This window comes from Girardinichthys multiradiatus, chromosome 3 (genome assembly GCF_021462225.1).
Source record: "Girardinichthys multiradiatus isolate DD_20200921_A chromosome 3, DD_fGirMul_XY1, whole genome shotgun sequence".
NCBI lineage: Eukaryota > Metazoa > Chordata > Actinopteri > Cyprinodontiformes > Goodeidae > Girardinichthys > Girardinichthys multiradiatus.
Window position 1 is genome coordinate 3,378,388 of NC_061796.1, and position 134,079 is coordinate 3,512,466.

The 134,079-nt window shown below is 41.8% G+C and overlaps 9 protein-coding genes across 18 annotated transcripts in view; 2 read left to right on the forward strand and 7 right to left on the reverse strand.

The window, feature by feature from the left end:
• Positions 1 to 8,017, reverse strand: part of LOC124864157 (protein FAM8A1-like) — a 9,403-nt gene extending 1,386 nt beyond the window's left edge. The window contains exons 1-5 of the mRNA XM_047358827.1: positions 7,333 to 8,017; positions 1,352 to 1,472; positions 402 to 525; positions 160 to 299; positions 1 to 66 (exon numbers count right to left, since the gene is read on the reverse strand). The exon at positions 1 to 66 is cut by the window's left edge and continues 1,386 nt beyond it. Coding sequence (XP_047214783.1) covers positions 1 to 66; positions 160 to 299; positions 402 to 525; positions 1,352 to 1,472; positions 7,333 to 7,801 — 920 coding nt within the window. The 5' untranslated portion in view covers positions 7,802 to 8,017. The remainder of the gene's footprint in view (positions 67 to 159; positions 300 to 401; positions 526 to 1,351; positions 1,473 to 7,332) is intronic.
• Positions 8,018 to 12,884: 4,867 nt separating this feature from the next.
• On the reverse strand, positions 12,885 to 13,916 carry fabp4b (fatty acid binding protein 4b). The gene is made up of 4 exons (XM_047361448.1): positions 13,693 to 13,916; positions 13,416 to 13,591; positions 13,220 to 13,321; positions 12,885 to 13,005 (listed from the first exon to the last, which is right to left on the reverse strand). The coding sequence occupies exons 1-4, from the start codon at positions 13,763 to 13,765 to the stop codon at positions 12,952 to 12,954; spliced, it is 405 nt and encodes a 134-aa protein (XP_047217404.1). The 5' UTR covers positions 13,766 to 13,916; the 3' UTR covers positions 12,885 to 12,951.
• Positions 13,917 to 40,907: 26,991 nt separating this feature from the next.
• On the forward strand, positions 40,908 to 43,445 carry LOC124865826 (hairy/enhancer-of-split related with YRPW motif protein 1-like). The gene is made up of 5 exons (XM_047361283.1): positions 40,908 to 41,084; positions 41,250 to 41,322; positions 41,496 to 41,579; positions 41,696 to 41,777; positions 41,934 to 43,445. Exons 1-5 carry the CDS (start codon positions 40,999 to 41,001, stop codon positions 42,542 to 42,544), a joined length of 936 nt encoding a protein of 311 aa, XP_047217239.1. The 5' UTR covers positions 40,908 to 40,998; the 3' UTR covers positions 42,545 to 43,445.
• Positions 43,446 to 46,720: 3,275 nt separating this feature from the next.
• Positions 46,721 to 52,750, reverse strand: stmn2a (stathmin 2a). 2 transcript variants are annotated; one of them, XM_047361077.1, is made up of 5 exons: positions 52,582 to 52,750; positions 47,641 to 47,742; positions 47,330 to 47,502; positions 47,065 to 47,256; positions 46,721 to 46,957 (listed from the first exon to the last, which is right to left on the reverse strand). In XM_047361077.1, the coding sequence occupies exons 1-5, from the start codon at positions 52,598 to 52,600 to the stop codon at positions 46,895 to 46,897; spliced, it is 549 nt and encodes a 182-aa protein (XP_047217033.1). In that variant the 5' UTR covers positions 52,601 to 52,750; the 3' UTR covers positions 46,721 to 46,894. The 2 variants fall into 2 exon arrangements, with proteins under 2 accessions (XP_047217033.1, XP_047217034.1); XM_047361078.1 differs by having other exon boundaries at positions 47,647 to 47,742; positions 52,582 to 52,747.
• A 1,590-nt stretch (positions 52,751 to 54,340) lies between these two features.
• upp1 (uridine phosphorylase 1) lies at positions 54,341 to 67,142 on the reverse strand. 4 transcript variants are annotated; one of them, XM_047361072.1, is made up of 9 exons: positions 66,991 to 67,142; positions 66,718 to 66,762; positions 64,475 to 64,519; positions 57,123 to 57,234; positions 56,648 to 56,806; positions 56,413 to 56,527; positions 55,513 to 55,722; positions 55,264 to 55,410; positions 54,341 to 55,158 (listed from the first exon to the last, which is right to left on the reverse strand). In XM_047361072.1, the coding sequence occupies exons 1-9, from the start codon at positions 67,125 to 67,127 to the stop codon at positions 55,007 to 55,009; spliced, it is 1,122 nt and encodes a 373-aa protein (XP_047217028.1). In that variant the 5' UTR covers positions 67,128 to 67,142; the 3' UTR covers positions 54,341 to 55,006. The 4 variants fall into 4 exon arrangements, with proteins under 4 accessions (XP_047217028.1, XP_047217031.1, XP_047217030.1 ...); XM_047361075.1 differs by having other exon boundaries at positions 67,008 to 67,089; XM_047361074.1 differs by lacking the exon at positions 64,475 to 64,519.
• A 1,786-nt stretch (positions 67,143 to 68,928) lies between these two features.
• On the reverse strand, positions 68,929 to 79,586 carry gra (granulito). 5 transcript variants are annotated; one of them, XR_007037552.1, is made up of 8 exons: positions 79,431 to 79,586; positions 74,985 to 75,064; positions 74,845 to 74,894; positions 73,641 to 73,698; positions 73,396 to 73,502; positions 73,247 to 73,309; positions 72,541 to 72,627; positions 68,929 to 69,301 (listed from the first exon to the last, which is right to left on the reverse strand). XR_007037552.1 is itself a non-coding variant. In XM_047360358.1 (7 exons), exons 2-6 carry the CDS (start codon positions 75,061 to 75,063, stop codon positions 73,247 to 73,249), a joined length of 357 nt encoding a protein of 118 aa, XP_047216314.1. In that variant the 5' UTR covers position 75,064; positions 79,431 to 79,586; the 3' UTR covers positions 68,929 to 69,301. The 5 variants fall into 5 exon arrangements, 3 of the variants coding, with proteins under 3 accessions (XP_047216314.1, XP_047216315.1, XP_047216316.1); XR_007037553.1 differs by having other exon boundaries at positions 73,243 to 73,309; XM_047360358.1 differs by lacking the exon at positions 72,541 to 72,627.
• Positions 79,587 to 84,350: 4,764 nt separating this feature from the next.
• rbm12bb (RNA binding motif protein 12Bb) lies at positions 84,351 to 87,850 on the reverse strand. The gene has a single exon (XM_047362175.1). It carries the CDS (start codon positions 86,548 to 86,550, stop codon positions 84,643 to 84,645), a length of 1,908 nt encoding a protein of 635 aa, XP_047218131.1. The 5' UTR covers positions 86,551 to 87,850; the 3' UTR covers positions 84,351 to 84,642.
• Positions 87,851 to 94,835: 6,985 nt separating this feature from the next.
• On the forward strand, positions 94,836 to 121,642 carry setd2 (SET domain containing 2, histone lysine methyltransferase). Of its 2 annotated transcripts, none has more exons than XM_047361087.1 (22): positions 94,836 to 95,324; positions 97,350 to 97,471; positions 99,619 to 99,640; positions 99,732 to 103,648; positions 103,763 to 103,894; positions 104,857 to 104,985; positions 105,243 to 105,366; positions 105,456 to 105,533; positions 105,625 to 105,722; positions 105,835 to 105,967; positions 106,121 to 106,255; positions 106,348 to 106,476; positions 107,659 to 108,696; positions 108,794 to 108,842; positions 108,917 to 109,217; positions 111,055 to 111,781; positions 112,120 to 112,245; positions 115,049 to 115,185; positions 115,275 to 115,386; positions 118,970 to 119,044; positions 119,128 to 119,229; positions 119,979 to 121,642. In XM_047361087.1, exons 2-22 carry the CDS (start codon positions 97,443 to 97,445, stop codon positions 120,138 to 120,140), a joined length of 7,755 nt encoding a protein of 2,584 aa, XP_047217043.1. In that variant the 5' UTR covers positions 94,836 to 95,324; positions 97,350 to 97,442; the 3' UTR covers positions 120,141 to 121,642. The 2 variants fall into 2 exon arrangements, with proteins under 2 accessions (XP_047217043.1, XP_047217044.1); XM_047361088.1 differs by lacking the exon at positions 94,836 to 95,324 and adding an exon at positions 98,539 to 98,627.
• A 6,528-nt stretch (positions 121,643 to 128,170) lies between these two features.
• Positions 128,171 to 134,079, reverse strand: part of nradd (neurotrophin receptor associated death domain) — a 14,330-nt gene continuing 8,421 nt past the window's right edge. The window contains exons 4-6 of the mRNA XM_047362121.1: positions 133,009 to 133,231; positions 132,771 to 132,913; positions 128,171 to 130,433 (exon numbers count right to left, since the gene is read on the reverse strand). Of these exons, the coding sequence (XP_047218077.1) occupies positions 130,120 to 130,433; positions 132,771 to 132,913; positions 133,009 to 133,231 (680 nt within the window). The 3' untranslated portion in view covers positions 128,171 to 130,119. The remainder of the gene's footprint in view (positions 130,434 to 132,770; positions 132,914 to 133,008; positions 133,232 to 134,079) is intronic.

Genomic DNA, 134,079 nt, shown 5'->3' on the forward strand with positions numbered 1-134,079 from the left:
AGCGTGATAAAGGCTGGGAAAAAGAAGGCAATGGAGAAGTTCTTGTTCAGGGCTCGGACAGTTGACCTGTAGTGGAAGACAGGAGGACAAGGTCACGATTTGAGGCTGAGCTGGGACAGATTTAAGAAGAAGAAAATAACTGTAAAATAAGCTGCTTACGCAGACAGGGAAACGTTGGTTGCCGGCACCACAAGCACCCTGTTGGGCTGAACCAGAACAGACGAGTCGCACGTAACAACTCTGAGTCCGATGAGGAATTTGCCTGGAGTGGCGCCTCCGGCTCCCCAAATGCACACAATCTGAATGCAGAAAGGATTCATATTAGTCATTTGATGTCTGCAGTTTGCAGCTATACAGTTGGCATTAAAGAGACTTTGGAATATTTTATTAAAGCTCCTTACCTCATAAAAGCAAACTAATATCCGATACACGAGGGCAACAAGCATCATTTTCTGGAGCTCCTCCATCGATGTGTCTTCATCAATTTCCTCCACGATGAAGTGCATGGCGAACTTGGAAACATCTCTGAGGTAAAACAGATCTAGATGCAAACAACTGACGTTTTTCCACTTAGAGTGCCTTTTTTATTTGTCAGAGTACAGCAACAAACCTCAGTGTATTTTATGTGGTAGACCAACACAAGGTGGTGGCTAATTTTGAAGGATATGTAGTTTTCTTTTTTTAGTTGTGTTTTTACAAATAAAAATATGAAAACTGTGGCATGCATTTGAATTCAGCCCATTGTGTCAACAGCTTAGCTTGTTTTGACTCAAAGTGTTGCCCACTCATCTTTGCAAAATAGCCCAAACTCAGAGTCAGTCACATTCAATGGAGAACATCTGTGATCATCAATTTTAAGTCTCACCACAGATTCTTAATTGGATATAGGTCTTTACTTTTTCTGGGCCATTCTCACTGAAGAACATAATTTGTTACATTGCAACTGTGGTTGCATGTCTACAGTCGTTCTCCTGCTGGACAGCGAAATCTGCCTTGGATTCAGCTTTTTTGCTGCCTCCAACAGGTTCTCTTCTAGGGTTACCCTGTATTTAGCTCCAATCATCTCTGACCAGCTTCCCTGTCCATGCTGGATAAAAGTATCCCCATAGCATGATCCTACCACCACCGTGGTACTTGCAGTATTAGTTTTGAAACACAGCATTCCAAATTTAGATTGGCAAGTTTAATTTTGGTCCCATCCGACCACAGTCCCATTTTACACATGTTTACATTCTTCCGTCAAGTATCATATTACCCCATAATTATGTGCTACTTTGTGTTGGTCCATCACATAAAATCCTAAACAAAAAACAGTTATTATCTCATTACTACATGAACAAAATCAACTCACTTTATTCCACTTAGGTGCATGATACTGATGATTATGGTTGCTTTGATGAAAAACAATATGAAGAAATCCACAATCTCTGCCATAAGTCTTTGGAGAGGTGAAGGAATGCTGTACTCCCGACCTGGTGAGAAGAGGCATGAAGATTTGCATCAGTATTTCAAAGGAACATAACCTCTTCATTTCTAAACTATTCTTAGAAAACAAGGAACTAATTTGCAAACTGCAACAAAAGTTTAACTATTATTTTTCTCCATAAATGAGAAATACAGGTCCTTCTCAAAATATTAGCATATTGTGATAAAGTTCATTATTTTCCATAATGTCATGATGAAAATTTAACATTCATATATTTTAGATTCATTGCACACTAACTGAAATATTTCAGGTCATTTATTGTCTTAATATGGATGATTTTGGCATACAGCTCATGAAAACCCAAAATTCCTATCTCACAAAATTAGCATATTTCATCCAACCAATAAAAGAAAAGTGTTTTTAATGCAAAAAACGGTCAACCTTCAAATAATCATGTACAGTTATGCACTCAATACTTGGTCAGGAATCCTTTTGCAGAAATGACTGCTTCAATGCAGCGTGGCATGGAGGCAATCAGCCTGTGGCACTGCTGAGGTCTTATGGAGGCCCAGGATGCTTCGATAGTGGCCTTTAGCTCATCCAGAGTGTTGGGTCTTGAGTCTCTCAACGTTCTCTTCACAATATCCCACAGATTCTCTATGGGGTTCAGGTCAGGAGAGTTGGCAGGCCAATTGAGCACAGTGATACCATGGTCAGTAAACCATTTACCAGTGGTTTTGGCACTGTGAGCAGGTGCCAGGTCGTGCTGAAAAATGAAATCTTCATCTCCATAAAGCTTTTCAGCAATGGAAGCATGAAGTGCTCCAAAATCTCCTGATAGCTAGCTGCATTGACCCTGCCCTTGATAAAACACAGTGGACCAACACCAGCAGCTGACACGGCACCCCAGACCATCACTGACTGTGGGTACATGACACTGGACTTCTGGCATTTTGGCATTTCCTTCTCCCCAGTCTTCCTCCAGACTCCGGCACCTTGATTTCCGAATGACATGCAGAATTTGCTTTCATCTGAAAAAAGTACTTTGGACCACTGAGCAACAGTCCAGTGCTGCTTCTCTGTAGCCCAGGTCAGACGCTTCTGCCGCTGTTTCTGGTTCAAAAGTGGCTTGACCTGGGGAATGCGGCACCTGTAGCCCATTTCCTGCACACGCCTGTGCACGGTGGCTCTGGATGTTTCTACTCCAGACTCAGTCCACTGCTTCCGCAGGTCCCCCAAGGTCTGGAATCGGCCCTTCTCCACAATCTTCCTCAGGGTCCGGTCACCTCTTCTCGTTGTGCAGCGTTTTCTGCCACACTTTTTCCTTCCCACAGACTTCCCACTGAGGTGCCTTGATACAGCACTCTGGGAACAGCCTATTCGTTCAGAAATGTCTTTCTGTGTCTTACCCTCTTGCTTGAGGGTGTCAATAGTGGCCTTCTGGACAGCAGTCAGGTCGGCAGTCTTACCCATGATTGGGGTTTTGAGTGATGAACCAGGCTGGGAGTTTTAAAGGCCTCAGGAATCTTTTGCAGGTGTTTAGAGTTAACTCGTTGATTCAGATGATTAGGTTCATAGCTCGTTTAGAGACCCTTTTAATGATATGCTAATTTTGTGAGATATGAATTTTGGGTTTTCATGAGCTGTATGCCAAAATCATCCATATTAAGACAATAAAAGACCTGAAATATTTAAGTTAGTGTGCAATGAATCTAAAATATATGAATGTTAAATTTTCATCATGACATTATGGAAAATAATGAACTTTATCACAATATGCTAATATTTTGAGAAGGACCTGTAGATGGTGGCAAATTAGACTCAAAGGCTTAGGTGAACTTTGTAACAAAATCAGGAACTATGTTCATTATGCAACCTTAATACTGCAAAAACCTCAACAGCAAACGCACTGCCTAAATAAGTCCTTTGTCATACTTGAAAGTACTCATACTCGTACTCGTAGTCTTCCGCTTTATCCGGGACCGGGTCGCGGGGGCAGCAGACTCAGCAGAGACGCCCAGACGTCCCTCTCCCCAGACACTCCAGCTCCTCCGGGGGGAACCCAAGGCGTTCCCAGGCCAGCCGAGAGACATAGTCCCTCCAGCGTGTCCTGGGCCGTCCCCTGGGCCTCCTCCCGGTGGGACGTGCCTGGAACACCTCCCGAGGAAGGCGTCCAGGAGGCATCCGGTATAGATGCCCGAGCCACCTCAACTGGCTCCTCTCGATGTGGAGGAGCAGCGGCTCTACTCCAAGCCCCTCCCGGATGGCCGAGCTCCTCACCCTATCTCTAAGGGAGTGCCCGGCCACCCTACGGAGGAATCTCATTTCAGCCGCTTGTATCCGGGATCTCGTTCTTTCGGTCATGACCCAAAGTTCATGGCCATAGGTGAGGGTAGGAATGTAGACCGACCGGTAAATTGAGAGCTTTGCTTTTCGGCTCAGCTCTCTCTTCACCACAACGGACCGGCACAGTGCCCCCATTACTGTGGCAGCCGCACCGATCCGTCTGTCGATCTCCCGCTCCATTCTTCCCTCACTCGTGAACAAGACCCCGAGATACGTAAACTCCTCCACTTGAGGCAGGAACTCCCCTCCAACCTGAAGAGGACAAGCCACCCTTTTCCGGTTGAGTTCCATGGCCTCGGACTTGGAGGAGCTGATCCTCATCCCAGCCGCTTCGCACTCGGCTGCGAACCGCCACAGCGCATGCTGTAGGTCTCGGCTAGAGGGGGCCAGCAGGACCACGTCATCCGCAAAAAGAAGAGACGAAATCCACTGGTCCCCAAACCAGACCCGCTTCGGCCCTTGGCTGCGTCTAGAAATCCTGTCCATAAAAGTTATGAACAGGACCGGTGACAAAGGGCAGCCCTGCCGGAGTCCAACATGCACCGGGAACAGGTCCGACTTAGTGCCAGCAATGCGGACCAAACTCCTGCTCCGCTTGTACAGGGACCGGATGGCCCCTAATAAAGGGCCCCCGATTCCATACTCCTGGAGCACCCCCCACAGGGCATCACGAGGGACACAGTCGAATGCCTTCTCCAAGTCCACAAAACACATGTGAACCGGTTGGGCAAACTCCCATGAACCCTCGAGCACCCTGTAGAGGGTATAGAGCTGGTCCAGTGTTCCACGGCCGGGACGAAAACCACACTGCTCCTCCTGAAGCCGGGGTTCGACTATCGGTCGTACTCTCCTCTCTAATACCCTGGCGTAGGCTTTACCAGGGAGGCTGAGGAGTGTGATCTCCCTGTAGTTGGAACACACCCTCTGGTCCCCTTTCTTATGAAGGGGGACCACCACCCCAGTCTCCCAGTCCAGAGGCACTGTCCCCGACCGCCACGCAATGTTGAAGAGGCGTGTCAACCATGACGGCCCTACAACATCCAGAGACTTGAGGTACTCAGGGCGGATCTCATCCACTCCCGAAGCCTTGCCACCGCGGAGCTTTTTAACCACCTCGGTGACTTCAGCCTGGGTGATGAAAGAGTCCAACCCCGAGTCCCCAGCCTCTGTTTCCACCAGGGAATGCGTGATGGCAGGATTGAGGAGATCCTCGGAGTACTCCTTCCACCGCCCGATAATGTCCTCAGTCGAGGTCAGCAGTCTCCCGCCCCCACTGTAAACAGTGTTGGCAAAGCACTGCTTCCCCCTCCAGAGGCGCCGGATGGTTTGCCAGAATCGCTTCGAGGCCAACCGGTAGTCCTTCTCCATGGCCTCACCGAACTCCTCCCAGGCCCGAGTTTTTGCATCTGCCACAGCCCGGGCCGCAGCACGCTTGGCCTCACGGTACCCGTCAGCGTCCTCAGGAGTCCCACAAGCCAACCACAGCCGATAGGACTCCTTCTTCAGCTTGACAGCATCCCTTACTGCCGGTGTCCACCACCGGGTTCTGGGATTGCCGCCGCGACAGGCACCAAAGACCTTACAGCCGCAGCTACGGGCAGCAGCATCGACAATAGATGCGGAGAACATGGTCCACTCGGACTCTATGTCTCCAACATCCCCCGGGATCTGGTCGAAGCTCTCCCGGAGGTGGGAGTTGAATACATCCCTGGCCGAGGGCTCCACCAGGCATTCCCAGCAGACCTTCACTATGTGCTTGGGCCTGCCAAGTCTGTCCGGCTTTCTCCTCCTCCAGCGGATCCAACTCACCACCAGGTGGTGATCAGTGGACAGCTCAGCCCCTCTCTTCACCCGAGTGTCCAAAACATGCGGCCGAAGGTCTGATGATACGACAACAAAGTCGATCATCGACCTCCTTCCTAGGGTGTCCTGGTGCCAAGTGCACTGATGGACACCCTAATGTTTGAACATGGTGTTCGTTATGGACAATCCGTGACTAGCACAGAAGTCCAATAACAAAACACCACTCGGATTCAGATCAGGGAGGCTATTCTTCCCGATCACGCCTCTCCAGGTGTCACTGTCGTTCCCCACGTGGACGTTGAAGTCCCCCAGTAGAATAATGGAGTCCCCGGGAGGGGCACTATCCAGCACCCCCGACAGGGACGCCAAGAAGGCCGGATACTCTGCACTACCACACGGCCCGTAGGCTGAAATGATAGTCAGAGACCTCTCCCCAACCCGAAGGCGCAGGGATACGACCCTCTCATCCACTGGGGTAAACCCCAACACAAGACGGCTGAGCTGGGGGCAACAAGCAAACCCACACCAGCCCGCCGCCTCTCCCCGTGGGCCACTCCAGAGTAGAAGAGAGTCCAACCCCTCTCAAGGAGATGGGTTCCAGAGCCCACGCTGTGCGTGGAGGCGAGTCCGACTATTTCTAGTCGATATCTCTCGACCTCCCGCACAAGCTCATGCTCCTTCCCCCCCAGCGAGGTGACATTCCACGTCCCTAGAGCCAGCCTAAGCATCCGGGGATCGGGCCGCTGAGGTCTCCACCTTCGTGCGCCACCCAATCCTCTTTGCGCCGGTCCCTCACGGTTCCCCCTGCAGGTGGTGGGCCCGCACGGGGATGGCCTCGCGTCTCTCGTTCGGGCTTGGCCCGGCCGGGTCCCGCGAGGAGCAACCCGGCCACCAGGCGCTCTCCGACGAGTCCCGACCCCAGGCCTGGCTCCAGGGTGGGACCCGGCTCCGCCGTACTGGGCGACGTCACGTGCCTCGATATTTTGGTCCTCATGAAGGATTCTTGAACCACTCTTTGTCTGACCCATCACCTAGAGCCTGTTTGCCATGGGAGACCCTACCAGGGGCATTTAGGCCCCAGACAACATAGGTTCTAGGATCATTTGAGCACTCAAACCCCTCCACCATGTTAAGGTGGCGGTTCAAGGTGGGGCATACTTGAAAGTACACAATATAAACATGACATATTTAAAAAAAAAAAACATTTTACTTTACAAAATGAAAGTTTTCCAAACCGTCCCAACCTGAGACCAAACCCTTAGTGTAAGCCCAAACAAATCTTAACAGTTTGTTAAAAGTAATGATTAGTACAAAGCGTGAGCAACAAGAAAATATAGAGCCAATTAAACAATCTCCAAAAACGACGGATAGACGCATATATATTTATTGCTCTTCTAGGCATTATTTTTCTTTCCTTTAGCTTCATAAACTGTTATGCTGCACTTCAGCTGAGTGTTACTGTTGATCACCTTTCATAATAAGCTAAATCTAAGTATTACTAAGTTTTACTGTAGTGATTGGTGGGCTTAACTGGAAGTGGGTTGCCAAATTTAATTTTAATAGAGATTGTATCTCTTCTGTGGCATTTTGGCCAAGAGCTGTTTCAAAGATGTGCTTTAGAAGTAAACTTTGTTTTGAAACTATTATTTCAAACGGAAAGCACGAGTTCTTCATGGTCTCACTTGTACACTGCAATATCAACCGGTAAGTGTAAATAAAGGTGGTCTTTGTGGAGCCTAAAAGGTGATAGCCTTTACCGGGTCTCTGTGCATTTCCGTGATCCCGCTGCGGCTGTAGCTGCTGTTGCTGAGCGGCCGCTGGGGCCCCGACAGCCGCTTCTGCCGCTCGGCTGCTCGGGGAGTTCACCGTAGGTGGATACGGAGACAACGGAAGGCCAAAGGGAGCGTTTTGCCAGATCTGAGGGTTAAAAACAAGAGCAGTGGACGTCCCGCTGGGTGGCTGTAAACAGGGAGGGACGGCCGATGCTGAAGCTAACAGCCAGCTTTGCCAGTTCACATATCCAGTGTAGTATTGCCACATCCATGCCTGCAGCTTCTCACAGTATTCCGCCGTTGAACAGCTTCCAGCGGACTGGTTATTAACTTCTGCGATCTTCTGCCTGTCAGTTCTGTAGGTAGCGTCGTCAAGAAGTGTCTTAACTTGTTCAACAAAAGGTTTATTCTTCCCCTTGTCCACTTCCATGATTGTGTTTTCTTGGTCAGCCATGTTTAAAGGCGAAGCATCGCGTACGGTGTTGGATTATTACATCCGGAAGAAGTTAAAATAATAGTTATGATGATATCATTCTTGATTGAACCTAACTGCTTGATGAGCAATTAATGTTGCACACACTCTTGTCATCATCTACTTAAGAATACATTCTCCCAACATTAATTTCGACATAAAAGAATGTTGTGGCACTCCCCGTCAATGCTGTGGTACAGTCCATCTTTACTCGGTAATACAAGAATCTGCCACAAGATATCAGCATTTCTGCAGGATAGAAACTAACAAAAATGAGAATTGGGGTTTTTAATTTCACCTCTTTGCTACCGCTGATAATGATGTTTAAAATACGGAGCCCGCGAGGGGACATGAGGGGATTTTTACTTTTGCGTCCCCACGCAATATTTTTGCGTTCGCTCACAATACTTTTTGCGTTATCACGCAATACCTTTACGTTCCCTCGTAAAAGTTGTTAATCGCCTTGAGAAAGCTGTGCGTTTTGGAACAGCCATGTTCCAATGACATGACAAACTGCTCACAACACAAACTGCACTTATATGCCATTAGTATGCTTTATTTGTCATATGCAGATTAACACACTCAACAATGCAATGAAATGCTTGGGATAGCAAGAACCGTTCAACTCACTATAAAAACAGCACTAATGGCGTGCAATAAAAAAAAGGAGCACATCGTGCAGCAGCAATAAGCTAATAAAGTGTCACAAATGTGGTTTAGTGCAGTATTGTTCAGAGTTCAGTAGTCTGACAGCTTGTGGATAATAACTGTCTTTAAGTCTGATTGAATATCCTTTCATTTAAGGTCGATTTCAAAATAAAACTCAATAAATCTAAAAAAGGGTGTGGTGTTTGTTCCATTTTTGCAGTTTTCTGGTTTGGAAACTTTCCCTCAAAGTATTGCGAGATAACGCAAAAAGTATTGCGAGGGAACACAAAAGTATTGCGAGCGAATGCAAAAATATTGTAAGCAAACGCAAAAGTATTGCGTGGGACACAAAAGGGAAAAGGAAATAACGGTTTTCGATTTCTTTTTTTTGTTTGTTTTAAAAAATAACCACTGGGACAGTTGTATAAATTGTTGCAATCAATACTCTGTCTGACTCCATTTCTTCCTACAGGAATGCATTATTAATCTTCTATAACATTTTACAAGGTTGGGGAATACAGGCAGAGGGATCTTTGTACAATCTGTGTAGATCAGGGTTGTGTAACCTGTGGCTCTTAATAACTTTGACAATAAATGATATACAGGGGTTGGACAATGAAACTGAAACACCTGGTTTTAGACCACAATAATTTATTAGTATGGTGTAGGGCCTCCTTTTGCGGCCAATATAGCATCAATTCGTTTTGGGAATGATATATACAAGTCCTGCACAGTGGTCAGAGGGATTTTAAACCATTCTTCTTGCAGGATAGTGTCCAGGTCACTAGGTGATACTGGTGGAGGAAAACGTTTCCTGACTCGCTCCTTCAAAACACCCCAAAGTGGCTCAATAATATTTAGATCTGGTGACTGTGCAGGCCATGGGAGATGTTCAACTTCACTTTCATATTCATCAAACCAATCTTTCACCAGTCTTGCTGTGTGTATTGGTGCATTGTCATCCTGATACACGGCACCGCCTTCAGGATACAATGTTTGAACCATTGGATGTACATGGTCCTCAAGAATGGTTCGGTAGTCCTTGGCAGTGACACGCCCATCTAGCACAAGTATTGGGCCAAGGGAATGCCATGATATGGCAGCCCAAACCATCACTGATCCACCCCCATGCTTCACTCTGGGCATGCAACAGTCTGGGTGGTACACTTCTTTGGGGCTTCTCCACACCGTAACTCTCCTGGATGTGGGGAAAACAGTAAAGGTGGACTCATCAGAGAACAATACATGTTTCACATTGTCCACAACCCAAGATTTGCGCTCCTTGCACCATTGAAACCGACGTTTAGCATTAGCATGAGTGACCAAAGGTTTGGCTATAGCAGCCCGGCCGTGTATATTGACCCTGTGGAGCTCCTGACGGACAGTTCTGGTGGAAACAGGAGAGTTGAGGTGCACATTTAATTCTGCCGTGATTTGGGCAGCCGTGGTTTTATGTTTTTTGGATACAATCTGGGTTAGCACCCGAACATCCCTTTCAGACAGCTTCCTCTTGCGTCCACAGTTAATCCTGTTGGATGTGGTTCGTCCTTCTTGGTGGTATGCTGACATTACCCTGGATACCGTGGCTCTTGATACATCACAAAGACTTGCTGTCTTGGTCACAGATGTGCCAGCAAGACGTGCACCAACAATTTGTCCTCTTATGAACTCTGGTATGTCACCCATAATGTTGTGTGCATTTCAATATTTTGAACAAAACTGTGCTCTTACCCTGCTAATTGAACCTTCACACTCTGCTCTTACTGGTGGAATGTGCAATCAATGAAGACTGGATACCAGGCTGGTCCAGTTTAGCCATGAAACCTCCCACACTAAAATGACAGGTGTTTCAGTTTCATTGTCCAACCCCTGTAGTTATCAGTTTTGTAAGAAAAAAACAAGAGGAAATAGGAAAGACTGGTTTTAGAGCTTCATCTGTAAAGAACAAAATTGGGTAAAATACATTTTATAGCTCTTCACTCATCATTATCCAGACTCCAGAGTCCTTTTAAGCTCTATTCTCTTTAGCAAACCAGGGTATCCATAAGATTCAGATTTTTGGATTGAGATAACCAAAGAGAAAGGTTGATTTTGTATCTGATGAGTCATTTTGGTATTGATTGGCCCATTAGTCCATGATGTCATAGATTTTACCAGGTTTGCCAGAACATTTAGAGATCAAAAAGCTACCAAAGACAATCTTAACAGTGGGAAAGAGGTGCTTAATCATCTTTTGTTTTTGTCAGACCTACCTTCCTAGGCTGTACTAAAAGCTGGTTAATGTGGTGCATTTAGGGATTCAGAGGGTTTTTCTTTTTACCAATCTCTGTGTTTGTTTACAGTTCAGTCCATGTTTCATCCCATGGCTGGGGCGCAACACCAACTAACCACATTTTCGTTTGTGGTGGCAGGAGAAAAAACAGGTTGCATGGGATGGCAGCCCAAGGAAAATAGAAAGTTATGAATTATTATTTAGAAGGTCCTAGAAACTCTGTTCAACTTAAATAGTAAAACACAGATTCTAAAAAAGGCTTCAGATCATTTTTTTTTCTACCGGAATGTTTAGAGATACCAATAATTAGGTCACCAGTGATTTTGTTCAAAACAATTGTTGGATATGTTCCCATACTGCAGAAATGTTCAGAAATTAAAGATAGCATTAATAAAATGTGTGAAATACTGCAGTAAATATGATTTTTAAGGCTTTCTTCTATGCATAGCAACAACAACAAAAAAACCTTTATATAAAATACAGTGAACAACTGCTTTAAGCACCTGCATTATCAGTATATATAAAAACACTTGAGTCTGATTGAATGAAAACCATCTAAACTGACAGGGCAAGGGGAGCTTTTATCAAAAAGAGAGTCTCAATAATACACTCCACAAATGTGGCAGAACCCAAAAGGAAATCTGGTCAGTTTTGACCAAGAAGAATGGCAAAAAGAAAGAAAATATTATATCCTATATATATTATAAAGTATGCCACAAGCCATGTAGGTAACACTGAAAACATGTGGAAGAAGGTGCTCTAATCAGCTGAGACCAAATAACTTTTTTGACCTACATGGAAAATACAATGTTTGGCAGAAAACTAGCGCTGCCTATCAATCTAAACACAATCCTCACTTTGAACCATGTGGGTGGCAGACTCTTTCTTTTCTTTCAACAGGGACAAGGGAGCTGGTGACAGTTGTTGGGAAGCCAAACAACCCTAAACATACAATCTAAGCTACCATGTAATGGTCTGAATCAAAATACTTGTGTTCGAATGGCCCAGTCAAAGTGTAGACAAATCTATCATAGAATCTACCACAATTTTTACCTTTTTGTGCTTGTTAGTAAAGGTATATTGTAACCAAATTTTATAATTTATTTCCGTGTTTTGCTAGTTGCTTGAACTGGACTGAAAGAAACCCTTAAAAAATATTCATGTAACATCTAATGCACTTTGATATGCATTATGATCCAGACATTGTTATGGTTAACCCATCCTTAAATGGGTTAACATACATTTACTAGAACAGACATGACTTTGTTGGCTTCAGACTCTCTCCCTAACCGTAGGAGCAGATAAGGGGATTTAGAACAATACAATAATTCAGCTGATAGATTAAGAGGGTAAAGCCAATTCAAAAGGAAGCCTGCTTCCTAAATCCTGCACCCCCACACAAAGCTTAATCCGAGGTAACAGGATTTCTTAAAAAAGTTTGATGGGAAGACTGTAATTTTCCTCAAGTTAACAAAACTTCAAACAGAACTCTACTTTGACGAAAATGCTCATGTTTTTCATCATAATCAGTGCAATTATTGTTGCTCGACTACAGCCTCAATACAAGCATTCAAGTGCTGCCTTAGCGGGATCATGGGGCGACCCAGTTTCAAGAAACCACCATCTAAAACCCATTGTGTGCTCTTGCTCAACTCTCCCATCTGTGCATCCCAGATAAGAGGCCTACTGCAGACTGGGTGGAAGTTTCATGGCAATCACCTAAGCACGTATTTGACATCCCAGATCAGTCATAGGACTGCAATGCTTGTCATTCAGACTTTTGATACTACTGCATCCCATCAACATTTAATGCTTTTTAACCTAAACATTTCACCCAGTTGGAATACTTTCAATTTAAAACAGTTGACTAGCACAGTACCAAGGCCTATGAACCAATAACAGGAGGCATTAGCGTCTCAAGGCCATGATTAGGCTTGGAAATCATCCCAGTTTAATCAGTGCTATTAAGTAGCTTTGAAAACTTCACAATTTAATCAGAAAAAAAAAAAAAAAAACTTTTAGAGGGAGCTCAACTTAATCTCCACCCACAATTATGCTTCAGCTATATACAGACCCTTACATTTGTAGCCATAAAAAACATCCATCAAGGAAGAAGCCACCCAATAACCACAACTGAACAGAAGGTAGCATCACAAGTTTTATTTAGATCTTCGGATAACTCAATGCATTCATCTGTGTTGTCAAAAGGAGGTTATGCTGCTTTTTCATATGTCCTAACAGCAACAACATCTTCCATTATGCATTTCTGTTGAAACAGGAGATCAACCATTAGTCATTTTAAAAGTGTCAAATGCAAAACTTGAATTACTAAACATGGTAGACAGATCAGGTACTTTGCCACAATAAATCAGCTCCTTAAAATGTTACATTATAAAAGGGAAACAATGATTTAAAAAAAAAAAAAGCCATGTGGGTTTGAAGAGCTACAAGTCAAAGTTTGCATCAAGTATTTTACTCACAGCTTTAAGTTTTCCATCTTGAACCTCTCTCTCCAGAGTTGTAGTCTTTTCATCCCAGGACTGTTTCTGCACAAGTTTCCCATTCTCAATGGTGAAGATGGACTTATTGGGAATAAACAAATAAAACACGTGTAAATATGGAGGCTTAGTTTAGATAGTTAAAGTGATAATATAAGTTAATGATACAATGACCCACCCTCGCGCTGCGACCATCTGCTGTCGTCTCATCGAACTCCTCATTCAGCTTGAACTTAATCGCGGTCGTCTTTAAAGTGCTCTCAGCCTTTATTGAAATAACCCCATCATCACCCACGCTGATCACCAGGTTAGGCTTGGCCAGGTTGCCCATCTGCCGCGTGGCAAAGCTCATACCTATAGACATTAAAAACACACAGAATTGTAAGTCATACATGCAATTAAGTGACCACAACCAATCAATCCATAAAAAAATAAATAAAATAAAATACTCTTACCGACTGCTTTCATGTATTCATCAAAGTTCTCGCTGGAAACTAGAGTCCACTTTCCAACAAACTGCTCAACCATGATGTCAGATAAGGAGCTCAGCCACCTAAAATGACCAAAGACTTCAGAGAGAAAAGAAGACCGTAACAAACTTCGTTTATTACAAGCCACAATCAGTGCGGGAATAACTCCAAACAACCAATCATCAGCAGGGGTTCTCGTTGTCTTGGAAATGGCCGGATTAGGGGGCGTGGCCTTTTATACGTTTTTTTATTTTATTTATTTAATCATGTGATGATTGGCTTGGGTTACGGCTCTGGGTTTACTGACTTTTGATATAAAAAGATCACCTGATTTTTGCCTGATTGTATAAATAGAAATCTGCATGCATGCATTCTACTCTTTCACTTAGACATTTTTATTAATTAATTGCTTTATTTAATAAATGCTTTTTATTCGGAATGACATTAAGTTATTTTTATCTGTGTAAGAAAAATATTCACGTCTTTATATCTTTTTTATTAGTTCTCAAAATAAGTTCAAAATATGTTTTTAATGCAAACATACCCTCCAAAACTGCTATATTTAGCTGGATTTAAAACAATGTATGCATTCTTGTTCCTATTAATTTTAAATAAAAATGCTTACAAACATAAATGCATTAAAAAATGTCGCCGAACATTTACATCTTCAATTCTGTTGTAATATAAATGTCAACCAGCAGATAGCGTTATTTGTTAAGCAATTTAATGCAATAGCACTTCCTTATGAATTTGTTCCACCAAATTTCTGTGAATGCAACAATCTATAAATTTGTTTCTAATATATTTTCTAATTATTTAGTACAGTGCTATGCCGGACAAACTACTTTTTTCTGACTGTCACAGACCGGATGGAAAAGGCACCCTGACAGCATAATCGCACCACCACTGTGTAGTGCCGTTGGGGTGGTGTGTTCAAAGTGATGTGCAGTGTTAGGATTATTCTGCATGTAGATTGGAAAGTTTAATTTTGGTTCCATCTGCCCACAGTCCCAACTTAGACATGTTTACATTCTTCCACTCTTCCATCAAGTATCATTTCACCCCATAATTATTTGCTACTTTGTGTTGGTCTACCGCATAAAATCCCAAATGAACAAACTGTGAAACAGATCTGCAAGGTACTGTATACATTTAACTTTCATAATACAAAAAAAGCCTGTCATCTCATTACCAGATGAACAAAATTATTTCACCTTATTCCACTTAGGTGCATGATACTGATGATTATATATGATTTGATGAAAAATAAGAAAAACAATATGAAGAAATCCATCATCTCTGCCATAAGTCTTTGGAGAGGTGAAGGAATGCTGTACTCCTGAACAGGTGAGAAGTGGCATGGAAATTAAAGATTTGCATCAATATTTCAGAAGAATATAACCTTTTAATTTGTATACTATTCTTAGAAAACAAGGAAATAATTTGCAAACTGCAACAAAACTTGTATTAGTTCTCCTTTCCTATATAAATGAGAAATAGATGGTTGCAATGAATACTTGAATTTTCTACAAACATCTTGAGTTTTCAAGGACTCTTAAAGGCTTAGGTGAACTTTCTAACAAAATCTCTGACCAGGGATTATGTTCATTATGTAACCTTTATAAGGCAACAACCTCAACAGCAAAAGAAATGCCTAAATACATGCTTTGTCATACTTTGAAGTATACAATACAAAAATGGCAACAGATAATACTTGGAGACATGTTTTAATGGCTACTGTTTTTCTCCTTTAAAAAAAATCTAAGTCTACTGATGTGAACACTTACTGAGGTATTTGTTGGCTTATTTGTAAACTATAAAACAAGTTTTGTTCATCCAAAATCCACAAATGATCCAGCATGAAGATTAGTAAAACATGTCAGTGTTGCTGTAGTGACTGGTTGGCTTAACTGGAAGTGGGCTGCAAACATAAAAGTCTGCTTAGGCCCTCATTCAACCTTTGTGTCCAATACGAGGCACAACCTGCCTTTGCAGATTAGAGCAGCACAGACTAGTACACATATTTAAAACTGATTAAAACATCTTTTATTAATTGGGTTTTACTGATAGCTAAGCACAATATATTGGCTTTTTATTTAGCAATTTGAAATATCAATTAAATAGTCTTGAGAGTTAGTTGACCCGATTGTTTTTATTGTTGTTTTTGCAAATTGTTGGGTATTTTATCTCTTCTGTAGCATTTTGGTCAAGAATCGCTTTAAAAATACAGAAATAAACTTTGTTTTGAAACAATTTATTATTTCAAACGGAAAGCATTATCCCGCTGCGGCTGTAGCTGCTGCTGAGCGTATTATGCTTTAGTATTTTAAGGGTATCTGTATGTCCTAATCTTAATCTTGCTAATAATTTTCCCTCCTTTCTGCTCCTTTTTCTAGATCTCATTTCTCCTACTGCCTTTTTGATCCTATTTAAAAATCTTCCTTTTCTATCCTCATCCCTCCTTTTCTGCCAGGTTTAGTTTGATTTTACTCCTTGCTTCTAATTTATGTGATGCTGTCAAGTTTATATGATTTTGAGTTGCCTTTTTTCCCATTACCCACTGAAATATTATTTTTGAACCCATCCTTTGTATTCTGTATGATGTATGCAGTATTTCTACTAAAATGTTTGGCCTTTTATCTGGATGACTGAGTTTAAAACTAAATAATCTGTAACTTGAATTTGAGAAAATTATTGTTTTTAATGGTTTTATGTCTTTCACCTACTGTACTGCTTAAAAAAAAACTGCTAACATATATCCTGTACAGATCTGAACAGTTTAATAAAATAATAGCACAAATAAGATAGTAACCAAATTTTTTAACTAACAAAGAAGTCAAAAATTCAAATTTAAATCAAATTGCAAATTGCTTCAATCATTCTTTTGTAAATCTTGGGCCAGGTTTATCGAATGACATCCCAGAGCCACCCAGCGCTGCTCAGAAACTACAGAAGCATAGACAGGAATCCTAGCTCTATGTTTCTCAATGCTGTGACAGAAAAAGAAATAACAAATGAACAAATAATGAATATTATTAATAAATAATATTTGCAACAATAAATCATGACTTTCTAATAAGAAAGATATGAGGGGGAATGTGATTCAGGAGAAATGTGTTACATTAGGTCAAAAGCTATTTCAGAGAGAGAAAACAATATGTACAGTTGAGAAATGCTGGCTATAAATGTTTGGACATTGCTTGTGGTGTACCTCAAGGATAATTGTCTGGCCCTTGGTTTTTCATTGAATTTCCATTGAATTAGTTTTCACCTTAAAGATGCAAACTTCCCTGGTAAAGATGTATAAAAAGTCTTAAAATAAAATCAGTAAGTGTTTTTATTGTAGTAGTGTACTCTCACACAGAAAATGTCCAACCTTTAATTTTAGTGCCTTCACCAATTGGGGAAATAACATACAAAATAGCTTATTTCTTAACAACATCACTGGTGGCACAGATTTTACAGTTCTACATTCTAAAATTGGCTCTTTTTATTGTAAAAGTTCCTTATCCTTGGTCTAGATCATTCAGATTCCTGTGTCCTATCAAGCTCTATTCTCTTTAGCAAATCCCGCCACGGGTTTCATAAAGTTCAGGATTAAAATGACCAAAGTTTGGATTTAAATGACCAAAGAAGAATGTTAATTTTGTACCTGATGAGTCATTTCAGTCTGGATTCATTAGGTCATGAAGTCATCCATTCTACCACGTTTACTAGGACCTTTGGAACAGAATATGCCCACAGCATCACAGATCTTCTGCCATACTTAAAGGTGGGAATGAGATGCTTTTCCACATATTCATCTGTTGTTTGTTTAGGACCTACCTGGAATGATTGTTGCCCAAAAGCAACAATTATTCCATCTTGGTCTCATCTGACCAAAGTGGACAGTTCCAGTCCAGCCACCAGTGATTTTGTTGAAAACAATTGTTGGATTTTTAAACCCCTGCTAAATTAATATTCAGAAATTAAAGATAGATTTAAAAAAAAGCAGTGTAAAAATATTTGCTACCACAATAAAATAGATTTTTTTTAGGCTTTCTTTTATGCATTGCAAAAAAAAAAACACACCTTTATATAAAATACAGTGTAACAACCGCTTTAAGAAGCTACATACTCAGTACATATAAATCCACCTGAGTCTGATTTTATGAAGACAATCTAAACTGACAGGGCAAGGGGAGCATTAATCAGAGAAGAGGCTCAATGTACCTGTGGATGAGCTGTAAAAGGACCACAGTGCAGGTGGGAGAATTTGTCAACAGAATGTAACAAAATGTAACTTTTTTGACCTACATGCAAAGCACAATGTTTGGCAGAAAACTAACACTGCACATCATCTGGTGAAACATGGTAGTGGCAGTATCATACTGTGGCTGTGCTCTTCTTTCAGCAGAGACAGGAAACTGGTGACAGTTGATCGGAAAACTGATGGAGCTTAGAGTTGGGCATGGAGAATCGACTGGGACTGGTCATTTCTTTCATTAAAGTTAAGCCACACTTTCGATCGCTACTACATAGTGTCCATGGAAAATCTTCTGGGAGAATTGGAAGATTTTCCTTAGTTTCGATAACCGTCCGCCAACCGGAAAAAGAAGCCACTGACCACCAACGAAGAAGAATCTGCAGGAAGTCTGTGTGCAACCATGGACAGTATGTAGTAGCGATCGAAAATGTGGCTTAACTTTAATGAAAGAAATGACCAGTCGGCTCAATGCAAATCTTGCAGTAAGACTATATCATGCAATGGAGGGCACACGACCAACATAAATAAACACCTCCAGATTCATGGTGTAGAAGTAACATAGGGCCCTGTCTTTGACGCATTGCGCCGGCTTCCCTCCGCTTCCTCTTCCTCCAGTTCTGACACTCAGCCTTGCACTGCACTGCAGTAAGAATCAGGTAAACACAACAATTATACAAAGACTGAGGCATTTAACAAGTTATGCTCAACCTAAAAAAGTGGATCAACTCAAATACAAATACCCGGCTAACATTAGCCTATGTATTTTTTTCATAGACAAATGCCCTGAAATTGCTAACTTCAGCCAGGCAGTTGACCAGACTTCGCGATGTGCTACTCCATTCACCATAGCGTCCAAGGAAAAGATGTCTGTGCACAAATATTTAGGTTGGTTAAGCAATAACATCGATAGAGCTAAGCTGATTAACAGTCCACCCTGAGCTAAGGTTATAGTACCAGTTCAGACTATTTGATCCAGAAAGAATTATGGTTAGCTAGCTCATTTGAACCATGTAAACTTTTTTTGACCCTGCCTCTTAAAAGAATTGGAATCGCAAGGAGCCGGAATCGTTTAAATTCAAACTATGCTCAACCCTAATGGAGCTACATTAATGCAGGGCAATCTAGGAAGAAAACCTGTTAGAGGCTGCAAAACGGGCAGGGAAGAGGGGCATGGCGGTATTGCAGGGGGGGAAACACGCGACCCACATTCAGAGGCTTCAGTCGTCAACGCAATTGTCGTGGCTTCGACTCCCCGCCCCAGGGGATCTTTGTTGCATGTCTTCCCTCTCCTGTCAGCTTACTGTCAAAAGAAAAAGAAAAATAAAGACCATTGGTGCCACAAAATCAGACTGGGAAGGAGCTTCATAACCTCCCAACAGAGCAATAGCCAAGTAAAAGTATGGACCTAAATGTATTACAGAGTCTTTTGCAGACTCTGTGACAATCTGTAATTGTTTTTAGCATGTTTGTGTGCCTGTTAGTACATTGATATGCATTATGATCCACAAACTGATATCGCAAACCCATTCTAAAAGAGTTAACATACATTCTTTGGCTCCAGAAACCAAAGGAGCAGATAAGTGGATTTAGAACAATACAAGAATTCATCAGCTGGTAGAGTGATTGTGTTTAAGAGGGTAAAGCCAATTCAAAGAAAATCTGCTTCCTAAACCCTGCACCCTCACACAAAGCTTAATCCGAAGCAGGATTTCCAAAAAAAAGTATAATTAGATGGGAAGATTACGAATTTCCTTGTGTTAGTAAAAAACCACCAATAGAACTCCACTTTTGACCAAATATGCTCATTTTCCCATATTCATTGTTGGAAAAATTACCACCTTTAAATATGAAAATTGACACTTAAGCAGTGTATTAAAACTTGCAGCAAGTGAGAACTGAATACAAAGTATCAAGCTACTCTGGCAGTCAGAGCTCAAACAATCATTTTTATAGCAGGGTGTTGCTTCTATTTGTCGCACAAAGGCATTTGTTAGTTATGAGCTAAAATGGCTGTTGGCCCCTCACCGGAGCATTTCGTTTAACAAAGAGGGTGTTTTTCCTCTAACAGAAACTTTTTTTGCAACTAGAAAGTTTAACAAGCAGTTCTTTGCTGCATGCACACAGTGGGTATGATTATCTTATGGCAGCAGCGCCAGATTCATTTTAGCGGTGGGGAGGTGCATGGGGGTGTTGGGTCACCTTGGGATTTGGAACTCTTTAAATGTAAATGTTTCAAAATAATTGTTGTTCCTCTAGTTTTCTAGACTAATATAACTAAACCTAGTTCAATATTGCTACAACTGCTGTTGATAATACTTTTGGTGCAGAATGGCTGATGCCTGGAGTGGCCTCATCAGCATAGCTAGTGCGCTAGTCTGCAGCCGAGGCCCTTTAAAAGGGACCTATTATGCAAAATTCACTTTTTGATAGTTTTTATACTTCCATTTGGTCTTTAATGCTTCTACAAACAGTCCAAAAGCAACAACAACTAAAAAAATAAACATTCAGCCGTTAATTGGATACGAATCAATGTTTTATTTTTTCTAGAAGGTAAAGAAGTGAACTTGCGGCGTAACTCAGTCTCTTTATGCAAGAAATGGTGAGTAAAGAGGACTGAAGTAATGTAGTTAACAACAAACTACTTTAACTGAGAAAAAAAATGAGGAAATGGACACAAAGAATGTTGGCTCTTGTCAGTAACATATTTCCTACATAAATCATCGGACAGTTAACAAGACTGCGTTACTGGCATGACCCCGGCATGCGGGATTCAGGTGGACTGCAGATGCGGAGCAACAGCTAGAGAGACTGGTGAGGATTACCTGTCTCTCTGCCCCAGGATAAAAATTAATGATTCAGATCACTCATTTTTAAAACAACTGAAAGTTTGTCAGGCTTGTAACACAAGACATTAATATGCAAAAGTAACATTAGTTTATGGCATTTGTAGGCATTTAGTGCCCTGTTCCTGGGGTGCCAGCATGCCCGCAATTATTAGAACAGTTCTTAGGCCTACATTGACACACAAACCCATAGAATAATGATAATCAGGGGTGTTATAATTGCCGGTGTGAATCTGATTTGTCAGATTGTGCCTTTAAAGTCAACTGCAACTTTCTTATTAAAGCCAAACAAATAAAAATAAAGTTTTGTCTTTTGTTTTGTCATCATGTTGTTAAGCTGCTTTTGCAGTTTGCCAGAACATGTTCTGCTGGCTATTTTTTTCATTTCAAAACTAATAAATATTGTCTTTAATACAAAGAAAAAAAAACATTAATCAAAACACATCCCATGCATCCTGGGTGTCCAGAAAGACGTGACAGCCATTTCCGAGTCGCATTGCGTTCTGAATTTGAAACATTAGGCCCCTTTCCACCAAAAGCCCTAGGATTTAAAGCCTCAGGATTTGTTTTACCCAGGTAAAAGGAATCCCAGGGAATTGTGTACATTCAGTTTCCATTGCTCAGAAATGCCACCGACTATTTATTTAAAATCAGCCTAATAAAATATGTTGTGAAGTTGTAAAGAAAACTGCACTACACCTTCAGTCCAGCAGATGGCATGGCCAACTCCCAATTTCAGATGTATTGAAAAAAATTATGCATTTATGTTCATATGAATTCCTAATAAAAATGCGTATAAACAAAAATCTCTCAATTATTTGGTAATATAGATTACATCCAGCAGATGGCGTCATTTGTAAAACAATTCTAACATAACACTGTATGTGTCCAGTCCATTGTAACATACTACACATAGCACTTTCGTATAATTTTGTGCCCCCACGTTTCTGTCAATGCAACAATCTATAAAATTATTTCCCATAAATTTTTATTTAATTCAAGGCAGGATAAACTGCTATTTATTGCCCCTGGTTATTTTATTGAAACACTGCACCAAACAAGATGGTACAGAACCGTAGAACTGAGAATAATAGAGCTATTTAACATTAAATACTTCATTGATCTAACAATCTATTTTCACGATCGAACAATATAATATTGTGTTATTACAATATACATATTCATCACATTGTAACAAAAACCTTATCACATTCTTACTATATAAATATGATATTGTAATGTGATAATATATTGTAGAAACTTATATTGTTTGAACTTTGAAGCTTTCATTTCATAACACAATACCTTTTAATGTTGGAAACATAATATACAGGGGTTGGACAATGAAACTGAAACACCTGGTTTTAGACCACAATAATTTATTAATATGGTGTAGGGCCTCCTTTTGCAGCCAATATAGCATCAATTCGTCTTGGGAATGACATATACAAGTCCTGCACAGTGGTCAGAGGGATTTTAAGCCATTCTTCTTGCAGGATAGTGTCCAGGTCACTATGTGATACTGGTGGAGGAAAACGTTTCCTGACTCGCTCCTCCAAAACACCTCAAAGTGGCTCAATAATATTTAGATCTGGTGACTGTGCAGGCCATGGGAGATGTTCAACTTCACTTTCATGTTCATCAAACCAATCTTTCACCAGTCTTGCTGTGTGTATTGGTGCATTGTCATCCTGCCTTCAGGATACAATGTTTGAACCATTGGATGTACATGGTCCTCGAGAATGGTTCGGTAGTACTTGGCAGTGACGCGCCCATCTAGCACAAGTATTGGGCCAAGGGAATGCCATGATATGGCAGCCCAAACCATCATTGATCCACCCCCATGCTTCACTCTGGGCATGCAACAGTCTGGGTGGTACGCTTCTTTGGGGCTTCTCCACACCGTAACTCTCCCGGATGTGGGGAAAACAGTAAAGGTGGACTCATCAGAGAACAATACATGTTTCACATTGTCCACAGCCCAAGATTTGCGCTCCTTGCACCATTGAAACCGACGTTTGGCATTGGCATGAGTGACCAAAGGTTTGGCTATAGCAGCCCGGCCGTGTATATTGACCCTGTGGAGCTCCTGACGGACAATTCTGGTGGAAACAGGAGAGTTGAGGTGCACATTTAATTCTGCCGTGATTTGGGCAGCCGTGGTTTTATGTTTTTTGGATACAATCCGGGTTAGCACCCGAACATCCCTTTCAGACAGCTTCCTCTTGTGTCCACAGTTAATCCTGTTGGATGTGGTTCGTCCTTCTTGGTGGTATGCTGACATTACCCTGGATACCGTGACTCTTGATACATCACAAAGACTTGCTGTCTTGGTCACAGATGTGCCAGCAAGACGTGCACCAACAATTTGTCCTCTTTTGAACTCTGGTATGTCACCCATAATGTTGTGTGCATTTCAATATTTTAAGCAAAACTGTGCTCTTACCCTGCTAATTGACCCTTCACACTCTGCTCTTACTGGTGGAATGTGCAATCAATGAAGACTGGCTACCAGGCTGGTCCAGTTTAGCCATGAAACCTCCCACACTAAAATGACAGGTGTTTCAGTTTCATTGTCCAACCCCTGTATGTATATCTTATAACACGATGTTAATGATGTGCAGAAAAGTGGTTAAGAAAATGTCTGGTGTTTTTGTTATAACGTGATAAATATGCATATTGTTATAAAATGATATCATATTGTTCAATCTTTAAAAAATATATTGTAAAAGTTATGTTATGTGACATAGCTCCATTTTTGTTTTGCCTGTTTGCCAGCTCTGCGTTTCCATTGTACGGCCATATGGATGTCTTTTTTTTTGTACCAGTGAATTAAAGATTAAGGTCCTACACTTCTCAAAAAACATAAAAATGAATAAATATAAAATAAATAACTAAATAAAATAACTAAAACTAAATAAATAAATAACTGAATGAACACATTTACATGTTATATCAGATTTCAAGGGGAAAACTCATGCTGGATTTATATGCTGATTGGGTAAAGGAAATGATCCGCCTACACAGGACTGAATTCAAAGACACACCACAAATCATAATTAAAAAAATTATGTGGTAGGCTTGTATATTCAGTCCAAATGTGTTGCAGCAATTCAGAATGATACCTTTAGTTTGTGCGGCCCTCACATGAGTGCACAACATGCTCCTAAAGAGGAATTTGTTACTAAATTTTATCATCCCTAGGAGAAAATATAAAATTACTGACTAGTCAAACCTGAAATGGGTTCTTCTGTGATGCACAAGATTCTATTATTATTTTTAGTATTATTTATCATTTCTTCTGTTTTAAAAGAGAGACACCAATAACATCTTCAGTGTTTTTTTCCGACATAAGAGCTATCTCAAATTGCTTTTCAATCAAAAAACCCTTATTGGTTGCCTCTGTTTGCACTGCACCTCAATATTCCTCCCTGCAGGTACAAGATTTACCTGGAGGGGGCGTCCTTGAGCCCAACCCAGTCCCAGCAGAAAAATCTAAAGCAACAAAGCTACCTGTGGTTGTGTGCAGCTGGCTGTGGCTGGGCCCTGGGGGAGGGTTTCAGATGCAGAGGTGGAGACAGAGAAGCTATAGCTTTGTCCGTGGGAGGAGGAGGACTGAGATTCCCAGGCTCAGGTGATGTCCACACCCACTGACAGACAGGGATGTAGGTACAGGACGTTTTGTCTCAAAAGACCATTTATTATTTTATTTTGTTTACAGTTTTGGTAATAATAAAGGAAAAAATCAATAGAAAGTCAAATATCTATAATAACAGATTTTAATCTCAAATCAAATCACAGTGCATACAGCCATACAGCAGTAGGAGCCACTGATTCTGATCCCTCACCTGAAGCCAGTTTGCCATTGGAGCCTCGACTAACATAGCCCCCAGAATCGGAAGATTAGCCAAACACCTCCACCACATTAGGCTGTTCTATGGAGTGGTTATTTAAAATTGTTTTTAATTATTTTATTTATCTTACATTTTCAATGGAAACAGGCCATGGAAAACATAATATTTTAATCCAAGCTCCAGTCCGAAAAGCATCGATATACCATATGTTGTCCCATTGTGTTTTAATGGATTCCTCAATGTTTTCTTTTTTTTTTTTGCATGTTGAAAAACACTTTGACAACAGGAAACCAGAGACATAGAGAATATTAACAGTTAAGAATTTGATTTCATGACCCACATACATTACTTTCAGTGAGAGTAATGATGTAAAGGAGGTTTGGCTGCAATATGTCATTGAAGGTTGTTTACCAATCCAATAAGCTGATTACTCGTTGTTCTGTCAGCCGGTGTTTCCAGCCGCCCCCAGGGCCCATCTAATGAACATGAACTCTTGTTGGCATCAACAGAGGAGTCCCTTCCTTGTGGTTTTCATCAACACTTTCAGACCTCATTGATGGGTGAACAGTGGCCAGGAACAAAAGCTGTGCGTACTGTACAAACACAGCTCTGAGCGGCAGCACACTGACTCATTCTTCAGTGTGTGTGAGAACGGAGGGGGACCCCTTTCAGCCCCTTTGTGTCGGTGTCTGTCAACAGTGTAGTTGGAGGTAGAGCTCATTGTGGTGGCCAGTGTTGCGTATTGACACAGGGCCTCGTTCAGCTTGTTCCCAGGGTCCAACCTGAGCACTCATGAATAATGGAGAGAGGATCCTCCGGGCCAAGGAGAAGCTTCTAGCATCTGACTGGGCTTTTTGTAAACTACAACCTTCTGTGCCAGCAGGTAAAACTGGGGTCATGGCTGACTACGTTTGGTGCTGAACTCGATTTGACACTTTGTGAATCTGGTTGGGGAGCATGTGCATCAGAAGATAAAACAAAAACACAAGACAACAAAGTCCAAATACAAGTGCATCTTAATAGATTAGATTATCATCCAAAACTTAGGTTTTTCTGTAATATTTCTGTGTGTGTAGAGGGTCAGCCTAAAAAGGTCATTCCTAAACAAGCTTGCAGCTCAAAGAATGCTTTATCAAACCATATTCAACCATATTAATGGAAAGTTGAGTGGAAGGAAAACATGTGATGGAAAGATGTGCAAAGGTGGTATGAATAACCACTGCCTTGAGGGGACTGTGAAGCAAAGTTAATTCAAGAGATTTGCTGACACTCACAAGGCGTGTTCTGCAGCTGGAGTCAGTTCATCAAGAGCCACCACACACAGATGTATCCAGGACATAGGCAACAATTCTTTGTACTAAACTACTGCTTCAACACCAACATCAGAGGTATCTTAACTGGGCTAAAGAGAAAAAGGACTGGCGGCAGTCCAAGCTCCTCTTTTCAGATGTAAGTAGAATTTTGCATTTTACTTGGACATTAAGGAGGTCCTAGCTGCTTGAGGTCCAGTGTTTAGTTTCAACAGCAAGTGATGATTTGGGGAGCAATGTCCTCTGCTTGTGTTGGGCCACTTGATTTTATCATTCTCAAAATCAGCACACCCATTTATCAGGAAATTTAAGAGAATGTTTTATACTGGTGCATCTCCATAAATTAGAATACCATCCTCAAGAAACTCATGTTATATATATGCATTACACACAGAGTAATGAATATATATAACATATAACATATTTCCGTTAACTTTGATGACAGAAAAAAACACTTGGAAAAGGTCAATTTGTGTAATAATATGAATTTCACATTTTGAATTAAAATAACCTCAAATAAATACACTTTTTGATGATACTTTATCTCATTGAGGGGCATCCGTAAATTCATATTATATGTTATCATGCTTTCTTCAACCAGTATCTGAAAAATCTGATGAAGTGTAATTAAACCACCTTATAGTACATGTGCAGTCCTTCTTAAGTGAAGAAAAACTGAAAATGTTATACAGGTCCTTCTCAAAATATTAGCATATTGTGATAAAGTTCATTATTTTCCATAATGTCATGATGAAAATGTAACATTCATATATTTTAGATTCATTGCACACTAACTGAAATATTTCAGGTCTTTTATTGTCTTAATACGGATGATTTTGGCATACAGCTCATGAAAACCCAAAATTCCTATCTCACAAAATTAGCATATCATTAAAAGGGTCTCTAAACGAACTATGAACCTAATCATCTGAATCAACGAGTTAACTCTAAACACCTGCAAAAGATTCCTGAGGCCTTTAAAACTCCCAGCCTGGTTCATCACTCAAAACCCCAATCATGGGTAAGACTGCCGACCTGACTGCTGTCCAGAAGGCCACTATTGACACCCTCTAGCAAGAGGGTAAGACACAGAAAGAAATTTCTGAACGAATAGGCTGTTCCCAGAGTGCTGTATCAAGGCACCTCAGTGGGAAGTCTGTGGGAAGGAAAAAGTGTGGCAGAAAACGCTGCACAACGAGAAGAGGTGACCGGACCCTGAGGAAGATTGTGGAGAAGGGCCGATTCCAGACCTTGGGAGACCTGCGGAAGCAGTGGACTGAGTCTGGAGTAGAAACATCCAGAGCCACCGTGCACAGGCGTGTGCAGGAAATGGGCTACAGGTGCCGCATTCCCCAGGTCAAGCCACCTTTGAACCAGAAACAGCGGCAGAAGCGCCTGACCTGGGCTACAGAGAAGCAGCACTGGACTGTTGCTCAGTGGTCCAAAGTACTTTTTTCGGATGAAAGCAAATTCTGCATGTCATTCGGAAATCAAGGTGCCAGAGTCTGGAGGAAGACTGGGGAGAAGGAAATGCCAAAATGCCAGATGTCCAGTGTCAAGTACCCACAGTCAGTGATGGTCTGGGGTGCCGTGTCAGCTGCTGGTGTTGGTCCACTGTGTTTTATCAAGGGCAGGGTCAATGCAGCTAGCTATCAGGAGATTTTGGAGCACTTCATGCTTCCATCTGCTGAAAAGCTTTATGGAGATGAAGATTTCATTTTTCAGCACGACCTGGCACCTGCTCACAGTGCCAAAACCACTGGTAAATGGTTTACTGACCATGGTATCACTGTGCTCAATTGGCCTGCCAACTCTCCTGACCTGAACCCCATAGAGAATCTGTGGGATATTGTGAAGAGAACATTGAGAGACTCAAGATCCAACACTCTGGATGAGCTAAAGGCCGCTATCGAAGCATCCTGGGCCTCCATAAGACCTCAGCAGTGCCACAGGCTGATTGCCTCCATGCCACGCCGCATTGAAGCAGTCATTTCTGCAAAAGGATTCCTGACCAAGTATTGAGTGCATAACTGTACATGATTATTTGAAGGTTGACGTTTTTTGTATTAAAAACACTTTTCTTTTATTGGTCGGATGAAATATGCTAATTTTGTGAGATAGGAATTTTGGGTTTTCATGAGCTGTATGCCAAAATCATCCATATTAAGACAATAAAAGACCTGAAATATTTCAGTTAGTGTGCAATGAATCTAAAATATATGAATGTTAAATTTTCATCATGACATTATGGAAAATAATTAACTTTATCACAATATGCTAATATTTTGAGAAGGACCTGTAGATGACTTCAAGTTTAATGAGTGGCCATGGACAGGTGTGTGTTGCACGTCTTGCACCAGCAGGGGGCATCAGTTCGGGTCAGGTTCCCAGCAGCTCCAAACTATCATCAGAGAGGCTCACACGACCTGAACGATGTGCCCTCTCCTCTTTGCCTTTTTCTGCAGCTGCAGGGGGATGCATAGAGGCAGGCGCCAGGCCGTGCTGTGTGAAGAGAGAGTGTGTGTGTGTGTGTGTGTGTGTGTGTGTGTGTGTGTGTGTGTGTGTGTGTGTGTGTGTGTGTGTGTGTGTGTGTGTGTGTGTGTGTGTGTGTGTGTGTGTGTGTGTGTGTGCGTGTGTGTGTGTGTGTGTGTGTGTGCCTGCAGAGGTCAGGGAGGTGCCTCTTACTTGTGTGCTCTGAGCTTTTTCATGCTTCCTGCTTTGATCTTCCCTCTCATCCCTTTATCCCACACGCTCCCTGAGCCTCGGGCTGCTGTTTTCCAGCACACCGACGATGGGGCTGCAAGGGGAGAGCTGAGGGAAGGGGGTTAGGTGGGGAGGGGTCACTCTCACAGTGAAGCTGCTTGTTCTGTCAATGAAGCGAGAGGTGCAGGAAAAGAGCTGCTCATGGGGTTGAGGCAATGGGTGAGTGGGTGTGGGTCACCAGGAGCTAAACTGATGTACAGAGTACAGTTCTCTCCTCTTTTATTCGTTCTCAGATCTCCAAACAGTAGGATGGAATTCCTCTGGCACAGTGCTCAGAGGGTGGCCTCCTGACCCCTTACAATATGGGAAAGTGCACCCCTCAGCTGGTAGTTATATAAAGCCCACCAGAGTCATGAGAATCTCTTATAAATCACTCGGCTTGAGGTCACTCGTGTCTTTCTGCAGCTCACAAGGAGTGATTATTTTCCATGGGTACTAAATAGGCCTGGTTCAAAGTGACGCTACGTAATCGGTATGGCAAGAAGTTAGAGGATTATCATGGGAATATACATTGTGTTAGGATGCACGCTTTTATCCTCGTCCCATGGCCTGATAATTCTGGTGTAACCTTGTATGTACACACTCACACACACCTGCTGGTACCAGACTGGAAAGCACAGATGCATATGCGCAGAGCTAAGCCCCCCTAATTGAACACTAATTGGAAGGAGGGGAGTGCACTTATCTTTATTTAGACAAGTGGAAAGTGTTGGGCAGTCCACCATCTCTGCAGATGACTTCACTAAATATTTCATGACAAACTCAGAGGGTGCCTTTGTGTCTGTGTCATACAGCTATCCAACTAAATAAACAATCAAATTCACCCCTTTAAATGAAATAGACAGAAATGATAAAACTTTTATTCCATGTAAGCATTCATTTTATGTAACACTATAATGTTGCATGTACCAAAAATGTGTTAAGATGCTTGTTTTAGGCATAAATGTTAAGAAAAACACATTATATAAAACTTAAGTGACATATATTTCACCTGAAAAAACCCAATTACAATGCATGTAATGAGGAGAAGATCTGTAATTACTACATTTTGTATGACCTTCCCTCACAAAGAAGTAAAAAATAATAGATCCAACAGAGGGACTTGCTTGGATTCTGCTTCATGTTTGTGTAAGCACGAAGAAAAAGAGTAAAAGGGGCTGTGCTAACAGGGGCTTTCTGCAGATCACTGGCAGTTTGACTGCAGTGGAGAGTAATGGGGCTGGCAGGGCGGAATCAATTACTGGCCACAACAGATTTTCCCACAGGTCAGAGCTTGGGAAAGCACTACTTTACTGCAGAGCGGACAGCTGGCAAAGAGCATCCGCTGGGAAAGGAGCCGGCTCTCTGTTAAAAAGAGAAAGCTTTTCTTTTATGTATACATAATAATAAACTCATCACACAACAAAGTGACCCATTTCTTTCTTTATTCTTTCTAGGTGACTATTACAGTGCCTTGCAAACAACATTATGTCCCACTACAACCACAAATCTCAGTGTATGATATTGGTATTTTAGGTGTTAGATCAAGACAGTCGTGCTAATTGTTATGTGAGAAGGTAATGATTCCTGGTTTTTAAATATTTTACAAATAAATGTTTGGAATACATTTGTATTTCACCTCCTAGACTCTAGACCTCTTAAATAAAGTCATTTTGTTATTTAGTTAGTTATTATTCAACAGAATGTAAATCAACAGAACAGCTATTTCCACAAATTTGGCCTTTATGCATGTCGCAATAAGACAGACATTGTTGAAATAAGGCCATAAAAAAGTTTGCCACAAGGGGACACAGCAATCATGCAGAGGAAGGTGCTCCGATCAGATGAGACCAGAATTGAACCTTTCGGCAGTACACTGTGAGTAATGGAAAACTAACACTGCACATTACCCTGAACATGCGACCCCCATAAATCCATATGATAAAACACGGTGGTGGCAGCATCATGCTTTCTAAAGACTTTTCATCACCTGCCAGTTGGCTAATGACCTCAAACATACAGGCAGAGCTACAAAGGAATGGTTAAGATCATTCATACACTCTCCATCCAGTCTAAAGGAACTTGAGATATTTTTTTATTAGAGAAGAATTTCTAAAAAAATTGCAGTCTCCAGATATGCAAAGCTGTAGGAGAAATACCTCAACTTTCTGGAAGCTGTAACTGAAGCTAAATCTGTTACTACAAAGGATTGACTAAGGCGAGATGAATGCAAAGACATAGATGGAATTATGTAGTAAACTAAAAAGTGAGTTAACTCTAAACATCTTTTACATCTTAGATTCTTCAAAGCTACATGAGGTGGCCATCTGCAATAGTTTCCCAAAGAGAACTTCCCAGAGGTGCAAGGTTAATATTGCAGTAATCAAAGCAAAGGGTGGCATCTATGAAGAATGTAAAATATAAAATACATATAAAGTTATTTTGCAATTTTTTGTTTGCTACTGATTTCCTTATGTGTTCATTCACAGTTTTGATGCCTTCAGTGAGAATCTACGTATAATGTAAATAGTCATGAAAATATGGAAAACCATTAAATAAGAAAGTGTTTCTAAAACCTTTGAAACACTACCGGCATAGGAATATGTATATATATATACATATATATATATATATATATATATATACATATATATATATGCACACAAACTCATTCATCTCATATTGTATTGATATGCAAACAATGTTCTTCCTGTAGCAACACAATGTTTGGCCTTAAAAGTAAGCTGTCTTCATGGCGCTCCTTTCTCTGGAAGGACATCACGCACCGTCTCCTGCTGTGCTTTTTTGGGAATTAGTCTTGTGATCTATCTTCCCACCATTGTGAACTTGCAAAAAGATGAATGGTAAGCAGTGACTGGTTGTTTTGATGCCTGTGTACCCTTACGGGTTAAAAAAAAAAGAGTGACATATATTTCATTCAATAAATTTTTTTTTTCTTCAAAAACCAAGATTTTCTTTTAAATGTTTGTGATGCAATGTAATTGAAGCCGGTGACTTACGCAGAAAAGCTAGTGGCAGTATTCTGACCTGAGAGCTGCCCTTAAAAAACTAAACTGAATGAAAAAAGAAACAAACCCCCATGCTAAACAAAGAAACAAGGAAGTCAACATATCCTTTTTGGCTTTACCTATCCAAAAAGCACAAATAGAAAGGATACCAACAAAGGCAGGAAAGTAAAGAATGAGAAGGCGGGTGTATTGTGGTCAAACAGTGGGAATGGATCTCAGGCCTGGTCTGTTCTTTGCCCGATATAGCGCCTGGGTGCTGACTGGAGTAAGAGGGGACAAGCAGGAAGCTGTGGCCCATAGGATAACATTGTTGTAGGAGGTTGTCTCAGAGACATTTCCCCAAGTCAGACGGCTTATTTAGGACCAACTTGGGTGGCATTTTCCCTGCCTTACATAAGTTCATACCTCTTGCGTGCAGCAAAGTTCAGGCTTTTCCCTAAGCCAACCCCCCTGCACCCAAGCCCCGGTTGAATAAAGCATGAATAAGGAAATCATCTAACATACTCAAGTGCCTCCCTGATGGCCTCCCTCCCCACAGCACCCACAAAACGCAAAACCTCACTGCAACAATTGTTCAGTGGCAGGGATAAGATGTCGAGATGGTGTGCACACAGGATGCAAGCCCGGCTGTGAGCGTCGCTGCTGCCGTCTGCCACGACGGTTGACATAGTAAATCAATCCTGATGGGAGGGAGTATAGGACGGGGGGGTGGGATGGTGGGTGGAGGAGGTCGGGGGAGGAGACGAGGGAGACCTCCGTCAGACACACTCAGCCAGCTAGGAAGAGACTGTCGACGGGTGGGGGAACACTCGCCGGGAAGCGCTCACACGGAGATTGAGTTACCACGGAATTAGATCAGGGTTGTGGGAAACAGCACCTCCTGAACACGCCCACACATCCTCGTTCACACAAACACACGTAAACACGCACAAACACACACTGGCGCACACTTGGGCTGCACTCTCGCGCACAAAGAGTTACCCGGGGAAACCCGAGGGAAGATTGAAGAAGGCAGCTGGGCACACGCCAGTTTCAAACAAATGCTTGCTTATACCTTTTAGCTTCCTGGCATATGGTAGTTTCTCCAACACGCTGGTGCTAAATTACGTCCAGTGGTCACCGGCCAGGCTGGCAAGCTGCTGAGGTTGTTCAGCCTAAAGATAATCCAGAAGAAATGTGTCAGTCTTAAACAAATGATCCCAAACCGAACCGGTCCAAATAGAATAGGACCATTTATGATGCTTACCCCCACCTTCTTGACAGAAAGGTTTTGATGCTGAAAGGTCACGGTTTTTGGGAAGATGAATTGTAATTACGAACCTTAAGGAGCCAAAGGAATGTTGGCGCTAATGTAGAGGACCTTGACAGTGAGGTGTGTGGTTTGTGTCTGTATAATGCAAACCACCTGAAAAATCTGGTCACATTGGAGCCCAATTACCATAATAAGACCATAAACAATATTAACGTGATTCAAAACATATTTAAGATGTCATCTGTCAGTCAGGGAAAGGTCATGTATGGTTCACTGTGGTATGGTAAAACAAGAGATAAAAAGGAATAGTTTATTTCACTTGGGATCCATAACTCAACATGTTCCTTGCAGTTTGGGTGGAGGTTTTTACTTTAGAATAAGATGGTATACTTGGTGCCACATTACTGCCTGTACTGGGACTGCAAACATACCCTACTACTAGTTAGCTGAGTGTGACAGAACAGGGTTCATACACAGTTTACAAGTACAAGATTTGGGTTAATTTTGAAATATCTTCCAGTTCTGGGTTAGTATGGATAAAGAAAATAGAGTATGGAGAAAAATGTCAATTTCCACAATTTTTTGATGGCTCTAACAAAAATATGCCCACAAAATCCATCCATCCATCCATCCATCCATCCATCCATCATTATAGTCTGTTGTTTTTGCAGATTCTATAGAAACCCTGCCAAACATTGTTCTGTCTCTTTTTAGGCAACAGCTCCTCTGTATAATCTGGTAATAAAGACATTGTCCAATATCCAATAGAAAAAGGAATCTTTTTACAGTTAGTCAAATATCCTGTCTGCAGTTTTTGTTGTGGGGTAAGAGTGGAGAAATGGTAATCCCAGGAAACAATAACCTGCCTTATTGCACATATTTCCTGTAGCTATTTATAACATTGTTCAGATGAGAAAATAATGACAAAGAAGCTTAATGTTTCATGGTAAAGTAATGATTTGTAAAAAGACTAATTGTTTGTCAATTTAAATGTTGCGCCTGAGTTGTTTTCGATAAAACAAGAAATATGAAAATGTCAGAATCTGTGCTTTGTGTGTCTGTTGGTGCTTTTACTGTGCTCAGCCTCTAGATGGCGTGGAATCTGGAGGAGAGGTGACAGGTGTTTGCTATTCCCCTGATTATTCTGCAGAGGACTATTTAAGGAGGAGGCTGCCAGCAACTCACTGCCAGAGGGTTGCCCTTAGCAGTACTACTCAGCTACGTTGCCTTTGACCTTGCCTTGTACACCAAGTAACTTTGTCTTTGTATCCTGCAAGTTTCCCGAACCTGATTTTGCCTTGCATTGAATCCTGCCTGGATAAACCGTCTTCTGGAAGGAAGCAATCCAGTTCCATGAACAAAGTCTCAAGTCTCTCATAACTTTGTTGGATCACGCCGGCTGGCAGCCTCCTGATTCCTGCATACCTCGGACTTCCATCTGCGAACCCTGTCCACTCTCCTCCCTCCATCGCACCTCGTGGATTACAAACTCTCCTGGCTTACCATACCCACCAACTTCAGTCTCACCGGCAAACAACCACTTGGTTTCTCCACTCTCCCTCTGGCGGATCCCTCCACCATTCTTTGTAAGACAGATTTATTATTTTCATGTGTTCAGCCCCAGAGTTATCCCTGCTTACCTTGTTTATTTCTACAGTTTGCATCCTGGTTCCAGTTCCCTGCATTATTCACCCAGTTGTAAATAAACACTTTACCGAACAATACCGTCTCCTGAATTGCTTTCTGCATGTGGGTCACATCCTTTAAACTCAATATGACAGAACACTCTGGTCAACCTGACCCAGCAAAAGCATTCAGGAGAACTTTATCTGAACAACACCACCAGATTGCTACTCATTATTCTTCTCTCCATTCTCTTTTTGAACAACAGAAACAGACCAATCAGCAGATCGAACAACTACTTCCTTGTTTCAGCACACCTTGAGCAATTTCACCGCCCCGGCAATAGAGGGCGCTGTTGCCTCTCCAGTTTCTCAGCAACTTCCGCACTCACGTGAGGTCACTTCCCCAAATCCAGAAAAATTCTCCAGTGAGAAGGGAGATTGTAAGGGTTTCCTTCTCCAATGCACTTTAGTATTTAATTGCTCCCCACAGTCTTTTCCTCATGATGCAGTAAAGATTTCTTTTGTACTTGGGCTGCTAACAGGAAAAGCCTTGAGGTGGGCAGAGGCCCGTTTTTCGAACTGTTTAGATTTTGGCTGCACATTTTCTGAGTTTGAGGAGGAGTTACGTCAGGTTTTCTCCTGTGAGAAAGATTTAACCACCAATGCTCGTGGCTTATGGTCTATTAAACAGAGAAATCAGTCAGTTGCTGAATTTTCCATAGATTTTCGCGCCCTCGCTGCTACTTCTGGATGGAATGACTGCGCTCTTAGAGCCGCTTTCTTCCAGTCATTAAATTATCCTTTAAAGGATGAATTAGCTTTAGTCAACGAGCCTAAGACTTTGAATGGGTTAATCAAGTTAGCCGTTAGACTAGATAACCGAATGAGGGAGAGAAAAAGATCCAGATTAGAACAGAGTGCAGTTAGGGCCCATCTCTCTAGCCCTACTCCCGAAACTGGTCGGCCCACGCCTGCTTCACACAATTCAGGTATTAAACCCATGCAGATCGGGCGTACCCAGCTTTCCCCTGAGGAAAGATTAAGACGCCGCCAAGCTAATTAGTGTTTTTACTGTGGCTCACCAGAACACCATCTTGCTAACTGCCCTATTCGTCCTTCGGGGCCAAAAGGGCAGGTCCGCCAGTAAGTGAGGGGAGACTGACGGATCGTTTCCTTACTCCCAGACTTAGTTTACCTGCCACATTAATTTCACACCGTCCTTTTCAAAACCTCTCTGCTCTTATTGACTCGGGTAGCGACCAGAACCTCATTGATCCGAGGTTAGTTAAAGAAGCTCAGATTGAGACTGAGCCACTTCCCACGCCTCAAGCTGTTTCTTCATCAGATGGCAAAAAATTACATCAAATCACTCATAAAACCAAACCTTTGACTTTAATCCTGTCAGGTAATCATAGGGAGGAGATCTAATTTTTTGTGTTCTCTATCGCTTTGAACTCAATCATTTTAGGTTTTCCCTGGCTCAAGAAGCACAACCCCCATGTGAACTGGACTGAAAGCCGAGTTGAATCTTGGTCCACCAACTGTCTTTCTTCCTGTTTTCAGTCAGCCATTGCTTCACAACCTTCTGAGTTAGCTCCTACTGGAGATGAGATTTCTGACCTCACTAACGTTCCTCCAGAATACCATGATCTCAGTTTGGTTTTCAGTAAATCATTTCTGGACCTGAAAGGTTATGGAAGATTACATAAATGAGTCATTAATAGCCAGGCTAATTTGTCCTTCTTCATCTCCACTCGGAGCAGGGTTTTTCTTTGTGGGTAAGAAGGATGGTTCACTCCGCCCTTGTATTGATGATAGGGGAATAAACCAAATTACTGTTAAAAACAAGTACCCTCTTCCACTCCTTTCCTCAGCCTTTGAACCAGTCCATGGTTCCACTATATTCTCCAAGCTAGATTTCCGTAATGCATATGATTTAGTTAGGATCCGCCAGGGAGACGAGTGGAAGACCGCCGTCAAGACCCCATTAGGTAACTTTGAGTACCTAGTCATGCCTTTTGGACTAAGTAACGCACCAGCAGTATTCCAGTCACTCATCAATGACATACTAAGGGACTTTTTGAATGTTTTTGTTTACCTTGATGACATCTTGATTTATTCAAAGGACATTGAAGAACACAACCGTCACGTCCACCTGGTGCTACAAAGACCTTTGGAGAACAGACTGTCTGTTAAAGATGAAAAATGTGAATTTCACAAGAAATCTGTCACATTCTTAGGATACATCCTGGAGGGTGGACAGGTTCGCTCGGACCCGGAGAAGATCAAGGTGGTTCTGGAGTGGCCTGTCCCGGACTCCCACAAGCAGCTACAACGGTTCCTTGGATTTGCAAACTTCTATCGTCGATTCATCAAAAACGTTAGCCTAATAGCCGCACCACTCACAGCCCTGACCTCCACAAACATTGTGTTTCCATACATCAAAAGAAGTTTTCTCAGACACCCATATTGGTTCATCCTGATTCCTCCAGACAGTTCATTTTGGAGGTTGACGCCTCGGATACAGGAGTTGGAGCGGTTCTTTCTCAGCAGTCTACCATCGATGGAAAACTCCACCCATGTGCCTTTTTCCGTCGTCGTCTCACAAATATGGAACAGAATTACGATGTGGGGGACAGAGAGCTCTTAGCTATAAAGTTAGCTCTCGAAGAGTGGAGACATTGGCTGGAGGGTGCTAAGCATCCTATTTTAGTATGGACCGATCATAGGAATCTGGCCTACTTACGATCAGCCAAGAGACTGAACCCACGCCAATCACGGTCTTTCTCTCGCTTTGATCCAAGAACGGCAAGCCGGACGCTCTTTCCCGACTTTACTCGTCAGACTCCACTGAGAAGGAGGCAGAACCCATTGTGCTGTCCCATTGGACTTTTGCGGCCCTAGTTTGGGAGGTAGAGAACCTTGTAAATAATGCCCTATGAACCGGACCCAGGTACGGGTCCCCCCAACAAGAAGTATGTTCCCACTTCCGTGAGATTCAACCTCATCCGCTGGTTGCACACAGCTAAATTCTCAGGTCACCCAGTGGTCAGTAGAACCATCTCACTCATCTCTAGAAGATTTTGGTGGCCGTCCATCCACAAGGACATCACTGACTATGTTCAGGCTTGTCTGGTTTGTGCCAGACAAAAGTCGAGCAATCAGCCTCCCTATGGGTTACTCCAGCCGCTCAGTGCACCTAAACGCCCTTGGTCTCATATCGCTCTGGACTTTGTAACAGGTTTACCTATATCCAAAGGGAATACAGTCATCCTCACTATAGTAGACCGTTTTTCTAAGTCCTGTCATCTTGTGCCACTAAAAAGACTCCCTTCTGCTTTTCAGACTGCCCAATTGTTGGTTCAACACGTGTTTTGCCTACATGGCATTCCCCAGGATATCTTGTCAGATTGTGGTCCCCAATTTATCTCTCGTGTTTGGAAACAGTTTTGTTTGGCTCTTGGAGCCAAAGCCTCCTTGACTTCTGGCTACCATCCCCAATCTAATGGACAAACTGAACGTATGAACCAACAGATGGAGTCCATCCTCAGATGCATGACCGCAACCGAACCTCTCGACTGGAGTGTTTCCATGAACAAAAACTCAAGTCTCTCATGACTTCGTTGGATCACGCCGGCTGGCAGCCTCCTGATTCCTGCGTACCTCGGACCTCCATCTGCGAACCCTGTTCACCCTCCTTTCTCCATCGCACCTCGTGGATTACAAACTCTCCTGGTTTACCATATCCACCAACTTCAGTCTCACCGGCAAACAACCACTTGGTTTCTCCACTCCCCCTCTGGCGGATCCCTCCACCATTCTTTGTAAGACAGATTTATTATTTTCATGAGTAAAGCCCCAGAGTTATCCCTGCTTACCTTGTTTATTTCTACAGTTTGCATCCTGGTTCCAGTTCCCTGCATTATTCACCCAGTTGTAAATAAACACTTTACCGAACAATACCGTCTCCTGAATTGCTTTCTGCATGTGGGTCAAATCCTTTAAACTCAATATGACAGAAAAGACTCTGCTCGGATTTGTTTTTAGCTTGACTCTCCCTTAAAAATTTCTCTCTAACCCAACAAAAGGAGATCTATTATTATTCTATTGCTATTTAACAAAACCTTACTTCAGAAATGAATATATAAAAAGGAAGGAAACATTCTTGAGAGAAATCTGATTTTGTTCCACATAAACAGGTACTAGGAAGTGATAGCAAGTATTTTTCTTGTGCATCCAATCATAAACAAGGTAAAATGACAGTTCTGCACAAGTTTCTTTCTGTTGAAAAATCATTAACTGTTATCATGTCTGCAGTACATAACTCTCCAAGCTAGGTAACCCAAAAATGTGGATAAATATTTCCCTATGGCTAAAGCTAGCATCAGGTCCAATTCCAAGATGAAGCTCTACCATCTTAAGACAACTCCAGTATCAAAAACCCAACAACTGTTGATGCAAAACTATTGTATGAACCTTTGAATTGTTGTCACAGCTGCGTTGACATGGTAAAGTCTGCAGTTTCATTGCAGTGGAGAGGAGGTAGTCTACATGTTGGTGCACTGTCAATGATCTTCCATGTGAAGCATGTACAGCAGAACAGAATCTAGAAAGCATTTCTGATCAGAGTAACTCTATAATATGAAAATGAGGTAGCTTAAAACTAAGAAATATTAGAGTTGTTCTAGCAAACAACCTTTTATTGGGTTTCACGATATGTCTTACTGGATATGCTGTTTTAAGATGGTGGAATTTCCCTTTGAAACTGGCCCCATTGGATTAACTATTATTTAAGTCACAGGAAAATATTATTCTAGATTTATACTAAAAGAAAACCCTAAATGAATAATCTATTGCAGCTACAACAATAACTGCTTTTAAAAATAGAAAATAGGGATACTGAACTATCCCCTTGAGGTCTACAAACTGTGCAAATGGGAATGCTGATATGCTTGAAAAAGGTTAAGGTTATGACGTGTGAATATGCCAACAGTGGAAATGGTTGTCATTTTTCACTTCTTTTTGCTTTTTTTCTCTTTTTTTGAAAAAAAATGCGACGGTCGTCTTTTTGTTTTGCTATCTTCACATGAGAGATGTGCAACACTCATCCACACTCGCTTTGTGGTGTAACCTGACGTTGTAGACCTATCTATGACCTGTTGGGAACAGGAATTGTTGGTCCTGCAGCAGTTGTTCAGGGGAATCAAGCTCTCATCTGCACTTGTCTCGCTCCCAGTGCACCAAGTTAACAACTGACCTGATGGAACAGAAACAGCTGTGTCTCAACAAGGTAGTGGTCTGTGAGACAGCTGGGGAGGTGGGGGAGCATTTCCACTGATGGACTGAACAGACATGGCAGGATCAGAGCAGGAACCCTATATGAGCAACAGGTCGTTGATCACGTCTTCATAAACATTGGAAGGTTCTATTGAAGTGAAAAACTTAAGATTTAATCCTGAATGAAAGACATCGTCAAAGCAAATTCTTACATCAAAAAATACATATCGGCTAAATGTTACATTTTTTCAATGCTTGAGAATGGCATGTTGTAGTACAGTAATGATCATAATGTTTCTCGGAGAACATGCAACTTCCATGCAGAAACATTTATTTTAATTATAATTAAATGATGATTTTGTTTGTTTCACAAATATTCACCAAAAAACACAGGTAGAAACTTTCAGATTATCCAGATGTATCAATTTATGGGCTGAATACTTATACAAATTCAATCATGTTTGTTATTATTATTATCAATTTGTTTTTACAAAACCTTGAAAACTTTTAGGGTAGGTCTTTCCTAGAGTAATGTCTTCTCACTTGAGATATTACCTAAAAATATGGATTTAATAAATCTAAGAGTCTTTAGATTGAACCTTGACAACATCAACTGAACCAGTAGACCAGTAGACAAATATAAATGTACAGTGCTTCTCAAGCGTTTTATAAAAATAAGACCTTATTAAATACTAAATATTCCTACTACCACCTTCCTGTTAGTCGTTTTTGGGGCAGCTGCTCCACTTTGAATTTTTGTTTTATGTGTATTATCATAAAAACAAAACTCTTCAATTAAGACTGATCTGTCAACTAGTAAAAGAAAAAAAAAGAAAGATGTAAAAGAAAACATTTTACTTCCTGTAAACTTTTCCAATCATAGATAGCGCAATATATCTTAAATGAAAACGTCATTTAGGTGTCAGTTTAGTTTGAGACGGATCACAAGTTTCAGGCCACGCCCACACCAATCAGCAGGCCCGCCTCCTTCCGGTGTTGTGAAAGTAATCCCTGCAGAGCAGATCCGATGATCAAACTGTTGCTGGGACCTTCCGCAGCTGGAGCTCTCTGTAAATCTAAGCCTCCTTCATCTGTGCGAGTCTGGAAATCAGAATGAAGCGAAGCCTCAACTACAGCTCATCAGACAGCGAGCTGGACGACAACGTGGAAGTGGAGAAGGATAGTGGAGACGAAAATGGGTAGGATTTTTTACCAAACATGATATGACACACTTTAAGGAGGTGTGGTTTGTTTTCGTCTTTTATCTTTTTTTAGATTAAACATGCATTGTGCATGAGCTAACATAAGACATTTCATGTTGTGCGATGATTTCAATAAAAATCTGAGACATATTTACCTTTCAGTCAAGCTGACTCTCCAGGATCCATGTCACCCACCACCACCACGCAAGTTCAAGCAAGGAAAAGGCGCAGAGGGGTATGCAAACGTCTAGAATTGAATGTTTTTTTAAGCTCAAATGCTTTTCCTACTTCCTTCTATTTATACTTGTAATGTTATATGTTTTTTATTTATTTCATATATTCATATTTTTTATCGTTTTGTTTTTATTTCACATTTATATTTGTCTATGTTGAAATGTTTTAAAACAGATCATAGAGAAAAGAAGACGTGACCGAATCAATAATAGCCTGTCGGAGCTTAGAAGACTGGTGCCAAGTGCTTTTGAGAAGCAGGTGAATTAGTCTTTCCTTCAGTCCAGCCTCTTAGCCTGACCTCAAACTGATGTTTTTATGCAGATTATAGCCATGTTCAGTTGGAATTTGTAAGTCTTCATCTTCCTGCTTCTCAGGGATCAGCTAAATTGGAAAAAGCTGAAATTTTGCAAATGACAGTGGACCATCTGAAGATGCTCCATGCATCTGGAGGGAAAGGTACATAACCCTGTGAAATTATAATGTGCACCATAATTCTTCTTTAATGAGCTACAACAACATTTAATTTCCCTTTGTGATTAATAAAGTATTTTTGAATTTGAATTGAATTTAAGTTGCATGCTTATTTAAACATCGTGTTGTCTTATCTGACAGGCTACTTTGAGGCTCACGCTCTTGCTAAGGATTACCGCAGCTTGGGCTTCAGGGAGTGCCTGGCAGAGACGGCCCGTTACCTGAGCATTGTCGAGGGCCGGGATAGTGCAGACTCCCTGCGGGTGCGGTTGGTGTCCCACCTCAGCAACTGCGCCTCTCAGAGGGAGGTGCACACTGGACTGGAACATTTGGCCTGGGGCTCGGCCTATGGGACAGCCCCTTCAACTCTCCCCCACCATCTTCTTCTACAGCACCCTCACGGCAGAACACCAGCACCCAGAACAAATAGCAGCCCACTCTCTTCTTGCTCCTCATCGTCCTCTTCTTCATCCTCTTCATCCAGCGAGGTTTCCAGAACATCCAGGCTCGGCATGCTGTCCCAAACAGAGTCTCTCAGTGTGCCTCCTAATGGCTCCCTACCCCTCAGTCTACCTGTGCCAACATCTAAGCTCTCCGCACCTCTCATCTCATCTCTCTCTTCGCTTTCCACATTCCCTCTTTCTTTTGGGGCCTTTCCTCTCATCTCCCCAACGGCCGTCAGTACAATGAGTCCCTCCTCCACCATGTCAAAGCCTTACAGGCCTTGGGGCATGGAGATTGGGGCATTCTGACGCTGACCACTGGACTGAAGGCAACTGCTGAGCTGTGCCCACCACCACTGGAAATGAATCAAAAATGATTCTATTTCACTTAGAAATAAGTTTGAGAAGTTGCAGGTGGATTTAATGCCCTCTTAGAATTTCATTTACTTAAAAGGTGAATTTGTTATACTGTTAATTGAATTAAAAGCCTAATTTAGGTAGCCTGTACTGCCTCCAGGTTGAGGAATGCTATAAAAATATGAATGAGCCATGAATAGATTCACTGTAGAAGAAATTTAGAGACAAAATACAAAAATTGTGTAAACTGGTGACCACCATGGCTGGACTTAAAAGGGATATGGGCCTCTGAGCTAGATGAAGTTTTTTGCCCACTGAAGTTTTTTTTACATATGCAAGTTATGAGTAAATATCAGCAAAACTGTTTTGTCCAAAACTCTAGGTAAAAAAAACACCTAAAGTTTCTTCTAAATACAGCCATTGATTACAAGGCATTGTAACCCAGTCACTGAAATACACCAAAAGCAAAAAGGTCTGGAGCTTGTGCTTAAAGCTTGCTGTTGTTACATCTGAGGTTGGCTAAATTAAAAATCCTTCACTATTCATTCAATAGTTGTATATTGATTATAAACATGGAAATCTCCTTTTAAAAATTTACAAAAAATTGTGGGTGACCAAAACCTCAGGGCACCAAACTAGTTGGCCCTGGTTAGAATCTGGCCCAGTTTACTACAGATTTCTACATTTTAAAAGTAGAGTTGTTTAATTTGTACTGTTTTTTTAGCAATATTGCAGCTATGTACAAATAAAATTGTTTTATGGATTAAAGTTAGAAAATAAATGTCTTGAAATACATAAAAATGCTTTTATGTATCTGTTATAATTTTTTTACCAATAAAGTGGGTCCAAAACAGTTTTGGCATTTTTCTGTGTTATTTATCCTCAAATGTCACTGGTTTAACATGTATATAATTAGCTGATTATTATTTAACATTTGCATTGATTATAGGTTTCTTCCCAAATCAGTATTCATGCTACAGGTGCATTATGGCTGCAGCTCCATGGAAGTTCATTATACATTAATAAGATTTTGGTTATTGACTAAACGCAGGCCTTTGACATGTGCCAGGTTCAAGTAACAGAATCCAAAAGCATTGTTGCCCTTACGAATACCCAGGAAATCATTAAGAGCCGGAGGAAATCCTTTACAATGTTGCCCTGACCTCACCAGGCTGGGTTGGACTGAAACGGAGACAATAGTGTGAACAGGATGAGGACATTGGTGAAAAAGGAGTTATTAAGTATTGCCAACAGAGAAGCAGATGGCCTCATAAATTACAGCTTGACTCATATGGGATGTTTCAGGTTTTGTGTCTTTAAATTAGGATTTTTAGGGTTTCATTGTTTTAGTGAGGCAGATTTATCTTTCTATCGAGCAGTTCAGGCTTCCAAGTTAAGGAGTAAAAAGTGTTCATAATTTGTTGCCTGAAGGCTAAAGCTACACACTCATAACAATATATTAAGATTATTAATATATTAAAATGTATAAGTTAAAAACAAAGTCAGAGTGAAAGTCTTAATGTTTAATCATGTCCTTTTTTAGGCAAGTTTTCAATACAATAGTGTTATATATTGTCCAGCTTCGGAGGATGAGAATTTAGCTTCCACTGTGAGATATAAATCAGACACTGCCACCTGCTGGTAGAACATCATACTTACACTAATAGACGTTAAACGATTTTGTTCCATAATACAAAAAACTGGGCAAACCAGGTCTGGCCTGTATATAATTGTGACTGTAATAATAATAATAATAATAATAATAATAATAATAATAAAAGTATTAATAGCAATGACATAATATCATTACTATTCAACAATATCTAAATAATGTGACTGAAGGGCTCTCACTTCATTATATGCAATTTAAAAACAGCTAAATTAGATAGCATACACAATTTTGCTATTACGAATGAATAAAAAATTCAAATGAACATATGAAAAAATATTGTGATTTTAAATACTATAAATTTAGCATTACCTTGGGAAAATTTAGCACACTGTTATTTGATTCATTTTATTTTTTTGCACAAATTGATCATTTTTGTCTCATTGATCACTATTGAAGTACTAAAGAGAACATCTATTATTGCATAGTGTCCATAAACACAGAGTTTAGACCTTTCATATGAAAACACTGCAAACCTTTGAGATTTAGATGCAACAACCATTTATATGTCCTGAATTTTCAACGGAAAGTGCTGCTCTCAAAAGAAGTTGTCTGAACGCCAATAAGTTTAAAGATTATTGCATTAAACTCTGGATGTGAACTTCTCTTTTTATTCTAAAGAAGAACATGTTAATAATATTGAATGTGGTTCAGTCAGCTGATAGGTTCTTATCTGAAAAGTTAAGTAGTTGATGTTCTCTCTCTTGTTCAAAAGATGTAGATGAAACATTAACAGGATCATTTTTTGTTTGCTGTGTGCAACATGATGTAGCATGGATGTTTTCTAAGGTCCACATATGATTGGCTGATCAGTTCTCGGGAAAACTCTTTACCTGGAAGCTGTTGGCTCTGAAAGCTACTTAGCTGAGACTCAGACAGACAGACTCCGAGTGACATTTTGGCCATAATCACAGTTTTTGTGCCAAGATGTCCCCAGTAGCCGAGCTGAGAAATTAGACTGTGATTAGACAGGACCAGAGTAGAAAACCATTTTGTGTTCTCTTATGGCTGTTCTGGTGTTAGATGCTGGTAGAATCAAAGGGATTTTCCAAGCATGATGTAAACCTGTATTGGTCTGCATTCCTGTGTCTCTGCATTACTCTTATCCTTGAAAGAAAGTCATATGGTCAGCTTGAAATGTGTAACTTAAACTAAAAGAAATTAAATAAAAAATGTGTTGCAGACTGCAATTCTCAAGATGTGTAGATAACTGGTTCTTTTATTTGGCAGTTTACAATTCCCTTTGTGTTTTATTACAGAAACATTATAGATGGTGCATGCCATATTCACAGAACTCCCAAAACTTTATTCAGCAAAGCTTTTACAGAGAAAAATATGAAGAGGAAAAACACAAGCAGCAGACTACGCAGGCAGATATTAGTGGTATACTGAAGGTTAAAAAGAGACTACTTCAGTGTGCTGTATGTAAAGCTTTTTGCATCCATTATCTACCTAAACCTCTAATAGAAGATGCTAATGATGCCTATTCGCCCACACAGACATACCTTAGGTTCACACTATCAAATATCAAGATGGGAGCAACAGCACATTCCACTGTCCAAGACACTGTGCATGATACCAGTTTGGTCTTGTAACATTCATTGATTTTGTGAGACTCATCTTCCGAGACTCTGATCCTAGGAGAGTTATAATTATTTGGCAAACGACTGGTTGAAAAAAGTGAGGATCTGCAGATGTACAAACAGTTACTCCCTTTAGGCAAATACATTCCTAACAACAATACAATTCTTAGAGGAAGTGGTCTGAATGGGTGTTGAGCATGAGAGGCGGCATGGGGGAGATATGCAATATGCCCAAACCAGTTTTGCAGCGTACATACATCAACTATCACTCTTCACGAAACACACAGATATCATTGTCACCATCATCATGACATCATCAGAAAACACTGAAAGTCATCCATCTACTGCCAACTCAAGCCTTTCACATGAAAGAGTCGTGGAGTAAAACTTGAAGAACAAAAATAATCAAAGACAAACAGATAGAGAGCAAGACAGCTAGCCAGTATGCTAGCTAGATACAGATAGATAGATAGATAGATAGATAGATAGATAGATAGATAGATAGATAGATAGATAGATAGATAGATAGATAGATAGATAGATAGATAGATAGATAGATAGATAGATAGATAGATAGATAGATAGATAGATAGATAGATAGATAGATAGATAGATAGATAGATAGATAGATAGATAGATAGATAGATAGATAGATAGATAGATAGATAGATAGATAGATAGATAGATAGATAGATAGATAGATAGATAGATAGATAGATAGATAGATAGATAGATAGATAGATAGATAGATAGATAGATAGATAGATAGATAGATAGATAGATAGATAGATAGATAGATAGATAAAAGTCATATGGCCGCACTCTTGCTAAAATCAAACCTATTCAGTTGTAAAAGGAGTGTTATGTAGATGTCTGTATCACTGACAATACTGAGGGTTGTGGATAGTTGTGACAAGGTGTGCAGTACTGTGGTGGTGAGTTTCTTGAGCCTCTCAGCCTTCATGGAAGAGTGTCTGTTTTGGAGAGGTTGAGGGCGGGGCAGGGATGGATGGATGGTTTGACAGACGGACCGCAGGAGTTGTGTGAAGCTCATGCTAGCTGCTCTTCCCTCAGCAGCTCCTTGTTCCTGCGCACTGTGGCAGCATGCTTCTCCTGAGCACAGCAACACACAGAGTGACAATGATTAGTTTGGACATTGTAACACTCATTCTGCAACACCGATTCCCACTAATAAATGCCTGGGTTTCTGCAGCTCTGACCTTCTCCAGTAGGCGCTCCATCATGGCTGCCAGGTGGGCCTCGCGGTTCTCCTTAATCTGCTCCATCTTCATCTGAAGCTTCTCCTCGGCCATCTTGCTGAAGTTGCTGTTCTCCTCCATGGCCTTTAGCAACACGTCCCTCTCATGCTCCCGCTTTTCAGCCAAAACCTTCAGCACCTGAGACTCTTGGTACTAAATAAACACGTCCTGTTATTCATTTTGAGAAGCCTGTGTTATTTAAAACCCAAAGCCAGAAAGAAAATACCTTCCTTCGCTCTTCAGCTGCCTCTAGTTTCTTCTCGATATCCTCCAAGGAGAGATCCCTCTTTGGGGGAGAGGGGAGGTTGTGGGCTAAGTCTGACACCGGAGACTGGGGCTTGAGAATTACCTCAAAGGCTTGCCCCGAGGCCCGCTTGTCTATAGGTTTAACCTCCATGTCTGTAAAGCAGACAAATACAATGATAATGCAAAAAATCTATTAACAAACCAGTTCGTTAATTACTAATGCCTCTTCTTCTAGGCATCCTTTAGGGACCATTTGTTTGGTTGTAAAGAAAATCAATGTTTCAGGCTCACCCATACCTTCGAACTCACAAACAAGCTTGTTGCGAGTCTCTGGGTAGAAACAGGAACAGATGAGGGAGAGGACAGACAACTCCTTCATCTTCTCTTTGTATGCTGTTGGAAAAGAAAGAAAACTTAGTATCTAGGTATAGTGAGATTTTGGAAACAGTAAAACAGATGAAACAATACACAACTAGGGTGCTGGCTCATTCAAAAAGGTCCTAAAATAATACAACTAATTGACAAACGGAAGTTGCTCATTAAACCACGTAAAGAGCTTTTCCAAAGCTTTCACAGCCCTTTATTTTTTTTTATCGAATCTGAGCCCCAACATGTATTCTATTTGGATTTTATGTGACATACCAACAAAGGTGCATTTGTGTTCAGCCCCCCTTTAGCTAAACTGTTCTGCTGTACCTCTGGCTGTTTGTTTAGGGTCATCCTGCTGGAAAGGTGAACCTCTGACCCAGTCACAATTCTTTACATAAAGTGAAAGAAAAGACTTCGTACTCGTCGTACTCGTCATCTTCCGCTTATCCGGGACCGGGTCGCGGGGGCAGCAGACTCAGCAGAGACGCCCAGACGTCCCTCTCTCCAGACACCTCCTCCAGGGGGAGCCCAAGGCGTTCCCAGGCCAGCCGAGAGACATAGTCCCTCCAGCGTGTCCTGGGCCGTCCCCTGGGCCTCCTCCCGGTGGGACGTGCCTGGAACACCTCCCGAGGAAGGCGTCCAGGAGGCATCCGGTATAGATGCCCGAGCCACCTCAACTGGCTCCTCTCGATGTGGAGGAGCAGCGGCTCTACTCCGAGCCCCTCCCGGATGGCTGAGCTCCTCACCCTATCTCTAAGGGAATGCCCGGCCACCCTACGGAGGAAGCTCATTTCAGCCGCTTGTATCCGGGATCTCGTTCTTTCGGTCATGACCCAAAGTTCATGGCCATAGGTGAGGGTAGGAACGTAGACCGACCGGTAAATTGAGAGCTTTGCTTTTCTGCTCAGCTCTTTCTTCACCACAACGGACAGGCACAGTGCCCTCACTACTGTGGCAGCTGCACCGATCCGTCTGTCGATTTCCCGCTCCATTCTTCCCTCACACGTGAATAAGACCCCGAGATACGTAAACTCCTCCACTTGAGGCAGGAACTCCCCTCCAACTTGAAGAGGACAAGCCACCCTTTTCCGGTCGAGTACCATGGCCTCGGACTTGGAGGAGCTGATCCTCATCCCAGCCGCTTCCCACTCGGCTGCGAACCGCCACAGCGCATGCTGTAGGTCTTGGCAAGAGGGGGCCAGCAGGACCACGTCATCCGCAAAAAGAAGAGACGAAATCCACCGGTCCCCAAACCAGACCCCCTACGGCCCTTGGTGCGTCTAGAAATCCTGTCCATAAAAGTTATGAACAGGACCGGTGACAAAGGGCAGCCCTGCCGGAGTCCAACATGCACCGGGAACAGGTCCGACTTAGTGCCGGCAATGCGGACCATCCTCCTGCTCCGCTCGTACAGGGGCCGGATGGCCCCTAATAAAGGGCCCCCGATTCCATACTCCTGGAGCACCCCCCACAGGGCATCACGAGGGACACAGTCGAATGCCTTTTCCAGGTCCACAAAACACATGTGAACCGGTTGGGCAAACCACACTGCTCCTCCTGAAGCCGAGGTTCGACTATCGGTCGGACTCTCCTCTCCAATACCCTGGCGTAGGCCTTACCAGGGAGGCTGAGGAGTGTGATCCCCTGTAGTTGGAACACACCCTCCGGGACCACCACCCCAGTCTGCCAGTCCAGAGGCACTGTCCCCGACCGCCACGCAATGTTGAAGAGGCGTGTCAACCATGACAGCCCTACAACATCCAGAGACTTGAGGTACTCAGGGCGGATCTCATCCACTCCCGAAGCCTTGCCACCGCGGAGCTTTTTAACCACCTCGGTGACTTCAGCCTGGGTGATGGGTCCAACCCTGAGTCCCCAGCCTCTGTTTCCACCACAGAATGCGTGATGGCAGGATTGAGGAGATCCTCGAAGTACTCCTTCCACCGCCCGATAATGTCCTCAGTCGAGGTCAGCAGTCTCTCACCCCCACTATAAACAGTGTTGGCGAAGCACTGCTTCCCCCTCCTGAGGCGCCGGACGGTTTGCCAGAATCGCTTCGAGGCCAACCGGTAGTCCTTCTCCATGGCCTCACCGAACTCCTCCCAGGCCCGGGTTTTTGCCTCTGCCACAGCCCGGGCCACTGCACGCTTGGCCTCACGGTACCCGTCAGCCGCCTCAGGAGTCCCACAAGCCAACCACAGCCGATAGGACTCCTTCTTCAGCTTGACAGCATCCCTTATTGCGGTGTCCACCACCGGGTTCTGGGATTGCCGCCGCGACAGGCACCGCAGACCTTACGGCGGCAGCTACGGGCAGCAGCATCGACAATAGATGCGGAGAACATGGTCCACTCGGACTCTATGTCTCCAACATCCCCCGGGATCTGGTCGAAGCTCTCCCGGAGGTGGGAGTTGAATACATCCCTGGCCGAGGGCTCCGCCAGGCGTTCCCAGCAGACCCTCACTATGCGCTTGGGCCTGCCAAGTCTGTCCGGCTTTCTCCTCCTCCAGCGGATCCAACTCACCACCAGGTGGTGATCAGTGGACAGCTCAGCCCCTCTCTTCACCCGAGTGTCCAAAACATGCGGCCGAAGGTCTGATGATACGACAACAAAGTCGATAATCGACCTCCTGCCTAGGGTGTCCTGGTGCCAAGTGCACTGATGGACACCCTTATGTTTGAAGAAAAGACTTTTTTTTCCAAATTTTTTTTAAAAGCACATTCTTCTAGATATTTATTGTGCCCTACATGGTTTGTGGCAAACTGCAAAAGGGACTTTTTGTGGGTGTCTTTTGCTACTTTTGCCAAAAGCCCAGATTTCTGGAGTGGAGTGCAATAGTTGTCCTGTCAATGGATTCTCCCACCTGAGCTGAGGATCTCAGCAGCTCCTCCATGCTTTTCCGATTAATCTTTACCTGGCCTGTCTGATTTGATAGACAGACATATCTTGGCAGATTGGCATTTGTAACATAGCCTTTTTAATTTTTAGATGAGACACTGAACAGTGGTCTTGGAGATGTCCAGGGTTTGGGTTACTATTTTATAACCTAACCCTGCTTTAAACTTCCCCACAGTTTATTCCTGACCTGCCTGCTGTGTTAATTTGTCTTCATGATGCTGTTGTTTACTAATGTTCTTTATAAAACATCAAGAGCCTTCACAGAACTGATGGATTTATACTGAGATTAAATAACACAAAGGTGAAGATTATTTATTATTTGGGTGATTTTCTAGTTTTTTTATCTAGTGGTTTCAGATTAAAGAGCATTGAACACAAGGGCACACTATCAAATTTTTATTTGTATAAAAATAAAAACTATGTTGCATTTTCCTTTTACTTCACAAGTATGCACTACATTATGTTGCACTATCGCATAAAATTCCAAAAACCAACATAAATAATTGTGGTGTTGGTGTGACAAAATAGGTACAAGTTCAAGGGGTATGAATAATTTTGCAATAATTAATTGAATAATTTTACCATTTCTTTATTACAGAATCAATAATCCATTTCAAGTCTTAAATGTATTGATGTGGTGTGTTCGTTCATTAATAATTGATAAATAACTGATTTATCCATTCTGATGAAGGAGAGGATAACTCAAAGCTCCTCTTTTAAAAGACACACCAATAAAATTGCCATTTATGAAACAAAAGAAACAAAATCAGTTTTCTTGTTAACTCTTTGTGCCGAAGCCCCTTGCATATCGGTGGTATGCCAAGCTTATTGTGTTGTCCAGACTTCCAGAACCAGTTGATTAATGATCTTCCTTTCATTTGTCCTCCTTCTCCTTTACATGTTTGTGAAAGTGCCAACCCAGGGTCCTCAGAGAGGACAAGAGAGCTGCTGAGCCTTCTGTTCCAAAGGCCAGTGTGTGAAGCAGCTCTTTTGATGCAGGGCTGGCCTGCTTCCCACCTTACAATACACTTATCTGCTATGAGGAAGCTCTTCATAATACGGCATGTACACACAGAAAACATGTCAAAATGGGACGATTAGGCTACATTAGGGCATTGCTTTAAGAAATGTAAACACATCAATTCAAACAAAAATGCTGAATGACTGAGGCTCTACGACGGCAAACTAATGCAGTGGAAAATATATAAACGTTTGTGTTTTAATCCAAAAGCCCAACTATTATAATTGGCGGTGCATATATGTTAATTTCTTGCTAGATTAATTGCAATACATGCAATAGCTGAAGATCCATCCCGGACTTAGAGGCAATAAGAAAAGCTAAAGAATGAAAAGGCACAATCCTGATCGCGTCTTAGAAAAATAACTACATAAATACAACATTTGAAAATAAACAGATCTATTTATGCAAGCTCGGTCATAATAAAAGTCACGTAGAAAGCAGTGCGGGATAAAGATGTCGGTTTTGCCGTCGGCACAGCGATCGGCCGCTTAGCATCTTGGGTGGGGTCCGTCTGCATTATGCTGCATGTTGGGGGCCGCCGTGGCATGAAGCAGCGCAGGTGCAGCGCTGCGAATAAAGCTATCTTAACAACTACGAGCGGATTATTTCAAATATTTGTTACAGTATACGAAATAAAATAATACAATAATCAAATAAACGTTTTAGAAACATAATGACGAAGGATTCTGGCCTTGTAAGCCTATTCTTGCCTTTTCCAGATTTCAGGGGAGACAATAGACTCTCATTCGATAGAAGACAAGTTCAGAGCTTAAAATTTTTTTGTTCTTATCCAACAACATTTAACGCCAGCTGGTATAATACACCTTTCTGGTATGCACCTGTCATTAGTCTATCCAACCATCCATCCATTCATCCATCCACCCTCTCATCCAGCCCTCTATCCTCCCGTCTTTTCAGAAAGGACCAATCTCATCACGCTTACCGGTTACAGTTTTGGCCATGGCTGATGTATTTCTCCGCAGAGGATGCTGAAGCTCTGTTCCGATGAACCGTGATGCTGCTTAAGGCACTGAGTCAGCGAATAGACCGGGCTTGGACCGGGGAGCAGACAGCAAGAGGAGCGAGCACGGGAACGCGCATGCAGACCCTCCTTTTCCCTGTGACGCGCACGGCGGCATCCGCCACAAGCTGTAGCCTTCAGACTGACCAGCTGGAGTCAGTGCATCAGGAATAAGTCAGTTTAAGGTCATTCAAAACAATATACAGATCAACTGCTTACATTGCCTTGCAAAAGTATTCATACTATTGAATTATTTCACAATCTTTGTCACATTACCCAAAAAGTTCAATGTATTTTATTGGTATTTGTCGCGATACTCACACTAAATAGTACATAATCATGACGTGAAAGGAAAATTAAACATGAGTTACATTTTTTAACAAATCTCAATATTAATTTTGTTCAGCTTCCCTCTCACTCCTGAAAAAAAGCATTCCCACATCCTGATGCTGCTGCCATTATCTTTACGGTTGGGGATGTGGTGTTAAAGGATGATATGCAATGAGAGATTTTTTGTGTTTTGCATACTGGCCGAAAGGTTAAATGCTGTTCCCTACATGTAATGTGGCAAAGTGCTAGCTTCTTTTGACTTTCTGTCCACAATGGCTTAATTCTTGCCACTCGAAGGGCCAGATTTGTCCTATCAACAGCTTCTCCCACCTGAGCTGGGAATCTCTGTACCTCTTCCAAAGTAACAAGGGGTCCCATGGATTACCTTGCCCACTTCTTTGATGAATGCTCTCCTTGCTTAGCCTGTAAGTTTAGGTGAAAGGTCGAGTCTTGGTAGGTTTTCAGATGTCCCATACTCTATTTTTAGATGGTGGATTGAACACCTCTCAGAGAAGATGTTCAAAGCATGGGGTATTGTTTTATTAGCTCATTCTGCTTTACTATTCTCCACCACTGTATCCCTGACATGTTCCTTGCTATTCATGATACTGTTTGTTCATTAATGTTCTTTCTTTTACAGACTAACTGTATTTACATTAGGAGTAAATTACAAACAGGTATATTTCATTACAATAAGGTGACTTCTGAAGGCAGTTGGTTGTACTGCATTTAATTTAGGGTTATCAGAAAAAAGAGGGCATAGTACACATGCACAATCATTTTTCAGATTTTTATTTGCAAAAGATTTTTAAAACCATATATAATTTTCCTTCTAAGTTCTGGTTTATCCCAAAATCCCCCAAAGAAAAAATTAAATTTGTAACATGAAAAAGGAGAAAGGTTTCAAGTGATTTGAAGACTTTTTTCCAAGGTTCTTTAAATGGGAGCAAATTAATAATAAAACATAAAACACACAGGATTGAGCACTTTCAAACTGGCAGAATATGTTGCTGTGATCACATTATTTCTACTTTTAGAAATTATATTTCATGTGTACCAGACTATCTAATTAATTCAAAAGCATTAAAACTACAGCCTCATGATAATCCACATGGGAATAATAACTAGCATAAGCTGTCTGATCTTCAAACATAAGACAAACATTTTGAGGGACATCAAGGGGAAACGCTGATGATCTGTCATGATCTTCCATTACCTGCAAATACATTTAGTTGATATACCAACAAACATCCTCCATGATAATTAGGTACGACTGTTTCACACTGCAATTATCGAGTGATGTGTGCAATGGTGAGTGTGCAACATTATAGGAACACCACAAATACTGTCATACTGTGGGGACAATTGTTTTTATTGGATAAAAAAATCTATGTATCACATGCAGTTTTTTAGCATCAGTATTTGTTATTTTAAGTTGATGAAAAATTACATCTAAGCAATGCAATTTTTGTTTTTTGGAAATAACACAACCAGACATTTTGAACAGTAACAGTCTAGATCAGATACATACTTCTGGGTTCAGCTAAAAGAAACAGCATGAGACAAAATACTTGATATCTGTATCATTCCTTTGACACTTAAGGAAGAAATATTTTGTAAAAACCATTATAAGATATTCTGTTAAAGCACAGGTTAAGTTCAAGTTTTAAGGATCAAGAACTTAAATATAGAAAAGTGCCTTAAATCAAATATATTTTAAAACTTTAGCATCTAAATGCATTTAATGTTCAGTTAACGTAAATTGAAAACTAAGACAAAGGGGTAAAAAGTGAAAGTGTGTATGATTTTCCTTAAATCAACCAAACAATGTATGAATACACAGCATAATTTCAATTTGAATTTACATGGAGATATTAAAACGTGTATGGAGTAAAGAATTACTAAAACAGCGGTTTAAAGCTACTGCGGTAGGCTATTTTTTAAGTGCTGGAACATTTATAACCTATAAGATATTCTGAACAAAATGTTTACTCTCACAACAGTGCAACGACTACATTCAAATGTGCTCTGCTTTGGCGTTTAGCTGCTTCTTAATGTAGGAACCGATCAGTATCTGAGAACGAAGCTGGTAACTGTGAAGGACTTCCTGAGAACTGCTTAGCTGATCTCCCTTCAGTCGATCCAACAGTGTGACGCAGACAACAGCCGCTTCACAAAAGAAGATGGAGATGTTAGACAATTAAAGAGTTGATCAAAGAAGATCTTGTTCTGAACCAATCAAACTTATCTTATGGTAGCGTCATGTTTTCTTACCTCGCAGACCACTCAGCTTACACATAGCAGCAAAAACTGACGACTCCATTTCAATGTTGCAGACTCCTGCTTCTCTGGCTTTAATGAGGTATTCCTGTTTATCTGCCTCAGTGTAGGAGCAGAAGGCACCATCCAGGCGGGCTTGACCTATGGATTTTATATGATAGAGACGAGGTAAATAAATTTGCACACCATCAGTGTACTGCAGTTACAGAATATATTAAACCATCAGTACATTGGACTGCGTACCTTCATAAAAATCCAGCGTGCACATTGTGTTTCCGATGACTGTCTCAAACTGGTTGAGCTCTTTACTGCAATGTAACAGCTCCTGGGCCAGACTTTGGTCCAGATCAGTGTTGCGCACCACCGTCTTTCCCAGGATCACCTGCTCAAACTTAGGCAGGAAGGTGGCATCCACAGACGTTTCAGTAATGACAACCGTGCCAGGCTCAAGTCCTGAAGAACAAAAAAAAGTGGTACAAAAGTGTTACTTAAAATGAACTTGGAAATAAAAATATTAAAATAAAGAAAACAATACAGTCTTTCCTCCCCTGAATGCAAAAATACAAAAAGTAGGCCATTAAGCAGAAGAAAACCTGACATTGCACTGAAGTTGAACTCAACCTGACCTGCCTTTGGTAATATGGTGATATTTGTCATGACAAGACAAAGATCTCTCTGTTTGCATACTTAAACCCATAATGCAATCTGTTAACAAATGTGTCACTTTAGCATTTTAGACTATTGTTATATAAGTTTTAGATCACTGTCAACTTGGATTACAATCAGATAATACAAAAGGTCTAAGAGGCAAGCCTTAAGTTTAAAAATGTAAAATCTTTCAGTTTTTCTATACTTCCCTTCTTCTCTTATCACTAACTGTCATGTTATTTCAGCCAAGCCACTCCAACCAGCTGCACTTTCTACCCAGATGCATTGCTTATCAAAAAAAGATTTCACAGCTGCTGATTTTACTCAGACCTGAAGCTGAATAAAATGAAGACATAGCTCCCAGGTTTGGAAAACAAGCCCAAATCATCACCCTATTACCACTGTGCCTAACAACATTTATGAAGGATTTGTGCAGATACGTTGTTTAATAGTTATAGTTCCAAAGAGGTCACTTTAAAAAAACAATTAATGTACCTATTCCTCCTGATGTCCCTATGCGTATGATTGTAACATCTGTGCAATGTGCATGATGAAGGAGCTTTATAAGCTCATGCAACATTATTGCAATAGATGGAATGCCCATCCCATGCTGTGGAATTCAAGCACAAACATGTCACACAAAAGTTATTTAAACATTCTAACAAATTAAACAGACAAATGATTGAAACCTTACAGGATATTAGCTAAGCTGAGCAGTGTTCTTACTTACGCTGACAGAGAGTACAGGGCCGACTTTGTACATGGCGTAGCGATCTGTTCCAGCGCAGATGTTGGGATACTCTGATTTGGGGTCCTCCATTGCGAGCTCGGCTGCAATAAACTCAATGAATGACTTCATCCTCCAGGGGCTGCCCCCGACACACACAAACTAAAAGACATTTACACACAGAAACTTTGTGTCAGAAATAGAACAGATCTGCAGTAGTTGTATAATCATCATGGAGTAATTTTAAATAACATTAAATAACGTGTAATAATCTTAATTCAAAAATAAGATAATTTAACGAAAGCAAAACTTTGATTTATAGTTCAAGGGTCACAGTAACTCATAATTTCAACACTGGTCTGTGAAACCAGCACTATTTTGGACAAAGTTAAGAGGGATTTTTACACCACTGAAACAATACGATAAAGTCATGTGAGTAACATACCTTTCCTCATAAAAAAGTAGTAAAAGTGTTTACTTTGACATCGCCAAACATGGCTTCTAGGTTATGACTTCCAGTTCCTAGATTGAAGTGATAGAGGATGTCATCTTTCAGAGCATCCAGATGTGGGTTGTGCACACAAACAGGACTAAAAAATGGAGAGAGGGCAGATATTAAAGAGTCAGGTTCAGTTTTATTAAACAGTTAGACTAAACCAATATTACTGCACACCTATTGATAACAGATTAAATCTAATGGGGTTCTCGGAAGCTCGAGGGAGAATATAAGCCTCGACGGTCTTTTAAGGGTCCGTAATAAAAACATTGGAACACAATCAACTTTCCCCTCCTTGAACCACCACCTTAACGTGGTGGAGGGGTTTGAGTGCTCAAATGATCCTAGAGGCTATGTTGTCTGGGGCCTAAATGCCCCTGGTAGGGTCTCCCATGGCAAACAGGCTCTAGGTGATGGGTCAGACAAAGAGTGGTTCAAGAATCCTTCATGAGGACCAAAATATCGAGGCACGTGACGTCGCCCAGTACGGCGGAGCCGGGTCCCACCCTGGAGCCAGGCCTGGGGTCGGGACTCGTCGGAGAGCGCCTGGTGGCCGGGTTGCTCCTCGCGGGACCCGGCCGGGCCAAGCCCGAACGAGAGACGCGAGGCCATCCCCGTGCGGGCCCACCACCTGCAGGGGGAACCGTGAGGGACCGGCGCAAAGAGGATTGGGTGGCGGACGAAGGTGGAGACCTCAGCGGCCCGATCCCCGGATGCTTAGGCTGGCTCTAGGGACGTGGAATGTCACCTCGCTGGGGGGGAAGGAGCATGAGCTTGTGCGGGAGGTCGAGAGATATCGACTAGAAATAGTCGGACTCGCCTCCACGCACAGCGTGGGCTCTGAAACCCATCTCCTTGAGAGGGGTTGGACTCTGTTCTACTCTGGAGTGGCCCGCAGGGAGAGGCGGCGGGCTGGTGTGGGTTTGCTTGTTGCCCCCCAGCTCAGCCGTCTCGTGTTGGGGTTTACCCCAGTGGATGAGAGGGTCGTATCCCTGCGCCTTCGGGTTGGGGAGAGGTCTCTGACTATCATTTCAGCCTACGGGCCGAGTGGCAGTGCAGAGTACCCGGCCTTCTTGGCGTCCCTGTCGGGGGTGCTGGATAGTGCCCCTCCCGGGGACTCCATTATTCTGCTGGGGGACTTCAACGCCCACGTGGGGAACGACAGTGACACCTGGAGAGGCGTGATCGGGAGGAATGGCCTCCCCGATCTGAATCCGAGTGGTGTTTTGTTATTGGACTTCTGTGCTAGTCACGGATTGTCCATAACGAACACCATGTTCAAACATAAGGGTGTCCATCAGTGGACTTGGCACCAGGACACCCTAGGCAGGAGGTCGATGATCGACTTTGTTGTCGTATCATCAGACCTTCGGCCGCATGTTTTGGACACTCGGGTGAAGAGAGGGGCTGAGCTGTCCACTGATCACCACCTGGTGGTGAGTTGGATCTGCTGGAGGAGGAGAAAGCCGGACAGACTTGGCAGGCCCAAGCACATAGTGAAGGTCTGCTGGGAATGCCTGGCGGAGCCCTCGGCCAGGGATGTATTCAACTCCCACCTCCGGGAGAGCTTCGACCAGATCCCGGGGGATGTTGGCGACATAGAGTCCGAGTGGACCATGTTCTCCGCATCTATTGTTGATGCTGCTGCCCGTAAGGTCTGCGGTGCCGGTCGCGGCGGCAATCCCAGAACCCGATGGTGGACACTGGCAGTAAGGGATGCTGTTAAGCTGAAGAAGGAGTCCTATCGGCTGTGGTTGGCTTGTGGGACTCCTGAGGCGGCTGACGGGTACCGTGAGGCCAAGCGTGCTGCGGCCCGGGCTGTGGCAGAGGCAAAAACTCAGACCTGGGAGGAGTTCGGTGAGGCCATGGAGAAGGACTACCGGTTGGCCTCGAAGCGATTCTGGCAAACCGTCCGTCGCCTCGGGAGGGGGAAGCAGTGCTTCGCCAACACTGTTTATAGTGGGGGCGGGAGACGGCTGACCTCGACTGAGGACATTATCGGGTGGTGGAAGGAGTACTTCGAGGATCTCCTCAATCCTGCTTCGGGAGTGGATGAGATCCGCCCTGAGTACCTCAAGTCTCTGGATGTTGTAGGGCTGTCATGGTTGACACGTCTCTTCAACATTGCGTGGCGGTCGGGGACAGTGCCTCTGGACTGGCAGACTGGGGTGGTAGTCCCCCTTTCGTCCCGGCCGTGGAACACTGGACCAGCTCTATACCCTCTACAGGGTGCTCGAGGGTTCATGGGAGTTTGCCCAACCGGTTCACATGTGTTTTGTGGACCTGGAGAAGGCATTCGACTGTGTCCCTCGTGATGCCCTGTGGGGGGTGCTCCAGGAGTATGGAATCGGGGGCCCTTTACTAGGGGCCATCCGGTCCCTGTACGAGCGGAGCAGGAGTTTGGTCCGCATTGCCGGCACTAAGTCGAACCTGTTCCCGGTGCATGTTGGACTCCGGCAGGGCTGCCCTTTGTCACCGGTCCTGTTCATAACTTTTATGGACACGATTTCTAGACGCAGCCAAGGGCCGGAGAGGGTCGGGTTTGGGGACCAGTGGATTTCGTCTCTTCTTTTTGCGGATGACGTGGTCCTGCTGGCCCCCTCTAGCCAAGACCTACAGCATGCGCTGTGGCGGTTCGCAGCCGAGTGTGAAGCGGCTGGGATGAGGATCAGCTCCTCCAAGTCTGAGGCCATGGTACTCGACCGGAAAAGGGTGGCTTGTCCTCTTCAGGTTGGAGGGGAGTTCCTGCCTCAAGTGGAGGAGTTTAAGTATCTCGGGGTATTGTTCACGAGAGAGGGAAGAATGGAGCGGGAGATCAACAGACGGATCGGTGCGGCTGCCACAGTAATGGGGGCGCTGTGCCGGTCCGTTGTGGTGAAGAGAGAGCTGAGCCGAAAAGCAAAGCTCTCAATTTACTGGTCGGTCTACGTTCCTACCCTCACCTTCGGTCATGAACTTTGGGTCATGACCGAAAGAACGAGATCCCGGATACAAGCGGCTGAAATGAGTTTCCTCCGTAGGGTGGGCCGGGCACTCACTTAGAGATAGGGTGAGGAGCTCGGCCATCCGGGAGGGGCTCGGAGTAGAGCCGCTGCTCCTCCACATCGAGAGGAGCCAGTTGAGGTTGCTCTGGCATCTATACCGGATGCCTCCTGGACGCCTTCCTCGGGAGGTGTTCCAGGCACGTCCCACCGGGAGTAGGCCCAGGGGATGGCCCAGGACACGCTGGAGGGACTATGTCTCTCGGCTGGCCTGGGAACGCCTTGGGCTCCCCCTGGAGGAACTGGAGGAGGTGTCTGGAGAGAGGGACGTCTGGACGTCTCTGTTGAGTCTGCTGCCCCCGCGACCCGGTCCCGGATAAGCGGAAGACGACGAGTACGAGTACAATCAACTTTATAATGACATGTGTACATGTGTTGCATTTGGCTGGTGGTTCTCCAGATTTTTTATAACAAGTTGAATCTCTAAGTTTTTCCAAGTACCACTTTACTGTCAAGGCATTATAAAAAGGGCACTACAACATCATTGACTTTTTCTATTTACTGTGTTTTAACACAAACAATAATAAGAAACATTGAAACAATATAATTAAATTAAACTACATATTTAAATAAAAAAGTTCAAAGTTTGAACAATAAACAGGAGGGCCTCCTGAAGTCAGATTTCAAAAAGGGAAAGATGGAGGTAACTGCATTTAAATTGCAGTAATCGCTGAAGTAATTAACGGTTTATTTGTACTCCTGGCAGTTTTTTTCATGAAATCATTCAACAGAAAAATATTGATATAAAATGTATTTGTTAACATGTTCCTTTAGTGAACAGAAAGAACTTAATGCAGAGACATATGCTGCTATTAGCTTATATTGCTAATCAAAATTAGCCTTTAAATCCTACTGGTTTTTCCCTTTGAAACTAAAATGGCCAACCTCGGTTTGATGTTATTACCAGATCCAAGCTCAAATTCCAAGGTAATCGGGAAACCGTCTACACCAATCATGCATAACATTATGACCGTATCACATTGCTTACCAATTTATCGTGGCACCTGTTAGCGGGTGGGATACATTAGGCAGCAGCTTTTGTCACCAAATTTGATTTGTTAAAGCAGAAAAAGAATTTGAGTTTCACATGAGCCAAATTATGTTGGCTGGATGTGTGGATCACAGCATCTCCAACAAGTTTGCACCGGTCAGAACTAATAAAAGTGGTCCAACAAAGAAACAGCAGTGAACCAGCATTAGAGTCATGAGTTGCCAAGACTCTTCAGCATCTTAACTGGGCCACAAGGCTAAGAAGGAAGGTTGTGTGGCATCCAGAGTTCACAGATCTCACTTTCATGAATTGTATGTGGGATGTGCTGGACAAATTCCTTGCATTTTTAGCACTTAAAGGATCTGCGGCTAACCTCTTGCTGTCAGACGCTATGGCAGCCATAGCACCGGCAGCCATAGAGCAAAGTATTAAGCCACATGTTGTAATATTATGCCTGTTCAGTGTTAAGTCTGTGAGCAGGACTTGCTCTTGGTTCACTGTCCTCTGCTTTAGAATCTACAGGGTGCAATCTTTAAGTATTCTCCAATGCACTTCCGTTTTGACTAGTATCTGAATAAAAAGATCAATGTGCTCAAACTATTTATCTTGACAATTTTGGTTCATTAGCTATACGATACATCTAGTTTGTTGTCTATTTATGATTAATAAAAAAGTTACTCTGAACACAACAAAAGGTAGCCAATGTACCACCATTGATACTGTTGGAGAACACAGCTTGAAAACTTTGGTATTAGGCAACATGCTAGTCATAATTTTTATTCAGGACCATAAAGGTCAAAATGTGAAATAACTTTGTTGGCATCGGGGGGTGGGCGCTCTGTTGGCTCTGTCCCGTGGTGGTTGGGCATGTTGGTCATGTGCCCTCCTTTCTGTGGCGTATTCTGGTTGTGCTGGGCCAGCTGGTCTGTTCTTTTTTCTGTAGTGGGGCCGCACTCCTAGTCATTGCTGCACACACTTTCCGGCTGGCTCCTCTTTGTTGAGGGCCGGTGGCTTCTTCGGGCAGGTGGGTGTTGGTCCCGGTTTTTGGTCGGTTCCACATTTGAGCGACCTGAGGTAGGCTTGGGGTCTTTTCACACCCCGGTTTGTTATTTGGCGTTTGGGGTCGGAGGCCGGGAGAGGGAGCGGGCCTTCTGGTCGGGATCTGGGCTGGATTAGGGGTTTGGGTCTTGGAGGTTGTCTGGTGCTGGCTTTTTGGCCATCTTGGGATCGTTTGGATTGTCTTGACCAGTCCGTCAGTTGGGGCGGCGCTGGGCTCTGACGAGGGGGTCTTGGCCAGGCAGTGTGCAGTGTTGATTGAGATGTGGCTTCGCTTTGGTGGAGGGGCTGGCCAGCCTGCTTGGTGCAGTGAAGGAGGGTGGCTGGCATTCTGGGGCACCTCCGGGGTTTGGGTGTGGCGGGGTGCCCGGTCCTTGGTGTGCTGTGGTGGCCTTCCTCCAATGCTTCCTTCTGTGGCTCTTGCCCCTGGCTGGGCGCAGGGCTACGGTTGGCGGTCGGGTGGGGCGGTGGAGGATGTCTTATGCCTACACTGGGGCGGCTGGTGGGATGTGCTTGGCCCGGAGTGGTTGGCCTGCCCGGCCCGGTTACCCGGCTGGTGCATGTTTCCCTCTCACAAACTGATGGGCTGGGGATACTAGCGCTGGCCGAATGGTTGGGCGGGCTTGGTGGTGTGCTGCTCTGTTGTCTGTTGTGTCTGGGAGGGATCGAGGTGGTGGGCTAGAGGGTAGCGTGGGGAGCTGCAGCATGTGGGGTGGGGGGCGGGTTTCCTCTTCTTGGATGTGGGGTCACCGGCATCTGGTTCGGCTGAGCGGCGATGGTAGAGTGGCAGTGATGTGGTATGTCTGTGTGGTTCTGGGGGCAGGGTGGGGGACGGCGGCCCCGAGTGCTTGCACTGGCAGGGGACCCCTTGCCAGGTGAGTTTGTCTCATCTTGGTGTGGGGTCGGGGGTTCCGTTGTGAGCTTGGTGCTCAACGGTGTCTGCCCTGTTGTGCCTGTAGGCGGGGACTGGGGTGGCGTTGCACAGGGCCCTTGCCACCTCTCCGGATGAGGATGGGGGTTGTTGGGGTCCGGGCCGGGGTTGCTCAGGATTAGGCATGAGCCTGGGCTAGTCTGGACCAGGTTCAGTTGCTGGGGCAGTCTGCTTGTCTCCACCCCCAGAGGGACGGGGACCACCTCTTGGGTCCGGGGGCTGGTTGTCCCTATGGGGTATCAGCACCTAGACCTGGGAGCATAGAGTATGTTTGGGGAGTGAGTGTACGACGTCCATTGATGTTTGTCTTTATGTTGGGTGCGTGGGTGTGAGTGTTTTTATGTCTACGCATGAGGGTGGGAATGTGTGATTGCGACTGTGTGTGCCTGTTTTTTTGTGACAGGTTGGGTCTTGGGCTGCTCCCTCGCCTGGATCAGTTTAGGCCCATCATCACATTTGTGCCCTATTCCCTCCCTGCCACACTGCCCGCCGGTGTATTTGTGGTTCTCGGTATCCGGGACTGGGTGCTTTGGTGTGTGCTGGCTCACTCCCAGTGGCTGTTTGGCAGGGCCTGGATGCCTGGGCTCTGTCAGGCCAGAGCTTGGGGAGTGATATGTCCCAGGGTCTCGGGTCTTTGGGTCCATGGCTGGATCTGCTCGGGCGTAGACGGCAGCCTGTGGGCTCGTCGCTACAGCTCCCTGGGGCTTCTGCACTGTGGCTGCTGGGTGGTTTCCCTGGGACTCTCCCCTGCTCTTCTCTGGAGGGTTTTATCTTGTAATGTCTTCATCCTTTTGTCTTCCCTCCATTCTATTGTCCGTCTCTCCCTTTCTCCTTTTTGCCTACTTTCTCTCTTTCGTGCTTCCTTTTTTTTTCCTTTTCATTTCTGTCTCCATGTTGTAAAAACTGAAATAATCCCAAAGCAGTTTCTAATAACGTTTCTTTTTATAAATATCAAGCAGAGATTTGAAGTGTTAGCTGTAATGCTCCACTTGTGAAAGTACATCTGTTGGGCTTTTTCTTGGCAGACAACAATTCTAAGCGCTACTCTGCCGGACAGGACACGGCTTAAAAAAAAAGAAGAAAAAAAAAAAGAAATAACTTTGTTGTAAGGAGTTAGTCAGCAACCATTAGAATGAAAACAAACAGAGCAGAGGCATATCTGTGTAAATGTGCCTTTACCACTTAGTTAAGTTACGTTATTAAAGTAGCATTCATTGAAGGAAAAAAACAAACATTTCTGTCGTTATTTGGGTAAAGGTCATCATCATATCCTGTCACACCCAGCAGTTTCATAACTTACACTGTGATGACTCACCTACTGAACTGCTGGTTTTTCTTTTCGTCCCTCTGGTCCATGTTCCTGAAAAAGCCGAGTCCGTACAATAATGTTCAGTTACCAGAGCGGAAAAACAAGACACCTGGCTTTAACAACATCTGTCTTTCCCGCTGACACAAACAGGTTACAGGTTCGATAGTTTTATACTGTTCGTTTTTAAATAACCTCCTCAACCTTGTAGTAAAGATTAGACATCCCACACACAGCATTTCATCGCAGAGGGCAAAAATAATCAATAAACTCCATATTTACCTTGAGAATAAACTTACTGAACGGTTGGACGATGAAAAGCCGCAAATTATCAACAGACAGATGTGTCCCGTTAAACGATTTGTCTTCACAGCTGTTCCCTCTGATATGTACAATTTAATTTCTGAACATCTGACGCTGCCGCAGTAACATGAAACGCCGGCCCACGGTGACGTGACAGATACGTCACCTGCAGAGTAGTTCTCTCATTGGCTGAGGCACAGGCTCTGTGTCACGTACAGAGGTACTAACGGCAGGTGTGCAATCACATTTTATTACGGCCATCCGCAACGTGGGAAAGCGTCAGAGAACGTTTGTGGAAGATTCTAGCACTCCTCATAAAAATGTATTTTTACAAATCCTGGCCATCCCCATATCCACAAACATCATTCTTGGTGGAAGTTGGGCTAGAGGGTAGCGTGGGGAGCTGCAGCATGTGGGGTGGGGGGAGGGTGTCCTCTTCTTGGATGTGGGGTCACCGGCATCTGGTTCGGCTGAGCGGCGATGGTAGAGTGGCAGTGATGTGGTATGTCTGTGTGGTTGTGGGGGCAGGGTGGGGGACGGCGGCCCCGAGTGCTTGCACTGGCAGGGGACCCCTTGCCAGGTGAGTTTGTCTCATCTTGGTGTGGGGTCGGGGGTTCCGTTGTGAGCTTGGTGCTCAACGGTGTCTGCCCTGTTGTGACTGTAGGCGGGGACTGGGGTGGCGTTGCACAGGGCCCTTGCCACCTCTCCGGATGAGGATGGGGGTTGTTGGGGTCCGGGCCGGGGTTGCTCAGGATTAGGCATGAGCCTGGGCTAGTCTGGACCAGGATCAGTTGCTGGGGCAGTCTGCTTGTCTCCACCCCCAGAAGGACGGGGACCACCTCTTGGGTCCGGGGGCTGGTTGTCCCTATGGGATATCAGCACCTAGACCTGGGAGCATAGAGTATGTTTGGGGAGTGAGTGTACGACATCCATTGATGTTTGTCTTTATGTTGGGTGCGTGGGTGTGAGTGTTTTTATGTGTACGCATGAAGGTGGGAATGTGTGATTGCGACTGTGTGTGCCTGTTTTTTTGTGTCAGGTTGGGTCTTGGGCTGCTCCCTCGCCTGGATCAGTTTAGGCCCATCATCACATTTGTGCCCTATTCCCTCCCTGCCACACTGCCCGCCGGTGTATTTGTGGTTCTCGGTATCCGGGACTGGGTGCTTTGGTGTGTGCTGGCTCACTCCCAGTGGCTGTTTGGCAGGGCCTGGATGCCTGGGCTCTGTCAGGCCAGAGCTTGGGGAGTGATATGTCCCAGGGTCTCGGGTCTTTGGGTCCATGGCTGGATCTGCTCGGGCGTAGACGGCAGCCTGTGGGCTCGTCGCTACAGCTCCCCAGGGCTTCTGCACTGTGGCTGCTGGGTGGTTTCCCTGGGACTCTCCCCTGCTCTTCTCTGGGGGGTTTTATCTTGTAATGTCTTCATCCTTTTGTCTTCCCTCCATTCTATTGTCCGTCTCTCCCTTTCTCCTTTTTGCCTACTTTCTCTCTTTCGTGCTTCCTTTTTTTTTCCTTTTCATTTCTGTCTCCATGTTGTAAAAACTGAAATAATCCCAAAGCAGTTTCTAATAACGTTTCTTTTTATAAAAATCAAGCAGAGATTTGAAGTGTTAGCTGTAATGCTCCACTTGTGAAAGTACATCTGTTGGGCTTTTTCTTGGCAGACAACAATTCTAAGCGCTACTCTGCCGGACAGGACACGGCTTAAAAAAAAAGAAGAAAAAAAAAAGAAATAACTTTGTTGTAAGGAGTTAGTCAGCAACCATTAGAATGAAAACAAACAGAGCAGAGGCATATCTGTGTAAATGTGCCTTTACCACTTAGTTAAGTTACGTTATTAAAGTAGCATTCATTGAAGGAAAAAACAAACATTCCCGTCGTTATTTGGGTAAAGGTCATCATCATATCCTGTCACACCCAGCAGTTTCATAACTTACACTGTGATGACTCACCTACTGAACTGCTGGTTTTTCTTTTCGTCCCTCTGGTCCATGTTCCTGAAAAAGCCGAGTCCGTACAATAATGTTCAGTTACCAGAGCGGAAAAACAAGACACCTGGCTTTAACAACATCTGTCTTTCCCGCTGACACAAACAGGTTACAGGTTCGATAGTTTTATACTGTTCGTTTTTAAATAATCTCCTCAACCTTGTAGTAAAGATTAGACATCCCACACACAGCATTTCATCGCAGAGGGCAAAAATAATCAATAAACTCCATATTTACCTTGAGAATAAACTTACTGAACGGTTGGACGATGAAAAGCCGCAAATTATCAACAGACAGATGTGTCCCGTTAAACGATTTGTCTTCACAGCTGTTCCCTCTGATATGAACAGTTTCATTTCTGAACATCTGACCATCTCAGTAACATGAAACGCCGGCCCACGGTGACGTGACAGATACGTCACCTGCAGAGTAGTTCTCTCATTGGCTGAGGCACAGGCTCTGTGTCACGTACAGAGGTACTAACGGCAGGTGTGCAATCAAATTTTATTACGGCCATCCGCAACGTGGGAAAGCGTCAGAGAACGTTTGTGGAAGATTCTAGCACTCCTCATAAAAATGTATTTTTACAAATCCTGGCCATCCCCATATCCACAAACATCATTCTTGGTGGAAGTTAATTCTGCTCTTGAGAAGCAAAATTGAATGTTTAGCCTACTTAAAGCAACATGTAATTTTGTAGTATTTAATAGATGTCTTATAAGCTCACTGCTTTCTTTTGGAACAACATAAAAAAAAATGTAGTGGACATAGCCAGCATGTGGAAGAAGATGCTCTGGTCAACGACAATATACCTAAATTTTGCAGACTACATGTAAAATATTATTTGTGGCACAAACTGACACAGCACACCTCAGCACACTAGTGTCACAATCAACCAGGGTGGCACTATATTTATGCTTTGGAGTTTTTCCCGCAGCAGGGACGGGGAAGCTGGTCTGATTTAATTAAAACATGGACGGAGCTAGATAAAGGTACTCCTGGAGGAAAACCTATTATGGATTGCGAAAGACTTGAAACTGGGGAAGAGATTCAGCTTTGGACAAGAGAACAACCCTTAACATGCAGCTAGAGCTACAATGGAACATTTTAGATCAGAGCATATTCATGTGTTAGAATGGCCCGCCTAAGTCCAGAGCTAAATCTAATTAAGAATCTATGGCAAGACAAAGGTTGCAGTTCACAGATGCTCTTCATCCAATATTGCAGTAATTAACCTATTTTGCAATGACAAATGTAAAAAAGTTATAGTTTCTAAATGCGCAAAACTGAGAGACAGACCCTAAAAGACATGGAGATGTAATTACAGCAAAAGGTGGTTCTACAAAGGTGCGACGGTGGCGCAGGGGTAGAGCTTGGACCCATGTATAGAGAAGCCCGTCACTGGTTCCGGCCCCAGCCCATTGACCTCAGCTGCATGTCTTCTCCAAATGTCTCTCCCCAATTCCTGTCAGCTCACTTTTAGAAAAAATTGAAAATAAAGGCTACTAGTGCCGCAAAAAACAATTAAAAAAAAAGATGGTTCAGGGATATTAAGCATATTTTCAATTTTATTTTGAATCCTTGATATCATTTCAGAATTATGTGCTGCTTTGGTATATCACAAACACTAATAATAAAACAAGCTGAAGTTAGTGGTTGTAGCATGATGAAAAGTAAAAAACTTTCAGTAGGTATGAATACTTAAATGGAAAAAATGGGTAAAGCGCTGTCTCTACTTACATATAGATTTCTTATATCTTTAAAAGTTTATAATCATGTCATTTATTTCTGGCTGTAAGAGCAAGATTCCACAGCTTATGCATATTTTACAACAATCTGTTAAATATAGGCTCATAATTGTTATATAAACCTTTAAAGAAATTTTAGAAATGTAACATCCTGAAATGTGGCAAGATATAGATGTTTATTTTAGTGTTTATTTTCAGAAAATTGATGGAAAAAAGGTGGTTAAACATAGATACAGTAACTGGACAGATAGACAGAGGTGTAATTTAATAAAGCTTTTGAATATTAGATTTCTTTTTTTTTTTTCAGTTCCAAAGATTGTTTCCTGCTCCATAATGCTAAATGATTAACCGGCACAATGTAAAATGTGATACAAGTGGATTATTTACAATAGCCGTCATATAACAAATGACAAGCGACGATAAATGCTGCATGTTCAAGGTCATTTTTTTTTGTTGTTCTTTATTGCAAGCAACAGTTTTTTGCACGCATCACAAAGAGACAATGTCAGTGAATTACTTATCCAATACTTTCCACTTGACTTATATGAAGTCAGGTCAGAAAGAAAACAATGGCAATTTTGGCTTGCTTTTTAAAGCAATTGTTTTAAACACACACAATTAAAAAAAAAAAACTTTTCCACACAGCAAAAAAGCAGGAAAAACAAATATTTAAGCAACATGCAAAAGGTTATAGGTTAAAATAAATTAAGGCAGAGAAGCCAACAACACTGTGCAAACCCCGTTTGCTGTAAACAAGACTTGTGCAAGTTTCTCAAGATATGGGAAGCCTTTCTGCCATCCTAAAAAAACAAAAGAGAGAAATTTAAAAAAGTGTTTTAGTCATTGCACAGTAATATGATGGAAAAATGTGCTGACCAAAGTCTAAAACACAATGTTCAAATAAGTATCTAACAAACTTGTTGGTTCCTAACAGCGTCTGAGCCTAATGAAGAAGGTACATTCTGTTTCTCATGTTTTTAGGCAGCTGCCGAAGCTTCTGCTCTATCACTCAGTGTATATTAATGTTGTCCAAACTATCTACAGCCATTTAAAAACACTTCAATGTAAGTTTTTATGACAATAGAATATACCAGAAGAAAGCTAATTGAACTGATAGCAGAGCAGTTATCTTGCCGGCATTCCAGATGAAAGCAAATAGCGCCTGAAGTTGATAAGAACTAAACTTTTACTGAAATACTTATAAATGGACACACGGGATGCTGATGAGATAAATATGATGGGAGAACATTGAACTTTTGAGAACATAACTCAAGTCTGAAAAAAGGAAAAGGATGTCCATTGCAATAAATCAAATAAATATAAGAACCAAAAATAACACCCCTTAAGAAACAAACAATAGCAATATATGGCATAATATAATGCAGTATACTACATAATAAATTTCCATTTATGGGAAACTAGTGCTCATATTTTTCTATATACCACAATATATGTATAAACCATATATGGCTATATATTAATAAAGTATATATTGCAATTAGGGCTGCAACCAATGACTATTTTGCTAATCAATTACTCTGTCAACAATTCTTTCATTTAATAATCGGATAGCAAAAGATGCTTAATAGGAGATTTTTTTTTTTACAGAAGTTGTACCAGGTGAAGCTAAAACTCTGCCACTTGAGACGTTCTGGATAGAACATATTTGCAAATGTTTTTCATCTTTAATGCAAATATTTTTTCTAGTCTTGTTACTTCAGCAAATGTTACGTTTTAGAGTCTGTATACTCCAGTTAAGGATTTTTTGATTACTAAATTAGTTGACAATTATTCCAATAATCAATTAATCATGATTAATCCAATTAATTGTTTCAGTCCTAATTGCAATGGAGACAATGTCCTTGTTATATTTTAACATGCGATAGTTTACTGAAACAATAATTCACTCCATTCTTACATGACTTAACAAGAGCAGTCATCTCACTATATTTCTTAATGTTACACATTGCATAAAGGTTGCTTTGTTAAAGTCATTTTGGCAACCATGGTAGGAGGAAAATATTTGACAGTTATACCATTCCTTACGCAACAAAAAATTTCCATCTATATCTATATATATATATATATATATATATATATATATATAAATATATTCACAATGAAGGCATCAAACTATGAATTAACACATGTGGAATTATATACTGAACAAAAAAGTGTGAAACAACTGAAAATATGTCTTATATTCTAGGTTCTTCAAAGTAGCCACCTTTTGCTTTGATTACTGCTCCACACACTCTTGGCATTCTGTTGATGAACTTCAAGAGGTAGTCACCTGAAATGGTTTTCCAACAGTCTTGAAGGAGTTCCCAGAGATGCTTAGCACTTGTTGGCCCTTTTGCCTTCACTCTGCGGTCCAGCTCACCCCAAACCATCTTGATTGGGTTCAGGTCCGGTGACTGTGGAGGCCAGGTCATCTAGCACAGCACCACATCACTCTCCTTCTTGGTCAAATAGTCCTTACACAGCCTGGAGGTGTGTTTGGGGTCATTGTCCTGTTGAAAAATAAATGATGGTCCAACTAAATGCAAACCGGATGGAATAGCATGTCGCTGCAAGATGCTGTGGTAGCCATGCTGGTTCAGTATGCCTTCAATTTTGAATAAATCCCCAACAGTGTCACCAGCAAAGCACCCCCACACCATCACAGCTCCTCCTCCATGCTTCACGGTGGGAACCAGGCATGTATCCGTTCACCTCTTCTGCGCCGCACAAAGACACGGTGGTTGGAACCAAAGATCTCAAGCTTGGACTCATCAGACCAAAGCACAGATTTCCACTGGTCTAATGTCCATTCCTTGTGTTCTTTAGCCCAAACAAGTCTCTTCTGCTTGTTGCCTGTCCTCAGCAGTGGTTTCCTAGCAGCTATTTTACCATGAAGGCCTGATTCACACAGTCTCCTCTTAACAGTTGTTCTAGAGATGTGTCTGCTGCTAGAACTCTGTGTGGCATTGACCTGTTCTCTAATCTGAGCTGCTGTTAACCTGCGATTTCTGAAGCTGGTGACTCTGATGAACTTATCATCCGCAGCAGAGGTGACTCTTGGTCTTCCTTTCCTGGGGCGGTCCTCGTGAGCCATTTTCTTTGTAGCACTTGATGGTTTTTGCGACTGCACTTGGGGACACTTTCAAAGTTTTCCCAATTGTTCGGACTGACTGACCTTCATTTCTTAAAGTAATGATGGCCACTCGTTTTTCTTTACTTAGCTGCTTTTTTCTTGCCATAATACAAATTCTAACAGTCTATTCAGTAGGACTATCAGCTGTGTACTGTATCCACCTCCTGCACAACACAACTAATGGTCTCAATCCCATTTATAAGGCTTGAAATCCCACTTATTAAACCTGACAGGCCATACCTGTGAAGAAAACCATTTCAGGTGACTACCTCTTGAAGCTCATCAACAGAATGCCAAGAGTGTGCAGAGTAGTAATCAAAGCAAAAGGTGGCTACATTGAAGAACCTAGAAAATAAGACATATTTTCAGTTGTTTCACACTTTTTTGTTCAGTATATAATTCCACATGGGTTAATTCATAGTTTTGATGCCTTCATTGTGAAAATAAAGAAAACTCTTTGAATGAGAAGGTGTGTCCAAACATTTGGTCTGTACTGTATGTGTGTATTTTTTTTAAAAACCACAAATTTCAATGTGTTTTATTGGGATTTTATGTGACAGAGCTACACAAAGCAGTGTATAAGTATGTAATTGTAAACATGATCAGATTGAATAGAGATTTTTATTTAATAAGACTTTATTTAACCAGGAATAAAGTTCACCGAGAATACAAATCTCTTTTTTAAAGAATGCCTTGAAAAATGTTTCGACTGAAGAAGCCATTTGGGTGAGCAGTGAAAGATCTTTTAGAAGTCCAGTTTCCTTATATTTTAGAGCATTTGACTATTCCATAAATCCCAGACTTTTAAAGTGTATTACTAATAGCTGTCTTGCTGACAAATTCTCTCAACTGAGCTGTGGCTCTCTGAAGCTCCTCCAAAGTTACCATGCGGCCCTTGCCTACTTTTTTAATGTTCTCCTTGCCCATCCTGTCAGTGGATGTAGTCAGCCATGCCCTGATAGGGTTAAGGTTGTGCCATCCTCTTTCCATCTGCAGATGGATTAAACATTTCTCTGTTAGATGTGTAAACTATTGAGATATTGTTTTATAACCTAACCTGCTTTAAATATTTCCACAACATTATCCCTGACCCGTCTGCTATGTTTCTTGGTAATAATGATGCTATTTGTTTACTAATGTTCTCTAACAAAACTCAGAGGCCTTCACAGAACAGCTGAATTTATACTGAAATAAAATTACACACAGGTGGACACTATTAATCCAGTGACTTTTTATATATTGTATTTGTGGTATTGGAGAAACAGGGTAATGAATGCTAAGGCACATCACACTTCTTGCACTATTTTCTTTAAAAAAACAACAAAAAACAAGCATAATTTTGCTTCCACTTCATAATTATGCACTACTTTGTGTATCACACAAAATCCAAATAAATATATTGCAGGTACAGGTGGTAACGTGACAAAACATGAAAACGTTGAAGAATACTTTTGCAAAGCACTGAATGTGGTAACTTGTAACCCCGTCAGATGGTTTTGTCACCATCCCGGCTGTTTTGTTCAGCTGGATTTATATCAAGTCAAAATATACTGTCAACACCGATCTAAACTTGAACCAAATTCAAATTTTAATTATCTAACTTACTCACTCATATGTCTTCTTTTACACCATTCCACAGTGTTACTCTCAGCTCTTGTTGCCCTGGATCCCTCTGTCAAGAGAATATATAAGGAAGCTAAAACCTGCGATTAACCAATGAACAAGCATCAATCTTTAAACTCGAACTCAACAACTCACTGCCTCGGATAAAACAACAGGATGGTCTGGTAGGTATTCTGGCCTCTTCTTGGCTTCAGGGCAGCTGGCCAAACCAATTAAAAAATCCCTCGTATAACATATTCTTTCTATGGGTGAAATAAAAACAAGATCTAATATACAAGCATGTTTTCTCTGAACCAAATAAGTGTTACAGTAAGAGTGAGCACCATTTGAAAGAGATGAAATGCTTTACTAGGTGGGTCTTTTGTATCATTATTTCTTACCTTTTTTCTGTTTATGGAGGTTGAAAATCTTGAAGAACTGGTCTATACCAACAGTAGTCTGTTAAATCAGTTTAATGACTAATCAGTGTCTTTAATGGGAAAACCTTTCAAAAGTCAACTACAGCATAGGTAACATAGGTGAGGGACAACGACCATTTTTAACTGGCTCGATTTGGCCCGGCTCCACTCCACCTCCGCTTTCCATTACTGTTTTTCCGTACCAGGGCTGAGTAGGGACTACATGTGCTTGAACAGACTGCTGTTCACTGATTGGCTGTGGGACCAAGAGAAATTAGAAGGTTTTCGAGGAGGTAGTGCAGAGAAAAGTTAATAAAACTCAAGAGTGACTACAATAATATTAAGGACCACAGTGGGCGGAGCGGGTCAGACCGAAATATCATTTTACTATTTACAAATCATAAACCCTGCCTGAAGGCTGAAAGAAAAGAAAAAGGACACATCAGCTTTCTGAGTTACATGCAGGCAGGCTAATATCCAAACTAAAAGTAACTTCACTGTGGTCAGAAGTTTGCCGTTTTGTGCTTTAAAGTTGTCGTCTTCCATGGCGTTATCTCCATGGCTGAGATAAAAACTTCCTCAAAAGCCTAAAATTGTGACTTCTTCAGGCAAACTCTGGAGAATTACCAGTCCAGACAGCTGTGTCTCTTCTCTCTGCTTCTCCTGCCATCACCTCACATCAGAACCCATGAGCCTTAAGTTCTGGCTGGGCTGTGGTCCAAATAATTATCCCAGTGGATTATTTTATACATAAAAAAACACATATAAGACATTCTTGCATATACAATAATACAATCACTATTAGACTTTAATTCGCTTTGTTTTTATTAATTTTTTTTTTTTTTATCGTTTCCCTCAGATTACTTTAAAGTGCCAATTTCCCAGAGTAACGTTAAAAGCAGCACGGTGTGCAACGCTGACGCCTGGAGGCAGGGCTTCAGCCACCATAGCTCCAGCAGTCAGTGGATCTGTGGAAACACAAATGGTACCGTACCGAGTAGAGCGAAACCCGAGTGGAGCGGAGCCACGCTGCCTAAAACGAGCCAGTGGAAAAGGGGCAAAAGACACTCAAGAGCTGAACTCAAGAAGGAACAACAACCTTTATATGAATTTTAACATAATTCTTTTGCTAGTTTAACATCAGTCCTGACTTATTTGATGCACTTTTACTCAATGATTGTCTGACCTCCTGCTCCATCAGGGGCTGTTCACCTGCCGCAGCATTTATTTGAGGCTCTATAAATAAAGTGACACAACCCTGAAATTAAGACCAATGCTCTGAGTTTCAGATTAACACTTCAAAACTCACAAACAACGTGGACTCACCGACAAAGTGGACACAGCGACGCAGGGGCCTTGCCGGCTTCAGGTGCCTCAGTGGGATTCTTCTTGTTGATGCCTCCATTCTGGTGTCATTAATCAGAATCAGAATCAGAATCAGCTTTATTGCCAAGTTCGTACATACAAACAAGGAATTTGACTCCGGTACACTTTGCTCTTTTGTTCTGTTTTTGCATTACAGAATATACAAATTTACAATTTACAATGTACAATATACTCATATCTAATAAAAAGGTGCATTTGCAACATCTATATGCTGTTGTTTTGTACTCTATTGAATGTTCATCAGAGAAACAGCCTGGGGGAAGAAACTGTCTCTGTTGCGGCTGGTTTTAGTGAACAGTGCTCTGTAGCGGCGGCCTGAAGGTAAAACTCTAAACAGTTTATGTGCAGGGTGTGTGGGGTCTGCAGAGATTTTAGCAGCTCTTTTCTTGACCCTAGACCTGTATAAGTCCTGGATGGAGGGAAGGTCAGCCCTGATTATTCTCTCTGCAGTCCTGATTATTCGTTGCAGTCTGGACCTGTCCTGTTTTGTGGATGAGCCAAACCACACTGAGATGGATGAAGACAGGACAGACTGAATGATGGCACTGTAGAAGATGGCCAACAGCTCCTGTGGAAGGTTGAACTTCTTGAGTTGCCTCAGGATGTACAGTCTCTGCTGGGCCTTCTTTCGAACAGTGTCTATGTGTGAAGACCATCTCAGGTCCTCAGAGATGGTGGTTCCTAAGAACCTGAAGTGGTCCACGGCTGATACAGTGTTGTTGAGGATGGTGAGGGGGGTGTACGGGGGTGGTGTTCTCCGAAAGTCCACCACCATTTCCACAGTCTTGAGTGGGTTCAGTTCAAGGTAGTTCTGACCGCACCAGTGTACCAGCCGATCCACCTGCTGTCTGTATGCAGACTCATCACCAAAATGCAACAAACAACTTAAATCGGGTTGCTTAACAAATAAACACAATAAAAGTGTAGCAGAACAGTACACCCTACAAAACCAGCAACTATGATCCAATCCCTGCTCAGGACTAGTTGACAACTGGTTGCGTTTTGACACAGGTTCTTATAGCCACAAGCTGCGGGAACTCCAAGCTTCATCCAAGCACAACTTGTAAGCCATTTAACATGTAAAAAATCAATAAAATCTAATTGTTAGTCACTTCCTTGCTGCCACCGTCTAAAATGCAATAAAAGTAATTGCATTCACATGGTGAAGCTTTTTGATAGTTGCTATCAAAAAGCTTCACCATTTTATTCCAAGCATCCAAGGAATGCTATGTCAAAATGTGACTAATACATCATTCAGCTCTACATTGACCACTGTTTAAAATGTGATATAATTAAACTGCTGTGAGAAAGAATCCCCCCATTCAAATTCCTTCTATTTTTGCACCTTGGTGTTTTAGATCAACCAAATTTTAATGAGAAACATAAACTGAGTGAACACAATACACAGTTTTCCAATGATGGTTTCATCTATTAAGGGAAAAGCTATCTACACCAACTAGGCACTATGAGAAAATGTAAATGCCCAATAAATCTAGTGACTGATTGTTCAACCATAAGAAGTACCAACTGCCACCAAGTGTGTCGGATAAGTGGCCATGAGTCTTTTGCATTGATGTGGAGGAATTTTGGCCCGCTCTACGTTACAGAATTATTTTGATTCAACCACCCTGGAGTATGAACAGCCTGTTTAGGGTGGTGCCACAGCATCTCAATCAGATTTCAGTCTTACCCTCTAGGCCACTCCAGAACCTTAATTTTGTTTTGTGGTTTAGCTATTCAGAGGTGGACATGCTGCTGTATTTTAGATCATTGTACTGCTTCATAACCCAAATGCACTTGGACTTACAGGGGTTGGACAATGAAACTGAAACACCTGTCATTTTAGTGTGGGAGGTTTCACGGCTAAATTGGACCAGCCTGGTAGCCAGTCTTCATTGATTGCACATTGCACCAGTAAGAGCAGAGTGTGAAGGTTCAATTAGCAGGGTAAGAGCACAGTTTTGCTCAAAATATTGAAATGCACACAACATTATGGGTGACATACCAGAGTTCAAAAGAGGACAAATTGTTGGTGCACGTCTTGCTGGCACATCTGTGACCAAGACAGCAAGTCTTTGTGATGTATCAAGAGCCACGGTATCCAGGGTAATGTCAGCAAACCACCAAGAAGGACGAACCACATCCAACAGGATTAACTGTGGATGCAAGAGGAAGCTGTCTGAAAGGGATGTTCGGGTGCTAACCCGGATTGTATCCAAAAAACATAAAACCACGGCTGCCCAAATTACAGCAGAATTAAATGTGCACCTCAACTCTCCTGTTTCCACCAGAAATGTCCGTCAGGAGCTCCACAGGGTCAATATACACGGCCGGGCTGCTATAGCCAAACCTTTGGTCACTCATACCAATGCCAAACGTCGGTTTCAATGGTGCAAGGAGCGCAAATCTTGGGCTGTGGACAATGTGAAACATATATTGTTCTCTGATGAGTCCACCTTTACTGTTTTCCCCACATCCGGGAGAGTTACGGTGTGGAGAAGCCCCAAAGACCACCCAGACTGTTGCATGCCCAGAGTGAAGCATGGGGGTGGTTCAGTGATGGTTTGGGCTGCCATATCATGGCATTCCCTTGGCCCAATACTTGTGCTAGATGGGCGCGTCACTGCCAAGGACTACCGAACCATTCTTGAGGACCATGTGCATCCAATGGTTCAAACATTGTATCCTGAAGGTGGTGCCATGTATCAGGATGACAATGCACCAATACACACAGCAAGACTGGTGAAAAATTGGTTTGATGAACATGAAAGTGAAGTTGAACATCTCCCATGGCCTGCACAGTCACCAGATCTAAATATTATTGAGCCACTTTGTTTTGGAGGAGCGAGTCAGGAAACGTTTTCCTCCACCAGTATAACGTAGTGACCTGGACACTATCCTGCAAGAAGAATGGCTTAAAATCCCTCTGACCACTGTGCAGGACTTGTATATGTCAGTCCCAAGACGAATTGACGCTGTATTGGCTGCAAAAGGAGGCCCTACACCATATTAATAAATTATTGTGGTCTAAAACCAGGTGTTTCAGTTTCATTGTTCAACCCCTGTATCTATAGACATTCTCCTTCATTCTCCGTCTGCTACAAATCATAATCTATGATACTATCAATTAAGGCAAATAGTCCAGGTCCTGAAGCAGGAAAGAAATCCAAAAACATCACACTGCCATCATCTTGTATCACCGTTGGTATGATGTTCTTATTCTGAAATGCTCTGTTAGTTTTATGTCAGATGTAACAGGATGCACAACTTTCAAATAGTTAAATTTTGTCAGGTCAGAGATTATTGTCCCAAAGCTTCTTGGGTATCATCAGCATATTTTTCTGGCAGATGTGAGGTGGGCATTTGTGTGAAACAGAACTCAGCTTTTCAAAACATGTGGTTAATGACAGCTAATTCATGTTTTAACAAAGAGGAAATTAGTCTTTCACATACAGCCAGGTTGGTTTAAATAGCATTTTGCCCTATTAAACAAATTACTTCTTCTAGTTACCTTCTGATCTGGAACTTGTAAGTGTCACAAAAAGGCAAAAACATAACAAATCTGGGAGGGGCAAATACTTTTTGACAGCATGGTTCATTTAATTTTTTATCAAAAAATTTCAAAACAATCTGAATCTACACATCTTAAAGAATGTCTGGTATTATGTTCGACTGGTTTTCTTGTTTTATAACCCCTTGAAAACTGTCAAAGGATGGTCAACATATGTAGATTAAGACTGATTACGTTTTTAATAATTTTGTTTTATGATTTTAAAGCATTTTTATTACTGGCAAGTAGAAAACTGACATGTGCTTTCATTTATAAACAGAACTGATATACAGCAGTTGAACCAGTTAGAAATTAGCACATAAATATTCAGCTTAATATGACTGTTATGCTTTTTTCCGGCTATTTTAGTGCTTATCATGCAATTTGCAACATGTACTTGAATGCAACATTAAGTTACTACAAATTTCTGTATATTCAGTCGAAACAATAAATTAGAAAAACCAACTATAATCCACACATTTGTATGACAGAAACAAGTCTAAAAACTGATTTAACGTTCTGGTTTCATTATTTCTTCACGTTTCATGTTAGACAGCAACATAACGGCAAAACGTTTCTGTTAGCGGCTGACTTCAACGTTTGGGAACAGATGCTAACTTAACGGTCAAACTCGGGATTGTTTCAAATGGTGAAGAGAATGCGCTTCATAACCTAAAACGATCGTAACTGAGTTCTCGTTCAATAATTTTAAACTTTTGATTTTTTTTTTTTTTCAAATGCTTTTGAAGATCAGGCAGCCGGACTGCACAGTAAAATAGCTGAAACAAGAACAAGTTATTTTTGCACTATGTAGATTACTTATTTCAAACATTTACCTCTAACTCTATGAGATTTTCCTGGCGTGATTTTCCTTTTTTTCTCCTCTGCCTAACTTGCGTGCTCAGCTCACCGGCGTCATGCATGCTACTCAGGGAAAGATTGAACTTCCGGTCTCTGACTTTCACATTAAAACCTGTGAACCTAACGTCTGGTACGTTCGAGGTGTCTTTGAGAGTCGGAATTTAAATGTTTCAAGAAGCAAAAAGTAAACAGCACTCTCTGACCTTGATATTGCGGGTTAAAAATATTCGGTGGTGCTTTAGCTCGTGAAAGATTGAGGAATAAAAACATGGTAGTGTACAATCTCTATTTGTGACCACAATTTATCCATGATTATGTGAATGCAGAATAAATTGCCGGCCTAAAATACATGTGCCTAAACTCTAAATCAGTACCTCGCATGTATTTTGTGACATTTACCAGCTTACAAAATACTAAAAGTTTTATTTTAGCATGTATCTATTATAAAAACATTTAATAAATACCATTTATTTCTTTGAAAACAGCAAGACCCACTGAAGCTACAGTTCTGAGAGGGAAAGACACAGGTTTCTCACCAACCCTGATTTTAAAATCCAATATGGCTGCTGTCAAAATTGTTTGCCCACTTACAGGTGTTTTTTTTTTTTTTGCCTTATTTTTTTGTTGCACAGCAGGACAATAATCTGAATTCCAGCAGTAAATCCAGCCTTGGCTGACTTTTAAAAAGGAGCCTAGTCAAAGTCCGGATTAAAATCTGATTGAGATGATGTGGTGTGACCCTAAACAGGTTGATTATGCTTTAAAACTAACTTGGCAGATATTCAATTCAATTCAATTCAAAAATACTTTATTAATCCCAAAGGGAAATTAAATGTTGTTATAGCTCATATTATGAAGGTTTCCTCAAAGAGCCGTTGTAGATGCTGATGGCTGTGGGCAGGAAGGATCTCCTGTAGCGCTCCGTCTTACAGCAGATCTGAAGAAGCCTCTGACTGAAGACACTCTGTTGTTGTAGGACAGTCTCATGAAGAGGATGCTCAGAGTTCTCCATAATGTTCTTCATTTTATGAAGAATCCTTCTTTGCACAATGATCTCCAGAGGTTCCAGAGGAGTCCCTAGAACAGAGCCGGCCTTCTTTATCAGCTTGTTGAGCTTTTTTAAGTCCCTGGTTCTGATGCTGCTTCCCTAGCAGATGATGGTAAAAGAGATCACACTTTCCACAACAGACTTATAGAAGATATGCAGCATCTTGCTGCAAACACCAAATGACCTAAGCTTCCTCAAGAAGTACAGTCTGCTCTGTCCCTTCTTGTAGATGGCTTCACAGTTGCATCTCTACTCTAGTCTGTTGTCCAGGTGAACACCGAGGTATTTATACTCCTCCACCACCTCCACTTCTTCTCCCATGATAGAAATAGTTTTTGACTTATTCCTGTTTCTCTTAAAATCTACAATCATCTCCTTTGTTTTAGTCACGTTCAAAATGAGATGATTGTTTCCACACCATGCCACAAAGCGGTCCACCACCTTCCTGTACTCAGCTTCTTGTCCATCTCTGATCCACCCCACAACTGCAGAATCATCCAAGTATTTCTGCAGATGACAGGAGTCTGTCTTGTACTGGAAGTCTGAGGTGTACAGAGTGAAAAGGAATGGTGAGAGTACCGTCCTGTGCTGCTGACTACCTGGTTAGACTCATAACCCTTCAGTCTCACAAACTGTGGTCTGTTTGTCAGGTAGTCTTTGATCCAGGAGATTGTTGAGGCCTCCACCTGAGTCTTCTGGAGTTTCTGACAAAGCAAATCAGATTGAATTGTGTTAAATGTTCTGGAGAAATCAAAGAACATGATCCTCACAGTGCTACTGGCTTTGTCCAGATGACAGTGGGTTTGTCGAAGCAGGTGTATGATGGCATCTTCAACTCCAACTCCACAGCAATAAGCAAACTGAAGGGGGTCCTGATGGTTTACTGTTTGCTTACTCAGGTGGGCCAACAGGAGTCTCTCTAGGACCTTCATGATGCGAGATGTCAGGGCAACAGGTCTATAGTCATTGAGGACTGATGGGTGAGTTTTCTTTGGTACCGGAACAAGACAGGAGGTCTTCCACAACGCCGGAAACTTCTTCTGGGCCAGGCTAAGGTTGAAGAAGTGCTGCAGAATCCCACAGAGCTGCTCTGCACAGGCCTTCAGGACTCTAGGGCTGACATGATCTGGACCTGCAGCCTTATTACTATTCAATCTATCCAGTTGTATCAGCATCTTCTGATATGGTTGAAGGCAAATATGTAGAAGCAGAAGGGTCTAGGGCTGAGGTGGAAGATAAAAAATGTGAGGTGTTACTGGACAGCTGTGGGTCAAAAGAAGGTGAAATGTCTGTTTGGCTGTGAGCAGGAGAGGAGGATGCGAAGCTTGTTTCTGAACTGAACCTATTGAAGAATATGTTTGGTTCATTGGCTCTGTCCAGACCTTCATTGGTCTGATCATCCTTCTGCTTGAAGCCTGTGATCTTCTTAATAACAATTCCGCAAGTAATTGTGGTACACAATTTCTTAAAAAATTAATGGTAGTTGGGTGCAACAAGTTATCAGGTGTAGGGGGGAATTACTTTTTCACATGAGGCCAGGTTGGTTTGGACACCTTTTTTCCCTTAATACGTGCAATATTTATTTTCTTTCTCTAGGTTTATCTTTGATTGTCCATTGAGATTACCACTTGTTAAGGTAACTCTACATGTATAAACACTTTTTGTGAACATGTTCTTTTAGTGTTTGACTGCATATAGTACAGTAATACAGACCCATATTGCTTTTAAATTGTTACTAATTGGAAGTAGCCCTGGTCAAAGAATACAACAAAAAAATTACTTTTCAAGTAGCGGCTAGAATATGGCTAGCTTGGGTTTGATATTATTCACAGATTAAACTTAATACTTTAAAGATAAATAAAATACAGCATATGTAGCCATCAGGACTTTTTCTTGTCATGTTTTTATTTCTACTGGGGAAATACACTTACCAGCCACTTCATTAGGTATGCCTCACTAGCGCTGGGTTGGACCCTCTTATGCCTTCAGAACATTGAGTCTTCATAGAATACATTAAACAAGGAGTTGGAAACAGTCAGAGATTATGATCCATGCTGACATGACTCCATCAGCCAGTTGGTCCAGATTTGTCAACTGAACATCCACATGAGATCCTCCTGTGGGACCACATACCAAATGTGCACTTTTGGATTGAGAACTGGTGACTGTGGAGGCCATTGCAGTAAAATTAATTCACTGTCAAGTTATGCTTGGAATTAATGAACTATTCTCCTGAGATCACAACTATGTGAAAAATTATTCATAACCATGTTAATTGTGTTCATTCGACCAGGGTATTCTTTTCCCTGACTTGAAGTGACACCAGTACCTCCCACAAGATAAAACAATGCACAAGAGGTGTTAGAGTGGGAAATAATCAATAGTTTATAATTTACCTTTAGACAGAAAATGGCATGTCAACAATTATTCATACCTTTGTTAGTAATTAGTAGAAAAGCATTTATTGCGCTCCGAGTTTATTTGTAGGTGTTCATCTGCACCTATTGGAATCCCGCAGTATGGAGGTGGACTATCCGTCTTGAGATGGTGCCACCAGCAAGAACTATCTTCAGGATCAGTGGTAATCCTCATTCCTTTCACCTCTCGCACTTTCAGCCTTGCCATTTCAGATGTAAGTTTCGATCCCCCTTAAACATTCTCTGAAATTTTTCAGTGTGGAGCATCTTATATTTTTAAGTAACACTTCACAGGGTGACAACCGAAACTTGAAGACATGTAGGAATAGCCTACTGGGTTGTGAGCAGCCACAACTGTGCAGTTGCAGGCTCCTTAGTTATAGCCCTGAGTTGCCACATCTAAACTGTTTTTTTTATCTGCTGTGTTATTAAAACAGCCATTACCAATTAATCAGGGTAATCAGAATGCTTTATAACAGTCTGGCCAATAGAAAGTTGAATTCCCCATTGACTGTATCGATTTGCAATGGTTATGATTTCAGACATGCTATTTTCCTTAAAATTAAACATCACAACCTGTTTTACCTACAAAGAACACTGTTGGTCAAATTAAGAAAGATAACTTTAAATCTAAATCTGCTAGGGGAATTTATAATTGGCATAGCTAAATTCATTAAACAATCTCATCATACACAAAATTGTTTCCCTATAACCTACACTATTCTTACCACAGGTGATAGGATACATAATGCACAATTTGGGACAAACGGCCAAAATAAAACATGCTTGTAATCTACTATCAAATTTTCTCCTGAATTATTTTTAATATCCATACATAGAAGTCAGCTTGAGTCTGAAGAGCAGGGGTGTCCAAACCTTTTGTCATGTGGGCCAAAATCATTACGCTAAAAGTACTCCTATTGTTTAAATATTATAATTAGCTGCATCTTTTTTAAAAGGCCTCTGACCAGTTAAAACCAAACATCCCCTGTATCAAGCCTTGAAATGCAGTCGCAGGCCGTAAAAAAATAATTCAAAGTGCGGCAAATGGCCCGCAGGCTCTACTTTGGATATCAAAACTTTGGCATTTGTTTTAAAAGTGTTCGATCTTCATATTTCTCTAATTTTAGAAATGTTACCCTTTACTGCCTGATTTAAGAAGTAATTATCAGAAAATTATGGTAATTTTATTTTACATTTTTTCAATGCTTTTGACAAAAAGATTAGTTTGAAACTTAATTTTTCCCTGTATTATGATTGCTATATTAGGCTTTTGCAGCCATGTAATTATAACCAAAAAGACACTTTTCTCTACAAGTCCGTTAGCCACCTGTTAGGATAAATAAAATGTTACTATCTCCAAAATGACTAAACCCCTTTCCTTCAGAGAATCAGAATTGGAAGGAAGACGACACATAAAACACAGAGACGACTGATCATTTGATTTTAATTTTCAAAACAATGACATGTTGCTTTGTTTCAATGTACATATTTCCAAATTGTGTTTCAAAACCAATCAAAATACTTCAGTAAAAACAAAAAACAAACATTGCAAATATATTTTCAATGAATACTTCCTCAGGAACATAAAAATGTACTTAAGAAATCTTTTTTTTTTTTTACACAAATCACATTAAGTTACTAGAGCTATGCCGCATTACCAGCTGCCCGGAAAAACTGAAAACCTAAGCTAAGTTGCGCCTGTAACTTAGAATATATATTTCAGACAAGTAAGAGCTGTACTTTTCTTGGTCCAATCGGCCTTCCATTCAGTTCCTGAATTGCAGTTAAAGCCTCCTGACGAGACTCAAACACCAAAGTGGCAGAGCCTTTAGGTTTTCCGCTGGGCTCATACTGGAGAGAGACAGATCCAGGTATGATTCGATATCCATAACAAAAATCATAGACTTCCTCACTTCTAATTTGGAATGGTAAGTTAACCAATTGTACACAGGTGGGACCATCATAACGCTGAGCAGGTGGACCTACCCTCCCATGTCCTCCACTGCCCCTGTCCTGCGGAGAACGAGGTCTTACCCCACGAGATTCATAGTCATAACCTCCATAGATGTGCTCCTCTTTAATAGGTAAATTACCATCCTTGGGTTTCCTTACATCAGGGTACGAAGTGTCACCACCAGGTCCATAGAAAGGCTCACTGTTCCTGCCCGAGTAGTGTCCCTCTTTTGGCAAGACCTCTTGCTTTGCCGGTGGCTCGGCAGCCAGCTGATCCATCTGAGCTCGTGTAATGCACTTCACTCCAACTTCAGACCCCAGAAACCGCCGTCCATTAAGAGAAAGTGCCTCCATGGCCTCTGCCTCAGACTTAAAGAGAACCAAAGCCTGTCCAACCCCGTTACCTTTATGGTCACACAGAACCCATACCCTGTCCTCTGTGACATGAAATCCATAAAAAAAGTCAACTATCTCAACCTTTCTCACATCAAATGGGAGGTTCCTTACAAACACACAGACTTTCTCAGAGTCATATGGATCCTTTGGGTACGATGGAGGCCTTTCCTGATACCTTTGAGAGTTTCCAGGAGATTCAGCAGGCTCATTCTGAGACTCAAGAAGCCTGAGCATGTTCTCTCTTGAGATGGGCCGGATATGAATCCATCGGTTGAGAAAATGCATTTTCTCCTGACTTAAAGCATCACAATAGTCACGGATGCTCTTAAAGAGCACAAAGGCCGACCTGGTTCTTCTGCCATCGCCATCAGTTAGAAACAGAATCTGGTCATTCTCAAGCTTTGCATTTTGAAAAAGGCGCTTCAAGTCTTCTTTTTCCACTGCAAAGGACAGATTGTCCAACAGCACACAGTACTCTTCATCACATGGAGCAATAGGCTTCATGGCCACGGGTGATCGAGACCTAACTTGATACTGGGGGATTCTCTGAGTGCGAACAGGTGCTCTTCCCCTGTCAAGGTTCTCCACTGTGTTGACCACCGCTGGCATTCTACCAATGGCTCGTAGCCAATTATCGGCTGTTGTTGCACGAACGTCGATATACCTTGGCCCAATGTATTTCCCATCCCTCTTTAAGGCTTCCAAGGTATCCTCCCTTGATGAAAATTTGGCAAAGCCTTTTCCATTGTTTTGTCCCGTTTCTCTTTTACACAAGACAATTTCATCAATGAGTAAACCATGGAAAAATTCACGTACTTCCCCCTCAGTCACAGAGAAAGGCAGTCCATTCAGGAACACAAGAAAAGGGTCATCGGTGATTGATGGCTGTTGGCGATGGGTTGGAGGGCTATAAGCCGATCGACTACTTGATCTTCTGCCCACATCTGGGTCAATGGATCTTCGAGCAGTTCTTCCATTACCCTCAGGGTGCCTAGTCTCCTCCAGCTCCACCTTTTGTGTTGTTCTTTCAAGTACATGCTGCATCTCTTGTTTGCTGCTAAGCAGCAATCTTACAGGCGACCCATTAATTAACCCCCCTGACCGTGCCATGGCTCTTCTTGCGTCTTCATCTGAAGCAAAGATAATGAAAGCTTCATCTAGGTCCCCACCGATTATATGTACACCTCCGTCTGGAATTCTGAGGCCCGTGAAGAACTTGCGAACATCCTCAGAGCCTGCTGTGACTCTCAGCCCCTGTAAACGGATGACGACTGCCATGCTGAAGAACAAATAACAGCACCTGTAGACAAAGGGGTACAGAACAGCATTACTGCCTCCAGAGCCTCACTAGTATAATATCCCGACATTTAGTTGATCATAAAGGCTAAAAAAAAAAAAAAAAAAAAAGCAATTAAAAGAACATTTTTTCGATGCCCAAAAAAAAAGCCATCTCTAACACAAACGGCTAAAAAATAAAAATGTTAAGTTAGCCACATGAAATCATATTTCATATCCATGGCACTAGATTCAGGCACATATTCTGGGCATCATTATAGTGGGGGGGAAAAAAAAATCTAAAATTGCCACCAAGTACTTTTCCCTGCGTAACCAAAAAAAGACTCAACAGAAGAGATTTCTGGAGTGAGACGCTTTGTTCCATTATAAGTCCAGTCCTGAAATTCTGCATGGTTTTCAACGACATTTTGTTTTTAATCAGCAGTTTTTAAAACTAGTCGATTATCCACAGAAGTTCCAACATCGACTAAAGGACTTCATCTAGAGCCCTTTAGGTGATCCAAGAGTCCATCTCTCACATTCCCAGTGTAGCTCAGCAACATTGCAGCATTGGACAATCTGAAAACTTGCCACCGGCTAAATGTGTCAGACTAAAACAGAATCGACTTACACACACTTTTGCTCAGCTTAACAAAATCTTCACCAAAACTCCAACACAACACTAAACATGCACCAACTTAGTTGACCTTTTTTAAGCCAATTGACTTTCATAGAGGTTTGTGAAAATAATCAAAAATATTGCTATAACCAATATTTTAAAAAATGAATTATTCAAAATTGTCACTTCTTCCGGCAGCAACACAGAGACATTCTGCTCCTCCCCTCCTCCAGCTCAGCTGCTGGAAGATTTGCAATCTGTTAACATAGAAGTACAGCCAGAAAAAAAAAAAACCATAGCAACCCTCTTTAGCCAACAAGGCCAAAGCACTGTTTATATGCAGGACCAATCCTGCCGTAATTAAGAAAACATACAGAAATAAATTATGTAATAAAATAATAAATGGGCCAAAAAGTACCAAGACATATAAATTAGTGCGCCAATACATACAACAAAATAAGATTTATTCAATAATTGACATATCTATCAATCTATCTATGCTATATATTGTTAATTTAATACAAATTCTTGTTTTATTTTTCCTATCCCTTTTATTTCTTTAATTTTAATACCACCCAAATATATTTAAAACAGATTCCTCAAAAATGTATCATTTGTCAAATTATTTTACTGTCCTTTTAATTCGTAAAACAGTGATATATTTTCCCCTCTAATATGCATTTCTCCCCCCCCCCCCCCCAACAGATTTCCCTGAGCCCATTTATTTCCGTCTTTCTTTTTACATTACTCTATGCATCTCGAAATATAAAAACAAGGGCGTCAGGACAGACAGGACGATCTTTGAAACAGCGCCACCGCCTCAGCTTCTTCCCTATTGGCTGAGGTCAAGCCTCGATGTTCTGTTAGCAGTGGCTAACTTCTGTCATGTTGTTGCTAATAAAGCTATTTGGCAGGATTTGGCAGTAGATAGTGCTGTTATTCAAGATGGTTTAATGTATCCAATTGGCTTTAGTCAAAAAGTACTAAGGTGCTGAGTTTGAACCATGTTGAGGTGTTTAAAAAAAACACAAAAAAAAAAACAACTGAACTAGACTCACATCAAGTTGACAATAACACCAAGAGTATGGAGGAAATAAGCGTAAAGGATACAACGTAGGTGTACAATAAACACAAAATTAAACAAGTATATTATAATGTTTGAATAGATGAAACGTTTTTAAAGCCGCTTCATCATTGCTGTCAAAAACTGAGAAAATATAATGCTTATATATATATATATATAAATAAATGTAATTAAAATGCTCCTTTATTTGCCAACATCAAACTGACAACAGGAAGCATACATTCGCACATTAAAGAAAAGCCATTATAATAAAATGACACGATTGAGTCACACATCCATAAAGGATATACACACTTAGACTGTTATCTTGTCTACAATTCTGCCAAATAAAGAGGTGAAGCTTAAATTACATATTTTTCTAAATGAGGGCTAAATTGTTCCATATTTATTGGTTTCGTCCTAATAAAAGGAAGTTACAATATTTTCACATCAACGTTTTTCTTGTGCTTTTTAAAACAAATCTAAAACATTTAAGCACTTGGATGCTCCACATGTTCAAAGTACTACAATTAAATTCCAACTGAAAGTGTATTTTTAGCTTTACCTACTTTATCTCAAAGATTGCAGAGACATTTTCTTAATGTTATACTTCATAGATTCCCCTGAGCTCTCATCTCACAGGCAGCCAGTATTATTTTCCCAGAGAGGTGTTGTTCAAAGCCAGTTCAACAGACCAGGCTCCCTTTGTCTCAACAGGCTTGACACAACAAAATCGGTCCATTCAGAGAAAACACGTGCTATGACAGTGATTAGGAAGGTCATTCTGTCAGGCTTTTATGTTCAGGATCTAAATGGACATACAAAAGGGGTGTTTAAAGCATCCTTTGATGGTTCTTTCACACAAAATACACCAAGCATCCAGAATAAACAAAGCATAACATAAAAGTTGATTTAGTGCTGACACTGTTCAGTAAGGGCTGCACGGTGGCACAGTTGGTAGCACTGTTGCCTTGCAGCAAGAAGGTCCTGGGTTCGATTCCCGGCCGGGGGTCTTTCTGCATGGAGTTTGCATGTTCTCCCTGTGCATGCGTGGGTTCTCACCGGGTACTCCGGCTTCCTCCCACAGTCCAAAGACATGCCTGTTAGGTTAATTTGTGACTCTAAATTGCCCTTAGGTGTGTGTGTGTGCATGGTTGTTTGTGTGATGGAATGGCGACCTGTCCAGGGTGTACCCTGCCTCTCGCCCATAGACTGCTGGAGATAGGCACCAGCTCCCCCGTGACCCACTATGGAATAAGTGGTAGAAAATGAATGACTGACTGTTCAGTAATAATATGCAAGTCTCGTCACTAATAAATCATGTTTTCTTTGTCTCGTATCTTAACACAAACAAATTTTCCAATCTCAGAAAAAAAACAAACCTCAGCATCAGTGTTTTAAAGCCTTTTGTAGTTTTTACTGTAACAATGCACAACTTTAAGGCAATCCTGGCTCCCAGGCTGGAACAACTACCCTTGTTTTTAAGTGTATCTATAATAATTCCTCTCGTAAGATTCAAGTAAGTGAGTAATAGAAAGTCAATTAAATTATTAACTTTCATTAATTGCAAAAAAGATGACATTGTATTGTTATATTAACTGAAATTACATCTGATTCGCATCTACTTTTGCTACGCCAAGCTGTCGTTTAGCTGAATGGCTATAAAATTCATAAGCATCAATCATCAGTTTTCAAATGGTTGAATTCTGTGGAATATAATATTTGTGTCTGGCTGGGAAGACATAAATGCACTTTTTACATACAGATGTTTTGTCAGGGAAACTGTAGCACTTTAAAAAACAAAAAAATTTAATAAAAACCAAACTATAGGATGTTTTTGTTTATTATGCTCTTGCCTAGTTAAAGTAAAGCCACTGCTTTCAGTGACACCTCTGCTGTTTGGCTTAATATACCTTGCTAAATAGTCTAAATGTGTAGTAAAACACTTCTCTGAGGTTATTTAAAAAAAAAAAAAAAAAGATCAGTTGCAGATTGTGCTCACATCCTAAAATACCTTCATAAAAAGGTAAGGCGTTGAAATAAGCGCTCCTCTTACATGTTTACATGAAAGGGTAATGCCTTGTAGCAACTCAGATATAACCAACTTAATCTACCATGTATTTATATATTTTATAGTTCATATAAAAAGAACACTAAACTTACAAGCTTTGTATCATTTTATCTCAATGTTCATAACTACAGCTGCAATATGTCTAACTGCAACAGTCACAATGTCTGTGCAATATTGTGAGTGCAAAAGACTGCTTAGACGAGATATGTGGTAGACTATTACATTTCAAGTGAAATGCAATAAGGATGCATGAGATAATACATCAAGTCACAATATTAACAATATCACAATATTAAACAGAATCGCAATTCCATAAAAAGCAGAACTTGCAACTACTTAAGAAATTCTAGTCAGTAGTCAAATAGTTGGTGCATGTCTATACCACATACTGGACCTCCACTATTAAACGTACACTATCAAATAGTTATCACTGATTTTATTCCACGTTAAAAGCTAATTAACTCAGTCATTCAACATCAAGTGCTTGCTCAGTCATAATTGTTCATTTATTAACCAAGATAATGAAGGTTTTGTACTCATCTATTCTGGGATTATTTCCATGGAGTAATTTCTGCCCCTCTGTTCCCAATTTAAATTACCAACCAGATTTCCTTTACAGGTAGCTGAAACCCATTAAAGAACAAGCTATCCATCTTCCAGGTTCCTCCGTTGCGCCGCTTTAGATTTACCACCAGTGGTACCAATTTGTTCCATCCTTTCACCACCGAGACACCGATGAGGATTCCCAGAATATTCCTCGTCCTCCAGGTGTGCATCAGATCTAGCATTTGGCTGAAGTTTAAATACCACGATAAAGAAAATCTGATTGAACCATTGTGCGTGTGTCATCCTTGAATTATGCAATTCAGCTGCATGATCTGGAAAATGGTTAACCAGTAAAGTCGCAAACATGTAGGACTCTGCGCATTCAAGTTCATGGACCCAAAACCCAGACATTTATAACACTATAACTATTACACAAACTACACCAACACATTAGCGAAATCAAAGCCACTTAACGAACCATCAAGTCATCATCCGACAATGTGGGCTTGGATATATGGCTTGCTGAGCGCTCATTTTAAGGCCCCACATTACAGGAAAACCTGCGAATAGCCTATAAAATAACAAGTACCAATAAATGGAATCAAATAATGTTAGATCTTCATATCGTTAGCCTCATAGCAATTGCCTAAGTCATACGAGGCTAACGATAGGTTTGCTTTCCCCTCACACAAAGCCAAAACCTTACGGAAAAACCCCACAGAACAGGCTAGACAAGTAAATACTCGCCGTAAAATGACCACGTCAGGACAAGTTAAACCAAAGTTCGACATTCAGACACGAACAGGCACTTTTAACCGAGCAACGCGCTGGAAGAGCGGTGGAAGCCATTACAGTTAAGCAAAAATATCAACGTAAGCTAATGTTAGCACGCATCCCAGCTAGGCCTGCCAGCCTGCGGCCTTAGCTCCTTTGACATCACTGCGCCGCACCAATGACGCAAAGTCATTTAGCATCAGGCCACAAAGTAGCCACTTAAACTGCGGGTACACTTACACAAATAACAACAACAGCCCTCGCACAAAATTTAAAGCGAAGAGGAATACAGCGGATATAATTATCTGGACCGTCTGCCTTACGTCGCTCTTCTTTCTCAGCCTGGGTAAAAATGTGGAAGCTTTCTCTTTTGTAGTGGTCATAGAAGGAGGCTGATAAAACAGCTTCAAGATGACACACTGCCACCTACTGGTGGCACCTGGCAGGCGTGTAATATGTCACTACCCAAGGTGGAGTGACTGAGCAGCCGAAAACGTTTCAACTATCATCTTTCTTTATACGTTCTGCTTTAAGATGTTTTCCTGTTCACCTTAAAAGATTTGAAACCAATCCTCACATTTTTTCTTATTATTAACAAAGCAGCGAATTATTAACTATTAACTCACCACTTCACATTTTTCTGCACAACTCAGATCAGAATGTAGCATGACAGTGAAGTAACATTAGAAACATTTCTATGGAGTTTCCCAAACTTGTCTCTGAGCAAAGATTTTTCTTTCAAGTAATTTTGATTTCTACTTATTTTATAGATTTTTTGAGATTCTTGTTATGATTTGTTTATTTTATGAATTCTTGTCTGGTCTGTAATATGGACCAGGAGTCTGCAATAAATAAATAAATAAATAAATAAATAAATAAATAAATCAATCAATTTAAATATATGGTTAAAGTCTGGACACCCCTGCCTCTGCCTTAGGGGACTTAAGACTAGTTTGCATTATTCCTTCATTTAGCTTCTAAATACTTTGAATTGTTTTGAGCTACAAAGTTAATTTATTTCAGTAATCAGTTTTAAAATGTGAAACTTATATATTACATAGATCCATTACACACCGAGTGATATATCAGAAACAGAATCAGCTTTATTGTCAAGTTTGTGCAAATAAACAAGGAATTTGACTCCGGTACACTTTGCTCTCAGTAAAGATTTTTTTAAATAAATATCAAGAGTTTTTTATATTACGACTTGGAGCAAATGAAACCCCAAATTTAGTTTCTCAAAAAATGTGAATATTACAAAAAAGCTTTTAAAACAGAAATTCTGACTCATTGAAAAGTATGTCTATGTACTGTACACTATATCCAGTCAATACTCCTTTAGCATTAATGGCCATCAGTCCAGCATGGCATGGAAGCGATCCGGCTGTGCCACTACTGCTGTGCCCGGATTGCTTTAGTAAAGTCAGTAAAACCTTATTTATATAGCACCTTTCAAGATGTAAAGTCACAAAGTACGCACAAGAGCCATCAATGTTTAAAAAATACTGAAATTAATAAAAAGATTAAAAAATATATGTTTTTAACTGGCTTTTGAACAAAACTACAGACCTCAAGTCTAAAGGAAGAGAGCTACAGAATCGGCGGAGCACTGAACAGAAAACTCTGTCTTCTTTTGTTTTCATTTTAGTATGGGGAACTTCAGAGAGCCCGCTAGGAAACTTTGGTGGCAGAAGTCCTCTGATATAACCTGGGTCATGTCTGTAAAATAATCTTAAATTGCGCTCTTAAATAAACCAGATGCCAGTGTAGTTACTTTAGGATTGGAGTAACATGTGAAAGCTTGGAGGTTTTATGTCAGAAGCCTGGCAGCAGCATTTTAGGCAACATGCAACCTAGGGTCTAGGGAGGTTTTGCTAAGACATGTGCATAGTGCATTGCAATAATCCATTCATGACAAAGCAAAAGCAAGAATAATCATTTACAGTTCAGGATCTGAGAAAATTGAGCTCAGTTTGGCAATATTTCTCAGATGACAGAAACAGAAATAAATCAGAGACTTGACATGTGCATCCAAAGTAAAACCAGAATCAAACCTAATGGTTCCTAACAAGGGATTTTGCCACAGAATCAAGAGGTCCAAGTATTTTCTTTATCCCAGACATGCATGTTTCTGTTGCAAAGATCATTATTTTAGTTTTTTCTTTATTTGATTAAAAAATATATATCTGTCATCCACCATTTAACAGAGTCTAAGCACTTTAACACATTTTGGACTTTAGGTATTTAATTTGGGTGAAACAAGGTGTTCAACTTAATACCATCTTTAATAGGGCCCTTCAGCTCTGCAATATCCATTAAAGATTATCTGTGGACTTTAGGTTAGGTGAGTTTGCAACCAGCCACATGTATCCATCTATCCATCTATCCATCCATCCATGGAAAATACTTGAAAAACCTCAAAAGTGAGGTGCCAAGAAAGCATCATGATTAGATGCCAAAACCACCTCAACTGACACCTTTTAATGAGAGAGACCGGTGGGTCTACTCCAGGCTCCCCCTAAATAATCGAGCTAATCACTTAAAGTCACTGGTGGCCATAGTATGGCCCAGGGGTAATTTGCCCTGGACTGATTTTCTAAGCCCCCGACTGGAATTCAAGAAGTGCCGTCAGGGCAGAATAATTTCACACAAATTAAATCTTCTTACTAAATTAATATCATTAATCTATCAAACCAATTGTTGCATTTGATCAAAACAAGTGCTTTATCTTAAAAGTGAGCTAAATGTGACAATCAAATTGCAAAATAATTGAATGCATATTAAATTAGGCCCACAGTCATTCAGTTGTAAAGTGACATTATGAAATAAATAGGCCATGAGGGGAAAAAAAACAATTATTTCAAATATTGGGTAAAAATTTTATATGAAAATTATTTTATATTATAATGCTGTTTATTTAGTGGAAAATGAAATTCATTTCATAATAATGAGCTGAGAATGTTCCACAGCCCTGTGCATCGCCAATGCATCCGAACGGGTCATTTAGCATTTGATTGCAAGAATCAGACGCCTTTCTTTAAATGGTCTATAAACTCCACCCATTCGGTCCGCTGCTGATGTGCGTCGTTGTGTAAATGGTGCTGACCTAATGGCAAATCTTATGCAGCCTACCTGGTTTGGGGTGAAATTGTGCCATCTTTTTAGATGGTTTTCTACTCGTCTGTGCAGTTAAGAGGGTTGAAGAGAGAATTAGTTACCTGCTATTTTACAATCTGTCAAAGGGACATTTGTTCTCAGAAAAGACAGAAAGATGTTTTGTACTTCGGGCTCTGTTTGCCTCCAGGATTCGCGCCGGTCTAATCATGTGACGTTAAAGGCAGCAGCAAGAGTCTGCGGTCATCTTTAGTTTTCTTAATAAAAGCGACATAAACGCCTTTAAAATCACCAAAACCAATCTGTTTGAATAGACGAATACCCAAAATAAATGCCCGTACCTATTTGTTTTCCCTTCACCTTAGACAGCTGTGTAACAATCTGAGCACATGCTAGCTCGATTGAACCAACATTCTCCCCTGCTGAAGCTGGGGCGCAGCAGCAGCGTAGGAGCCACTGATCCGACGATCATTTCCGACAACCCCGTATGGATTTAACAGTGCATGCGTTGCCGCTTGATGTTTCACAAGTGGATGATCACAAATTATGTTGAGGATGGGGGAACATTGTGACCGTACAAACGTCTTGAAGTGAGTAGTCCATGAGCCATGTTTAATTAAGGGTTTGGTTAAATTTGATCGAACTGAGTACACAACAAAACATCAGTGGCTAGCATGTGAGCTAAGCCGGGTGAACACTGAAATATAAAGGTCGATTCTACTTTTACTTTTAAAGTGTCCATTTTCTACTTTATATTGTGAAGGTAGTTAGCTGCAATGGCGGAGAAAGCTACGTTTGCGGTGTCATTATATAACAATTTAATGTCAAATATGGACGAAAACAATGGCAAATAGTCATGTTAGCATACAGACTGCTAGTGCTAATTGCAGTGCCAGAGCAAACCAGCGTCGCTAGCGTTAGCTCCCGATGCGAGGATATGTCGTCGAGCTGAGCTTTTGGCGAATGTTTATAGAAACAGCGCAACTGAGTGTGTGAAATCCCACACATATCTTGTTAACAATTACAAAATTATCGACAGGAAAAGTTCAACACCTGGCAGAATAATATATGGGGCACAACATGAGCTAACAAATTCTTCAAACATGGCTACCGAGAGTCTGGTACGCTAGCTTACTTAAGCTAACCAAGCTTGTTTAGATTTATTTATTAAACTGCGTTCACAGGTAAATAGCTAGCTGAATAACGTGTTTATGTTATAACTATTGTATATAACATTTTGAAAGGCTATTAACTTGCTTCTGCCATAATTGAACATTTAGCAACACATCTTGCTCGTTTTCAGATCGGAAACATCGCTCCTTTTAAAGGCCATGTTTTGGCTGCATCCACTCCCCCAGTCAGGTCACACTATCGTTAGATTTCAAGTTGTGCTTAATTGTTGTGTTGGATATGAATGTAAAATGAATTTTATTCTTCTAACGTCGCTTGTTTGTTTTTGAGAGTTGTAGGGTAATAAAATTTATGTTTATCCATCTCTTTTATCAATACTCTTTTAAGGCTGTCTGTTTCATCATATGAAAATAGAGTTTACATGCACATAAGTATTTTAAACAGCATCATTTTCAAATAAGGTGTATTTTTAACAAGTGGTTAAAAAGTTATCAAAAATGTTCACATTATAGATAAGAGACATTCTGTCTCAGAATTGCAGCTCATTTGATGTCTCCAAAAGTGCAAGGTATGATGTGTGGGACAAAGACATCACTACTTCTTATTAAGACTACAATATTGATGCATCAGGATTGAGCCAACATATCACTGAATTACGGGCTTGTTTTTAAAGGGATTCCTGATTCGGAATATTAATAGAAATGTTCTAGTGGAGGAACCTTCTGGCTTTTCCTGTTTGTTGAGGTCTTACTTGTTAGGATGTATGCTGGAAAAAGTTTTAAATACGTCCTTTAGCAGTTGTTTATAAAGCCATCAGGAAGTCTTTTGGTAAAACAGTGCTGGATCACATGAATCCCTATGAAGTGCTTACCTGTCTAGTAAAAGCTTCAGTGTAGAGAGAGTAACAACCTGATCTTCTTCACTTTATTTGAATCATATTGAGAGGATGGAGAAAGAAGACAGTGCACCCATCTGAGCAGTATTTCACTCTGGTAAAATCAACGGACCCATTGGATAGAAATCTTTTGGCAATTAAGAGAAGAGCAGCTTGGATTTTTAGTTGAATATTGTTCTGAAGTTTACCAATGTCATATGCCATTTTGTGGTTATTACCAAAACTAGAATGCATGAATTGATGAAATTCCTTTTTCAGTTTTGTTTATCCATTCAGTAGATTAAAGTTTGCCAAGTAAATACACACAAATCCATACTTCTTAGAGACAGATTAAATAGTTTTGCTGCAAGTTAACATTAAATGTTGAGTTAGAGCATTGTATTTAATAATATAGTAATAGTATTACAATATTTGTGTAATTATTGTGTATGCAGTTTAAGGTGTTTTGGACAATGCAAAGCATTATTAATCTCCCTTTTTTTGGTGTAATTTGATCAGATGTTTCAAGTTTTGTTTTAGAGAAAATGGCTTCAGGCTGTAATGTGTAAAGAAGCTGATTTCATCGCAGACTTATGTTTCTTCTTGTCAGATGTGGTGTCCCTTTGGAGGCCTCAGTTCTCTGATTTGGATTATTCCTAGCCAGCAGCTTCTTCAGGCCTACTAACCATAGGTGTGTTTCTCCATGGACACTCTGCTGAAGTCAGAGCTCAGGTATTACACATCAAAATATGTTATATCAAAGTATGTTTTTCTTATAGCCTCTGCACGTTTCCCCTTTGCACTCTGTACTGTTAAATGTTTTCACCCCAAAGTCTTTGTAAATGCAAGATTTTGCTCTCTTTTCTGGGCTTTTCCATTGTACAGGGTCTCACTCTGTTGCACAAGTCTGATGTTTTGCATTGTAGATGGTATTCTGTCTCTAGTAATACTTTGGTTGAGCTCCCAGATCAACTGAGGTGATAACAATCATTGACAAGAAAACATTGCAGCTTCCTGATTGGCCAATGAAATTCCTCACCATGTAGGTGGGACAAGAAAGGAGTTTGCAAGTCATGGATAAAACCCTTAGGCCAAAGAGTTTGTTTCATGCAAAGCACATAGTGTGGATTTTCCATTCCGACTAAGCCGAAGTTAATAACTAAGTGTCAGCAAACAGTTTTAGTTGTTCTTGTTTATTTGCTTGAAACAGTGCTATGCATAGTATATAGTTGTACCTGCAGAAGATTGAATCTGTTGTTAATGTGACTAAAGGCTCCTTGTTATAACTTTTCATATCCATCGGTTATAACAGGTTGTACTTGCAGAAACATTCAATTTTAAAGGTCAGAGCGGGGAAAAAAAGGAAAAATGGTAACCCAAGGGAATAAATGACCCAAATATTGCTTAGCGTTTACAAGTCTAGGCTACGAAAAGCACACGCGTGTTAATAGAACAAAAATCATGTATTATCGTCTGTTTGGCAAGTCCTAGCAATTCACAGTAAGCAGTGGGATATTTACTGATTGGTTAATGATAATAATTTTTAAATAAAAATACCATTCTCCAAAAATTACAAACACAGTTTTAAGTTGCAAATCCAAACTGCGATCTGGACTCATTAGCAAAGAAACAGTTTAAGATTTATATTCTTATAGCCCCTTTGGTAGCAAGGGATTAATAGTAGTGGGACAATTACTTTAAACTATGCTTAACCTGGGAGCTACTCACATGTTTCATTATTAGGTCTTTGTTCTTCATTAATAAATGCTAAAGTGTATTATTATATACTGTCTGCTCAGATTAATCCAAATTCAGCGAAATTGAAGACAGTTCTTCACTGCAGATGAACAATGGCCTAACTGGCAAAGCAGTCTTGGAGTTTATCAAGGTAAAGAACTGAGATGTTCTGCATTGGCTTTCTCAATAATCAGATTTGATCAAGCTGAAATTAACCTGCTAAAGACAAAAATCACGTGCAGAAAGATTCACTAACACTTAGTTGAATGGAGTTAATACTGGTAAAAATTTACAAATCGCATTTCAGTGTTCTTTTGCAATATGGAATTTATGCTGTTTCCAGCTCTGGAAAAGTAGGGATTAATATCTGTATTTCCAGACTTATTTCCTATATCATTTTTAAATCCATCCATCCATAAATAAATCCATCCCATCCATCCCATCCATCCATCCATCCATCCATCCATCCATCCATCCATCCATCCATCCATCCATCCATCCATCCATCCATCTAATCCATGGATGTCTAAGGGCAGGTGTCCTGCATGGTTTAGATGTCTCTGCTCCAACACAGCTGATTGAAATCCCTTATATAGCATGTTATCACATTCTCTAGGAACATGCTAACTACCCATTCATTCGATTCAGATGTGCTAAAACAGAAACATCTAAAACATGCAGGACGCTGGCCCTTGGGACTGACTTTGGACACCACTGGTCTAATCTGTTTGTCCGTCTGTCTATCCATCCATCTTTGCTTTTTTGATGTTTAAAATTGATCACTGCAGACATTTTTATTCTTTAAAAATTGACTTAAAAAACAGAGAAGAAAGAAAAAATAGTGTGGAAAAATGTGTAGGACATTGTGGAGAACTTAAGCCTTTAAGTGCTCCGTTTTCTCTTTTGGGCTGACATTCTTACTCCAATGTTAAAGGCAAGTTTCACACATTAAAATCTTTAAGTGTTTAATTTGTGCTTTAAAGTAATTTGCAGTTTATAAGACTTGCTCAGGTACATACTGACATCCAATGGGTAATAAACCAGTATAACCACTGGGGACTGTGTTAAATTTTTGTGTATAGAGCATTCTGTAAACTTATCTTTGCTTTTTCTCTTGTTTCTTCATGTTCTCAATAAAACAGACAGGAAGGGAGTACCGCTTCTGTAAGTTAGCCTGATAAAACTTTTTACTGTTTTGAAAATTTCAGTGACTTGATTATATTGTTTATGTTGTTGTGGGTTCATTTAACTATAGGTGAAGGTGGAGGGTCTGTCCACGTCTGCTCTGATTAAAAGCTTGTCTACCAGAGTCATGCTGTCCAACCATCTTTTACCAAAAGGGACCAAGATGAGGGTCAACCTGGAAGATCAGGGTCGCCAGAAAGTGTCCTTCAGCTTCTCGCAGACAAAAAAGCCGCTGCAGAGTTCATTCTTCATATCTGCAAGTCCTGATACGACTGTGGCTGAACCTCACAATGCCTCATCACAGTCCATCTTGGACAAAGTGGGAAAGAACACAGAAAACCAAACGGAGCAGAAGCAAACTGTCTTGGTGCCGGCTTCTACACCAGAGACACGTTCTCAAACATCAGTGTCCTCCTCAACTAGACTAAAAAAAAATTTAGGAAAGATGCATTTTAAGAAGCAAATTCTCAGTGTTTCTGTTACTGAAGAGAAACCAAAGCCTGATTCATCTGAAGAGCTGCTCACCTCTGAATCTGAGGTTCTTCAGATCTCCAGTAGTGACACTGAACTTCCAGCTCCCCCGTCTGAGAACATTATTATTGACAGCCCCTCTAAAAATGCAACCACTGAAGCCTCTGAGACAAAAGAAGATCCCAACCTCAAGAAGCCAGCTTCTTCCTCCGGAAAAGATGGTGATAGTTCCAGCTGTACTGATCAGGATTTCAACGTGTACAAAAGGAAAACCAGGTCACAGTCAGACAGTGCTACTCCTTGCTCTGAACCAGACGGAGACGTAACCAACGTGTCTTCCATCCACAAATCAAATGATTCAAAAAGCAAAACAAACTCTGACAGCAGGAGCAAAGAGGCAAAAAGGTCTTCCTCTAATTCACATGCTGGGGAAAAAGAGAAAAATTCCTCCAAGCGCACAGAGACTCAAGAAACGTCTTCTAGTTACAACAAATCTGATCGCGATTCTAGAATCACTTCCTCTCGCTCATCTCGTTCGGACAAAGATCGCAGGAGGTCCAGGTCAAGGTCGCGTTCTAGATCGAGAGGTTCCCGGACAAGTTCGTCTCTCTCCAGATCTGAGAGGTCCAGGTGTGACAGAGTATCTCGCTCGGAAAGATTGTACTATCATGAATCTGATCGGCGATCCCACAGGAGTTCTCCACGCAGGGAGAAAAGGCGTTCTCGCTCTCGGACGGAAAGAACTCGGTACAGTTCTGACTCTGAAGACGACCACAGGAAAACAAGGACCAGGACAGGTGGCTCCAGCAGGTCGTCTAACTACTCGCATAAAGTATCGCAATCATCTTCCTACTCGAGATCCGAAAAATCGTCGAAATCTTTGGCCTCTCCACACAGTTCAGAGATTGATAAAAGGACACAGTCATCAAAGTCTGAAAGGACTTCAAAGCGTTCCTCAGACTCTGACTCTCAACATAGGTGCTCGCCTGATTTGGATTCTAGTAACCGCAAATCTAGCAGTCATCACAAATCTGAAACCAGTACAAAGTTCTCTTCTTCCAGTACATATAGCAAGTCCCAATTACGTGACAAGCACAGAAAAAACAGCTCTTGTGATTCTGAGGGAGAATATAAGGCAAAAAGCCAGCCCTATGACAAAAATTCAAGTTCCCTGGAGAAAAGTAAAGACTTTCAAGAGAAAACCAGTAGATCAGATTCAAAACAAGTAACTCCCTCTAGATCCTCGGTGAAGTCCCCAAGACATCACAGACAGTCTGATGACATGTTTCACAGTCCTGCCAAAGCACCATCATGTGCAACCACAACAGAATTTAGTCCTCTGACGGAAAGGGAAAAATCCGATTCAGAGCCAGGTGAGGATGCACGGGAAGGTGTTAAGGAGATGGTCTTATCTACCGAAGAAAGTTTGCCAGAATCTTTAGGCAAGACAGAGCAAGAAACAAAAGCAGTACTTGAATTAGAAATGCAAAATGCCTCAGCTACAACCCCGATTGAAGACCTAATGCCTGTAGGCATCACTCTGGAAAACGTATGCAATGTGAAGGCTAGTGAGCCAGATGTGAACTTAAATGCAACTGTTGTAAATTCAGGTAAAAGTGAAGATAGTTCACTCTGTGAAAAAGATGAAAGAGTGCTAAAACCCTCTCTTGATGCTACAGAAACAAACATCACACATGAAATCCAGCTAAACACTAATACAGAGATTGTTGAATCAAATGAAGTTCTGGCAGCTGAGAAGCAATCTGACCCACACAAATCGGATTTGTCCTGTCTAGAAGCTGAAAGTCAGCTTTTGGTAGGACAGCAAAGTAAAGATGGCACCAAAAAGAGTGCCTGCACTACCAGAAAGTCTCGGTGGGACATTGTTGGGCAAGACCTGTGTGAAAGCGGTAATTCAAACAGGGCCATTTGTGCAGATAGTAATCTTAGTCCCAAAAAAGTAATATCCTTCAAAAAAATTGAGTTTTCTAAAGACTGTGCCCAACAGGACTTGGACAGTAAAGGTAATATTCAGTCCAGAGATGCTAAACATTCCAGCTTAGAGCTGGATGCCTCTTTAGTGACCTTCAAGTGTGAAGACCAAAGTAAGCCTTCACAAGCAAGCACCAGCATTGACCGCTGTGACTTAAATCGTGCTACTTCTCAAAAACCAAACACAGATGACCCTCCACCCGTTAACAATCAAATATCCCAGGTCCACTCAGCTGCATTAGGACACATCCAGAGCAGTGATGCCTGTGACAGTAAATCGAAGGAGAGCACTCACAGTAGCAAATCAGATACAAGAACACTCATCAATCAGGATGTGTTGGCGACTCCCAGTGATGCCAGTGATAGCGACAACTCTGCGTATGACTCGGATTGCGACAAGGCTATAAAACAGTTTCACTCTGTAGTAGTAGTACCCAAGCATTCCTCCCTGACAAAAGACGTTGAGGATGGGCACGCCTCTTTGTGTACTCCTTTACATTTATCAGAACTGCACAACGCCCAGATGGGAACAGCAAACCAAGCTACCGCACAACAAACACAGCCCACGACAACTAGTTTAGTCGAGTTTCCTCATATCAGTGTGCTTTGTCAGTCCCAGAGCAACATGATTGATAGCACCAGTCACTCAGAAGGTTCCAGCACCGTCAGTGGTCAGCTCTTTGTAGCTGATCACAACGGTCCCCAAGGAGGTGCCACAGATTCAACCCCTTTGCTCGATAATTCCAGACAATGTGAGCAAAGTCTGAAGCAACATGAGATAAGCAGTCAAGGCGAGCAGGTGCACTTGCAGTACCAGCCTAATACCTTCTCTGACAATTTGAACAAGATGAGTTTCAGTCTGGCCTGGGATTTTTCTCAACCAGAACAGCCAACTAGTACATGCCAGCAGCCCGATAGCAGCCATGGGGCACAGTTAAACACTAAAGCAACAGCAGATGATTCCAAGGAGCCAGAGCAGAGACTAAGTATTCACTCCGGTACACACCAGTCACCAAACATGCAAACTATCAAAAGACTCTACCTCCATACACATGAACATTATCAGGAACCTTCAGGTGAAATCCACCCAGACTCGCTCACTAATGACCATGACGACTACAGTGTAGAAAAGTCATCGGGTCACAGTAAAGCACTAAACACTCCAGGGTCAGCGAGCTCAGTGCAAGGTCATGAAATCAGCAGCAACAGCAGGGGCTCTGCTGTGTTCGACCCACCTAGAGAGGACAATCTGAGGCCCCACAGAGGCAGAGGACCACCCAAGAAAAGGCGTCCGGAAATCGAGTCGGATTCGGACAATGAGGCAGAAGCTGGACCGTCGGGAAAGAGGGAGCGTCAAGGAGATGTTGCCGTCTCTAAGGAAGCTCCCGTAAAAGCTGAGGCGGACAGACCATCGCTCACTCTACGCAACTTTCAAGATGCAAGCAGATGGAAAGACTTGGCCAAGACTAAAAAGATGCCCCCTTACTTTGACTTAATTGAGGAGAACATGTACCTAACTGAGAGGTAAGCTGTTATTCAGCAAGCTTTAATATTATCAGAGCTACACTTTATTATAAGATATTCTGATTCTTTAGGGCTTAATTGATGGGATTAACTGTTATTTAACATTTCTCGCAGAAAGAAAAGCAAGTCTCATCGAGATATCAAGAGGATGCAATGCGAGTGCCCAGTGCTGTCACGAGAGGACCGTGCAAAAGGGGTGATGGCATGTGGGGAAGACTGTTTAAACCGGCTGCTGATGATTGAGTGGTAGGTTAATAACAAAACTGTTGTGCAACTTAGAAAAACATTGCTTTAAAAGTTACAATTTTGTAAACCTTGAAATCCTTGGTAAGAAAAAGATTGCTGAGAAAATTGAAAAAGTTGTCTCATTTTTAATGTCCTGGCAAAATCCTCACAAAAAGCTTTAAACCACTTCGAAACTCCCTACTTTGCTTCCAAGGAGTCAAAATGTTTGTAATTCATTTAAATTAGCTTGAGAAACATTTCTTTAGGGTTTCCAGAGGCCTTTTTAAATATTTGTCCTTGAATTCTCTTATTAGTTTTAGTCCAGCCGTTGCACCTGCATATTTTAAGTTATTTTCATTTTTGTCATTGTTGAAGCTACTCAGTGTTGCAGGTGCCAACATGTTTTTATTTTTTTCATCTTTTCGATTTAGAAATGAAAGCAAAAATGTATTGATTGCCCAGCCTTTAGTGAAGGAGGAAATATCTGGCAGATCCTGTGTGGGGTCTTCTGGTGGATTTTTTTTTCTTAAAATGTATTTCAGATGGTATAAAGTTACTGTGGATATCCTTGAGAACTAATAGTTTGCTTGTTTTGTACCTTTCTCTTTGGTTCAACTTGTTTTGTGCGCTGTCCACTGTGTCGATACCATGTTGGTCAGTGGCCCTTTGGAAAATCATTTTTATGTTTTTGCATAGTACAGCTGCTGAGGACAAAATGGTTAGAGACATATTTTAACTTTAGTCCAAATAAAGACTGCCTAAAACCTTAACAAACAGTGTGTAAGACTGTAAGAAAGTCTGGCTCTTTGCTAAGACAGGAAAAAGATAACTAGTGACTGAAGACCTTTGATCTCCATTGTAATTAAATCTGTGTTTTTACTAAGTCGCTTTGGATAGAAGTGTCTGCCTAATCTCTAAACATAAAAATAAAGTATATAATGTGATTGTTGTCTCATTACTTTTGTTTTTTACTTTCTTCGTAGCTCCTCGCGGTGTTTGAATGGAGCCTATTGCTCTAACCGTCGCTTTCAGATGAAGCAGCATGCAGACTTTGAGGTCATCCTCACAGAAGACAAAGGCTGGGGCCTGCGTGCAGCTAGAGACTTGGTTCCGTAAGAGATATTTTTATGTATTTCTAAATTATAACTGTTTTCTGTGTTGGAAATTCATTATTCTGTACAATGGTTTTTGTTTTTCTTTTTTTTAGCTTAACATTATCTCAAAAAACAATTTCCTACGTTTTATTTTGCATCATAGTAAACAAATTAAGTTCTCCTGTAGTCAGAATTTAGAGTGATGCTTTGTTGTTAGTTGTTAGGGTCGTGGTTGAGGCCAAAACTATAATGTTCTGGTTTATGTGTCATCTCAGAAACACGTTTGTCCTGGAGTACTGTGGCGAGGTGTTGGACCACAAAGAGTTCAAAACAAGAGTGAAAGAATATGCTCGCAGCAAGAACATCCACTACTATTTCATGGCACTAAAGAATAATGAGGTGAGTTAGGATATAATATATTGTAAATGGGGACCAGTTCCTAAATGAACAAATGGTGACATGCTTGCTGCTGTGTTGCATCTCTGCAGATCATTGATGCAACATTGAAGGGTAATTGCTCACGGTTCATGAACCACAGCTGTGAGCCAAACTGTGAGACCCAAAAGGTATAGAAGCAAAATAAAAACAAGTCTTAAGCAATTTCTTTCTACAAGTTTTGTTATCTGAAAGTATTCATTTTGAAAAATCTTATTCCAGTGGACTGTTAATGGCCAGCTTCGAGTCGGGTTCTTCACCACTAAGGCTGTCACTACAGGAACCGAACTAACATTTGATTATCAGTTTCAGAGATATGGGTAATATTTTCCTCCTGTTGTCTCTTATTGTATTGATATGTGGCAAATGCTGATTCATTATTCTAAGCATAATAATTAAGGTACTTTGTCTTTGCTTGATCTTCCTCTGCAGGAAAGAAGCACAGAAATGCTTCTGTGGGGCACCCAGCTGCAGAGGCTTCCTCGGTGGGGAGAACAGAGTTAGTGTTCGAGCAGCTGGGGGGAAGATGAAGAAAGACCGCAGCCGAAAGAGTGCTCTCACCACGGTCAGTTTTCGCAGCCCCCTAATTATCATTCCGGCATCTCTGTAAACCTTTCGGAGTCATGTAAAAGTGTCATTTATCCAGCAACAGTATGTGTGTTCAGTCGAAGAGCAATATTTCAGTTCAAGTTTAGTGGAACCACGTGTTCTTTCACAGGTGGATGAGGAGCTGGAGGCCTTGCTGGAGAATGGAGAAGGCCTGTATGATGAGAAACAGGTGGTGTCTCTGTGCAGATTAATGGTCCGAGTGGAAACCATGGAGCAGAAACTCCTCTGCCTCAAGCTCATACAGGTGTGACCCACGTCAGTGATGCCTTATTCGGGCTGTTTGTGTCTGTCCCTGAAATCCTTCCAGTATGTTTCGTGTGTTTTGTCGCTGCACAGGACACCCAGAATCCATCGTGCCTGAAGCAGTTCTTGGATCATCACGGGTTGTCCTTGTTGTGGATCTTTATGGTGGAGCTCTCTGAAGCTAAAGGCAACAGTGCTAATAACACCAAACTGCAGGTAGAGGTAAGATGAAGGTTTCATAACCTTGCAGAAAATTTCATACACAAAAACATAATTTAAATATTTTGTCACATTACAACAATAGACTTAAACATATTTTATTGTGAAGTAGATCCTACTTTTCAAGTGGAAGGAAAAGAATAAATGATTTTTAAAAATGTTTAAAAAAATATTCTGACATTTGTATTCAGCCCCGTTTACTCTGATGCACCTGAATAAAATCCACTAAAACCCATTACCCTCAGTCTCCACCTGTGTGTAATGAATCTCAGTGTAAATCCAGCTCTTCTGTGATGGCCTCAGCGGTTTGTTAGAGAACATCAGTAAACAAACAGCATCATGAAGAGAAAGGAACACAGCAGACAGGGAGAAAGTTGGCGAGAGATTTAAAATCAGGGTTAGATTATAAAACATAATCCTAACCTTTGATCATCTCACAAAGTATTGTTCACTCCATTATCTGAACATGGGAAGAGTATGGGGCAATTGCAAACCTACCAAGATATGGTCACCCAACCGAACAGACAGGTGGTGCAAAGAGAAGATTAATCAGTACAACAGCCAAGAAGCTCATGGCAACTGGTGAAGTTGAACTCTTTGGTCTACATGAAAAGTCCTAAGATTAAGCTGCAGTATAATTTACTCATTTTTACAAAGAAAAGGAAGATTAGTAACCACTCTGTTGGAAGGTAATGGGGATCCTAATAAACAAACAAATAAACTAACACTGCACATTTCCTCAAATACACCACCCCATGGAGTTAAATGGCACTGGCAGCGTGGTGCTGTGAGGATGCGTTTCATCAACAGAGAGAGGGAAGCTGCACAGAGTTGATTGGAAGATGTGTAGACTGGAAAACAGCGCAATCCTGCAGGAAAACCCTTCGCAAAAGACTTGGAGCTGGGGCACAGGTTTACCTTCAACAACTAAACATACAACCACAGCTACAGTGGAATGGTTTAGATTCTAGTTAAAGTCCAGATCTTAATCCAATTGAGAATCAAACACTACTTTTGATTATTCTGCCACAAAAAATGCCAATAGAAGACGTTAAAGTATTATATTGTGACAGAATGTGAAATATGTCGAGGTATAAATACTTTTGCAAGACACCGTAAATAGAATCGAATCCTGAAGCCTGTGCGGTATCTAATCAGCCTGCCTAAAATCTGTTCTACTTATAGATCATGAAGACCTTGGCTGTGCTCCCCATCTCGACAAAGAACATGCTTGAAGAGAGCAAAGTCCTGACCCTCATCCAGCGGTGGGCCCAGATAAAAACCCTCCCTCAGCAGGCTGAGATGGATGGATACTCCAGTGAGAACACCTCCCGGGCCCAAACTCCTCTCAATACTCCCGACGGCTCCTCCTCAAAACTGGTTCCAGAACTGGACGGCGACACTTCCAAACCTGCTGTTTACAGACGCCTTAAAATCATCAGTGAAAACAGTCTGGACAGCGCTCTTTCTGACGCTAGCAAAGCATCCGACGGGAAGGAGGATGAAGAGGAGGAGGAGGAAGCTGAAAACGTAAACCCAGATCCTCCCGATGGAGCAAGCTTGAAGGATGAACACTTGAGCGAAGCTGCAGATCCAACAAAGGAGTCCGTGGAGGAGTTGGGGAAAGAAGTGTCAAAACAGGACAAGCTAGAAACGAGTTCAGGCAGTCTACAACAACCTCAAGATGTGGACATGAACAATGAAGCAGAGTTTGATTTGAAAATTGAGGAGACAAAAGAGGGTCAGACAGATGAAATCCAGACTTCAAAAGTTCCATGTGAAGCACAGGTGAGTGAAGAAAAGTCAGACAGCCAAAACATGCCAGAAATGCCTGAATCAGAAGGAAATCTATCCTCAATTAAAGCGGACGAGTCAGAGAGTCAGCCCAACCAAACAGTTTCTGTAGATGTCCCAACTGAGCAGCCATCAGAGGCAAAGGAGATGGACAAAGAAACGCAGGAGGTTGAGAAACCTCCAAGCACTGAGCCCCACCCTGATGAATCTGCCACAGAAGCTCCACCAAACTCTGAGACCCCAGAGGCACCTGTCCCCTCAGAGGTGACGACAATGCAGGTGGAACCGTCAGTGATAGGAACTCCCTCTCAGGATGAAGAGGATGGAGTGTCAGATGTGGAGAGCGAGAGGAGTCAGGAGCCCCAGCTCAGTGTTCTGGACATAAGTGGCATGGCTGCCAGGCTTCTGGAAAGTTGGAAGGATCTGAAGGTTAGTTGAGCCTGAATCTCTTTCATAGTCAAACAGGTCAACATTGTGCTTCGTAAATGTTATTGTCCTGAGATATCAAAGTTAATTGTCTGTTCAGGAGGTGTACAGGATACCAAAGAAGAGTCAGGTGGAAAAGGAAGCAAGAGGTAAGAGCAGTCCCAATAAGTGTTTTGTATTTTTGGCACCAAAACGTTTGAGTTTGATTGAAATTTCCTGGCAGATCGCAGCCGTGATCGCGACTTGGCTTTGACCCCGCGCACCACCTCTGGCAGCCGGGAACGTGAACGAGAGCGAGAGAAGGAAAGGGAGCGTGACAGGGAGCGAGATTACGACAGAGACAGGGATCGAGATCGAGATCGAGATCGGGATCGGGATCGAGATCGGGACAGGGACCGAGAGCGGAGCCGAGACCGAGATCGACCCTCAGACAAAACCCCTCGCAGCTCTGAGCGACGGAGAAGACGCTCACAGTCTCCCCCTCCCTTACTCTATGAGAGGAGCAGCCGGCGTAATGAAGAGCGGTAAGTATTCTTCATTTGTGACAGTGTAGATAATCTACAGGTGCATTACAATAAATCTGAATATCAGTGAAATGTTCAGTTATTTAAATTTAATAAAAAAGTTAAATTCATATTTAGGTTTATTACACACAGGGATATATTTCAAGTGTTTATTTCTGTTCATTTTCATGATCATGGTTTACATCTACTGAAAACCCCAAGCTTAGTTTCTCAGAATATGCGAATATCACATAAAACCAATAATAAATGATTTTTTAAAACAGAAATGTCCGCCTCTTTTGAAGTACATCCATGTACTGTACAGTTTAATATGCAGTCAATACTTGGTTGGGGCTCCTTTTACAAGAATAACTACATCATTGCAGCGTGGCATGGTACTGATCAGCCTACGTCTCTGCTGAGGTGTTGAGGAAGCCCAGGTTACTTTAATAGCGGCCTTTAGCTCATCTGAAAGCTGGTCTGGTGTCTCATCTTCCTCTTAGCAAAATTTTACATGTTTTAGGTCAAGCCAGTCTCCTGGTCAATTAAACACAGGGACACTACTGTCATTAAGCCAGGTATTGGTACTTTTGATAGCGTGGGCAGATGCCAACTCCTTCTGGAAAATAAAATCAGCATCGCCATATAAATTGTCAGCAGAGAATCAGCTTTATCTGCTGTGTGCTGTAATCTCCCGTATGCTTGTGCACCTTTTTCTATCACACTTTTTCAGCTTAACTTTCCATTAATATGCTTGCATGGCTTGCCCTGCTTGTGCAGGGTGTCAGTGCCAGTGTGCTGAGCAGCAGCAGCAGTAGTCTTCTGCTACAATGGTTAAAGATCCTTGTTGTATTGGGCTTATGTATCGCATTTTTCATCAGTCATAAAAAATGCGTCATGAAGAGGGGGAAAAAAAATATATATATATATGTCGCATTTATTTAGACATTTATTTCACCAAATCAAAGTATGAGAACAGACATTTAATCTGGAAAGGCAAGTTATTCAACTACATAATGGCACACAGAACAGGAGGCTGAATAAGTGTCTGGTATGATAACGTAACGGACCTCGTCCATGTTGATAGTATGGACGAGGTCGCCAGCAGCGACACGTGTTCAGTTACTTGTCTTTCATACGTTGCATGAAGCGGTAACCCCAAGATAACCTGCCTGCAAAGTAATATATTCATCTCCTTGGCAACTATCAGGGCGTGGAGATGTAGCTTCACAGTTGACAAGCTTCTCCTGCCAGCAGGTTGTCCAAGCACCCTTCTGTGGACTTGCTCCCCGAGCTACGGCCATTTTAATTTCAGCCCCCGATTAGCTTTCTTTGTTTTCTTCAGTGCAGCAAGAGTAACCTCTGCTTTTCACCAGTCTTTCACAAGTGTCTCACTCACTCCAAACTTTGTTCCTGCTGCTTACTACCTACAGTTTTTAATCTGCAGAAGAGGATTTTCTTTTGGGGGTCATTTTGTTTGTATTCAGCGTTTCTTAGTTGTCTTTAAGTTAGTGTTTCAGTTGTTTTTTCGGCGGTACAGGAACAGCATAAAGTTGCCACAAGCCTGACTTCTCCCACCTGTAGACGGTACTGTTTTCTCTTTGCTTCATGTCAGTCGGTATGAATTACCATTTAAAAACATGTTAAATTATATATATTTTGATATATAAGTTGCACCTGGCTGTTTGTCGCAGAACCACCCAAACTATAAAAAAAGTGCGATTAATACTCTGGGAAATAAGGTAATATTCTAATTCTGAGAAACATAATTTAAGGTTTTCAGAGGCTTTAAGTCATAGTCATCAAAATGGCAAGAAATAAATGCTTGAAATAAATGTCATTCTGTGTATTTCTTAAGGTTTGACTCCTCGAGCAGCAAGACACAAAGAGGAGTTGGCGGAAAGGAGCGCAACAAACTATCTACAGAGGAGCGCAGAAAACTCTTTGAACAGGAAGTTGCTCAGCAGGAAGCTCAGAAGCAACAACAGCTTCAACAACAACAGCAGCAGCAGCTCCAAACTATGACTTATGATCCTCTGGTCTATGGCTCCAGCCCCGGCTTCATCACCTATCCCCCAGGATACCCTATGCAGACTTTTGTGGATCCCACCAACCCCAATGCTGGCAAAGTCCTCCTTCCCACCCCTGCAGTTGAGCCTGGCCTCACCTATGAACAGACTCCTCCTCAGCGCCTTGCCTCAGACCTCAGCCTACCCTCGCCATCCTCCACCTCCCAGGCACCTCCAATTTCTAATGTCTCCCAGCACATCACCACCACCAACCTTACCACAGTTAACCCCCAGCAGTACACGCAGCCAACTGTTGCAACCCAGGAGGCAGGAGTAGCTGTGCTCTCTGTCCCGGCCCCAACGGCCCCTCAGGTACAAGGTCAGCAGAGCTACACCACTCTCTGGGATCCCACCACCCAGCAGGCGGTGACGGTGCAGACGCAGCCAGCACAGCAGTACGCCACAGCTCCAGGACAGGCTCAGACACAGACGGCCATTTACTACCAAGGCCAGCCATGCCAGGCTATCTACAGCATCCCCACTGCCTACCCTCAGGCCAACCCTCCCGTTATACAGGTATGACTCCAAATGCTAAGCTTGTTTTATTGAGGAATTCACTTCTGATTTGCCTAACTAAAAATATTTAATAGAGTCCTTTCTTATCCCAAAACCTATAGATCTAAATTACTGTTAGAGGATTTTATTTTCTAGAACTGGAACCTAAAAATGTTCAGCTAACCTTATTAATTATTAGTTTTTGTAATCCATTGGTTGACTGAGGTGGTAATATATTGCTGTACATTTTAAATGCAGTTTTTAGCTGTAGGTGAATGCACTAGCCTAGTCCAACACATACAGTAACGCCTGATTTTATACATGTTGGATTTTTCAGTCATCCTACTATGTGTTTCCAGGCTTACAGTGAACCCACAGCCAGCTACCTGCACGGCCAGCCGGTGTATCCTGGTCATCAGCAGGGAGTGGTGGTGCAGCAAGGGGGCACGGTCACCACCATTGTCACATCCCAAACTGTCCAGCAGGTAAACATGACTTTTCTACTTAGTTTTACCTTTCTAAAGCACTTAGAGTTGAGGCAAATCTGCTCCTAACACATGACGATGATTTTTTTTAAAACAATTAGTCGGTTCACAGTTTTACCTAGGAAGCTGATTTTCAAGGGAGGTGAGGGTTTTATTTAGTTGTGCTTATGCACTTGAGTAGCAGGCGAACCAATAAAGACTCAAGTGAGGGGGGGGGGGGGGGGGGTTGGGGGCTAGAGGCAGACCCTCTTCCCCACCTGTTATTCCTTTAAAATGCACTCTACCACAACATGCATCAACACCACATTTGAGCAGAGTGAGGTAAGCATGGGGTCTTTCTTCACCCCTGTTCGCTGTTTGCCGTCTGGGGTTGGATGCCGGGAGGAGCAGTGAGCCATCTGGTCAGGGGTCTGGGCTGGGCTTGGGAGGTGGGGTTTGGGGGTCAATTGGTGCCTGGGCTGGCATTTCGGCTCTCTCAGGATCGTTTGGATGTTTTTGGATCCCGCTCCATGGCTTCAGTACCCAGTCTGTCGGGGGGGTCTTAGTCGTGTAGTGTGCGGCAGTGATTAGCATGTGGCTTTGCTTTGGTGGAGGGGTTGGCCTGGGGTGCCTCCAGGGTTGAGGTTTGGGGTTGGCACGGTGCCCGGTCTTTGGCATGCTGTGGTGTGTGAATGTGTCTTCATCGACTTTTCAGGGGTGGAGCTCATCTGTGGGGGTTTGCCCCTGTGGGGAGGGGATTTATGGCGTTTCGGTTCGGGAGCATATGTTCGATATCTGTCCTGGTTTGGGGTGGCCCTCTGGGGAGATTCATGTCGGGGTTTCTGGAGGGTAGGGGGCTCATGGGGTTGAGATCAGAATTCATTGGGAGGTTGGGACTGTTTCATCCTGCAATGGCTCTGGTTGGCGGGCTCATTTGGACCAGATAGACCCCTCTTTTGTATATGGCACCCTTTCAGGATGGGCATGAGGGTCGTTGGGGGCTGGGTCAGGGCCTAGGCTGGAGTCACTTGGGTTCGGGCGGTGCCGGCAGTAGTCTGGACTGGTGCCTGGGCGGTCTGCCTGTCTCCACCCCGGAAGGAAGGAGACCATCTCCTGGATCCGGAGGCTGGTTGGTTTGGGGGATATCGATACCTGGACCTGGGAGTATAGAGTATGTATGGGGACTGTGAGTGAGTGTACAACGTCCATTGTTGTGTGTCTTTACGTTGGGTGCGTGGGCGTGAGTATTTTTATGTGTACGCATGAGGGTGGGAATGTGTGATTGTGACTGTGTGCTTGTTTTTGTGTCAGGTTGGGTCTTGGGTTGCTCCCTCTTCTGAATCAGTTTAGGCCCACCTTTAAATGTGGGTCCTATTTCCTCCTTGCCACACTCCCTGCTGGTGGCAGGTGTCTCTGCCCGCTGGTGTATTGGGGGTTCCGGTGTCCGGTAACATTGCTGTTGTGATATATGTTTCTGCAGATGTAGAAGATCTCTTCCAGTGTGTTATTTTGTATTCTCTTCACTCTTCTTTCTCTCCTCTATTCTTTTCTCCTTCTCTCCCTTTTTCCTTTTTGCCCAACCTCTCTCGTTCTTGCTTCTTTTTTTTCCTTTTCGTTTCCGTCTCCGTGTCCATAACAATTGAAATAATCCCAAAGCAGTTTATAATAAAGTTTCTTTTATAAATATCAAGTGGAGCATTATAGCGTTAGCCGTAAAGCTCCACTTATGAACGTTAATCTTTTGGGCTTCTTCTTGGCACTCAGACAACAATTCTGAGTGCTATTCTGTCGGACAGGACACGTAAAAAAAGAAAAGCCCAATTTGAATGAGAAAATGTGGCTCAGGATCTATTCCCTAAACATATGACTAATCCATATTCTGCTTGCACTATAAAATATGTACATTTTATAGGGCAAAACATATGTAGGCAATTACCTTAATTACAATAATACAAACCCTTGGGGACTTTAAACTGACCATTCAGTTTTATAAAAAACGTTGAACTTCCATAACCTTCACTCTAGTATGCTCTCATAAAATGCTACTAGGAGATAATTGTGACTCTTCTCTTTCTCTGAGGGTCATTTACAGAAAATTGATGAATGAATGGTGTCATTTTAACATTGCCTTATCAAGTTTAAAGTAGATCAAATTATTTTGTGCTTTGAATTCATCAGTTTCTGTTTTGAAGGTTCAGTATTTTGAAGTTCAATACTTAATATGACCACATGGGGGCAGTGTTTAACTAATCATTCCTTTTCGAACAGCTCATTCAAATATTGAGCTTTTTTTTCTTCTTTGAATAATTTAATTTAATTTTTATGTTTATCTTGCATGCCTTCAATGTGTTATTTAATCATGTTATGAAATGAGTTTGAAATTAAATATGTTGGAACATAATATTTTTAAGGCCTCATATGAGACTAGATTTGTGACTGAGGACTGGCTCGTGCCGTTTCTTTGTTTAAAAGGTTGTTATCCTGATTCTGCTTTTGTGGCCTCACCACTAGGAAAGAGCAAGACAATTAGCTGTGTGAGGAAAAAAGAATGAAAACGGTCAGCTTTGTAAAAACAACTAAGACCACCTCTAGGCAGTAATTTGCTTGTCAGTTGCATTGTAAATAAGGTTTTAAATCTTGTCAACATGTTCATTTGGTTACAAAACCAAAGATGTTGGCCAGACAGATTCATGTGTTCAGAGAAATCCCACTATGGCTCTGTCTTTTCAAAATAATTCAAAAAGGTCCATTTGTTGGCCTTTAAAGAGAAGTTGGATATATTTTTTTCCTGAGAAGTTTTGTTTTCTGTTCTGTCTCTCACCAGGAGATGATTGTACCCAACAATGTGATAGACCTGCCTCCTCCTTCTCCCCCTAAACCCAAAACCATCGTCCTACCTCCTAACTGGAAAGTGGCCCGAGACCCTGAAGGAAAGATCTACTACTACCATATTGTCACAAGGTGGGTACAGCCATTTGTGTGTGTTGTATTTTTTGTTACTGTAGAAAGTCCCATCACACATTGTGAGCCTGATGTTATTTTGCTCTCAGGCAGACGCAGTGGGATCCACCCACCTGGGAAGGCAGCGGCGACAACACGAGTGTGGACCATGAATCTGAGATGGACCTGGGAACACCAACCTACGATGAGAATCCTTCTAAGGTAGTTCTGTGCATTGATTGCCCTTCATGAACCTCTTGTCAATAAGTGAACTTGACTAATATCAGCTACAGAGTAAAAAACATAATCCGCCTTGGTTCTGTTGACAGTGCTTCTTCACTTTTCCGTTTGGTTCCCAGAAACATTCTGCTCAAGTGCAGCAGAACATGATTACAGTGTTTGTTCCCTGGGGTAATTGAAGATGCAGCACCAGTGATTACTTTCAGCTGTTTCTCGAGGAAGAGAGAGAAACCCTGCTGCGCCACATCATTCCCAGTTGACTGTTATAAACTAGCTGATGAGTTCCCCTCACAAAATTGCTTCATCAGAACCTACAGGGAGACAGAAATTCCAAGTGTGCCCACTCACTCCACCCCCTGCCTTCCCTTAGCCTGAAGGCCGCTAAGGGAAAAAGGAGGGGGCGGCTCAGCTTATCTCCTCTTCCGCTGCACCGTTTGTTTTCCCTCTGTGTTTTCATCCCTTCTCCGGTAATAGTGGAAACCATCTGGAAAGTCTAGCTCTCGTTTATTTGCGGCCTCTTGCTTTATAGTTTTGATGAAGCATGTTGCCTGTGTGTCCTTTCGTGTAATTTGAAATGGCACAATAGGAGTTTGAGGAAAACGGTAGAGCTAGACTTGATGTGATGTTTTCTCCCAAACAATCATAGGAGGACATAAACAGCTTGACATCATACAGAGTTCCTGTGTACGTTCAGGACTTAAAGGTTTCAGAGCCCGGGCTCCTACACAGTCTGGAAATTAACTCGAGTGTTTTCCAGATCTGGATTTTATTCTTTCTCCCCTTCTGACGTCCTTCTATCCATCCATCCATTTTTTTATTTGTCCATCCATCCCTCTCATAATCCATCTATCTGTTAAACCATTGTGTATTATTATTCAATGCGCCATTGAAATAAAATGTATTATTATTATTATCCATCCGTTCATCCATTCATCTGTTAAACGATCTGTCCATCCATCCATCTGTCAGTCTATCCATTAGTTTGTGTTTGCCCATCTATCTCCAGTGTTTTTTACTGACTCTGTAAATAAAGCCCCTATAAAAAGATTGCATGTACCTTCTTAATTAACTTTTGTGTAGAGAGAGAGAGAGAGAAAAATTAATTACTTAAAAATCACACAATGTGATTATCTGGATTTTCATTTTACATTCCCTCACTCACAGTTGAAGAGCGGGAAAACCTGCAAAATCGGCTGTGTGTGTGTGTGTGTGTGTTTCCGTGGCGGATGCTGGTCTTTCAAGGAGGGGAAGCTCAATTTCAAGATCGCTGATTTGCTCATTTTGCTGTCAATCAAAAAGGGATTCAGCCTCAGACAGATCAGCCAATCATCATGCAGAAGCTGAGCATCTGGGCCAGCCGTGGCCAGCCATAGACCCCCAGAGATGCTGAGCGTCCGATGGGCGGGACAAAGCCCAGCATTTATCCAATGACTTGTCTCGTTTCGATGCAGCCGAGGCTGCCCCATAGACCCCCAGAGACGCTGAGCCTCCAATGGGCGGGACAAGCCCAGCATTTATCCAATGACTCGTTTCGCTGCAGCAGAGGCTGCCCCATAGACCCCCAGAGACGCTGAGCTTCCGATGGGCGGGACAAAGCCCAGCATTTATCCAATGACTCGTTTCGCTGCAGCAGAGGCTGCCCCATAGACCCCCAGAGATGCTGAGCGTCCGATGGGCGGGACAAAGCCCAGCATTTATCCAATGACTTGTCTCGTTTCGCTGCAGCAGAGGCTGCCCCATAGACCCCCAGAGACGCTGAGCCTCCAATGGGCGGGACAAGCCCAGCATTTATCCAATGACTCGTTTCGCTGCAGCAGAGGCTGCCCCATAGACCCCCAGAGACGCTGAGCTTCCGATGGGCGGGACAAAGCCCAGCATTTATCCAATGACTCGTTTCGCTGCAGCAGAGGCTGCCCCATAGACCCCCAGAGACGCTGAGCTTCCGATGGGCGGGACAAAGCCCAGCATTTATCCAATGACTCGTCTCGTTTCGCTGCAGCCGAGGCTGCCCCATAGACCCCCAGAGATGCTGAGCGTCCGATGGGCGGGACAAAGCCCAGCATTTATCCAATGACTTGTCTCGTTTCGATGCAGCCGAGGCTGCCCCATAGACCCCCAGAGACGCTAAGCCTCCAATGGGCGGGACAAGCCCAGCATTTATCCAATGACTCGTTTCGCTGCAGCAGAGGCTGCCCCATAGACCCCCAGAGACGCTGAGCTTCCGATGGGCGGGACAAAGCCCAGCATTTATCCAATGACTCGTTTCGCTGCAGCAGAGGCTGCCCCATAGACCCCCAGAGACGCTGAGCTTCCGATGGGCGGGACAAAGCCCAGCATTTATCCAATGACTCGTCTCGTTTCGCTGCAGCCGAGGCTGCCCCATAGACCCCCAGAGATGCTGAGCGTCCGATGGGCGGGACAAGCCCAGCATTTATCCAATGACTCGTTTCGCTGCAGCAGAGGCTGCCCCATAGACCCCCAGAGATGCTGAGCGTCCGATGGGCGGGACAAAGCCCAGCATTTATCCAATGACTCGTTTCGCTGCAGCAGAGGCTGCCCCATAGACCCCCAGAGACGCTGAGCTTCCGATGGGCGGGACAAAGCCCAGCATTTATCCAATGACTCGTCTCGTTTCGCTGCAGCCGAGGCTGCCCCATAGACCCCCAGAGATGCTGAGCGTCCGATGGGCGGGACAAAGCCCAGCATTTATCCAATGACTTGTCTCGTTTCGCTGCAGCCGAGGCTGCCCCATAGACCCCCAGAGACGCTGAGCCTCCGATGGGCGGGACAAGCCCAGCATTTATCCAATGACTCGTTTCGCTGCAGCTGAGGCTGCCCCATAGACCCCCAGAGACGCTGAGCTTCCGATGGGCGGGACAAGCCCAGCATTTATCCAATGACTCGTTTCGCTGCAGCTGAGGCTGCCCCATAGACCCCCAGAGACGCTGAGCTTCCGATGGGCGGGACAAGCCCAGCATTTATCCAATGACTCGTTTCGCTGCAGCAGAGGCTGCCCCATAGACCCCCAGAGACGCTGAGCTTCCGATGGGCGGGACAAGCCCAGCATTTTTACTTCGCTATTGAACTCACTGTTTAAAGCACTGTGAAGCTGCGGGAATGAGTGAGAGGAAAGCCGCGTCATTACCAGTGATAAGAAGCTGATTCTGAACAAAAGTTGAGTGCCTCAAAAATTGACCCTAATACATTTTGGAATTCAATGTGAAAAATGAGTAGGAATCCTGAAATTCCCCCTGTAGGATCCACAGTGTTTCAGTCCAGTTTGGTACTTTTTTAATCTCTGGGTTTTCTACAGGGTCACTGCAACAATCTTACCCTTTGTTGTTGAAAGCTAGAGCCACAGATGCAGCATCCTGAAAGGATATCCCTGAATTGAAGTCGCTGTTGAACAGGTCCTTTTTATCGGGTCTCTGACCTTGCTTTTGTACAGCTGCTTGATTTGGTTTATGCAAGATGGAAAATATCTTCTGAATGACGCAGTTGTGCAGCGAAACATGGCAAACTTCTGTTTTATTATTTTACCAACCTCTGATTTTTACTGTCACAGTTCTCCACAAAGACGGCCGAAGCAGACACTTCTAGTGAATTGGCTAAAAAAAGTAAAGAGACATTTCGCAAAGAGGTGAGTCCAGATCTTCATTTCCATCTTTACCTGTGTTAGAGGTTCCATTAGGCCTTCTTATATTCCCTTTGTCTGCTAACTAGATGTCCCAGTTCATTGTGCAATGCCTGAATCCTTACCGGAAGCCGGACTGCAAATCTGGACGCATCAGCAACACGGAGGATTTTAAACACCTGGCTAGAAAGGTGAGCTAAAGCAAACCAATGTTTTCCAAGGCTCCTACGCAGTCTGGAATAGTATAGGGTCAGATGTTTTACAGGTCTGCAAAAATACAGTAAAAAATCCAGATCTTTGTACTTAATTGATTGTCTAAAAGTTCTATCATTTGTTTTATTTATACTTTTACAAATTGTCCTAAATGACTTGAGATCTCTTTGATCCTGGAAAAGTAAGGAATTTGGACATGAATTATGTACAGGAACCCTGCTTGTATATGCTGTTAGTGATTCAATATATTCCTGAGATGGTTTCAGCTTTTCATTAGCCTCTGTTTAGTCACAGCATGATGAAAGTTCAGCTTTTAGTAAAGCTGACCTCCCTTGATGTCGGATCCTTGTCCGTTTTACGGCTTCAGACGGAACATATTCTCTACGTAAAACATGTTACTATCTTGTAGCTTTGAACCCTCCTTAAAATGACTTTTATCAGTCAGCATGTCCTCAGACAGTTGTATGGCTCCTTGTGGTCGCATGGATCGACCACTCACACATACCAGCGCTCGTGGTTGCAATACATGAATAAGTTTGGCCTCGCTCATTTAAAGAAGGAATTTTGCCTTCTTAAAATGTTAAGGAGCAAACCATCTACGAGGAGATTAACGATCCGACCACTTAACCAAGCTGCATTATAATTATGTATCATAATTGTGTAATTTGCTGCAGCATTCCGGTTTCAGAAACAATCCTAACTGTTCCTTCCCTGCTTTGTGTCACAGCTAACTCACGGAGTCATGAATAAGGAGTTGAAAGCCTGCAACAACCCTGAGGACCTCGAGTGCAATGAGAATGTGAAGCACAAGACTAAGGAGTACATCAAAAAGTACATGCAGAGGTTCGGCTCCGTGTACAGGCCCAAGGAGGACACGGAGGTGTACTGACCGGATCGAGCCACAGATGTTCCGGTTGCCACTGCGCTCACACTGGAGAAGCACAGTTTTGCCTTCCCGTTCACTCCTTCATGTACGTTCTGGACAGTGAAGTAGTTTTTTTTCATTTTGTATTTATGTCAAAGAATTTGCACTGCTGCCCAGGAACCTCTCCAGGCTTTGTGAAACGCACAGAAGGCCTAATGATTCAAGACTTTCAGGTGGCTCGCGTGATGACACAGAGGGGTGCTACGAAGACAAATATGTTCACTGACTGCCTCACTTTTAGCTTTTTTTTTTGGCTCTTAAATGTTCCTGAGATAATCACCTCTTTTTCAGTTTTTAAACTCTTACAGCCCTTAATGAGGATTATTTAATTAAAAAAAGAGTCAGTGGAACTTTGTATGGTTTGAAAATGGATAGTCCTGACCCCCTCTCTTCTCAACCCAGTTCCACTGACTAAATATCTGGTGCTGCTTTTAACTGGGCTGCTGAGGTTCAAGCTCTCACTGTCTAAACCATGAAAATCCCCTCTTACTTCACCATAAAAGCCTGCAGCCTCCTTTGTTTTAAGAATGCATGTATAAGCCAAGGTCCGAGTGGTATCCTGATGGAAATTCCTAGCAATGTGCCCTCACTGGGATGAACTTGTACTTACAGTCCACTGAGGGATCAGCCAAGGACAAGCAGGTTGGAGAAGGGGTTGGGGATCAGTATTTACTTGATTTTTTTATTAATTTAAAACCATAGCAGGGTTGAAAGTCATTGATTGGTGTGCTATTTAAACCGAGGGACAGTTTTTAATCCCCATCTTTATTCAACCCCTTTCCCACAACCTGCTTTGCTCCGTCTTCTCACAGGAATACTAAAAAATGAAGTTTGTAGCATTGCAGTTTTAACAGTTGCTAAAACGTTGTGTGCTTTGGGTATTTTTACTAGCTAGTTCTTATATTTAAGACCCTTGGTGTGGTCTACTTTGCTCCATGGACTCATTAATTTTCCATATTTTTACTGTTGACGGTAAAGGTTTGTTCTCTAGCATTAGATCACGACTTTCTCACAGCCCATTAAATTGCATTAAACAAAGTTCCAACATATGTAAATTGCTTTATATGTGAATATATTGAATAATAGTTTTGGGAATGTTTAAATGAGCAAACATTTGTAAAAGGACTATCATTTCTTGAATAAAGTGTAAATAATACATAAAACAAAATTACCAAAGCTGTTTGTAGGACTGAAGGGCCCACGAGCACAGGGAGCCCACCCATCCTCGCCAGCTGAGTCCTCCTGATGCAGTTCCCACTTCAGCCTGTCTAACTCAGTTTTCGTTATTTTTTCACTGGACAGGGAGGTAAACATGTTTTTTTTTCTGTTATTGTTGGTGGTGTTTTTTATTATTATTTTTCTATGTAAAAAGTACCACCCTTCTCTACTGTAAGTATTGTGTAAGCACATTGTCATACCGAGTGTACAAACATTTTAAAAGATAATAAACTTTTTTTTTTGTAAAACAAGGTCTATTTTTTTGGTGTCGTACCACTTCTACTTCCTTGCAATAGGTCAAATTTGTTTTTACAATTAAAAATCTGAAAGTGTGGCATGCTTGTATATTCAACCCTACAAGTAGAACGAGCTTTTGTTGTAGTTACAGTTTGCACATGTAGAGATTAAAACTGTTCGGTCAGATTGGGTGGTGAGCGTCTGTAAGCATCAGTTCTTTGCCATTTTCCACATAAACATGGCTTGATCTGACTCCACTGTAACTCTGGATGTATGTTTAGGGGCATGGTCCTTCTGGAGAGGTTGAACTTCTGCAAAATCTTCTCATCCGCTCTAACCAGCTTCCATTTCCTTTTGAAGAAACGTATTCCCAAACCATGATTCTGCCACTGCTATGCTCTGTTAGGAAAGGTTTTTCCACAACCTATAGCATTTTTGCATGCAAGTCAGAAAGTTTATATCCGTCCAAATCACTTCCTTTACATCTTTGCTGTGAACCTGTTCATGGTTTGTTGCTAACTGCAGAGGAGTTTCTTAATGGCTTTCTTATAACAATTCAACAATTTGCCCACTCCTCCGTAAAGGCCAGGTTTGTGGGATGTACGGTTCACAGTTGTCCCTTTATATATAAGTTGTGGATCTCTGCAACTCCTCCAGAGTTTCCAGAGTTGCTTTGATTAATGCTTTCCCTCCCTGGTCTGTCATTTTAGGTGCCCCCCATGTTTTGGTATTGTTTTCTACCCTAACTCCACTTTAAACCTCTGTACTAGTCTCTCAACGTTCTCTTCACAATATCCCACAGATTCTCTATGGGGTTCAGGTCAGGAGAGTTGGCAGGCCAATTGAGCACAGTGATACCATGGTCACTAAACCATTTACCAGTGGTTTTGGCACTGTGAGCAGGTGCCAGGTCGTGCTGAAAAATGAAATCTTCATCTCCATAAAGCTTTTCAGCAGATGGAAGCATGAAGTGCTCCAAAATCTCCTGATAGCTAGCTGCATTGACCCTGCCCTTGATAAAACACAGTGGACCAACACCAGCAGCTGACACGGCACCCCAGACCATCACTGATTGTGGGTACTTGACACTGGACTTCTGGCATTTTGGCATTTCCTTCTCCCCAGTCTTCCTCCAGACTCTGGCACCTTGATTTCTGAATGACATGCAGAATTTGCTTTCATCCGAAAAAAGTACTTTGGACCACTGAGCAACAGTCCAGTGCTGCTTCTCTGTAACGCAGGTCAGGCGCTTCTGCCGCTGTTTCTGGTTCAAAAGTGGCTTGACCTGGGGAATGCGGCACCTGTAGCCCATTTCCTGCACACGCCTGTGCACGGTGGCTCTGGATGTTTCTACTCCAGACTCAGTCCACTGCTTCCGCAGGTCCCCCAAAGTCTGGAATCGGCCGTTCTCCACAATCTTCCTCAGGGTCCGGTCACCTCTTCTCGTTGTGCAGCGTTTTCTGCCACACTTTTTCCTTCCCACAGACTTCCCACTGAGGTGCCTTGATACAGCACTCTGGGAACAGCCTATTCGTTCAGAAATTTCTTTCTGTGTCTTACCCTCTTGCTTGAGGGTGTCAATAGTGGCCTTCTGGACAGCAGTCAGGTCGGCAGTCTTACCTATGATTGGGGTTTTGAGTGATGAACCAGGCTGGGAGTTTTAAAGACCTCAGGAATCTTTTGCAGGTGTTTAGAGTTAACTCGTTGATTCAGATGATTAGGTTCATAGCTCGTTTAGAGACCCTTTTAATGATATGCTAATTTTGTGAGATAGGAATTTTGGGTTTTCATGAGCTGTATGCCAAAATCATCCGTATTAAGACAATAAAAGACTTGAAATATTTCAGTTACTGTGCAATGAATCTAAAATATATGAATGTTAAATTTTCATCATGACATTATGGAAAATAATGAACTTTATCACAATATGCTAATATTTTGAGAAGGACCTGTATGTTTACTAGTTAGGTGACTTCTGAAGTCAATTGGTTGCAATAGATTTTCAAAATGGCACACAATTCTCACCATTATGTGCTACTTTGTGTTGCTATCACAAAATCCTTGTAAAACAAGTTTGTGGTTGTTTTGTGACTAAATTCATCAGGTATGAATACTTTAGCAAGGTACTGCAGCTATGTATCGTTTTGAGTTAAACTTTCTTTAAACAAATGTGACCGCATGATTAATTTCTTAGTGCACACCCAGTCCTGTTTTAAATTGTCTAAGGCCTGCGGCGCACATGGCATGAACACAACTCTGGCACATTTGCACAATCCTGAGCCAGATGTTTGGCCCCCTCAAAGGGAAACAAAGTGATCAACTGCCTTCATTAGAGATATCTGCTTTCTCTAAACATGGAGGAGACCTGTTGATGAGTGAAGAGAGCTGGTTGCAGTCCTTTGCTTCTCGTCCTCAATACCATCCCCCTCTTTCTTTTTTTTTTTAAGTGTGTGCACATTCCGCAAGCCCCATGCATGTGTGCTCCAGACCGCAGTTAAGCAGTCCCTTCTGGAGTGTGTGACGGCATGTAACGCTGCCTCGGGCCATGTGAGATGCCTGCTCCCACTTAGAACTGAAGGTAGGGAGATCATGAACAGATCTGGGTTCAGTGAGACCGAGCCTCGGTGAGAAACAGGAGATTCTCCTCAAAAAGGGTTTGGGTGACGCTGTTATTTTGAGTTCACACTCAAGTTATTAAATACTTCTAAAAAGAAAACTCCCCTCAGGGTTTTGGACAGGAAGTGTTTTAATACTGTAAATCCCTTGATAAAGCTGTATTACATTCCAAGCAGGTCCAAACTTCCTCATCTAAATCCAACAAGTGGTGAATAGGAATCAGTAAACAATAGTAGGTCAAAACAGAAGGGAGGTTTGTGTGTTAAAAATAAAATAAAATAAAACAATGCAAAGTTATTTCTTATATGGTGCCAAAAACAAGTTTGATGCAAAACTGCCAAACTGAGTATGGAGTTAAGGCTTTATCAAATACCTAAAGTAACATCATAGCTATGCAGCAAACTATTGTGACCTGGGGAACAACTTTTTATTTTGTGCTTTTTAAATTAGTTTGACATACTAAATAACTACTGTACACCAATGTGTTTTTGATTTTAACATGCAAACCTATGCATTTCAATTAAAGATATCACAAGAGTACAGTTGGAAGACGTTTTAACAGTTAGCTAGCAAGTTTCCTAACTAACATCCAAACTGTGCTAAAGTAGCTAAGATACTATATGAGACTTAATAAGTGCCATTTGTTTAATTAATGTAAAATCTAAATGCTTATGTTTGTTTTTAAGTTATTTGAACTTCGTTATAGTTGTGTGACTGAAACTATAGGTAGATAAATAGTGCTTGCCAAAAAGCTACTGTCCTGTCAGAAAAATGTACAGATGACTTTTAAAGTATGAATAATTGGACATAAAATGTGTTCTGTAACGTCTTCCCTCTTAAATGTGTTGATCATGGACGATTGAAGCGATGCCTCTTCAAAGTCCTTGAACTTTTTCACATTTTGTAACAATCCCAAACTCTTATGTATTTTAACGATAGGCTATTTTATGTGGAAGACCAACACAAAGTAGTGTGTAATTTTGAAGGTGTTTTTTTAATAAATGAAAATCTAAAATGTGTGGCTTGCATTTGTATGCATTCCCCTTGACTCGATACTTTGTAGAACCACCGTTTATTGCATCTGCAAGTCTTTGGTGGTATGTACAGCTTTGCACATCTAAATGCTAAAGTTTTTGCCCATTCTTCTTTGTGAAATAGCTCAAGCTCGGATAAAATGCATACAGAGTTTGGGTGAATTTCTTTCTTCTTGCCAACAGATCCTAAATTGATTTAGGTCTGGACTTTGGGCCATCCTTATTCTTTGATCTAAACCATTTAATTGTAGCTCTGTTTGTGTGTTAAGAGTTATTGCCCTGCTGGAAGGTGAACCTCCACTCTCAAGTCATTTCAGCCTCCAATTGGGTTTCCACCCTATATATAGCTTTATCCATCTTCCCATCATCAGCTTGACAGTCCCTGCTAAAGAAAATTATCCCCACAGCAAGATGCTGCCACAACCATGTTTCAAGGTGGAGAAAGTGTGTTTATGGCAATGTGCAATGTTAGTCTTCCACCACATGTTGAACATTACATGTACTTCAAACCAAACTTCTGGTAGCGTTCTTTCAACAATAACTTTCTGCTTCCCACTCCAAAAGACCAGATTTATGGAGTGCACAACTAATGGCTACCTGTGACACACAGATGCAATTGCTTTTAGAGGTATCAGAGTAAATGGGGGCCAGTGCATTTACAAGGCACACATTTCAGATTTTTGTTTTAAAATGTTGTTAAAAACTGCATTCTTTTCTTCCCATTTCATAATTAAAGGAAATCCAAATAAATACATTGAAATCTGTGGTCGTAATTGGACATTGGACATTTTTGTTAGTAGCCTACAGGTCCTTCTCAAAATATTAGCATATTGTGATAAAGTTCATTATTTTCCATAATGTCATGATGAAAATGTAACATTCATATATTTTAGATTCATTGCAGACTAACTGAAATATTTCAGGTCTTTTATTGTCTTAATATGGATGATTTTGGCATACAGCTCATGAAAACCCAAAATTCCTATCTCACAAAATTAGCATATTTCATCCGACCAATTAAAAAAAAGTTTTTTTAATACAACAAACGTCAACCTTCAAATAATCATGTACAGTTATGCACTCAATACTTGGTCGGGAATCCTTTTGCAGAAATGACTGCTTCAATGCGGCGTGGCATGGAGGCAATCAGCCTGTGGCACTGCTGAGGTCTTATGGAGGCCCAGGATGCTTCGATAGCGGCCATTAGCTCATCCAGAGTGTTGGGTCTTGAGTCTCTCAACGTTCTCTTCACAATATCCCACAGATTCTCTATGGGGTTCAGGTCAGGAGAGTTGGCAGGCCAATTGAGCACAGTGATACCATGGTCAGTAAACCATTTACCAGTGGTTTTGACACTGTGAGCCGGTGCCAGGTCGTGCTGAAAAATGAAATCTTCATCTCCATAAAGCTTTTCAGCAGATGGAAGCATGAAGTGCTCCAAAATCTCCTGATAGCTAGCTGCATTGACCCTGCCCTTGATAAAACACAGTGGACCAACACCAGCAGCTGACACGGCACCCCAGACCATCACTGACTGTGGGTACTTGACACTGGACTTCTGGCATTTTGGCATTTCCTTCTCCCCAGTCTTCCTCCAGACTCTGGCACCTTGATTTCCGAATGACATGCAGAATTTGCTTTCATCAGAAAAAAGTACTTTGGACCACTGAGCAACAGTCCAGTGCTGCTTCTCTGTAGCCCAGGTCAGGCGCTTCTGCCGCTGTTTCTGGTTCAAAAGTGGCTCGACCTGGGGAATGCGGCACCTGTAGCCCATTTCCTGCACACGCCTGTGCACGGTGGCTCTGGATGTTTCTACTCCAGACTCAGTCCACTGCTTCCGCAGGTCCCCCAAGGTCTGGAATCGGCCCTTCTCCACAATCTTCCTCAGGGTCCGGTCACCTCTTCTCGTTGTGCAGCGTTTTCTGCCACACCTTTTCCTTCCCACAGACTTCCCACTGAGGTGACTTGATACAGCACTCTGGGAACAGCCTATTTGTTCAGAAATGTCTTTCTGTGTCTTACCCTCTTGCTTGAGGGTGTCAATAGTGGCCTTCTGGACAGCAGTCAGGTCGGCAGTCTTACCCATGATTGGGGTTTTGAGTGATGAACCAGGCTGGGAGTTTTAAAGGCCTCAGGAATCTTTTGCAGGTGTTTAGAGTTAACTCGTTGATTCAGATGATTAGGTTCATAGCTCGTTTAGAGACCCTTTTAATGATATGCTAATTTTGTGAGATATGAATTTTGGGTTTTCATGAGCTGTATGCCAAAATCATCCGTATTAAGACAATAAAAGACCTGAAATATTTCAGTTAGTGTGCAATGAATCTAAAATATATGAATGTTAAATTTTCATCATGACATTATGGAAAATAATGAACCTTATCACAATATGCTAATATTTTGAGAAGGACCTGTATATTTTATACATTCATTTTCTATGCTAGCTTTACTGGTGCTACAGGTTGGGGGTTCAAACCTACACAGCACACAGCTTTCGTAGGGTAACAGAAAAGTGGCCAGTTTATCACAGGGTCAATGCAACCACAAAAAACCAAGCACACTGGAAAAACCGTGCAAAACACCTGAATTTACCCACAATAAATGAACACTCAGAAGCTGCTTGGGACCAGATCAGATTCTGTACAAATTGCCTGTGTTTTATTTTAGAAAAAGTTAAACTTGTTATTAAAGTTGTTAGATAAAGTGTTAAAGTGACCTCTGTGTCCAAAGCTAAGCTAAAAAACTACTTAGTGACTGAATCAGGAAAAGAGCACAACATTGAACAAAAAAGATTCAACAGTCTAATTAAAGAAAATGTATAAAATGAAACCATGACCGGACAGGTAAAGAGAATATTCCTTCAATTCTCACAAATCCTTTCACTCAATCTCTCTGAAATTTCGTTTTTATTTAAATATGTACGTATAGTAATAATAATAAAAACAAAAAAACATGCTCAATGGTCTTCTGGGAGAAAATATAACATGTTGGCATTCAATTGCAGAACAAAAGTGGTCATTTAAAATGTACTTTATTTAAAAAAAAAAAGTAACCAAAGAAAAAACATATCGAGCTAAGGGGTTCAATATACAACAATTTTTAGAAGAAATATTCTCTTGATGGAAATAGGAAAAGATCAGATTTTCATTCAAATCACGCAGCGGTTTGCTGATAATAATATACACAGGAAACTACTTTGCTTGTTAACTGAGTACTTACAGTATTTGTATGCTTATTGTAAATGGTTTAGTAATTAACGTATATAGTTGGCAGGGAAATTTTTCTTAAATACAGATGAAAGGGTTGTTCCATTGACTGTGCACTGTGGGTGTAACAGTGAGGAGCTTGCAAAGGTACTTTGTCATGAAAAAGTATTTGTTTTCTTAGTTTTCTTCTGTTTTTGGTCCCACATTTAGTAAAGTAATTTTAATATCTAATTTTAACATAATTTTAATATCAGACAAAATCACTTAGTTTCTGATTATTTAATATAGATGTCATTTACCACACCCAGAATTGATTACTACCAGACCCATGACTTAAATAGAACCTACCTAACAACTTGAAGTAGGCTAAAAGGTCTGAAAAAAGCAAGAAATCATGCACTGATTGAAAGAAATTTGTAAGAATAGATGAGAAGCAAGTTAATATTTTGCAGACTAGAAGGATTTACAAAGTCATTTCTAAGGCATTGGGTCTCCAGTGAACCAAACCGAACAGTGATGAACCTTCTAAGGAGGGCCTGGCCGATCTTAATACTTCCAAGAGTGCAGCCCTGACTCACCCAAAAGGTTACAAAACAACCCAGAAAAGCACTGCAGGCCTCTCCTGTCTCAGTTAATGTCATTGTTCATATTTCAAATATAAGAAAGAGACTTGACAAAAATGACCTCCATGGGAAAGAGAAATTATGTGGTCTGGTGGGAAAAAATTAGATTTGGACAAAATGGACAGAAATTATGATTTTTTTCCCATTAAATCTGGCATAAACTAACAGCATTTCTCCAAAAAAAAGACATCACAGGGGCAGTCAAACATGGAGGTGGTAGTGTGATGTTCTGGGGATGCTTTGCTTCTTCAGGACCTGGATGACTTGCAGAAACCAATAGAACCATGAAGCAGGTCCAGCTATGAATGGCTCAACACAATAAAAAGGTTTTTGAATGGGCTACTCAAATCCGAAGGAATCACAGTGGCTTAACCTTAAACAGGATATTTGTGCTTGAATACCCACCAGTATAGCTGAATTCTGCAAAGTAAAGTTGCCCAAAAATTCTTCCACACTGATGCAAAAAACTAACTGCAAACTACAGCAAATGCTTGCAGTTGTTGCAGCCAAGGATGGCACAACCAGTTATTAGATAAGGGGGCCAATTACACTTTCTCATAGAGCTAGGTCGGTTTAAAATACTTCCTTTAATAAATGAAAATCATCCTTTAAAAACTACTTTTTGTATTTACTTAGGTTATCTTTATCTGATATTATAATGTATTTAATGATCTGAAACTTTTAAATGTCACCAAAAAGGGAAAAGCAGAAGAAACCTGGAAAAAGGGAAATACTTTTTATGGCACTGTATATTCAGTCTAATAATTCCTGCACTACCAGATTAATTAATCTGTTACCACACAGCATGATATTCAGGCATACAGTTCAAATAAGGCACAAAGTTACATATTTTTAGAGTATTGTTGGTATTTTAATGAAAAAAAAAAGGTCAATTAACAAAGTTTAAAAAAGACTCCTGACAGAAGAGTTGAAAACAGAGTGCCTCGCTTTTCATCTTTAAATCTCTCACTTGAGTCTGTGAATGTCACTCGAGGGTCTGGCAAGTTTCTCAGACTACAGAAACACCCTGCTGGGTGCTGTTAAGGGCCGTCAACACATCAAGTCTCTCTATGCGGGCCAGCGCCGAGCCCATCAGTCCCAGAGTGGAGCCCTCTCTCTGGGCCCAGTTAGAAAGGAGAGTGTGTGCCGGGGCCTCCCCACGTCCGAACAGGTCCAGCTGTTCGGGTTCATAGCCCAGCGCAGCACCAAGGTGTCTCCATCCACGGCCACTTGCATCTTGCAGGAGGCGCTCCACCTCTTCCTGCTTGTGTGGCGGCAGGTTGATGTACAGGCGACTGTCGAGCTTGCTTTCTCTCTTCGTACCTGTTTGAAAAACATTGAGCTCAATGGTTGGCTGTACTCATCCAAATAAATCCTAACACCGCATTTGTAAAATAAAGTTGTATGTAGTGTACCACTGATGAGGATAATAAAGAGAAATTAAAAGGCTTGCTAATGTCATATTTGTTTTATATTTAGATTTCACTTTGAAACATGTATCACTGTAAGCAATACTTTAACCCACTGCTGTATTCTTTTACCGCCCACCAGCGTTTATTCTTGTGCACACAGTCATGTCTTCTCCGCTTGTTTACATCAATCTGTCTGCTGATGTTTCCCTGCCTTCTTGTTTAGCTTTACTTTGGTTGGAACTCGTTCCAGGAGACATTAATCCTCAGTGACTTTTTAGAAAGGTCATATTGCTTCTTCACCATCATGACAGAACTTGGGACCTGAGCATCGGTGTAACTCTGCAGGGCACCCCTGTTGAAAATGCGTAAAAAAAAAAGACTTAAAACAATTTGAACCTATATTACAATAACATCCTTTAGTTTTTTGCTGATGTTTCTCTGGGGGATAAATATGATGTGACACAGAGAGCAATTACTCCTAACCACTTAAAATGGGAAAGAGAGTAGCATTCAGTTAAGTCAGATGTATTTTAAGCTTTATGCGTCAGGATATATCTACAAGAAAATAGCTACTCGTCCAAACCTCCCAATATCTACAGTCAGAGCAACAATTACAACTTTTATAACAGCATAAACAGTGACCAACAAGGACAGAAAATAAAGCACAATGAGCCAAATCTACACACTGTGCATTGTTCTAAGGCCTGTTATGCATATTTACGTAGGGTGCCAATAATTATGGAGGATGCTGACTGTGGAAACTGAACACATTAACAAGGCTGGTATGAAATCCTCATGGTATGATAAGCTTGAGTAAAACACCACTGTTCTGTGCCGATGACGTATTTCAGGAGAAAATGAATAAAATGTTGTAATTCCTTTTATCTACAACAGAAAAGACACAGCTATCCCTACTGCTGCAAAAATAATATGATTGACTATTGCAGTTATGATGGTGCTGTGTACAACATTTGTTTATTGTTATTTTGATTTTGATACACAGACACAAGAAATAAACACCTGCTAAATTTAGTGCATTCCTCTGTGTCCCATACAAGGAGAACATTCTTGTAACTCCAGCACTGGATGGGACATTTTTGTGGTTTTTAAAGTGGTACCTTTTAAAAACTCAGTATACCTTGATATAAAAACCAGCCAATGTCTAACTGTAATCTAGCAAATAAACTTTTCTTTCCTTTTACTTTAAATTTTCTAAGCAATGATACAGTGCTTGCATGCATCAGACCATATTTTAATATCCATTTGTTTAGGTTTTTATTCCTTGTCTCTGACTGTAAATCAGTGTAGACCTGTACACCTCTCATTTTCTGTTGATTAGAACAGACTTATCTGTAATTTTATCGAACTGTTATTACATTTATTTCATTCACTACTTAGATGAAAATAAACCAAAATATTTGCAAAATGCCGTATGAGGGAAAAAAGGGGCTCACACAATGTATCACTTTATAGCAGTAATTTGAAAATATCTGGTTGATACAACGGGGGACAACAGGGACACATTCTCTCAGAGGGAGTTGGACGCCTTAGACAATGGAAAGACTTAGCCGAGAAATGTGATGCCAACAGCATGAAGAGAAATCTTTCCCCATCATGTCAATCACATGTCCCATTCAACCACAGAGTACTGCAGCAATCATTCCTGGAATGGTGTTTATGGTCCAGAGCAATCCATAAAACTGAGAATCTTTATTGATTGTTAGTGTGAGGCTTTTGCACATAAGGAAAAATGTTATATGTGAAAGAGAGACAACACGCTGCTTAAAACATAATATGTTGATCAATGAGTAGCCAAACCTTAACCCTTTAAAGCCTAGCACATAAAATTATAGAAAATTCTACGATTTAACAATTTCATTATTACATAGACAAAATATCTGTCTAAAAATTTATATTTTTATATAATTACATTGAGAAATCACATATTGACAATATAAAATAAATACAAAAGTAAAATTCAAAATATAATGCAATTATTATAGTATATTCAGGTCTAAATTATTTTTTTATTATGGTATTTAAAGTAAAAATTAAATCAGGAATTACACTAAACAACAACTCAAATGGTGAACTATAAAATCTACCTGCAAATACCTAAAGTATCACAACTGATATACACAATGTCAGAACAATTTTTCTATAAAACATTAAATTATATTAAAAGTATTTTTTTTGCAGAATGACTCTTTTAAAAACAGTTTTTTAAAATTTTGTGTTTGTGGTTTACCTTTGCTTGGCTGGTTGTCCTGCAGGCTGTAGGAATCCAGAAAAACACCACTGTCACTTTGGAGCTTTTCCCCTTCTGGAGATGTTCCCAGCTCCGCCACACGAGCCTTGGAGAGAGCCTTTTTCTGTTTGCAAGACCTCCAACTGAGAAGAGTGCAGGAAAGCAGTTTAAGTATGCACACGTTTCTAACCAATCATGCTTTCCTTATTACAGGACATGGATGCAGTGAAAAACTCACCATTTATAAGCCACGTAAACCAGCAGCCCCAGCACCACAGCAGCCAGAACAGACACATAGGCAAGAATGTTGTTGCTGCCACCCTCGTCCAGTGGGGTAAACTTGGATGGTCCCGGTGCGGGGCTGCCGACCTCTTCCTCCTCCTCCTCTAGCACTGGCCAGTTAGGGATATTCAAGGCCCCATCGGCCCCAGCAGGGCGAGTCAAAATGTTCAGCTTCTTATCTATTAGAGAAGAGGACACGTCAAGAAGCTGCACACATGCTCATCATATTTGGACCAGATGTGATGATAGCTTCTGTCATCCTGGTCCCCTGGTGTTTTTAACTTTCCATTGCCCCTCATCCACCCTTCTGTGGTCTTGCTATTTTGGGATCAAACAGCTCAAAATACAGTGCCGACCTGTGTGGTGTCAAAGGGTCATGACACATGGACTCACAGATGACTCCTGTCTGAGGGAGCAAATGTAATCATTTGGGGGCAAGCTTACTAACTGTCTGGGTCAGTTGCCTCTCTTGGCCTTCAGGAGCAGTTAACCTAAAGACCTGTCAAGCTTTTATCAGTTGGAGTAAAACACTAAAGTGGGCTTTTTGTGACTTCTCATGTTTCTTAGAGTTCAGAGGTGAGCTATGGAATCAGCAGCTAACCACATGTCTAGAGACCCTGGTCTTCCTCATCTTCCCTTCAGTTTACTCGTTCTTTATCTTTCATCTGCTATAGTTGTGACCTCCAGCATAAAAGATGAAAGCTTGCACTCTTTCGTATTGCCAGTATTGTGTTTTACAGATTTCCCCAGCACCTTAAACCTCTCTTAGAGGTCAATGTAATACAAATTAGGACAACAAACCAAGAGAGTGCTACAGGTTTTAGTCAGTATCATCCAAACCTAAAGAGAAAATTTGTGGGGTCAGAGTTTTTTATTGTGGGTAACATACTGACAACTCAAATTCTTTCCAAAGAACCCTATAAAAAAAAAAATGTACTGATCCTTTAAGAAATCAGTCATTTCATGTTAAACTGAAAAAAGTGTTTACCTCTTTCATATTTTGCACAATACAGCTCACAAATAACTA

Bases quoted from the DNA above. Each gene is read 5' to 3' on its own strand.
- fabp4b (XM_047361448.1), bottom strand. From the start codon at position 13,765: ATGGTTGAGCAGTTTGTTGGAAAGTGGACTCTAGTTTCCAGCGAGAAC. The intron at 13,592-13,692 runs GTAAGAGTATTT...TAATGTCTATAG, and splicing joins TGAATACATGAAAGCAGTCG to GTATGAGCTTTGCCACGCGG. The intron at 13,322-13,415 runs GTGGGTCATTGT...ATTCCCAATAAG, and splicing joins CAGATGGTCGCAGCGCGAGG to TCCATCTTCACCATTGAGAA.
- upp1 (XM_047361072.1), bottom strand. From the start codon at position 67,127: ATGGTCAGATGTTCAGAAATGAAACTGTTCATATCAGAGGGAACAGCT. The intron at 57,235-64,474 runs GTGAGTCATCAC...TCCATTTTTTAG, and splicing joins AAAAACCAGCAGTTCAGTAG to TCCTGTTTGTGTGCACAACC. The intron at 56,807-57,122 runs GTAAACACTTTT...AATGTCTTTTAG, and splicing joins CCATGTTTGGCGATGTCAAA to TTTGTGTGTGTCGGGGGCAG.
- stmn2a (XM_047361077.1), bottom strand. The intron at 47,257-47,329 runs GTATTTTCTTTC...GTGTTTATTTAG, and splicing joins CAGCTGAAGAGCGAAGGAAG to TACCAAGAGTCTCAGGTGCT. The intron at 46,958-47,064 runs GTCAGAGCTGCA...TGCTGTGCTCAG, and splicing joins TGGAGCGCCTACTGGAGAAG to GAGAAGCATGCTGCCACAGT.
- rbm12bb (XM_047362175.1), bottom strand. From the start codon at position 86,550: ATGGCAGTCGTCATCCGTTTACAGGGGCTGAGAGTCACAGCAGGCTCT.
- LOC124865826 (XM_047361283.1), top strand. From the start codon at position 40,999: ATGAAGCGAAGCCTCAACTACAGCTCATCAGACAGCGAGCTGGACGAC. The intron at 41,085-41,249 runs GTAGGATTTTTT...TTTACCTTTCAG, and splicing joins GATAGTGGAGACGAAAATGG to TCAAGCTGACTCTCCAGGAT. The intron at 41,323-41,495 runs GTATGCAAACGT...GTTTTAAAACAG, and splicing joins CAAGGAAAAGGCGCAGAGGG to ATCATAGAGAAAAGAAGACG.
- setd2 (XM_047361087.1), top strand. From the start codon at position 97,443: ATGGACACTCTGCTGAAGTCAGAGCTCAG. The intron at 97,472-99,618 runs GTATTACACATC...TCAATAAAACAG, and splicing joins CTGCTGAAGTCAGAGCTCAG to ACAGGAAGGGAGTACCGCTT. The intron at 103,895-104,856 runs GTAGGTTAATAA...CTTTCTTCGTAG, and splicing joins CGGCTGCTGATGATTGAGTG to CTCCTCGCGGTGTTTGAATG.
- gra (XM_047360358.1), bottom strand. From the start codon at position 75,063: ATGGAGGCATCAACAAGAAGAATCCCACTGAGGCACCTGAAGCCGGCA. The intron at 74,895-74,984 runs GTGAGTCCACGT...CTTTATTTATAG, and splicing joins TCGCTGTGTCCACTTTGTCG to AGCCTCAAATAAATGCTGCG. The intron at 73,699-74,844 runs GTCAGACAATCA...CTGATTTAACAG, and splicing joins AGCCCCTGATGGAGCAGGAG to ACTACTGTTGGTATAGACCA.